The 140,265-nt window shown below is 36.4% G+C and overlaps 15 protein-coding genes, 1 long non-coding RNA gene and 1 pseudogene across 26 annotated transcripts; 8 read left to right on the forward strand and 9 right to left on the reverse strand.

The window, feature by feature from the left end:
* Positions 1-54: 54 nt before the first annotated feature.
* On the reverse strand, positions 55-4,055 carry LOC117926045 (annotated as a pseudogene).
* A 136-nt stretch (positions 4,056-4,191) lies between these two features.
* Positions 4,192-5,492, reverse strand: LOC117926322 (xanthohumol 4-O-methyltransferase-like). The gene is made up of 2 exons (XM_034845413.1): positions 4,685-5,492; positions 4,192-4,607 (listed from the first exon to the last, which is right to left on the reverse strand). The coding sequence occupies exons 1-2, from the start codon at positions 5,486-5,488 to the stop codon at positions 4,308-4,310; spliced, it is 1,104 nt and encodes a 367-aa protein (XP_034701304.1). The 5' UTR covers positions 5,489-5,492; the 3' UTR covers positions 4,192-4,307.
* A 1,902-nt stretch (positions 5,493-7,394) lies between these two features.
* On the reverse strand, positions 7,395-14,566 carry LOC117926319 (ELMO domain-containing protein A). Of its 5 annotated transcripts, none has more exons than XM_034845408.1 (10): positions 14,371-14,566; positions 11,448-11,550; positions 10,128-10,237; positions 9,791-9,859; positions 9,234-9,349; positions 8,810-8,864; positions 8,524-8,644; positions 8,092-8,139; positions 7,901-7,995; positions 7,395-7,809 (listed from the first exon to the last, which is right to left on the reverse strand). In XM_034845408.1, exons 1-10 carry the CDS (start codon positions 14,464-14,466, stop codon positions 7,708-7,710), a joined length of 915 nt encoding a protein of 304 aa, XP_034701299.1. In that variant the 5' UTR covers positions 14,467-14,566; the 3' UTR covers positions 7,395-7,707. The 5 variants fall into 5 exon arrangements, with proteins under 5 accessions (XP_034701299.1, XP_034701298.1, XP_034701301.1 ...); XM_034845407.1 differs by having other exon boundaries at positions 9,791-9,898; XM_034845410.1 differs by lacking the exon at positions 14,371-14,566 and adding an exon at positions 13,360-13,593 and having other exon boundaries at positions 9,791-9,898.
* Positions 14,567-19,369: 4,803 nt separating this feature from the next.
* On the forward strand, positions 19,370-20,065 carry LOC117926046 (NDR1/HIN1-like protein 6). The gene has a single exon (XM_034845132.1). The coding sequence runs from the start codon at positions 19,370-19,372 to the stop codon at positions 20,063-20,065; it is 696 nt and encodes a 231-aa protein (XP_034701023.1).
* Positions 20,066-20,863: 798 nt separating this feature from the next.
* Positions 20,864-22,683, reverse strand: LOC117926346. Its single transcript, XR_004653114.1, has 2 exons — positions 22,596-22,683; positions 20,864-22,455 (listed from the first exon to the last, which is right to left on the reverse strand). It is a non-coding gene; the product is annotated as an uncharacterized LOC117926346 (long non-coding RNA).
* LOC117926345 (uncharacterized protein At4g04980-like) lies at positions 21,379-24,908 on the forward strand. 2 transcript variants are annotated; one of them, XM_034845438.1, is made up of 9 exons: positions 21,379-21,460; positions 22,120-22,293; positions 22,391-22,486; positions 22,584-22,710; positions 22,809-23,655; positions 23,738-23,903; positions 23,981-24,145; positions 24,244-24,396; positions 24,488-24,908. In XM_034845438.1, the coding sequence occupies exons 1-9, from the start codon at positions 21,398-21,400 to the stop codon at positions 24,689-24,691; spliced, it is 1,995 nt and encodes a 664-aa protein (XP_034701329.1). In that variant the 5' UTR covers positions 21,379-21,397; the 3' UTR covers positions 24,692-24,908. The 2 variants fall into 2 exon arrangements, with proteins under 2 accessions (XP_034701329.1, XP_034701330.1); XM_034845439.1 differs by having other exon boundaries at positions 23,981-24,124.
* Positions 24,909-26,781: 1,873 nt separating this feature from the next.
* LOC117926317 lies at positions 26,782-29,832 on the forward strand. Its single transcript, XM_034845405.1, has 6 exons — positions 26,782-27,020; positions 27,120-27,252; positions 27,602-27,705; positions 27,790-27,961; positions 28,038-28,172; positions 28,242-29,832. The coding sequence occupies exons 1-6, from the start codon at positions 26,980-26,982 to the stop codon at positions 29,625-29,627; spliced, it is 1,971 nt and encodes a 656-aa protein (XP_034701296.1). The 5' UTR covers positions 26,782-26,979; the 3' UTR covers positions 29,628-29,832.
* Positions 29,833-30,720: 888 nt separating this feature from the next.
* Positions 30,721-43,837, reverse strand: LOC117926463. Its single transcript, XM_034845554.1, has 11 exons — positions 43,690-43,837; positions 42,868-43,001; positions 39,289-39,370; positions 33,469-33,539; positions 33,252-33,353; positions 33,060-33,149; positions 32,364-32,438; positions 32,239-32,271; positions 32,056-32,139; positions 31,236-31,295; positions 30,721-31,153 (listed from the first exon to the last, which is right to left on the reverse strand). The coding sequence occupies exons 1-11, from the start codon at positions 43,742-43,744 to the stop codon at positions 30,977-30,979; spliced, it is 963 nt and encodes a 320-aa protein (XP_034701445.1). The 5' UTR covers positions 43,745-43,837; the 3' UTR covers positions 30,721-30,976.
* A 3,250-nt stretch (positions 43,838-47,087) lies between these two features.
* Positions 47,088-53,617, forward strand: LOC117926462 (putative BPI/LBP family protein At1g04970). The gene is made up of 6 exons (XM_034845553.1): positions 47,088-47,533; positions 48,971-49,110; positions 49,443-49,791; positions 50,775-51,023; positions 52,039-52,164; positions 53,062-53,617. Exons 1-6 carry the CDS (start codon positions 47,123-47,125, stop codon positions 53,281-53,283), a joined length of 1,497 nt encoding a protein of 498 aa, XP_034701444.1. The 5' UTR covers positions 47,088-47,122; the 3' UTR covers positions 53,284-53,617.
* A 756-nt stretch (positions 53,618-54,373) lies between these two features.
* Positions 54,374-59,750, forward strand: LOC117926656 (tRNase Z TRZ2, chloroplastic). Its single transcript, XM_034845845.1, has 8 exons — positions 54,374-54,873; positions 55,703-55,865; positions 55,950-56,020; positions 56,506-56,601; positions 56,682-56,795; positions 58,484-58,552; positions 58,951-59,025; positions 59,528-59,750. Exons 1-8 carry the CDS (start codon positions 54,487-54,489, stop codon positions 59,615-59,617), a joined length of 1,065 nt encoding a protein of 354 aa, XP_034701736.1. The 5' UTR covers positions 54,374-54,486; the 3' UTR covers positions 59,618-59,750.
* Positions 59,718-68,330, reverse strand: LOC117926655 (3-oxoacyl-[acyl-carrier-protein] synthase, mitochondrial). The gene is made up of 14 exons (XM_034845844.1): positions 68,121-68,330; positions 67,172-67,401; positions 65,883-65,990; positions 65,730-65,801; positions 65,451-65,537; positions 64,751-64,902; positions 64,133-64,213; positions 64,008-64,041; positions 62,746-62,812; positions 62,585-62,661; positions 61,990-62,050; positions 61,801-61,883; positions 60,797-60,868; positions 59,718-60,319 (listed from the first exon to the last, which is right to left on the reverse strand). The coding sequence occupies exons 1-14, from the start codon at positions 68,221-68,223 to the stop codon at positions 60,155-60,157; spliced, it is 1,392 nt and encodes a 463-aa protein (XP_034701735.1). The 5' UTR covers positions 68,224-68,330; the 3' UTR covers positions 59,718-60,154.
* A 1,886-nt stretch (positions 68,331-70,216) lies between these two features.
* LOC117927097 (protein-tyrosine-phosphatase IBR5) lies at positions 70,217-83,966 on the forward strand. The gene is made up of 5 exons (XM_034846504.1): positions 70,217-71,050; positions 76,424-76,523; positions 77,075-77,132; positions 82,205-82,311; positions 83,414-83,966. Exons 1-5 carry the CDS (start codon positions 70,814-70,816, stop codon positions 83,728-83,730), a joined length of 819 nt encoding a protein of 272 aa, XP_034702395.1. The 5' UTR covers positions 70,217-70,813; the 3' UTR covers positions 83,731-83,966.
* A 1,680-nt stretch (positions 83,967-85,646) lies between these two features.
* LOC117926391 lies at positions 85,647-87,329 on the forward strand. The gene is made up of 2 exons (XM_034845480.1): positions 85,647-86,154; positions 86,540-87,329. Exons 1-2 carry the CDS (start codon positions 85,740-85,742, stop codon positions 87,028-87,030), a joined length of 906 nt encoding a protein of 301 aa, XP_034701371.1. The 5' UTR covers positions 85,647-85,739; the 3' UTR covers positions 87,031-87,329.
* Positions 87,330-87,654: 325 nt separating this feature from the next.
* LOC117926389 lies at positions 87,655-99,753 on the reverse strand. 3 transcript variants are annotated; one of them, XM_034845478.1, is made up of 12 exons: positions 99,633-99,753; positions 99,213-99,277; positions 98,035-98,283; positions 90,937-91,146; positions 90,457-90,537; positions 90,271-90,357; positions 90,078-90,173; positions 89,727-89,780; positions 88,549-89,621; positions 88,391-88,439; positions 88,253-88,292; positions 87,655-88,154 (listed from the first exon to the last, which is right to left on the reverse strand). In XM_034845478.1, the coding sequence occupies exons 3-12, from the start codon at positions 98,275-98,277 to the stop codon at positions 88,003-88,005; spliced, it is 2,085 nt and encodes a 694-aa protein (XP_034701369.1). In that variant the 5' UTR covers positions 98,278-98,283; positions 99,213-99,277; positions 99,633-99,753; the 3' UTR covers positions 87,655-88,002. The 3 variants fall into 3 exon arrangements, with proteins under 3 accessions (XP_034701369.1, XP_034701370.1, XP_034701368.1); XM_034845479.1 differs by having other exon boundaries at positions 99,171-99,277; XM_034845477.1 differs by lacking the exon at positions 99,213-99,277.
* A 957-nt stretch (positions 99,754-100,710) lies between these two features.
* Positions 100,711-103,926, reverse strand: LOC117927083 (mitochondrial pyruvate carrier 3-like). Of its 2 annotated transcripts, none has more exons than XM_034846485.1 (5): positions 103,703-103,926; positions 103,107-103,205; positions 102,952-103,004; positions 101,333-101,406; positions 100,711-101,048 (listed from the first exon to the last, which is right to left on the reverse strand). In XM_034846485.1, exons 1-5 carry the CDS (start codon positions 103,773-103,775, stop codon positions 101,000-101,002), a joined length of 348 nt encoding a protein of 115 aa, XP_034702376.1. In that variant the 5' UTR covers positions 103,776-103,926; the 3' UTR covers positions 100,711-100,999. The 2 variants fall into 2 exon arrangements, with proteins under 2 accessions (XP_034702376.1, XP_034702377.1); XM_034846486.1 differs by having other exon boundaries at positions 103,721-103,924.
* A 4,505-nt stretch (positions 103,927-108,431) lies between these two features.
* On the reverse strand, positions 108,432-113,611 carry LOC117926747 (probable lipid-A-disaccharide synthase, mitochondrial). 3 transcript variants are annotated; one of them, XM_034846026.1, is made up of 10 exons: positions 113,488-113,610; positions 112,469-112,517; positions 112,296-112,386; positions 111,857-111,956; positions 111,527-111,632; positions 111,207-111,430; positions 110,889-110,967; positions 110,054-110,292; positions 109,492-109,718; positions 108,432-109,011 (listed from the first exon to the last, which is right to left on the reverse strand). In XM_034846026.1, the coding sequence occupies exons 2-10, from the start codon at positions 112,473-112,475 to the stop codon at positions 108,822-108,824; spliced, it is 1,263 nt and encodes a 420-aa protein (XP_034701917.1). In that variant the 5' UTR covers positions 112,476-112,517; positions 113,488-113,610; the 3' UTR covers positions 108,432-108,821. The 3 variants fall into 3 exon arrangements, with proteins under 3 accessions (XP_034701917.1, XP_034701916.1, XP_034701915.1); XM_034846025.1 differs by having other exon boundaries at positions 112,296-112,392; XM_034846024.1 differs by having other exon boundaries at positions 112,296-112,517; positions 113,488-113,611.
* A 5,414-nt stretch (positions 113,612-119,025) lies between these two features.
* LOC117926748 (GDSL esterase/lipase At4g26790-like) lies at positions 119,026-120,965 on the forward strand. The gene is made up of 3 exons (XM_034846028.1): positions 119,026-119,442; positions 119,534-120,023; positions 120,630-120,965. The coding sequence occupies exons 1-3, from the start codon at positions 119,077-119,079 to the stop codon at positions 120,821-120,823; spliced, it is 1,050 nt and encodes a 349-aa protein (XP_034701919.1). The 5' UTR covers positions 119,026-119,076; the 3' UTR covers positions 120,824-120,965.
* Positions 120,966-140,265: the final 19,300 nt, after the last annotated feature.

Here is a 140,265-nt window from a genome sequence, read left to right on the forward strand (position 1 = left end):
AGTGGAAGATAAGAAACATAGTACTAGACATTACACGAGTTAGCATGAGATGATCTACTCTGGATAAGCCTCAATGGTCATCTGCAAGGTTGAAGTCTTTAAGATTCTGTAACGAAGAAACCTTCACTCCTCCAATAATTTCCTCCACTCAACCTCGGTTCTGTGCGCTATCATCACTAAATCAAACACCAACCTTGTTTCATCAAATAGGTCATCACCTTCTAGTCGGATTATTGTATCAATAATAATGATTTTCCCAATTTACTTCGGAATTTCTTTTTGACAATTTTTTAGATCTTGATGCAATCTTCGTCATTCCAATCGTGCAATATCCACTGTACATATTAAAAATGTATATGTAATAAATCAAACGCATAAACCCTACTTGATTGAAAATGAAAAGTAGTGGATAGTAAACTTTAATTTTGTATACCTTCATGAAGATTGCATTGGCGTTAGGGATGGACTCAAACATGTCACCCTTGATGTGGGACACTCTTTCGTACGTTGGCGCTGAGGCGATCACATATGGGAGGTCGAAGTTTGCTCGACGTGCATTCCCACTTGACAACGAGACTTTATATTTATTTATTTGTGAAAATTTGAGTTTTAGAAAAAAACTTGGAGTTGTCACTTATTTTTGTTTTATTTTTTTAAGGAAAAACAAAATAAGAAAAAAAAACCTTAAGTGTGACTCCTTATTTGGAAAAAACAATCCGCAAAAAACCAAAGTTGGGTCCGAGAGTCAGGTTACCTATTGGAAATGTACGGTGATGAGCCGTAGCACCCCTCTAAGCCCTATAATAAGGTTTCTACTAAATAAGGTGAGACAAGTGTAGCAATTGATAAGGAAATCAACGGATACCAACAAAATGATCAATTAATAAACCAAATCGAGCATGAGAACGAATAAATAAATGAAGTAGAAGTGAGAGCGCACCTTAGCAGCAAATAAAAACGTGTTATCATGGAAATAAGGTTAGCTCATAATGATAAAATTAGCACATCCATGTCAAAGAGTAAAACAAAGATCAAACAATATTCATTAAGTATAACAATTGACAATCAGAAGAGAAAACTCATATATAGGCCTCCCACCAAAACCCAATTTATCTTATTATGAATTAATTCTCATAAATTTCATTATTTTGGAATTATGAAAATTTATTTATTTTTATATAAAACGTGAAAACCAAAATTTATTTGAAAATCAAAGAAAATTTGAGAAAGTGCATGCCAAAAGGAAAATGACAACAAAATTTTTAAAATTGGAAATTTTGGTGACCTAAAACCCTACGGAAGGAAGAAAAATTAATAACTTAAAAATTATTTGAATACCGGAGTGAAATTGAAATTATTTGAGAAAAAATGGAGTTTTGAAAATTATTTAAAAATGCGAGTGTGGAAAATTATTTTTAACATCAAATGATGAAAAAAAATAAGAGGATGACATGTGGCCATTGGGATTGCATGCCAAGAGTGGCCATGCATAGCCATACACACATGACATTTTCTTGATTAATTCTCTACTACATGACCACCATATATACAACCACCTTTAGCTTGTTTCTTCATTGGAGTTTTAGCACAATTCAACCATGAAAATACCCAAAAAAACTTCACTTGGATTTTAGTCATTCGATCACCCTATATGCAGACACCTTTAGCTTGTTTCTTCACTAGAGTTTTAGCACAATTCAACCATTCGATCACTCTATATGCAACCACCTTCAATTCGTTTCTTCATTACAGTTTTAGCACAATTCAACCATGCAAATACCCACAAAACCTCACTTGGATTTCAGCCATTCGATCACCCTATATGCAATCTCCTTCAGCTCATTTCTTCACTAGAGTTCAACACAATTCAGTCATGCAAATACCCACAAAACTTTACTTGGATTTCAGCCATTTGATCACACTATATGCAACCACCTTCAGCTTGTTTCTTTACTAGAGTTTCTGCACAATTCAGTCATACAAATATCCACAAAACTTTACTTGGATTTCAGCCATTCGATCACCCTATATGCAGCCACCTTCAGCTCGTTTCTTCACTAGAGTTTCAACACAATTCAGCCATGCAAATACCCACAAAACTTCACTTGGATTTTAGTCATTCGATCACCCTATATGCAATCACCTTCAACTCATTTCTTTACTAAAGTTTTAGCACAATTCAACCAAGAAAATACCCACAAAACTTCACTTGGAACTAGCCATGATGACCTCGACCCCACCATCAGCAAGAAACAAAGAGGAATAAATAAATAAATAAATAAAATGTAAAAAGAGAGCATGAACTTCACTCTATGTCATGGATCCCCAAAGAGAAAGGAACAGGTGGGATTTAAAGAAAATAAAAGCATGATTTTTATGTATCTAGTTCAGGGAGAGAGCAAGACATCAGACATTTACAAGAGAAAACAAACATACAAAAAACCAAGCCAAAAACAGAGCATGCATGTAGGGAGTTAAGTCTGACAAAGTAGATAGAAATGTAACTGGAAATGGAAATAAAATAGTGCAGAAATCAGAGGCAAGAAGCTTGTAGTGTCTTTACTTGGAATGCTCACTCATAAACCCTAGAGTTGTCTTATTTCTAGCTCCTCCTTCTTTTACTCTGTTATTATTCACTGGTACTCACTCTGTTTTCCTCGTTTTCGTTTCCCCCAACTCTCACTCAGACCCTTGAATGTTAGAAAGCTCACCTACCCTCCGCAACTTTCTTCTTCTTCCTGCTCTCCTAAAAAACCTTTATCCCCCCTTCTTCACCGGTGCCCCTTTGTTTTTAGCTTCCAGTCCAAGCCTCTACCCACTATGCTTAGATCATTATCCTCTGAAACTCCACTATTCCAGTCATCTCTCTCTCTAGCTACTCTATTGTTCCCCGTTCAACAAAAAAGTCTCTTTCAACAACCACCATGGCAAGGTGGTCATGTCCTTGCCACATGTCTCAGCAGCTTGTTCCCTCTGGAAGCCTTCCTCCACTCCCAAATAAAATGCCCAGCTCCTTCCCGGTAGCCAAAGAGGAGTCTACACCGTGATATGCGGATACGCCTTCACCAGCTCCACCACCGCCCTTCCCGTGCCACCTCCGACGCCTACCAGCGTTCCAATGCAGCCAAACCCATCTTTATATGCTGCCACTACCGCCTTCATGGCAATCTTAGTCGTACACGCCATACCATCATTGAAGAGATTGTTGAATACGGAATTTTTCGATGTGAAGTCCCAAATCTGGCGGTCGTGAGCCTTCTTGAAGGCTATGACACCTTCTTCGACGCAGGTCCCAAAGCAGTGCTAGGAAGCCATGAGAGAGGGATGGTTTTCCATGAGCATCATTGGCGCGAGGCTGAGCTCAGTGTCGTGGAGGAGCCATTTGGAGTAAGGGGTGAGGCAACACTTATGTGCTCCTTAATGAACTTCTCAACAATTCGAGGAATACTTCAACCATCAAAAACAATTTCGATTAAAGTGAAAGTTTAGTGAGCGTTTGAGAGCATTGGGAATGTGTAGAAAATAATGACAATGATATTCTAGGGCATGTGTCAAAATTACAATTATAAAACATATTTATACTTGTAAAAATTCTAACGAGTCAAATTGAGAGGCTCTTGAGCACCTTAAGCACTTAAATGCTCTTGGATAGCATTGCTCAAAAATCAAATCCGTTTTGCAATCAAGCTCGCTACATACACCATGAATGCAATTATTCACTAAACACAACCATTCATATTTACTTAAATAGCCTTATGTATGAAATGGCAATGACGATGATCTCGTGTCTTCAAGACCATTGTAAAACCCATAAAATTTGTTAACCTATACTAAGATGAACTCACTAACAATTTTCTCTTGTTAAATTCAAAAAGAATTTAACAAACATTTAGAATATTTGATTCATATTTTTATTTTTAAGTAAAAATAAAAGGAATTTTTCATTTTCATTTTTTATTTCTAAACAAGCATGTAAAATTTAAATTAACTAATGGATTCGACATTGAGAAAATGATAGAGGTGAAACTACGTGTGCTTTTACAAGCATCCGACATCTTGTGACATAGCACTAGTCATGGTGGGGCTCACGTGCATGTAGCCAACAGACATTCTACTCGATTTTGAAAAAAAAAAAAAAAAAAAGCATTTTAAAATATGACAATATAAAAAATATTTTCCACTTACAACTACTTTTAAAAAACAAACTTCATTTTTATTTTTTTTTCAAGTTCATGGGATTGGTGGCACAACAATCGGAATGATAACAATTAACAAACATAAAATGACAAACACGATGTAGATTACATCTACACTGGATAAGCCTCGATTATCATCTGCAAAGTTGGAATCTTTAAGATTCTGTAACGAGGAAACCCTCCTTCCTCCAATAATTTCTTCCATTCAACCTCGGTTCTCTCTTGCCCGTGAGAGGTATGCGCCATCATCACTAAATCCAACACCAGCCTTGTTTCATCAAATGGCTCATAGCCATCTTCTCGGATCACTGCATCAACGATGATAACTTTCCCAGTTTTCTCCGGTATTGCTTTCCGACAGTTTTTTAAGATCTTGACGCAGTCTTCGTCATTCCAATCGTGCAATATCCACTGTTCATATTAAAAAATGTAGATGTTATAAATCAAGCCCAAAAACCCCATTTGACTGAAAATTAATAGCTTTTTACCTTCATGAAGATTGCATCAGCGTCAGGGATGGACTCGAACATGTCACCCCCGACGTGGGACACTCCTTTGTACGCCGGCGCTGTGGCGACCACATGTGGGAGGTCGAAGTTAATGCCCTTGATATGCGGATACGCCTTCACCACCTCCGCCACCGCCCCTCCGGTGCCACCTCCCACGTCCACCAGAGTTCCAATGGAGCCGAACCCATCTTTATATGCTGCTATCACCGCCTTGATGGAGATCTTAGCCGTACACGCCATACCGTCATTGAAGAGCTTGTTGAATTCGGGTTTTTCCGATGCTAAGTCCCAAATCTGGTGGCCGTGAGCCTTCTCGAAGGCTATGCCACCTTCTTTGACGCACGTCCCGAAGCAGTGCCAGGGAGCCATGAGAGAGGGGTGGTTCTCCATGAGCACCATCGGCGCGAGGCTCAGCTCGGCGTCGTGGAGGAGCCATTTGGAGGAGGGGGTGAGGCCGTAGAGAGTTTCTCCGCCATCTGACTGAGGAGGAGGAGCGGCGGTGAAGATCTTGGCGCGGACCAGGAATCTCATGATGCGGGCGAGGCAGGTGATATCCGGAGACGGTGAGTCGATACAGGTGGCGATTTGGGACAAGGTGATTGGGCGGGCGTGAGAGTGTATGATATCGGCTATGCGGAGCTCCACAGCACATTTCAGCGCCATGGAATCTGCAAAGGCGAACATGTGACGCCATATATTTGCTTGGCCTTGTAGCATAAGCTCTGTTTCATCGGCCTCAGACGATACCTTCAAAACGTCGCCGTTTTCACTTGTGCCCACCATTTTCTGCTTCTCTCTTATGGAGCCTGTCTGCTATAATTCTAAACCTCTATATTTATAATGGAACCAATCTCTTTCTTTTCTTCAACTTGGACTATGCCACGCAGACGGTGAATTTTAAATCTCCCCGGTCAAAAATGGGAAATGTTAGGTATTCCTTTAACAATAATTTAATAATTTAATTAAATATTAAAATTAGTAATTATTTTGTTATTTATATTTAAATGGCTAAATACGCTATCATTTAATCCAATTTAAAAAATTAAATAATAAATATATAATAAAAAATTATTAATTCTTAAAAACAACTTATTACGTGTGTCTTTACTCTTTAGGTTCAATTAAATACATTGAAATGGTGGAAGTTTTCTACTCTTCCATGATTAATTATTTTGTTTAATGTAAAGAATAGTGTAAATTTTTTTTTAAATTAATAAATTGTGAATAATTTTTTATTTTTTAAATATTTTATTAAAGCCAAAAGTCAAAACTAACATTTATAAAAATAATTTTAAAATTACAACAAATATATAATTTTTGTTATTAAAAAAACCATATGGGTCCAAAGGTGATAGAAAGACAAAAACTTCCCATTGGTAAGCATCTTAGATTTATATTTTAATGGAGCATTCTTTATTTCAATACATTTTATAAATATTTTCTATCTTTATCTTCTGGATTTTCCAGATGATTCCCATTGATCAAACAATAATACTTCATCTCCTTCCCATTTTTAATAATCTTTCCCTCATGACTCTTGAGATTGCAAAGACATCATCGACAAAATTGTGACCAAAATTTTTTCGTATGGCAGAAGAAAGGCATATCATATTTCCCAAGACGTATTAATAAAATTTCTTCTCAGCTTGTGCCACGTGATGATGATGTGACGTACTTTCCAAAATTGTTTTTTTCCTTTGGACGGTATCAGAGTTGTAAATATGATAAATGGTATTTTTGTAATTATTTGAATAAATACGGATAAAAATAATATCATTATAAAATACATTTTATATATATATTCAATAAAATAATTTTAAAATGTCTATTATACTTTTAATTTTATTTCTAAAAGTTTTATTTTATATTTTTGTAAGTTTTGATCAATTTTAGGTCTATCGATATTTTATCTCAAAATATTCATCGATATATATATATATATCCGTAAAATCGAAATACCGATATATCCGTGATTATCAATATTTTCATCCTTGATTTTTTACTTTTATGATACGATATAAATACGCATAGTTTTGTAAAGCAAAAAAACGAAGCATTTGTGGGTTGTCTCATAGACTGAGTAAGGCAATAGAGGGAACTCATCTAGAACTTCACACTTGGCTGTTCTTTGGTCATTATCTCTAAGGTTTCTTTATTGGGAGGAGATTCCTACCCTTTAGATGGGCACCTCTTACCTATCATTTGGTAAAATAGTAGGGCTGGTCTTCCCATGAGCCTTCCCATTTTCTCATATTTATATTACTAATTACCTTATCATTTTTTTTTTAGGGTTGGTTGCATCATCATTTGAGAGGAATCAGACAATGACATTGTGGTTGAAATTAATTGGGGAGTTAATGAATCATTATCTCAATTAAAGCCATTTGAATACTTCCAAACAGATGATGTATGAGATTCTAAAATATTTGAAAATGTTTAAAAGAAATGATAATTAAGTATTTTGCGATAATAAAGGGCCATGAGGCGTTGGAGAAAAGGCTATTATGGTTTTAAAACATGTTTGGAAGGTTCAAACCAACAAAATTTGATTGGGTTGAGGCATCAGAGAACCGGCATCTTAATTTGTGTCCTGCCCAATATTTTATTTGATTTTGTGAGACATTCAGCTCAAATTCAGAACTTCCAAACTTTTTTTGGATGGTGAAGTGAAATTGGTCTGAGAAAATGATTGGGAGGAATTTAATCTATCATTTTGATAGCTCAACTCAACTACCGTCCATCAACAATTCTACAAGGTTCATCATCAAATCCAGCCTCAATGCTATTTGCCTTGAACAAGACTCCATTCTAGTATACAAATTTCAGCTAAAAAACAACTAAACAAAAATGGGCATATGCCATTCAAAGCCCTGAACCAGACACTCTCTCCTGTTCATGATCCAGCTCTCTACAAATCCCTCTATGTTGGTTGGGAAGTCCCTCATTCACTGCAACAATGTTGAACAAGGTTATGGATTTATGAAGATGAGCTGAAAGCCAAGCTACTGGTACAACAGGTTGTAAGCTGGTAGATCTTGTATCCGGTGAACGTCTTCTAAAGACAGCTCTCTCTCCAATTGTGTTCTTGTTACTTGTAGGACCTCCTGTAGGACTCCAAACCAGAAAGAGTCATTGGAAAGGACACAGTATCATAAGACTAATCAAGAATTTTGAGTTGGGAGAGCAAGAGAGTACATTGAATTCCATGTAGGAAGCATGCATGGCAAGCCATTGAGCATCCATCATCTCGAAAGCTATACAGTATAGGACATCAAAAGCTTCTTCATCCTCTGCATTTTTTTTACATGTGAATCATGGTGAGTAAAAATAACTTGGAGGAGTCAACATTTGGAACAGAAACCTGAATGGAGTGACACTTCCTTTACCTCCCAGCAACTTGACAAAATTGATTCCAGGAAGGCATTTTGGCTTTGCTGCAAAGGAGACGACAAGAAAGACTTTAGAACCACAAACATTTCATTTTTCATATTGAAGATGTTATAGGAAAAACCACACATATATTTAAACTAAATGCAGTTTCTGTTTTGGCTCCCATTATCACTGAAAGTATCAGGAAATGTTTGAACTCTAGCTGAGAATAACTCCCAATGAAGCAACAGGAGATTTGGTCACCCAAAATATGGAATTTTTTTGGATTTGGTCCCAAAGTTTTTGAATGAGCGAGTTTACTATGTGATAAAGTAACAGAAAAAGTATTACATAATGGGAAAATTTTCATGTGGTAACAGAAATATCCCTAGGTTTTTAGCTGAGCAACCATGCATGACATCAGTTAAGATTAGTGCTTGATCACGGACCTGAACATAAATCCAACATCTGAATTAACATAAATGATACATTAATGCCAGCAACAGCAAACGGGTATTCCCAGGTTGCTCGATCCCCATCTTGCTTGAAGAGTAACCTATGAAAAGAAGCCTTCATTTTGAATTTTTATACAATTAGTATAAATCATGCAAATTCAGACATTAGGGGAATTAAGAGAAACACAAGCAATGCAGAAAGGCTAGGAAGAACAAGACAAAGAAACTAGAAGCACAAGTGACTCCTTCTTGGAGCCCAACAACAGAATAGAAGGCATACCGGATAAGTCCTTGCGAAAAACAGCAAATTCTCGAGTGAAACAAAACCACAACCCCTAAGGAGAATACAAGTTCAAAATGAGATGGTGTTCTTCAAATATTGAGCTATTATAAGAATCTTTCTTATATGATTGAGCCATATTGATACAAGAGATTATAAAATATCCAACAACATCATATCGTGGATCCAAAAATGATCCCTAAAAGGGACTCTGTTTACATCACAACACATTCCCTTCAAGATGTTTCTTCTTCCACTCAAAAGGATGGATCTAGGTAAAGAGTAACAAGACCTTCAATCCAAACCATTTCCCATTTTCTATCAGTTTCTATAACCTTTTGTACTCCCCAAAGTCTATTTGTTGGTCGGAGATGGAAAAGTTCCTGGCTATAATGTTAAACAAAAGCCAGGACCATAACATTACCTGAAGTCAGTTGATGGATTAGGACCTTGCCACCCCATATCTTTCCATTGCTCAGAAATCAGGCCTCTAAGAACAATATTGGGAAAGGCAGCATGCCACAATGCCCTCAGAGATTCCTGTAGATAGTACAGAACAATACGACCAACTTATATGTATAGCCTTAACATTTGATAAACAACTTGTATGCAAAACATAAGCAGAATGTTAAGATCATGCCCCCGTATTGAAGAAAATCATATTCAGAAAAATATATAAAAATTAACAATTTATGAGCCATTGATGACTGCTGCTAAAATATAACACTAGAAATGAGGCAAATGATTTTCTGTTTATACTTCGATTTTGAGAAAAGCCCGCATAGGTTGGAATTGAATGATCCTTCTACTAGTTAGAGTATACTAAAACTATGCTAACCCAGGAGGAAAGATAACATTCATGATGAATGGTGAAGGAGTGAAATGAACTTGCAGCTTATTTTTATCAAACTGAACCCTGAACTAAAACTGGATGCAGAAGAATAAAGAGAAGCAAGAATTGTATGGTATGAAGGAGCATACTTGATGATCAGTGCGAGTCTCATCAAAGGGTACTTGTAGCCGATCTTGAAGCCTTTGGAGTCGTTGTTCCTGCAAAGAAGTTAACAACCTATGGTAAGTTCCATTAGGCTGAGAATGGAAAATAAAAGTGTCAGTTGGGCATATCACTTAAAAAAATCTCCTAACTGCAAAATGTGAACCTAAACTTGCACTACTGTCAACAAAATCCCAAAAATTTGTTTAGATGCAATGACTTCAAACAAAAACCTTTTTGAGTGCAGAAGACAGACTGGTTGATATGTGAGAAAATAAAAGGACTTTTGAGACATCAATTGAACGCTTAAGCTTTGCCATTTACCTGAAGAGGACTCAAAGGATAATCAAGATATTTGTCGTTTCCACTTCGTTTATTGCCATAACGGTTAAAAAATCCTATCACCCATGATCGTGATCCAACCATAGCATTAGCTACAACCACCAAATTCTGATCAGTAAAATAAGAGAGTTTATATGGAATGGAACAATTCAGAAATTAATAATAACATAACATAATGATGGGTGGTTGCGAAAGAATGACGTTGGAGAACTTTTTGTGTCAAATCAATTAAGAAAGCCCCAATGATTCTATAATTTGTTTCAAATTCTCCATACTGAGACAGAGGACAGAAATGCCAGCAGAAGCAGAAAACATTTTTACTCGTTTCTTGCAATAATGTTCCAGAAAATATGATGGCAGGCAGAACATTCTTATCAATAAACAAGCAACCAAAAGAACCACAAACAACCATTTGAATAATATGGATAACTGAGCATTGTGTGTTTAAAAGCTAGAATTTGAATTATCTCTTGTGCCCTGGAACTAACCAAACCCCATTAACATTGAAAAGTTGCAATTCTTAACTTAGTCACTATATTACACATAAAGATGCCTTTATCAATGCCACACTTATTTGGCTATTAAAAATGGAAAATACTCTTAACTGTAAAATAGCCAAAAAAATTACTTAATAGTTACTGGCCAATGTTCCTATTTCTTCTGAGTCTTATGGAAGTTTACAGCAAGAGGCCTGTTCTTTAGTAATATATCAACTTAAAACTACCAACGAATACAACCAACCAATAAAGCTAGTCACATTATACAATTCTCTTGGAAACTAATGTCACCGTGAAGTACAAATGAATAGCTTATTTAACATCTTTTGAATATTAACATTGTTTTGCAGTTCATAATGAATATTCCTATCATTTTAATATATTTTTATTCTACACATACTGACATACTGGCATTAAAATAGACATACACATGGCAATGAATTTGTATGAAAAACATAAGATTTGCAAATAAGAAGTTTAGCAAAACTTTTTCCTGCACAAATGGAATTCGATTACTTAGAAAATTGTATTTCTTAGTAGTCAATAGAATAGCTTCCAACAATGATTATGAGTTATCATGAGATCTGCTTTACTGAATAAAGAAGTCATGCACTGGGATTGATCACGACGCACTGTGCTTTTTAAATCAACAATACTAATCCAAACATAGCATCAAATAGAAATTAGACAGCAATAGAACTTCACTGATGAAAAAAAGAGTCAATAAACACTTCCATGTTTTTGAAAGGCGAAAGTAAAATGATAGCAGGAAGTCTTGCAAAGGGTATTGAGAAAATCTACTCACAAAAACATTGAGCTAACTGTGATATTACGTGAGTGGAATTATGCGACCATTCCAACTCGTCATCATCCTTCTTTTGTCTCCAATAAACTTCATCCTCATCAACCTACATTTGAATTTGTAAAGTACCTTTTAGTACTAAGTAATTGCATAAGACACATTACCAAGCACAACTTGACAAACCATAAAAATCACAAAAATAATTCCTTTTTTCCCATCTCTAACAAAATCACCGGTTTAAAGATGAAACTATTTAAAGTAATGTAAAAAAATTTGATGCCAATTTCAATACTCCCCTCCCACAGAAAAGCAAAAACTCAAACCAACTTTATCAGCTTCCCAAGAGAGAAAATGATGAATCAATGTGGTAGTACTAAGTCTTAAGTTTAGCAACATTGAAAATGTAGGTGTAATTTTGAATTGATTGCCCCCCATGAAAAAGAAGACAGAAATTTAATGAGTTCTAAACTTCTAATAGGTGCAGACTATTCAGAATCAGTTGTACAACATGCACCCACACTTGACATGGGTGGAGGCAATGCACAAATCAGTGGGGAAATATGGAAGATATGCAAAAAGTTGTCTTGGAGGCTTCAAAAACATCTATACACCAAACTTTTGATTCTATGCTAGTAGTTTCCCAATGTCCATGATTCAATACGAAAATTCATCTCATATATGAACTACAAACCATATGAGAAAATTCCCAAGGCCATTTTGGCAGAAAACCATGCAATTTACCAATGGCAATGCCATTTTTTATCATCAAGACTAAGCCTATACCAATGGCAATGCCATTTTTTATCTTCAAGACTAATCCTAGTGACAGGGTAAAAAGCTTTCTTTCTTAGCAGCAATACATTCATTTTGAACTAATGAGAAGTTTGAGAAAGCTCTAAAACATATGCCCACTAACAACTCATCATGCAAGGAGGACGTATGCTTGCTCTGCATTTGTAGGAATGCCACAATAAAAAATAAGCTCAATATGAACTACATTCTATATGAGAAAAAAAAACCCAAGAGCTATTTCATCCAGAAGACACATTGTGAGCTATTGGGTTTTGCTGGGATCCTCCAAATGAATGCCCTCCTAAAATTCCACATTGGTCTAAATTACTCTTTGGAGATAGATAGAGACACAGAGAGAGAAAGGACAGGGGTTTACCCTGCGAAGAGAAGCGCAAGAAGGAATGCATTGTCGACGCCTTAATCTCATCAGGGTCCAAAATCAAACTAGAGATATTTCCTCCCTTTTTAACCGAAAGAAAAAGGGAAAGCAAATGAAGAAATGGGAATCAAATAATTGCTCCAACTCATGCTTTGCTCCTAAAATTCAACCTCCCATCATTCCAATTTTCTCTCTCTACCGAAACTAGAGAGAGAATTGAAACAACAGAATAGACATAGAGCTGCCCAGAAGCTGAATTTTGGACCATGTATGAGAAGAGTGAGGGAAAAGATAAAAATTTTGTAAAGGCCATACATAACCACAAGGGGAAAAGTTTTGAGACCGCAATTAAAGGGTTCTTTTTTGAGTTTTTGCTGCATAGCTTTACACTGTAAGAAAGTTGGGTGCAATTCTTTAAGACAAAAATGATGAAAAGTAGGAAAAAGAAAGGCAGGTGGTGCCTGCTTTTCATGACAATTTTATGCAAAACAACACAAGACAAAAAGGGAATCACCCCACCTACACTCCCTTCCACAAAGAGGATGAAAAAGGGTAAATGACACATTGCTATATCCAGAGCCACCTCTTGCTTCTTCCAGGCCTATGGAAGCATCTGATTTTGGATAATGCCATTTGGGTGGTGCTTGAAACCAGCAGAAAAGACAAAGAAAATCAAATAATGGTGTGGGATGGTGGGGGCATGCAGAGATGCATAAACAAAACACAAGGAAAAAAAAAAGGTACCTGTTATGGCATCTGGGATGAGAAAAATTTTGTTGTTAAGATATGGGTGGGGCCTTCTTGGCTTGTGTAGAACCAGAGCTGGCAAAGAAGAAGATGATGAAGAAGATGCAGAAGAAGAATGGCATCTGAGCTTGGAATGGCTATGGTGCATTGTGGGGTTGGGGGTGGGGGAATGAGGAAACCATGACAGGCCTTGCATGTGCCTTCCAAAACCAGCCAATTTGCTGAAACCTCGCCTATTCCGGAGCACTCGGAGACCACCCTACAAAAAGCCCCTTATGCCTTTTGGCTCCTTTTCCAGTTATGTAACCGCTATGGGATTTATATTTTATACCATTACTTTTGGGTCTTGGCCTACCTGGTGTCCATTTTCTTTGCCCAATCTAACCCTCATATGCTTGATTAAACTTAACAATATAACATTAAAGACAAAATTAGTGCTTGGGTTGGTGGCTTTGAGACCCAATTCAGACCAAATAGATCAATTTTCAGATTAATATTCCACTTTTTTAGGCAGGTTGGTAGGTTCTGATTAACAGTTACTGTCTTTCGGTTGCCAATGAGTGGATTTTGATAGGCTAATCGATAGTTAGATTGAGAGATATTCAAGTCTGATTACAATTGAGAGCGGAAAATTTTCAAATTTAAAGTTATTTGATTTAGATTTTAGACCTTGTCCAATTTACCAATTCTCCTTCTATATATTTTCCTTTCCGGGGATATTACCCAAATTCTGAAATACTGACCAATTTTATCTACTTTTTCTAGGAAAAACACATAAATATAAGAATGGCTGAAATCAGAAACTCTTTGATTACACATGGGAAGTCAAGTCAAGTCATTTCTACCTAGAAAACAGACAAAATGGGAAGTCAAGTCATTTCTACCTAGAAAACAGACAAAACAGATGGAAAAAAAAATTGAAAGAAACCTCAAGGAACTACGCTACACTAAGTGTTTCAATGAAATATTGAGATCATGGCACAGGATAGGACTTGTTATGACACATACATTTGTAAGCAATAGGACATGTCTCAGCCTCAGCCAGTGAGGCACACACAAAGCTAACCATAACCAGTCTACATGGTGTGCATGACCCACAAGCATGAGAGCAGTCAGGCAAGCTTGACCCTGCAACTTGAAGTGTATCTGATCTTCCCTGCTTCATTCCCCTTTTCTCCCAGTACAATTCTGGGCTCACCATCGTCCCCTGCTTTGTCCTTGGCCTTGTGGCATGGTGGTGCCTATGATCTGTCCAACAAAGAAAAAAAAAACAAAAAACAAACACCTTTGAGAAAAACCATTCATATACAGCGATACAAGGCATTGACAGTGATGCTACAGAAGAGATGTCTTACTATGGCGCGGCCGGCCAATGTGTCTGCCGGAGATGAAAATCGGAGCAAAGAGGAGAATGCCTAGAAGCACTGCAACGCAAACTGACCTCTTCATGGCTTTGATTTTTTCTTTTTCTTTTCTTGTCACCTTTTCTTTGAGTGTAAGTGTATGAATGGACTGTGAGAGGTGGATAAGTATATAAAGGGAAGGCAAAAGAATAAGGTATTGAAGAAAATCACAGGCAACAGTGTGTGTAGGAGAACAATTCACATGAAAGAGGGGTTAACATGAAGGTGGCTCACAGGACTCAGCCCTTCTTGGGGGTTCCATGGAAGCTCAAGGTTTATAGTGTGGAAGATGGCTTCTTTTACGTGAATGTCTGACTCAAACTTGAGCAAACAAGGATATATAGCCATAAATGCAAAGTGGGGTTTGTTGCTAAGCTAATATACAAGCTAATAAATTGGACACTTGGGCTCTACTGTGACTGCCATTAATGGCTTTTGTGGACCATGGGTCATGGACCCTATGGTCACTGTCCTACACCTCACGGATCAATAACTGAGATGAGTGTGACTTATGGGTCTAAGAGTGACATGGGTTGGACAATTGGCAACCCATTATTCAGATTTCAGACTGGGTCCAAGCCTATCTTCAAGACTTCAACATTTGTCTGGTCTGGGTCCTCACCCAGTGATGAGCCTTTGGAAAATCAAAGTTTTGTTTGTTAGGCCCTGACAAATGCTTACTGCTTAGTACTCACCAGTCGCCATTTTTTTGTACTACTCTTCTCTGATTCTGAAGCATCTCTCTCAAGTCATATCCAACAGGGGGAACAATTGCAGATAGGGTTAAATTTGACTCCATTTGGAAGAAAAAAATAGTATGAGGTGCCCTTTTGATTCTTTGTTTGCTTGGGATTTTCTTTTCTTTTCCATTTTTTTTGTCATTAATATAAATATACTTTAATCTAACTTCAAACGTGACTTAAGATTTATATCATTTTTAGGCCCCATTTGAATTGATTTTGAGAAGGCAAAAACTCTTTTTAAGTTCAATAAAAGCTTTGATGTCATGATGATTAATTTTGTTCAAAACATTTATGACTTAAAATGAAACTCCACATGAAAGACAAAAAAATATTATATTTTTATATAAATTTTATTTTGTCTTGTACAAAAAGTTATTTTATATTTAATAAAATTTTTATAATATTAAAAAAAATCATACTATAATCTCATTATTATTTTCATACTATAATATGATATGACTTAAAATATCATACTATAAATACATACAAATGTCACTTCTCAATGCAATAGTCCTTCTTAATGTAACGGGTCATTGGACAAATATAAATATGAGTTAAAAAAACCTTTTTATATGAAACAAATTTTATAATCGTTAGGAAAAAAATTTCAAAGTCCAAATCAACTTATTAATTAACTATTATACATTTAATACATTATAGATAATCATTAAGAAGCAAACCTATCATGTCTATTGACTACTCGATTGAGTCGGTTTACTCTCTACAACTTATAGTCAAAATAATGTAATTTTGAGACACTAAGGAGCGTCATCAGTCCTATTCGTCTTTTAAGGTTCTTATATAAAACAGTATAAGGATATATGGTTTTCAAAAACATTTTAAAATGAAATCTTTCAAATTGACATTTTCATTATAAAAAATAATAACAATTTAGGTCCATTCTTTTTTATAATTTGAGTGCTAAAGAAAAGTTTGATGATTTGTCTATAATTGATTGCACTTTTTTCTAGCCTTTATGTGGCATTACAATCAAAATTGGTTGATAAACTTAACCAAAATATACTTTCATCTTGATATTTTATTTTATTTTTGACCCTTTTAAATTTTAAGATCATTTTTCTTAAAATAGTTTCATTTAAAATTATTAAACTTCAGTATCTTATTTTGTTATCATCAAAACCTTTCATTCATCGATTACTTTTGGAAAAACTTTAAACTAATATCTTTATCTTTCTTAAAGAATTTTTATGTTGACCTGCAACGTTAAAATAAGTTATATTGAGTTTTTTCATATTAAGCCTTTCTTTCTTATGATATTCCGTTATCTTCCATTTATTTTGTCATGTAATATAATTAGTTTTAAAAGAATCATATTATATAGCAAGAGACATCATTATGAAATGAATAAGAAGTTCTTTTGATATTAGGTTACTCTTTCATTTATTCCAACTCATCAAATATTCAGGTAGGTACTTATCATTATGTACAATTATGTAATTATAATTATTTTAATTTAATAAATGAAAAAAAAAAGTCTTTTCATATTGAATGAATTTTTAAGTTTCTTATATTAAAAGGTTAAGACTAAGGTAGTATTTATTTTTTTACTTAATTTTAAATAAAATCTTAATACTTAATAGTGTTAAATATTAGGTTGTTTGTTTTTGTAGTATTTTATTTTTAGTAAATATTAAAAAGAAAAAAAATTAATATATTATTTTTTCTACTTAAAAAATATATATATATATTTTGACTTTTTATATTTAATAAAAAATTTATAATAAATTATAAAAAAGTAAAAAATAAATAATTTAAATTTTGAAAACAAATTATTTTCAACAAGAAGTCAAAAAAACAAATATCATCTGTCTCGATGAATTGTTCACCTACCAATCTTTTTATATACAATGCTAACACTTATTTCATATTTTGATTTAGTATTGGATTGACATTGGTGTCGGGAAAAATGAAACGTGTTACGAAAAAGTTCTATTTGATCACGTTTTGTTTTTCCCTCTAGAAAGAAATGACAGCCGCCGGAGACGGAAGACATCCATGCAGCAATCGTGGGCCCATGGGCGGCTGGGTAGTGGAGGTGGGTTGGTGGGCCGCCATGCGATCTAAGGGAAGAGCAAGTGGGCACTGGACTGGTGTTTCTGTTGGTAAAAAATGGCGTAGGCGGTAGGCCCACCAACCTCCCAAAAATTATAAAAGAAAAAAGAAATTAGTCCCATCAATTGAATTTATTTTATATTTTTTTACATTTAAAAAATAAAAAATATTTCAATTCTACATAATATTGAACAAAATTATTAAGGTGCAACAATACTGATCATAAACCCGGGATAGGTTACCCAACAGGTCCATAGAGTGATATTGAATGTCATAAAGTAATTTACTTACCTTCAGTGATCATCAATTGGTTTTTTAATGAGATGATCAAAATCGAACGAAATTTTTTTAAATATTTATCCTTGTAAAATGTAAAAAAATATGTATTAATATTAATAAGGTAATAGAAAAATTGTAAATAATTCCTTCTTCTTTTTTTAATGGATTGAAGACAAGAAAAATCGTTGGAAATATATCCATTTCAACTTTTGCTGACCCAAGAAAAAGGATAGGCTAGTCAAAGGTCAGCAATGGGAGCTACAATCTCCATTATTTTACACAGACCCTGTTCCTGTACTGCGAAGCACGCCATACACCATCTCATGGACCCCGCCAAAACCAATTCCAAAACTGCTTGATCATATGATCCCAACCGTCAATTGCATCAATGGTGAATACACTCATATTTTACAAGCTGGACCACAGGCATAGATGCAGCCCATGTGTGGAAATGTGGTAGTGCATTCCTGATTAAGGTGCTTATGCTTTACACTGAAGAGCAGTCAAAGGAAAAGTCTACATCAGGGTCAAACGCTGAACACACATGCATGAATCACCAACCATGAAGGAAGCTTCACCAGGTATATAAAAGAAGAGCCTTACCATCTTCTTCTACCCAGTATTTTCTTCTTCTACCCGGTATTTTTCAGTATACAGCCATGGCCGGCACCTCAGTTTTCGACCATGGATTCAAAGGGTACCAGATCCTGGATCGAACTGAGACTGGTGGAGAAGAAAATGGGAGCTGGAGAACATTTTCGAGGCGAAAGAGGGGACCATATAACATGGTGACTTCTTTGAGTTACAGGCAGGAGAGAGCGAAGAAGAGGCAAATTTTTCTCCAGAGCTACAAGTTGACAACCATAGACAGTACTCTGGGAGGATCCAAAAATTATTGTAAACTTAAGAGGGTGATGATTAAGGTGAAGGCAGTTGTGGTGTCCATAGTGTCCATATCTCGGATTGGTTCTTGGAAGTCCTGCAACTCTCGATCAGCCATCTGTGCCTCGAGTCCCACATCGGCTGCAAAGTGTTTCTGAACCTCTAAAAGTGTTTCTGTATTTGTTTTTCTAATATAATTTGGTTATGGAGATATTGTCATGTTGGGTGTTTGTCAATTTTGTATATGTGGATGTTTGATATGATTAATTTCATCTGGGTGTGTGAAATTTTCTTTCTTATTAAAGAAAAATGAGAAAAGAGGAAAATTCGGAGATGGGTTTCTTTCATTCAAGCTAAAAACGACAGAAACTCAAAAACAGAGGATAGAAATCAGTTTGGGAATCCATCAAAACCGGAGAGGCAAAGGGCTTCATGTTCCTCTTTGGCCACACATATGTAACAATGCCCTTGCCGCTCTCTCCATCAGCCTCTGGTCCACATTTGAGGTGACGAGGAAGAAAAAAAAACAAAGAAAACCCTCCCCTCTCTTTCCTCTCCTCCTCCCTCTAATGGAATTTGCATGCCCACCAAAGGGTTTAGGCCTTGGACCTTCATTTACCATCCACCATGGCCAACTCGATGCCCCCACAAAAATATGCCATGCTAGAGCAACAATCCTCCCTCCACCCACCCCCATACCGCCGCAATGTCCCCCGGTACCACTCCGGACACCACAAGTCCGGTGGAGGCTGCCTGAAATGCATCTGCTGCTGCTACTGTTTCCTCATCATCTTGATTTTCCTCCTCGCCGGCATCACCTTCTACTTCTACACCGTCTTCCAGCCCAAGGTCCCGTCCTACCAAGTAGAACACCTTGACGTCAAGGCCTTCGACATGCAGATGGACTTCAGCCTCAACACCGAGTTTCTTGTCAACGTAAAAGCTGATAACCCGAACCAGCACATCGGCTTCATCTATGGCAAGGACAGCTCGGCCATCGTCATGTACTCAGACTCCCAGCTTTGTTCTGGGCGGCTTCCAGCTTTCCAACAAGGCCCTAAGAACATAACTCTGATGAAGGTGGTGATGAAGGGGAAGAGTGAGTTTGGTTCAGGCCTGCAACAAGCCTTGATTGAGAACAGAGAAAGTGGGAAAATCCCTTTGCTGATCAAAGTAGTAGTACCGGTACGGGTGGTGGTAGGAAGTGTCCAAATGAGGCAGTTCAAGGTTCTGGTTAACTGTTCTTTGGTCATAGATAACTTGGCTCCCAAAAAGAAAGCTAGGATTTTGTCTACCAAGTATGCTATCAGTGTCCTGTTCTGAGGTCCATGAAGAATAATCTAGCATTTCATGGTTTCTCTTTGCAATCCTTCCCAACATGGGGAAGGGTTTTTGTTCTGAGAGATTAAGCCATAGTTTCATCCACATGTTTGACAAGGTTACAGACAAACAGACATTTGCAGTTGTATATAGCTTGTAACATAGATTTTCTGAAATTATATATAATCCAGCATCTTCATCAGAAATTTGGAAATGCTTGATTGTTGTTTAATTTGTTCATACTCTGTTTGGCTAATGAGAAAAGGTACAGAAGAAGAACTGGGAAAAACAAATTACACTATAATATTCCAACCCAATTAAGAAAAAAATAATTTTAGATTACATTAATGGGAAATTTGATCCATTTCTTAACCTGCAACACATTGTTCATACTTTTTGTTTCCAATCATATTATTAAATTTAGCCTTCAACAAAATTATTTGCATTAGTGAATTACCAATATTAGATTAAGCCACTTATGTCTCAATTTAAAGTAATAAAACTGCTCCTAGACTACACACCTCTTATGAAGCAAGCCCAAAAATAAAAAATATAAAAATATAAAAATATATAAAAAAAAATAGCCCATCTCTAAATCAGGGTAACTTAAACTCCAATCAAACAAATGTACCCCCACCAAAGAAATTATTCAATATATTACCTTAAACCAAAAAATTTAAATGAAAAAAATAAAAACTACAAAATTTAGTGTAAGATTTGACTCTTGGTATATCTGTATTTTTAGCATCAAAGAATTGGTAAAAACAGGGCAGAAAATAGTATGTAATATCAAGTGGGAAGTGAAAAATAAATCTGAGTTTGTGATATTAAACAAACAAATTGCCATGTTAGCAGTTAATTTGCTTCCAATTCACAAACAAGTGGCAGACTTTCAACCCACCAATTCCTAAATTGAAGGAGAGGAATGAATTAGCCATTATAGGTTCAAACCAGAAGCAGAAAAAACTAGCCGGTGAGAGGTTCCCCTTGCAGTTTGGCCCTCCAGAGGAGGAGGAGGAAGCGGAGGCATTGCTGCTGCTGCTGTTGCTTGCTGCTCTTGTCTCTCTTGAACCTTCCATTTTCCTTGAACTTTGGCTTTGTCCCTGCAATTCCTTTCAATCATCTTCTTCTCATCTTTGGACCTTCAATGGCTTTCTCTCTAGTACATATGTAAATTCCCTGTTAAGAAGCACAACACAAGCAGCCATTTATTAGAATATATCGCTATTCCAATTCCTTCAGCCTAAGGCTCAAGAGGTATATGGTAAAGAGATTCGAATTCAGACATCATCTTCCTCAGCAAAGTTTGATTAAAAGGCAGCATTAGGGATTTGGATGGAATCTGGGTTACTAGGCGTGTCTGCACTGCCGACCAAAGGCAATTCAAGCGTATTCCAGGTACTACCTGTAACTGCACAATTTGTCATCTTGAATATGAAAGGAAAATGTTGTTGGCATCATGTTCTCACTTCTTTTCTCCTTTGACATGGCATATAAAACCATGTACATGAAAGCATTTCAAACATAAAAATCCTCTAAATACAGAGCATGGTTAAGAACCTTTCCTTATCAAGCCAAAATTTTCTCTCCCCCTATAATGGAATCAAACCGATCACTCACTCATTGATAAAAAAAACCATAGCCATGTAATTTACAACGTTATTTCTGCATTACAAAAAATGACCAGACATGCAAACACACATTTACCTATTGATAAACACAGAGCTATGTAATTTATAACAATATTATCTGCATTACTGAAAAAGCACAATTATGATGTCAAAATGATTTACTTGGGCTTCCTTTCCAGGGAAATCAATGCCAGAGAAATATTCTAAAGCCATATAATGTATCAGTTCCTTTGCAATTAGGAAATGATTAGAAGCATTATGTTCCAACCTAAAAAAATGTAGTTTTACTACACTGTTCATTGGATTTCTGGAAAAACAGAGAATATGTATGACAATATGCAGTTAGCTTCCTCAAGAGTAAAAATTTCCATGGATTTATCATAGTTGAGATTAACAATGTTGACTAGAAAAGAGTTTCTGTTGCAGGCAAGAAGTGCAGATCTAACCAAGAATCAGAAGAATGTGGCAGGCATGATGATAGATGAGTCATGTGGGTTGACAGGAAACTTGATGATGATGATGGAGCTGAGAAAGAAGGTGATGACCTTTAGAGACATCATTGGATTTCCTCCATATGATGAAGCTGGTCCCATGAATGAGGTATACTTCTACTTGTTTATAGTAGTGCCAGAAAGGCTCCTGATCTGAAACTGCATTTTCATTTCTTGAACTTTTCCTGTTTTACATGTTCTGGCAGCTGGTGATAGGAACTGTGGAGGATCTTCACAAGCTTTATCCCATTGTTGTACCCCACACACTGACCTTAGATATGAAAGAAGTTTCTTTGTATCAGGTCCATTTACCAAGAACTAGCCTTAAAATACTTTATGGTTTTTCCATTCCTAAGTGCATGAGCCAGAAAAGTAACCAAAGAACTTGTCCATGTGTAGGGATTAGTCTACCTTTACAATGTTCTGAAATCTGTTGGAGACTCATGGGCCACTAATCACAAGTGGATAGCTGATTTTGGATGCGATGCAGAAGGAAGCTTGGAGAATTTCAGTTTGGGGCAACTTGGTAAGATAATTTCTTTCTTCTGTAATGAAGTTCCCAAACCGCAACTATCATTTGACGATGAGTAATATATATATATATATATATATTTCATACTGTAGGCGGAAGAGTGTTGGCAAAGCTCAATTACATGATTAAAATAGCAAGAGAAATGTTTGATATTATGGATGAAGACAAGAGGAACAATGAGGAAAGGACAGAAGACTCTAATATTGGGGATATTCTCGGTGAATCCTATTCAGACAACAAAGTCACCTACCCATCTCCAAATAGCCCAACTTTAGAGCTAAGCATTTCCATGATTTACTTCCCACCAACTCTGTCGCCAGTCAGACTTCAGGCAGCCGGGAACATTGCCAACAAATCAATAGCTACAGTAACCAATGAGGTACTACAAGATTCCAAAGCTATAAACGCCAGGCCTAAAATTCCAAACTTTAATTCAAATAGGATGGCTAAAGCAAAAGAACAAGCAGTGACACCACCATCAATGCCATCTAGCCCACCTCAAACAGTGTCAGTAGCAGCAGTATCCTCAAAATTTACTTCAAATATGATGCCTGGAGCAAAAGAACAAGCAACGGCACCACCATTGCCACCATCACCACCTTCCAATTTGCCTTTAAATGTAACCACAGCTCCACCTCCACCACCCATTTTGCCTTCTAAAGGTTCAGTGCCACCACCACTGGCACCCATGCCAATGACAAAGGGAGCTGCCCCACCGCCTCCTCCACCACTTGCTGTGGCAAAGGCACTGCGCCCCAGGAAAGCAAATAACAAATTGAAGCGATCAACCCATATGGGCAACTTGTATCGGACACTTAAGGGAAAGGTGGAAGGATCTAGTTTACAAGGAAAAAACTCTCAGGGAAGAACGTCTGCCATTGGGGATTCTGCTGGTGGAAAACAAGGAATGGCTGATGCATTAGCAGAGATGACAAAGAGGTTATACTTTCCCATGCACAACCACATCATTTGATATTGCCATATAGCCTTATCATTTAATTTATTTCTTTTGGTGTCTCAGATCAGCATATTTTCAACAGATTGAGGAGGATGTTCAAAAGCACGGAAAAGTAATCATGGAAATAAAAGTTGCCATTAGCTCCTTCCAAACAAAGGACATGGATGAGTTACTTAAATTCCAGAAACATGTGGAGCAACATCTAGAGGAATTGACTGATGAGACCCAGGTGAACTTAATTTGAGTTCAATTCAATTTTTATCATTTAGCTCTTCCAACCTACAATCATCAATTCCTTGAATGCAGGTGCTGGCAAGGTTTGAAGATTTTCCAATGAAGAAGCTGGAAACATTAAGGATGGCAGCAGCTCTGTATTTGAAATTGAGAGGAATAGCTACGGACCTGCAGAACTGGAAAGTAGCGCCACCTCTGAGACAGCTCCTTGACAAGGTTGAGTCCTACTTCAACAAGGTGAAATTTTCATACTTGATGGAGAAACAAGCTTTGGGAACTTTTCCTCACCATCAAACTCTTTTATGATTAACCCAAAAGGAAAAAATTGCAAACAGATCAAACGGGAACTAGATGCACTGGAACGAACCAAAGATGAAGAGTCTAAGCGGTTTCAAAGTCACAATATTCATTTTGACTTCAACATTTTGATGCGAATCAAGGAATCTATGGTAGATGTCTCTTCAAGCTGCATGGAGCTGGCACTTCAGGTAAGAATGATTGAAATATGACTTTTTGCTGACTTTGCAACTTACTTAGAACAACACTTGAATCTTTATCTACTCTTTTGGCTTGTTCCAGGAACGAAGACAAGCAAAGGCAGCAGCCAATGCAGAAACTGGGTCCAAAACTAAAGGCACGACAAAAGCATGTGCAAAGATGCTTTGGAAGGCATTTCAGCTCGCGTTTCGGGTCTATACCTTTGCAGGTGGACAGGATGATCGAGCTGACAATTTGACCAAAGAATTAGCTCAAGAAATAGAGAATGAGCCTGAACAAAAGTGACACATTCTCCACCGAGATAGTAGTACATTGCTATATCTCATCCTTGGGCAATATAATTCACCAAAATCAGGACCATTTGACTGGGTTAAAATGTAGAGCAACAACTGTCTTCCAGGTACCACTTCTGTATGAGTGTATAACTCAACAAAATGTAGTGTACCGAAGTTATAGTAATAGACAGAGATTTGTCATTGCTCTCAGCATTATCAATATCAAAACCAACACTTTAGTTCCACTGCCTGACTCCAGGTCACATTTGATTTTGCAGGAAAACAATCATAGAGATAGAACCATAAAAACAAAACACAATTATGCAGCTGAAATAAGCAATGATTCACACATCAGTAACCATGCCCCCGGCTAAGTTCTATTTAGAGCTTCTGTTGTGTAGGTTCCAGATAATAAAAAAATTGACAATAAACCTATGATCTAAACTCTATGGATATAAACTCTGTCTAAAGTCCAAATCTCAACATGCAATGATCAGATTCAAGCAAATTCAGAAAGCATCAATACTGCTGAAAAATCTAAACCAAACCCGATGCATGTATTGGAGATCAAACCAAAAGCAACCTGCCAAATTGTTCATCTTCAAAAAACTAAAATATAAAGTAACTTAAAACATTAAAAAAAGAATATATTAAATAATGAAACTTAATTGAGAATGATTTTGGGTTTGGATAGATGGAATTGGAACCTAATCCAAACAGTTTGGGTTGGATTTGAGTTGCTCAAACCTACCCATTTGCCTAGACAGCCAACCTGAACATGTTTACATCAAGCAACTGTACTTGATTGAGTCAAAGGTATATGGGGTAGAAATTGGGGTTGGTTTAATCTATTGATTAATTCTATCAACTTCTTTACCACTCACTGCACTTTTTTTCAAATTTAGACCAATTTGATTGACATTCAGTCAATGACAAAACTAAGAAAAACCTTGGAAACGTCCTCTGAGTGAATGAATACACAATTCTCACCTAGTTTTTTTATAACAACCCTTCTAATGATTATGCACAAAAGATAACTATAATCAGGTGTATAACAACTGGCAAAAACATAATAAAAAATTTGCAGTTAGGCTTAGACAAGTACTCTCGACTCTGTGGGTAAGAAAAAGGACATGTCTTCTCATTGGCAACATCTTAAATACTAAAATACACAAGGCAACTACAAAAATGAATTCAATTCTGACAAGCATTATAACAAACAAGTAAAGTGCTTCCTTAAATTAAACTAGTACCATCAATCTAAAGGAGAAAAACCAAGATTGATCACTAAAATGACATGGGTCTGTAGCTCTCATCATCACTTCAAATCCTAAAACAGCATAAATTTTCAGCATCTAAAAAAAAAACCACTTATCTGAACCCACAGAATTTTTAGAAAAGAAAAGGTTATATTTTTATAAAATGAACGAACTTATCCATGGGCACATGAAGTGGGTGATTGTGAATTGATGGTGGCATGTTGTCAATATCAGTTCAAGAACAAAAAAGAATATGAAAATAATTTGGGAGTCACGCTGTGTCCATGGGCACCATCATTGCCTCCCTACGCTTTCCTCCATGCCTAAGCAAAGACCCCACTTGGGCTCTGCACATTAGCATGCCATGAGTTGGTCACCAGCCCCAAATTTATCTACACTGAGAAGGAGGGTGGGTTTGATTACCAGTTCCTTTGACTGCAACCCCAACAACCTCGCTACATTTTCTTTGTTTTTGTTTTCTAAAACCGTTTTCTTAATATTTCAAAAACAAGATGATCATGGTTGTGTCAGTGTCGTGTGTGTTAAGGAAACATACAGAAAAACTGCCAAAGAAAATAACAAAATATTATATTTTAGATCATTCATCCTCAACTCCATTTTACATTCATTTATAAATTTTTAAAAACTTAAAATTTGAATACAATTATGAAAAAATATCCTTAATTATGTAGTAATTAATTAATTTTTTTAAAAAATAAATAAAAATTAAACCCCACTACAGGTGTCCCAACAGCCAGGTAGTGGAGCAGTTTCTTAGGCAAAACCAGAACCGTCTCTCTCTCTCTTTCTCCCTCTCTTTTTCAAACCCACTTCTCCTGCTTTTATTAACGCCCTCTCAAGATTAACCCAACTGTCATCGTGCTTCACGGGCTCTTCTCCATCATCTCATTCTTTCCTTATTCTTCAGCTGCATTCATGTTAAATGTCTTTTCTCTATCTAAATTCACCACTACCGTCACTATGTTTTCCTGATATCATCTTCTTTCTTTGACCCAACAAGCAGTGTGTAATTCTCATCATGTTTGACATCTTGTTTGGGTGGAGAAAGGCTTCAAAATGGTAAACAAACCAAAAAAAACTTATGGGGTTGTCGCATACTTGCATTCAAGGATTGTTTTTTGCTTATATAAGCTCTGTGTGTTGGTTAAATTGTTGCAGTAAGAAACTGATTATGCGTATCCAATGCCGTCTCAAGCTGCTCAAGAACAAGAGATGTTGTATTGTGAGGCAATTGCGTGAAGATGTGGCTGAGCTCCTCAAAAATGGCCATCAAGATGTTGCATTCAAACGAGTATGCTCCTTTCAGAGAAAAAAAAGGCCCATGATTTAATTAAACTCCTCCATTGCTGTGGACTCTGTTGTTTTTGTTAATTGTTGAATTGTTTTAGTGTAGATTTTGATTTTTGATGATTATTTCACTTGGGAATTCTGAATTAGCCCCTTTGAGGAGCTAGTTTTCTTCTCTGGGATGCTGGAAAACCAGAGAGCTCTGTTGAGGAATTTGTGATAGAAGTAAAATATTACATGGAGAGAATGAACTCTCTCTTTATTAGGATCTTGTCTAAGTTTCATTTTTAGTTTCCTATAGCCTTGTGATTAACTGATTTTTTTTTTTTTTTTTTTTGACATTTTTCTTTTAGGCTGAGCAGCTTTTTAAGGATGAAAGCATAGTGGCAGTGTATGAATTGTTGGATCATTTCTGTGAATTCATCACCATCAACCTTTCCTATATTCGCAGGCACAAGTATGGATTACAGACTGACAAAAAACTAGTTTCCCTCTCAGCTTATGCATTTGGCTACACTCTGTTATAATTTGGTGGTTTCAGGGACTGTCCGAATGATATCAATGAAGCAATTTCAAGTCTTATATTTGCCTCTGCAAGATGTGGGGATTTACCCGAGCTTCGGGCCATTAGGAAGCTCTTTGGAGAGCGGTATGGTCAGAGATTTGCTATGTCAGCTGTTGAATTGTATCCGGGCAATCTAGTGAACTGTCAGGTTTGTGAATTTTAATTTGTGGTTTCTTCTGTAAGGTCTCATTCATGATTTACTAAATTGAATAGATGAAGCACAGGTAAAAGAGAATCTATCTATAAAGTCAGTTTCGGATGATATGAAGCACAGATTGGTTGATGAAATAGCTAGGAGTAACTCCCTCCAACAGCTGCCTTTGGCACTTGAATACGGTTCTGAACTGCAACAACAACAGGTGATGTTTATTTTTATTCTATCACTATGTTGAAGGCAAATGTCTGATCATTTTTCCATGCAATTACAGATGAAAGAATATGAAATTCAAGCCTCAAATGTCAAAGAGATGGATGGGAAATCCATATTCGTTGATTCATCAACAAACAAGAAGAAAATCATGTCTGGACAATGCCACTCATACCAAGATTCTGGTATTTCATGTAGCACTTCCAGCAGCTCAGTAGTTTCACATTTTTTTCCAAGAAAATCAGAGACCCAGATGCATAAAAAAGCAGAGAAAGTAGAGAATTTTCCCCAGCCATATTCCCCGTTTTCAATTAGGAGTCATTGCAGCATTGATGCAGCAGCTTTGGAGCAGGAGAAAGAAAGGGTGGATGCAAAATCTTCATCTGAAAGTTCATATCAGTTTCCTGAGGAAGAAGTGGTTTACCTTGATGACATAGAAGAGTTTCAATCTCCCAGGACAAAAGACAGCAGCTTCCAGGACCAAAGACTTTTTATGTTCAATTCATTCCGTCTACCCAAGGGAGAGATATTTGAAGCTGATCATAATGAAAGTTCTATAGAACAGTATGATTCATGGAACAAGGAAGGTTCAGGGAGATCAAGAAAGACTGAGAAAGCAGTCAGGAAAAAATTGAGGAAGAGATCAATGCATCAAGAGAATCAAAACATTAAGGATATGGAGTATGAGGTCTATTATGATGGATCATTCAATAGTTCTCCAGATCACGGTCATAGATATCATGACCAGAGAAAACATCAGAAGAAGATTATAAAGAATGCTCACTGCGAAGGAGTCGGAAGCAACTTTGTGACTGGGGAAGGCAGATATGATCAGCTGAGATCATACAGTAGAGGCAGTCACAACTGTGAATTGGCTGCTGATTGCAGCTTGGAGAATCCATGTTACTTCAGTGCTAGTGACGGTATAGATAAGTTGGAAGTTCCTGCTGGGAAGCAAAAGAGAATGACCACCCTTTTTCAGGATGGAGAGCCAAAGAACCCAGAAATGAAAAGGGCTTCTTTACCTCAAAAGGATGGAAGGAACCACAAAAGTGGTGCCACACTAGATGGTGCTCATTCAGTTCAACAACCCCAAAAGCAGAGCAAGAAAGCAGAAAGAGTAGAAGGGAGGTCTGATAATTTGGGCAGCCAAGGTTCTTGTAATGGCACTATGACCAGTCCTTGGACAAAAATGGCACAGTCCCCTTACCTGAGGGCCATGACAATGCCGCCAGAGCGGACTCAAGATAACTGCACAGACAATATTCTACGGTCTAATTCATTCCCACTTCAACAGCCCAATCATTTGAGCCATGTCCATCCAAAACTGCCGGACTACGACGACCTAGAAGCAAAGTTTACAGCTCTTAAGAAGGCATATCTGCAAACAAAGGAACCAACAACCACTTCACTTAAGAGCATGAAGAACAAGGGTAGATCTCCTTAGCTTTGTTTTTTGGTTACTTATTTAGATTGTTTTTCTATGCATACACTAGAGGCAGATCATTGTAGCAGGAGATTGAACCTAGGAAGCTTAGCCGAATAGCCCAATTATTTCCTCATCTTTGTGCATTCAAATGTGAACCTAATGAATCTGAATTGTTTGTATTGTCACTTTTTGCCTTCAACATAACATGAAGCTTACTCTTCTATTTTGCATTTGTTACTAAAATTATACGGGGATCAAAAAATCCAATCCAACAAGAAAATTGATTATCTAAATACATAACCTATAGTAAACTAATGCTTATTAAGGTCACCTGCATAGTCTGAATCCACAAAGCCTATAGTTTGTGTTAAACTTCTTAGATTATGCAGATTCCTTAGATTATGTCGATACCTACTAGCCATAACCATAATGACAACATGTGAAATATCGGGTCTAGTGCAAATCATGGCATACATCAAACTTGTATGGTGCTAGCATATGGAATATTATTCATGTACGCAACTTCTTCATCTGAGACATCTCTACGCTTCATATGAGGTGCCAAAGAAGAACATGTTGGCTTTGTCACAGAAGTCATACCAAAGTGCTGAAGCACTACAAGTAAATATTCCTCACTAGATATTTCCATTTCAAGAATTTTCCATGCCTCTCCAAATCCTTAATTTTTTCATATTTTTGTGTTCAACATATCATTAACATATATTAGCATATAAATAAAGGGGAACTGTCTCAAACCATATAAGGAATTTTTTCAATTTACCAACAAATTGTTCTTTTTCAAGTTCTTTATAACCTTTTTTTTATATATCTCTTCTAAATCACCATGGAGAAAGATAGAAGAATGTTATATACTACTTTTCAAAAAACTTTTATGATAATTTTTAGCATCTTTACCAACCTATAATCCAAATGGTCTAGTCCAAAAACCCCACTACAATATCACACTCCAAAATCCAATTGAACATAGTACAATGGATGTTGTTATGAAAATTATATGGTTTCATTTCATGTAGATCCAACTCCTCTCACCTTGCTGAACTTGATAGTTTAAAATGAAGCCCATGGACACTGCTTGTACTGAAAAACAATATCATCACCACAGAACTTCAAACAAGTTTTCATTAGAATGTCAAGTACATTTTGTATTGAATACTATAGTTACAACAAAATGTATCAAATGATCACATATTTCTCTTCACGAAAGAGGGGAAGTAAATCAAAGCAGCCCTCAAACAAATACTAATGTCACCAGGCTCAACTGGTCAGAAAGAACTGTGCACATTGTTGGAATCAATGGGAAGGAGATTACTCACAAACCCAATCATATATGAAATAAAAATCACAACTCAGAACCCATGATTTCCGGGCGTCAAAGAAATCCCAACAGGATAAGCCCTATGTATTCTTGTTTTCACAGTCGACATCTTTTTGACAGGACCATCATTAGGATTAGTTTCCTTGCTACTTATTCCAGATTTCTTTATTGTGCTTGACTCATTTGTATCGGCAATGAATTGGAGCCCCTGAGATTAATGTTGGATCATGTCACTGCTCACTAGAGAAATGAAGACAGGATGGAAATCTAGAAAATGAGACCCAGTGTACCTTGAGTGAGTTCTCCTCGTACGTCACTGCTGAATGGTCCAGTATTCTATCACCAACATCCTGTTTAATTACAAGGAAAAAATCTATCAGGAACTGGTCAAAGTTCATGCTATCTAAATGCTCATCCTGCGTATCTTTATGAAGAGGGATTTGGAATCCTGATACCTACCATTCATGCTATAATTGATCACTTGGCTATAGCACCATTCATGCTATAATTGATTACTTGGCTATAGAGGCGAATTTGTACAGGAGGTGGCACCACCCCAAAATTGATGCCTAACCTATAGAATCTTATGAACAAAGATTAGATCCAATTTTGATGATCATGATCATTCTAGACATTTCAATACTCTGGATGACAGGAACTAATAGATATTTCAACAACAAAACTATGTTCATAAAAAAAATTAACAAGCATTGTCAACTTCTTAGCACCAATATATCCTCTTATCATGGAATCAATTTATCTAGTTTGACACTGTCATCATATCTAGATGGAACTAGACATTCTAGACATTTCAATACTTTAATGAATAAGTCTAGTAACTCTTAAGTTGTGATACCAAACTGAGTGACTAGGAAGACAGGCCAACCACAATTGCCCTTTGATTGGTCTTGACATAAATGTCTCATCAAGCTCTCCCCTTAATGAAGCAGTTAGTTTACTTCATTGTGAAGAAATCACATAACCATGGTCCATGCTGACTTCTGTCATGGAGAATCTCCCTAAATAAGGTTTATTTGCAACTGGGTTTTGCAGGAGCGTTTATCTCAGCCAAACAGGCACAAATATTGCAAACATATAAGAATACTTGACCTGAAAAAGTTTAGCATTTAGTCCATCTTTAATGCCTCCAGCAGCTGCTTGGCATAGATACCAGAGACCAGAATTAGTCATATCCTGTAGATAAAAAATGAAGTAGAAAATTGTTTCAGAAGTTTAAAAGATTACACAGCATATGGTAAGCATTCATCTCACTTAGAAAAACTAAAATATTACCTGCTTGCTTTCAAGAAGTTCAAGCTTTCCTTCCTGTTGAGTTAATTGACAGTTAAAAGATCAGCATAAATATTTATCTCACAAGTTTCCATCCCAGAACAAAATGAAAATTGTAATCAGCTCACCAAACCAGAAACCATTTGTTGGATCATTTCAACATCAAACCCAATTTGAGAAAGATCTGACTTCACCTCATGCACCTGCAACGAAACAAATTTCAAATCAATATAAGCAAACATAGTAGCTGAGATCCACATGTTAACATGGTGCAATTTGTGCCATTTGCATTATCTTCTTGAATTTACAGGTGATATTGATTCAACAAACAAAATACACAGAGCAGTGCATTTTATAGTATAAGCTTACATTTCCTTGATAATTTGATAATGAGAGCATTCTCAAAATTATCCAAAATAAATCAGAAACCATAAGAAATATAAATATATCATCCAGATCATATAGTTTCAAAGTAGGCTTCCCCCTTTGAAACAATATCATTTCTAATTCAACCTTTTTTGTGTGTGTTGGTCTCAATCACTAAACCAAGCAAGAGATAGGAATATATAAGAGATCATAACAAAGTGTTGATGTAACTAGAACAAGAAATAAATTGACCCTGTACTGGGATTAATGCTGCAACCAAGGGGAAGATGAAAGAATGAAAGAAAAAAAGACTATATCAAGCATGATAATACAACCCTCTCATCCATGTAGATAGCATATCCTGTGCTTTAACTGATCTTATTCATAACATACGTCTAGTTGAAAAATAAAAATTAAATTTATTAAAAAAAGAAAAAGAAAAAAGGAACTGTTCCTACATCATTTGCAATAAGCTTAGATGTTTCCTTCTGCTCCTCCAGCTTCCAGTCCAAGTTTTCCAGCCTTTTAGATAGATGCCGCTTAGTTGACTACAGAAATTGGTATAAAAAACAGAATTAAGTGCGGCAAATAGCATAAACCATAGAATTTCCACAGGGAATGAAGTTATTAGCACAATATATCCTACTTACCACCACTGCTTCAGATACATGATCTAACTGTTTTGACACAGTTGCAACAGCATTTGCCATATTATGCTTGGTTACAAACATAACATCAGAGAATGACAACCCCTACATAATAAAATAAATAAGATATATAACCATGAATAAACTTCAAAGACCACAACAAATCAAACAGCATTTACACTACAAGCCTATAGATTTTAAAGTCATAGGTGAATCTTGCCTTCCACCACATGTAACAATATCCCATTGCTCCAAGCGCAGCAGCTGGCATTATGTAAGAAGCATAACTCCCTGTGTACAACAGGAAACACATGACACTTCTATATTTTTGAACTTCATTGACCACATGGTACATAAAAACTTCAGAAGAATAATGAATGTTAAACGTAATATCAACATGGATTCCCCCTTTTGTCTTTTCATGTTATGACGGTGTTCCAAGGAGAATACTGCTTGATATCTGGATTATAACTAACATGATCACATCCAGATCCTTGCTCCTGAAGTATGCCTACTCCTACCTTTTCTTTTGTCTCATTCCACTCCACTCTCCCTCAAACTGAGACTTCAGTGACCTTACTTTTATGCCATAAATTAGATATAATGAAGGCTGTATTATCTTCAATTCTCTATCCATTTTGATCAAACAGCAGCAAAAAATTGAAGTAGCACTTTGTTTTTTTATTTTAATGGCTGAATGAAGCAACATCAGCAGCCTCCTGTGGACAGTCATTTACCATTGTATTTCTCAAGTTGATTTCCTTGCCAAATAGGGCACCACTACCACTTAAGAGGAACCCAGAAGAGGATATAATATGTTCCAATTTTCAATATTCTCAGTAATTGGCTCTTTCATTTCCTTTCTTTTTCTTTTTCTTTTTCTTTTTTTTTTTTTAATATTTTAGTCATTCTTTTTTTGCTAAAGTATGAACTTAAGGAGGATTGAATTAAGAGAATGGGTATGGGCTGCTTTAAAAAGGAGGGGAGATGGGCTGGGTCAACTAGGCCCAATAGATCAATAGAAGTTATAAAGGGGTCAGCCCATGTATCAGTCCTAGGGCTCCCTTCCTCTGCTGCTGGGGAGAACAAGGAGGAGCTCCCGACGCCAAGGTGTACCAGGGATTTCTCGATGCAGGAGGCGCCGGCGCTGGGTCAAGATCGAAACGCCCCGCCATGGAAGAGCTATACATCAGGTATGTACCCCATCTTGACTATTCTTGGGGGGGTCTCAGGGGAATCGTCTGGCCCTTCTTCTTCTTCTCCTTCTCTTCCCGGGATGGGGGATTCCATGGGGATCTCGCAGTCAAGGCAGCTTGAGGAGACGATTGAAGACCCCCTGGAGACCGAACTGCCGCTTTGCATGGTTCTCAAGGATGGACGTTCCTTCTCTCTGCCAGGTAATGAAGGGGCCAGTTGCCAAGAGGGAGGGATAGGGGCGGTATCCCTTCAGTCTCGAGAAGGTGAGGTCCAGACGCCACATCTTCAGATTATTGGAGTAGGAGAAAAGGAAAACGACAAATCCCCTTGGATAAATAAGAAATTCCTAGGCTTCTGCAAGTCGGTGGGGGTCTCGATTGAAGGTTTTGAGGAGGATATTTTGAGAATTCTCAAGGAGATTGAGAATAGGAGATGCTTCATTAGGAAGTCTAATGAGAAAAAAAGAGGCACATTGTCGGGTTCAAGGAAGGAAAGAGAGTTGAAGAAGCTCGTCAGCACCATTAACTATGATGGAGTGGCTGGAAGAGAGACAGAGGAAGGGGAGTTGGGAAGGCAAATGACCGTGGTTCCTTATGAAGCTTAGAGTACTGTCCTGGAATGTTAGAGGCATGCATGACCCAGATAAAAGGATGGTCATCAAGTCGATGGTGAGAAAACACAAACCAGATCTAGTTTGTCTTCAGGAGACAAAGATGAAGGAAATGTCTGATAGGGTTGTCCAGAGTGTGGGAATTGGGAGGAATTTAGGTTGGGTGTCTTTAGATGCTAGGGGTGCTGCAGGTGGGGTGCTTGTAATGTGGGATAAAAGAGTTTTGGAAGGGTTGGAGGTCGAAGTGGGGTCTTTTTCTATCTCTTGTCGTTTTAGAAATTGTGAAGAGGGCTTTGTGTGGGTTTTCTCTGGGTTATATGGTCCGAGCAAAGGAAGGGAGAGGAGGGAGTTGTGGAGGAGTTAGCCGCAATCAAGGGGTTGTGGAATGATCCCTGGTGCATAGCAGGGGATTTTAATGTAGTGCAGTTCCCAACTGAAACGAGCAATGGAAGGCAGATGTCAACTGCGATGAGAGAGTTTTCAAGCTTTATCGAAGAGTTTGAACTAGTTGACCCACCTCTGGGGGGTGGAGCTTTCACTTGGATAGGAGGGGAAGGAGGGGCCCTTAAGGCTCGGTTAGATCGTTTTCTATTCTCAGGAGACTGGGAGGAACGAGTGACCGGGGCAATGCAATGTCTTCTGACTAGACCTGTTTCTGACCATTGTCCAATTTTGTTGGACTGTGGTGGGTGAGAAAAGGTAAAAGCCCGTTTAGGTTTGAGAACATGTGGCTAAGGGTGGAAGGATTTATGGATAAGGTTAAAGAATGGTGACAGTCTTACATTTTTAGGGGGAGTCCAAGCTTTGTGATAGCGAAGAAGCTTCAGGCTTTGAAACACGACCTGAAATTGTGGAATAAAGAATCCCTTGGCGATGTTTCAGTTAAGAAGAATGCAGCCTGGGAGAAGTTAAAATATTGGGACAATTTAGAAAGTCTTGGCTCTCTCTCTGAGGAAGATAAGAGGAGTCAAGGGGCAGCCAGAGACGAATTTAATCATTGTGCCATCCTCGAAGAAATCTCTTGGAGGCAGAAGTCAAGGGCCCTTTGGCTGAAGGAGGGAGATAGCAACACCAAGTTTTTCCATCGGATGGCTAATGCTAGGAGAAGGGGAAACTTTATCAGTAGCCTAACAGTTAGGGGTATTAGGCTGAGTAAAGAGGAGGAGCTTAAAGAAGGGATTGGGTCTTACTTTAAGTCTATGTTTGAGGACCCCATAGTGAGAAGACCAGAAGTGGAGTCTGGTCTATTTAATACTCTTGATTCCTTGGATAATGATATTTTGGAGAGGCAATTCTCAATCGAGGAGGTGCTCAGAGCTCTCTCTGATCTGGGGGGAGACAAGGCGCCAGGACCGGATGGCTTTACGCTGGCTTTCTGGAAGACCTGCTGGCCTGTTGTTGGGGGGGAAGTGATGCAGGTCTTTGAGGAGCTCCACTCGCAGAATGTGATCTTTCGAAGCCATAATGCAACCTTCTTAGTGCTGATCCCGAAGAAAGAGGGGGCTAGTGATGTGCAGGATTATAGACCAATCAGTCTAGTGGGGAGTCTTTATAAAATTATTGCTAAAGTTCTAGCAAATAGATTGAAAGGAGTAATGGGAAAATTGGTTTCGCATAGTCAGAATGCTTTTGTAGAAGGGAGTCAGATTTTGGACGTTGTTTTGGTGACTAATGAGGCGATAGACTCAAGGAAGAGAAGTGTTGGGACAGGCTTAGTGTGCAAATTGGACATTGAGAAGGCTTATGACCACGTAAACTGGAGGTTCCTCATGTCAGTCTTGGAGAAGATGGGTTTTGGTCCAAAATGGCGTAAATGGATTTTTTGTTGCATATCGACTGTGAGAATGGCAGTGTTAGTGAATGGTACTCCCACAGATTTCTTCTCAACGTTTAGGGGCCTAAGGCAAGGTGATCCACTCTCACCTTATTTGTTTGTGCTGATCATGGAAGCGCTCAGTAGATTAATTTCAAGAGCTGAAGAGAATGGTTTTATTAGGGGCTTCAAGGCATCGGGAAGACGGGGAGAAGGGGTGTCAGTCTCCCACCTATTGTTTGCTGATGATACTCTCCTTTTTTGTGAGGATGATAGGGATCAGCTGATTTTTTGGAAGTGGGTTGTTATCTGCTTTGAAGTAGTTTCAGGTCTAAAAATTAATTTGCAGAAAAGCGAAATTATTCCAATTGGGGGAGTGGAAGAGGTGGATAGAGCTGCTGCAGTTTTCGGGTGTAAAGTGGGGAATCTCCCTACGAATTATCTAGGCCTACCTCTTGGAGCATCCCACAAGTCGTGTAGAGTTTGGGATGGGGTAGAAGAAAGATTCAAGAGAAAGTTGGCTATGTGGAAAAAACAATATCTCTCTAAGGGAGGTCGTCTTACCCTCATAAAGAGCACACTCTCAAATCTCCCTATCTACTTCATGTCTCTTTTTGTTATCCCAAGGAAAGTGAGACTCAGATTGGAAAAAATTCAAAGGGAGTTCTTGTGGGGAGATATGGAGGAAAGAAGGAAGATCCATTTGGTGAGATGGGAGGTTATTTGTAAAGATAAGAGGCATGGAGGGTTGGGGTTAAGGTACTTGAAGGATTTCAATCATGCTTTGCTCGGAAAATGGCTATGGAGATTTCCTATAGAAAGGGAGAGTTTTTGGAGAAGAGTCATTGTTGGTAAATTTGGGGAGGCACAAGGTGGGTGGACCACTAGAGAGGTGAGAGAGTCTTATGGGACGGGCCTTTGGAAAGACATTAGGAAGGGTTGGGAGGAATTCTTTCTCAGAACTAGGATTCATATTGGAAATGGGAGACGAACCAGATTTTGGTGGGACATGTGGGTAGGAGATTCTAAGCTAAAGGATCTCTTCCCGTTGCTGTTTAGAATTGCAGCTAATAATTCTGCAATAGTGGCTGATCTATGGGGAAGACAAGAAGGTGGAGGTGGGGGTTGGGAGGTGCACTTTAGAAGACCCTTTCAAGATTGGGAGTTAGAGGAGGTGAACCGCTTTTTGGGTTACATTTCTGCAGTAAGGGTGCAAGAAGGGGAGGATTTTCTGGTTTGGAAAATTGAGAGAAAAGGAACGTTTAAGGTAAATTCTTATTATAGGTCTTTGAAGGAAGACAATAGCCCTTTATTTCCAGAAAAGGAGGTTTGGGGTTCGTATGCCCCTTTAAGAACTCGTTTTTTTGCTTGGGAAGCAGTTTGGGGTAAAATTTCCACTATAGATATGCTAATGAGGAGGGGTTGGTCTATGGCTAATAGATGCAACCTGTGCAAAGAAAATGAGGAAACGGCGAACCACATCCTAATTCATTGTGGTAAGACAAGGGATCTTTGGAACTTATTGTTTTCTTCGTTTGGGGTGGTGTGGGTGCTCCCGGATTCGGTGAGAAATTTGCTTCTTGAGTGGAAAATGAAAGGCATGGGGAAGAAAAGGAGTGTAGTTTGGAAAATGGCGCCTATTTGTCTGTTTTGGTGTATTTGGGGAGAGCGAAATCGAAGAACCTTCCTAGAGGAAGAGATGACAAATACGAGCTTGAGGAAACTTTTTCTTCGGTCCCTGCTTGAATGGTCTCAACAATTTGTGGACTTGGACTTGGACTATCTCTCTTTTCGGATTTTGTTGGGTGATAGGGTTCTTGTTTAGCTAATCCTTATTAGACTTTATTTTTCTCTTGTTGCCTTGTTTTGGGCCTTCTTTGTATACAGCCTGTGTACTTAGGGAGCGCCCCCTGTTTTCTGGCGTTTTTTAATCTAATGGTTCTCTTTGTCTATCAAAAAAAAAAAAAAATGCTACAATGACAGAGGGTCAAGCCAAAGTCTCTATTTCTATTTTTTTTTCTTACGTATTATTCATTTCTCACAATAAAGCGCCAGTTACCTATGGAGAGTCTAGGTGTTCCCTAAAAGATCCCAAACCTATAAATTTTATGCATACCATTAATGACCAGTTGACGAAATTCCATTCCTAAAGAACAGAAATATGGCTTTTGTATCAGCAAGTAGGATTAACCAAAGACGCACATAAAGAGGAATTACTGATATTCCCATTCAAGGTTATAAAAGAAAGAAGAGAATAATGAAACAACCCAAGAAAAAATACAGCAGAATGAACAACAACAATAAAATTAATAAAGAACAACCACTACTCTAGTTCCCAAAAGGTCTCAAGCATTGAATCCTATATGTGATAATAAATTTAGAAAAAAAATAAAAAAAGAACGCGACAGAAATGTACATACCACTGGAGCCAGAATTTCCATTGAAAAAGGTTACAGGATTGGATACAGTCAACTCCCTGATCTCTTGTGCCAATTGTCGAATCTGAGGGCACATAAAAGTATGTCCATGAATATCCACAACCATCATTAAGATGAATAACATAAATGAGTAACAATATAACTGCATCCTTAACAAATGTTCTTATACCTCAGTTTAAAACAATGTGCAAGGATTTCCAGGAGTAGTTATTTCAAAGGTCAACTATATCAGATATGTACAACTTGTCTAAATGGGGAAGGTCAACTCTCATCAAAAGCCCCCTCTCCAGTTTCCCATAAGAAGTTTTTCAAACTTAAACCAAACCTTACTCTGAAGATGGTTATGGAGGTTTGCTAGTGAGTAGAATAGTCTGTGAAACCTAGTAATAGCAGGAAATTTTGGTGAAATTAATGGCAGTATCAGGGAGGTGGAGGCAGTGTTTGGTGTGGGTCTTTAGAGAGGTAAAAGGAAAAGTTGGGAGACTTTTTAGCCCAAGACTTCCATCTCTGTAGCGAATGGCCAGAAATCCAAGTTTTGGCATGATTGATTTCTTTTATTTTTTTCTCTGTAAGCAAACAGAAAACTTGGATTAAAGAGTGCCTAGCAAAAAAGAGGGTACAATCCCAGCACACCAGGGTATATAGTGATTTTTTTTTCTCCGTAGGCAAACAGAACACTTGGATTAAAGAGTGCCTAGCAAAAAAAAAAGGGTGCAATCCCAGTACACCAGAGTATATATACAGAGAGAGAAAAAAACACACAAAAAAATAAATAAAATAAAATGAATAAATAATAAAGAGAAGGAGAACAACCACAACTAATAAACCCCACACATCCTATACGTTACCCAAGCCTCTGTGAATTCCATAAGGGAAAAATTAGGCCCCCCCAGGGGGGTACTTAGTCCATTCAAGAAAAGTTTTTTTGGTAAAAAAACCTTCAACACTTGATCCAGAGGCTCCTCTTTGACCCTACACAAACAGCTCATTGCCTAAAGTATAGCCCCTCTCTATCAACCAATCTATCATCAAATCTTCTCCCAAGCAACTTCCTGCCCAAAGGAACAAAACTTTAATGGTGCACCAGAATGCCAAATCTGCTTAGCTAGAAATTTCTCAAAGATGTCAAATCTTGAGGAAAGAAAAAAAGGCTTGATAGAGAAAATCTCATTCTTCACCCCCTTCCAACCCATTCTGTCCTTCCCTGAATTCCTGGAAAGCTGGCGCATAAATGTGCTCCTACCATTTTCCCCATCTCCTGATCATGACAAATTCCTTCAAAAACCTCTAACACCCTCTCCCATCCCCCTCCATCCTAAGCTGCCCCACACTAGCATTTGTATTGGAGGTAAAATTGAACAAGAGAAGCAATTTTTCAACATATAGTTGCCACATCACATATCAAACAAGAACTTGGTTTTTAGGCCATTACCTACTAAAATATTTGTCTTTTGCTATGTTGAGTGCATGATATGCATTGTGAGCCCAAATCTTACAAGGTTAAGCTTTTAGGAAAATTGATTGTTCAACATGGTGTTAAAGCCTTGTTTGATGGGAGGTCAAGTGTTCAAACCTCATCATTGCATGTTTATTTCTCCAATTTATTAAGCTCACATGTAAGCCCAAAAACAGAGGCTACACATGAAGGAGGGTGTTGAAGTGCATCAAATGCATTGTAGGTCCAAATCTTGCAAGCTTAAGTTTTTAGGAAAGTTGGTATTTCAACATGCCAAAACTCACCCCAACCACATCCAATAGTCTTCCACCCACAACATAAGCCTCTCCTTTTCCGAGCTCCAACCACCTTAAATCTCACCAAATTTGTCAGCTATTCTAGAGGCAGTTTTGTTCAACAGCATATGTCTACCTTGAAATACTGCTTGCCTTCCTTTTCAAGAAAAGGTTCTACTAGAAATATGAGAATGGTGAATCTTTAGGTGATGGAGAAGAGATAGAGAAAGGGCAAAGTAATTGAAGCCCATGTTTCTGAGGAAAGGTCATGATTAGGAATTAGAGATAGTGGGTAGTCTTCTTTTGAGTGTATTTCTGTATTCACTCAATAACTTCACAGGAATGTTGAGGGTTAGTGTAAAATGGTGGAAAAGGCAAAAAATTTCCTGTTAAGTCTTTATCTTCTAACATCTCAGTAAAGTTCCCTACAAAGGAGGTGTGGGCCTCAAGGTAGTACATAGGGTGATCAAGGCATGCTTGTTACCCAAGAAGCAATTTGGGAAAAGATTCTCATGGTTGATCAACTAATTTGAACGGGTTGGTCTTCGGTAAACAAATGTCGCTTGCATTTGTTAAAGGCTAGTGACGAGTTAGCAAACAAAATCCTTATCTGTTGTGTAAAAGCTTGAATTTTTTGGGACCTCTTACCTTTATTGTTGGGCTTCCAGTGGGTGCTTCCAAAAACAACAAAAGAGTTGTTTTAGAGTGGCATATTAAAGGTATGGATAAGTAATGTTTGAAGGCATAAAGACTGACCCCTCTTTTGTCTCTTTTAGCACATTGGAGTGAGTGCAATAGCAGAAATTAGACAGAAGAGCGCTCTGACCAATTGTTGAAAGATCTACCGTAAAGACATTCTTTCATTAGTTTAGGACTGACTGATGATTTTAGTTGTCAATTTTGTACTTTGTCAACAGCTCAAGCCAAGGCTAGGGTGTGCAAACCTTTTTTTTTTCTGGTTGTTTTTCCCTTTTTTTTTTCTTTTTTTTTTTCTCCTTTTGGTGTTCTTCATATACTTCATGTGTGTAAGGTTGTGCACCCTTTTTTTGTTAAGTATTCTCTAATCTAAATATATTTCATTTACTCATAAGAGAGAGAGAGAGAGAGAGAGAGAGAGAGAGAGAGAGTTAATTATTGTACATAAAAAATGTAAAACTACCATTAGACCTAAAACTCTAAGCTAATAGCCTCACATGTGACCTCGTCCCGCTTATCTAGTGGTTTACTAAATGGGAAAAAATGATAGAGGTGTGAATACAAGACCATTGGAAAACCAAGGTTTTGATTGAATATCAAATTACAAATGTAACCCAAAAGTTTAAATTGTTAAATAATGGGCAAAAAATTGTATATCAAGCTTATTAAAACTTAGGCTAATAGCTTTAACAAAAATGATAGAGTTAGTATATAAAACATGGTAAACAAAATAACCCACCATCATAGTCATGAGTTCAAGTTGTTAGGAGAGGATTAAACATTTGTCAAAGTTTGTACCCTTACATACCTACCTAGAAGCTTTATTCATTATTAAATAATTTTCAGCTTCAAAGGTAATGCCCACATCTCATCAGTTAGAAGTTTATCTAATGCATGACTAATTTTCAGGTTCAAGTTGTCTAGGTTCTATCAACAATTTAATTCTGAATAACATAAACAGTCTTTTCACTGAAATATTCTGCAGTATATTTTAGCAAGTTTCCTTGAATCTGTTTGAAGCAGTTCTGTTTTTTAATACAAATGGCAATCTACTCTTTCATTTTAGCTTTCCTAAAAAAATCCAATCTCACTGCTGGTGAAGTCAACCTAATGACACTAGGAAATTTGTGATACCTGTGCTGCAAGAAGTGCAGTGTCATACTTTTGAGGTGAGATCTCAACTTCATTCACGCCCTTTAGCAATTCCTGAAGTTGGAAAATGAGATCAGACAATCGTCCACTTCTCAAAACAACTGAACCAGTCAAACCTGTATTACAAGGAAAAGGAAAAATGAAAGCAAAGAGAGATATCAGTATGGTGAAAGCCCAAACCATTTGAAAACCTTAGAAATGTAAAACAAAGTCCTTCCATAATAATAATAATAAGTAAATAAATAAACAAATCTACATTACATGCTTGATGATATCAAATGAAGCACATATCAAGTTATAATCAAGCACATACAACTAGATTCAGTTAAGTTTGGGACAAGATATTAATTGTGTTTCATGATTACCTAATTCCCCACGTAGCTTCCACAATTATACATATATTTTGGAGCTTTCATCATCCTATATCACCATATTACACATACACAAGCATGCATCTATATATAATTTTGAAGCCTAATTTTCATGGAAAAAAAAAAAAAATTTCAATAGGGTTTGAGATTGCACAGGTATAGCAAATCAAGGGAAAATGAGACTACAGTTCTGCACAATTATGCATATAGTTATGCAGCTTTAACTCATACATACATAAATACAAGAACATATGAGTGATTCGGAACCACAATTTTCATGTCAGAATGGCAATTTTAACGGGAATTGAGATTGCAGAATCATAGCAAATCAAAGAAGAGGGACGGAACAAACAATTGACCAAAACTTTCAAAACCGCGCCGATCAAACAGCAATTACAGAGAAAATGAAGAGAGAGGCGAGGAGCAAGTGAACCTGCTCCGACTAAGATCAGGACTTTGGAGGCCGAAACCCCAGTCTGCAACGCCATTTTCGGGTCCGATTATCGGATTCTGTTCTCGTTACACCCCCAGCGGAGGAGGAAAAAGGAAAAGGAAAGCCCTTAGGCTGCGTTTGGTTATTCGGAACGCAACCGTTTTTCTACAATTCCTTCTCTCACATTGGTATTATTATTATTATTTCATAATACTGCACAAAATTTAGAAATAATTCCATTTTGGAAATTCAAATTATATATTATATCCTTGATTTCTCAAGAAAAATTATTTCAATTGAAAAAGTAATTTTAAGATTATTTTTAATTACAAAAAAATAATTAATATATTTTTTTATCTTTTTTTATATCTTAACTTTCATTTATTTTCATTTTGTGACACGTTATGTATGCAAATTGCTCAATTTCCTATGCAAGTTGCTCAATTTCCTATCCGTAATTCGAAATGATTAATATTGAATAGATGTCATATATTTTTCTTAGTATTTATTTTGTTATATAGAGTCAACAAATATAAACAAATTACTTTGCTTCGTCGTGATTAGAAACTATGTTGGATGCTTATTCACACGTATAAATTATTATTTAGTTAAAACTCATGTAAAAATAATTTTTATGAAAAAAAATTATTTGCAAATTATAATTATAAGCTATGTGATAAATTATTTTGCTTTATCACAGTCACAAACTATATACAAATCTTATTTAATACGATTATTGTCAAATGTTATGTACAAATTATTATATAATCAGAAATTATGTAAAAATTATTTTCATAGTAAAAACCATGTTCATGCCTGAAAGCTATTTACAAATTATAACAAAAAGTTATATGAAAATTGTTTTAAATTTTACTTATAGCTTTCTCATAGGTAGAACGATGTCAAGAAAAGAAATGTCATATATTGGTATAGCCTGAAATCACGTAGAAAGCAATTTCATTTCGATGTTATTATGAGAAGTAAATACAAATCTCTCTCTTTGGTTATTAATATTAAAGCGAGAGTTGATATAATAAATAAATAAATAAACCACATGATATTACCATAAATAAAACAATATTGAGAATTATTAAAAGTACGATAAAAAGAGTAATGGTCATAGACTTGTCATATGCTCTGATATTTAGAGTGCGTTCGGGTGAAAAGTATTTTTAGCATTTCTAATACTAGAAAAATAAAAAATTTCAAATATTAAAAAGTTTAAAAATACTTTTTAAAATTACTATTAAATGCATTCTTAAAGTGCTTTTGAAAATGATTTTATGAAGTGTTTTTAATCTTTCTAATATTTAAAAAAAAAATATCTTGTAAGTATTATAAAGGCTATAAGCATTTTGTAAAAGTACTCTAAAATGTAGTCTTAGTAAACCTTTACCAAATATCATTAAAAGTAAAAATGGTGGAAATGAAAATGAATTTTATTAAAAGCAATTTGGATACATGTAGTATAATCATATAAGCAAATACCCATTACAAAAGGGTACGCAAATAACCTATATGCTCATGTATTTCCAATAAGACATTAGAAATCAAATTTATGTTTATTGTAATGTATGTTGTGACTTTAATTTTATTAGGACTCCTAAAATGCTCATAAGAATAACAAATTATTTGAAAAGGAAATTTGGGACGAAGGATTTTGGAAAAATAAAATTATATCTTAGCCTTCAAATTGACTATTGTCCAAATTGAGTTTTAGAACAGCAATTAATATACATTAAGAAAATCTTAGAGCATTTTCATATGGATGAAGAATGTCCTTTTAAATTCTCCAATGATCGTCCAATCACTTGAAGTAAAAGTATAACTTGTTTCGACATCACAAAGACAATGAAAAATTACTTGCTCCCGAAGTACCAAACCTTAGTGTAATTAGTGTATTTATGTATCTTGCCGATTGAATATAATCAAATATTGTTTTTTCTATCAATTTATTAACAATATATAATTGTTTTCCAGCATAATACATTAAAATATTATTAAATATATATTGTATTATCTTTGTAGAACTATTGATAAGAGTCTATCTTATTCAAGGAAATCAAAACTAAAATTGTTTAAATATGATATATGTCATAAATAGGGTATGTGTTTAATTGTGATAGTAGTGATATTTCACAAAGATATGTTAAATAAATAACCGTGGTCACATATGAAATGAGTTAGTACCATCACAATGGATATACATATATATATATGAGGACTATCTCCAATCAACGACGACCTAATAATGTTATAAAAAAACAATAAAAGAGGTTTATATTAATGGAGATAGAACCAAACATATTTCAACAAATTTCTTTTATATGAACTTCAAAAGAGTGATGAAACTAATATTTAATAAATACATTCAAGTGACAATCTAGTAAATTTATTCATAAAGTTATACGTAACTTCGATATTTTAAATGGCCTAATTTAAGGATCATGTGACAAGTTATTATGGAAATATTAGTATGAAAGGAATATGTTTATAAAAGAATGTTAATATGCTGTACTTTTTTATTATTTTTTTTATCTTTGTCTAGTTTTTATGACTTTGAGTTTTATTGGTGTAGTTTTTATCAAGTCAATCTTAATAGACCAAGAGTAATTAAAAAATTATAAGAATATTATGCTCATTTTTCTTGACTAAATATTTCACATAGGGTTTTTTACTAATCCTCCTTTAATACTCGCTATTTATATATTAAGAGTTTAAAAACACGAGATAAGACACTTTATAATCAATTATCATAATTTGTATAAATAATAAAAAAAAGAAAAAAATGAACATCTTCTAAAAAATTTATACAATAAGTTAAGATTCCACTTGATTTTACTCTAAAAAATATGAAAGAAAATCATATACTAATAAAACTAGTTGGAAGCTTATAGATTTTTAAATTATTTAACTTTTATACAAAATGATTAAAATATGTTACATAAATTTAAAATAATATATAAAAATAATTTATTGAATTTTAATTTATTATTTTTTAATAAGTTTGAATAGCACATGTAAAAATAATTTATTGGTATTACCTTTTTTTTTTTTTCTATTTTTCCTTTTTATTTTTTTTCCCTTGCATTTTCCTTCAAATCTTTCTTTTTTTTTTTTTTTCTGGATTATTTCTTATTTATTCAGTAATATTTAATTTATTGTTTCGGAAAGCAGAAGCAAAATGACGCTGTCTTTTGTTTGTTTTATTCGATGTCTTCATAATGCCTCCAGCTTTCTTCTATGTGTCGAATTTACCGTTTTACACCTGGATGAATCGTTCGGCCATGGACAAAAATAGGGGCAGTTTAGACATTTGGTTAGAAGTTTTGATTACGTCACCCACGGATTTCTACAACCCCCATCCCACCCTCCTCTGCTTTGAAAAACAAAACCAAACTGTTTTCCCTCAGTTTGCTTCCGAAAGCACGCCATGAGGCCCTCCGTTTTGGTGATCTTCATAGCCTTTCTTCTCTTTACTCCCTCACAAGCCCACCTCAAATCCACAGAATCATCATTCATATCCATTCTCATATCCTCCCAAGGCCTTGATTTCATAAAAAACTTGCTCATCACCAAGGCAATTTCTTCACTCACACCCCTCCAACTCCCCCAGATCAAAAAATCTGTGCAAATCCCATTTTTGGGTCGCGTTGATATTGCCTTTTCCAACATCACAATATATCATATTGATGTTTCCTCATCGAATATTGCACCGGGCGATACTGGTGTTGCTATTATTGCCTCAGGCACCACTTGTAATTTGAGCATGAATTGGCATTATTCTTATAATACTTGGTTCGTGCCCGTCGAAATTTCGGATAGTGGGACCGCCCAAGTTCAGGTATAAGTGAGTAATTTTGAAGTTGGGATTGAATTTTGTCGATTTCGTTGTTGTTTTGCTTTGTGATTTGTTGGGTTTGTTTTTGTTTTGGGCATACGCAAGTGGGTTTCTTTTTGTTTGCAGAATTTTCAACCCTTCTTTTCTGGTTATGTTTATCAAGTGACTTGAGGATTAGGTGTTTTGGGAAATATAGTTGAGAAGCTGCAAGAAGTAATGAATGAATTGTGTACATCGGATGGAGCTTTATGAAAAATTCTAATGTGTATTCTCAGTGATCAGCATGTACTAGGACGTGGGAAAACTATGGACACTTAACATATGTATTGTTTGATTGTGTGACCATGTCCTCAAGAACCAATCTTTAATTTAAAAAAAATTTGGTCATATATGAAAATATCAGATGCAAGGTATGTAGGGATCAAGGTGCTGCAACAAAATGTTAAGGGTACTCTTTAGTTACTTGTAGAAATGTTGGATGATGATATGTTTGGTTTTATTGCATGATTAGAGGCGGAGATAATAATAAAACCTTTGGATTTATGAACTTGGGGGCATGTATTTGAAGCAATGTCATACTAGAATCTCCCTTACAAAGCATAGGCCTTCCCCTTCTTATTAGATCCAAACTAGTCTGTCACAAGTCCAAGTGTTGTTGTTTAAGTATAGAAATATTTATTTTCAGCATGTTTGTTTCCCATGCTTAGAGCTCAAAGAGAGTCCTTATCATGAATTCTTGCACATAACGAGATTGTTTAGGGGGTTTAATTATATAAGTTTTATCTAGATTGAGTTTATGGAAAAGATCTTGGTAAGCCTAATAAGAGCTTCTGTATATGTTTGGGTGCTTAGTAATTTTTTCTTTAAAAAAGGAAAATATTGCTTATTGTGGAAACTCACTTTTAGCTTGTATGGAAACTTGTTTCATGTTTAATGAAACTTTCATAATATGAAAATTACCCCATTGAAATCATGGTTTTCCCTTGAGCCTTCAGCTTCTAACTAAAACCAAAAGCAAAAAGTGATCCTGTACAAGGTCATAGTATATGTGGCAAATTCATGTAAAAGTTTATTATTGATGCCTGCCTCTAGAGTAAATATCTTATAGCATCAAATAAGATGGTTTAGGATAAATCTTCATCTTTAGAGAGCCTTTCATCTATTTATTAGAAACTAGGAAGATCCATGTATTGTGCATGAGAAATCGTTAGAGATCAAAACAAAGTTATGCAGAAGCGTTGTGTCTCTCTGATGGGGAGGTCAATTAAATTCCTCTTTGAAATTTCTCAACATTTTATAAATTTGATGTATTATTGGAAGTAAAATGTTTGGACCTTCATATGTATCAGTTAAATCTTGTCTGTTTCTTGTATGTTTGTCTGCTCATTTTCAATGTGTCTCTCGACAAAGAGTATTTGACAAGTGCTGCTTCTGGCGAAGGTTGAAGGCATGGAAGTGGGGCTTACTCTAGGCTTGGAGAACAGAGAAGGAAGTATGAAGCTGTCCGCTAAGGACTGTGGTTGTTATGTTGAAGATATCTCTATAAAATTGGATGGAGGAGCATCTTGGCTTTACCAAGGGTATGAAATCCTTTAAAAAAACTCGAGTTCCTCTCTATCTTGTTCTCAATTGGCATTACCTCCAACTGCTCACAGATGTATTGATATCTTCTTTTTTCCCCTTTTCATACACTATTTTTGAAAAGAATTTACATCAGCCAGTTTGGTCCTGAAACCAGTGGTTGGGGAACCAAAGAATCTGGCTGCTCACAGATGTATCACATTATCTAAGTTTTATTCATCTTCCCAAATCACCTTCAAATTGCATGGTTTTGTATTCTTTCCATTGTAGAAAAGGATGAGCCTGTTAATTGCCTTTTGAGCTTAATCCTTTTATATTCTTAATGTTCCAGGGTGGTGGATGCTTTTGAAGAGCAAATAGGTTCGGCAGTGGAAAGTACCATTACTAAGAAACTTAAAGAAGGAATCATAAAGCTTGATTCCTTTCTGCAGGCTCTTCCAAAGGAAATCCCAGTGGACGATATTGCTTCTCTGAATGTGACTTTTGTGAATGATCCTTTATTGAGTAATTCTTCGATTGGGTTTGACATCAATGGGTTATTCACCAGAGCAAACGCTACTACCCTTCCCAAATACTATCAAAATTCAAGACATCCAGTTTCTTGCTCAGACCCATCTAAAATGCTTGGAATTTCATTGGACGAGGCTGTTCTTAACTCTGCATCTGCCTTATATTTCAATGTAAGTTTGGAAATCTAATATAGCTATAGTTACTGAACTATTATCTCTTGTGATTTAGAAACTAGATCATAATTTCCAGGTAAATTCATGCACAATTTTATGCCTCGTATTCATGTTAAACCTCAACTACTTCAGAAGGGGAATGATTCAAGAAAGTTTTAGAATGAATATAAATATATGAAGTTTCAAAATTACTTCTTGGCCTGAATCTTCGGTCACTCAACATGTTGAGTTACTAAATTCACGAGGACAATTTTGGATTTATAGAGATGGTAACTTTCTCAATCTTGACTATATGTAGTCAATGTCTGAGTTTGGACACAATCTAAGTTGAAATTTGGATCAATTAGGCCAGGACAAGTTGCACTCCAGGTAGACCCATCAATGGGATGATGATATTCAATGATGTGGATCTTGTAAAGAATCTGAATCCAAAGATCTAATAAGGGTCTATACTAGGCAGATGTTACTACAATTTTGTTGCTTGGGTGTGTCTGCATTTTCACCAGCATACATCTAACAATAATTTGTAGACATAAGTGGACAGAAAGTTAATGTCAATGACTTGGATCAATGATTGGAAGCTGAACTGATGCAGATCTTTTAACAATCTTATCAAGAACTTGACAGGAGTTAGCATCTGACAGATCAGATAAGGGTCATCTTTGAGATTTAGTACCAATTAAAAATTCACAGATTCAATATATATCCCATCTGATTGAGCTAGGATAAGACACTTTTTGCACTGAGTCAAATATTCTGACACTTGACAGCACGAAGTCACTTAGCTTTTAGTTATATTGAATCTGATTATGGCACTTGGAACTTGTTTAAATATAATTTTCCATTAGCATTTCTGTATTGCTGAAAAATAATATCCTTCTATTATTTGCTCTTCTTCGCTATCCCTTTTCCATGGTGTTAAGTAATGTTCCTTTTTCATTATATTTTATTTTTATTAAAAAAATTATTTTTGTAATCAGGCAGAGTTTATGCAGTGGATTGTGGACAAAGTACCTGATCAGTCTCTTTTAAACACTGCTGGCTGGAGATTTATTGTTCCTCAACTGTACAAGAAATACCCAAACGATGATATGAATATGAATATTTCTTTATCTACTCCTCCAGTGATAAAGATTTCCCCGAATAATGTTGATGCTATCGTCTATGCAGACTTGATAATCGATGTTTTGGAATCTCAGGAAGTAATACCAGTTGCATGCATTTCATTGGTATGCTTAGTAATGGAATTATTGCAAAGTCTAGTGGCCTCCTTTTATGTTTTGTTCGTTTACTTACCATTTTCTTTTTCAATGCTACAGCTGACTGATGTATTTAATTTGTGTGGATTTATTTTCTTGTCATTGATGGATTACTTGAAAATTTGCATCATCAATATCAATAGGATAATCATGATGATAGAGATTAGGTCTGGGAAGGCCAATGGTGTTTTAGAACAACCATGGCACGGCATTGGGAACTGCTACTCTATATATGATTTCTAGTAGATAAGAATACAATATCTTTGAAAAAGTAGCTGTTAGTCCCTAGTATTCTGCATTTCTGTCTGGAGGAAACACTATTAAAACGGTGGCTGTATCTTTTAGATAATAAATCATGGATATTTGGAAAATTGGAAAGAACAAATTGAAGAAGTTATATTCATGTTAGCTAGGTAAACTGTGGGGGTCCGAATAGCGTAATGCTGATTTCATAAGCTTAAACTCCCCCCACCCACAACACACAAAACTAATCCGCAACTTCCATACTCGCTAGAGGAAAAAGAAGGGGAAAAAAAAAGGAAAGAAAGAAGAAATCAAAGCAATAAGGATTCACTGGTCATTTACTTTCTTTAGTAATCTGAATGTGTCCACATGAGATGGTTTAACTTGCCTGCTGCTTCTTTCTACTTCCATGTATTCGAACAGTTGGTGAATCCTGATTTTTCTGGGTAACTTTTTATGTCATCTGTACTAATATAAAAGCAATGCATTATAATAAAGTAGATTTTGATAAATTTCAAGTTTTGAATTTTGGCAGCTCCTAGTAGTAAGCATCTGGGTTTTTCCGGGTAGTCAGTTTTTCGTTCAGTTCCTTCACATGCATCTACAGGACTTCACCAAATTACTGTAATTTAAGTTAGAGATGGTCATGATTTTCTGTGTTTTTTTTTTTTTTTTTTCACTTATATAAAAATGATACTTTATTTTATTATCAATATGGCATTATTGCTTTTTCTTGGTACAGGTAATTCATGCCTCAGGTTCAGTAAAAATTGCAGGGAATAATCTTGCTGGAAGTGTGAAATTGAATGACTTCACAATGTCATTAAAGTGGAGCAAAATTGGTAACTTGCGCATGTTTCTAATTCAGGTACTCTTAATAATAAAATGTTTACTCAAAGTGAATTTCATATTTCATAACCTTTTTCCTCATATGGGAATGTTTTATTGTATTCCATCTTGCTTTTCTCTGAAATTAGAGCATTCCTGAGTTCCTTTTTCCTGGTTGAATTATATTCCTTGCAGTGGTCTCTTTTGGGACCAGTGGTGAACTAAATTAAGTTGCTAAAAGTTTTAACTTTTCAATGGAGGATGTAATCAGAGAAACTAGTGATTTGGTTGGATGATGCTTGTAATTTTTGGATGGTAACATTGTATGCTATTATTCTTGGGATAATCCATGCTATTCCATTTTCTTTGGAATGTAACTCCCAGAAGAAAAAAAAAGTATAGTCGTCTTTCTTCCCATTTTAGCGATAGATTCATGCATAGAATCCATCTGACTGTGCTCCAAGCATAAGCGGCAGGAAATTTTAAAAAGCTAGTCTAAGAACTGCTTTTCTTATATCTATAGCATGGACAGCTTTTTGAATTAGATGATTTTATTATAACTTTTTCCAAATCAACGATATCTTGGAAATGAGGTGTTATCTTATTCTAGTATTTATCGTGGGCAGTTGATCATGATCTGTAGTCACCCTTTCTGGCCTGAACCTGTTCTTGTAGAGACTGGTAGATGAATAAAACATAGGACCATCATGAACAATTTATAATGACATTTCTTTAGCTGCCTCAAATGCTAGTTTCTGAAACCATTTTCATTGGTATTGTTTTTATGAAGTTTCCCGAAAATGTGTAAACCTTGCCCTTTTTTCTCAGCATTATGTTCTTTCCATATGGTCCAATGGTTGGAAGAGGAATGATAGGGAAATATTTTCTGGGTTCCCTCTCTGGAATTCTAAAAGGTTCTCTAAATTTTGTTTTGCAGCCAGTAATATGGACTCTCATCGAAACTGTCTTCTTGCCATACGTGAACATCCACTTGGGGAAAGGATTCCCTCTGCCTATCATTCATGGATTCACCCTTCAGAATGCTGAAATAATCTGCTCCTACTCAAAAATTACAGTCTGCAGCAATGTTGCATATGAAGACCCACAGAATCTTAATCAGCTGCCATTTCACTCATACAGAAATACTGTTTTGCTGTGAGAGCTGTTCTAGGAAAAGTTGCAGGGATAGGAAAAGGAAACAAACATACAAACAGACATGGGTTTCTCCTCTTTGTACAATGTGGTGCCACGTACAGGGTTTCTGGGGCAACCCTTCTACCACAACAAATGATGAATAGGCAATGTAACATGCAACACAATGTTCCATGAGCAGCTTCTGCTCCTGTTCCTCCCCCTCACTGTGTGCCTACTTCTTCCCTTCTCAATGTATTTTACATAAATTTAATTAAATGTAAATGAATAATGATGTTGAGTTTATGCATTTCACTCTAGCAAGAAAAAGAAAACAAAATTGTTTAGCTGTCATTTGGATATACTTTCTGTTTTTTTTTTTTCTTAGAAGTAAAAGCTAGTAATAACTTATACTTGGATGTGTTGGATCGGGTTGATGATTAATCCAAGTTCAACCCATATCAAGAAACAATATATAAGCTTGAATTCAACTTAACTCAACCTTTAACCTGGATACCTTAAGTTTAATTTAACTTCATTTTTTTAATAACACAAATAAAAATGAAAGTACATGAAAATTGAAAATATATATAATAATTAAAATTTAATATTTTTCCTAAAAATTCTTGGCTTTAACCTAACTCAAATTGGGTTTAAGTTGAAACCCGTTTAAGTTGCAACTCCATACAAAAAGCATAAACTTCCCTTACATCCTTTTTAACAATTATTTTCAAAAAAATTTAGAAGTAGTAAATTTTTTTGAATAATTTATTTATTTTCATTAATTTTTAAAAATCATTACATTTTTAATATAAATAGTTTTTGTAATTTATATAGAACTTATTACTATTTCCTTTTTTAAATAGGAAAAAATATATTTATACAAAGGAAAATTAATAACACATTTTACTGTTTTAAAGCACCATTTAAAAAAAAATTATATTAAATATTATTGATAATAATAATAGAAAACATGTCACTGGAAACCCTAGTCCAGATTTAAAGTGGTGACGCCTCGTGTAATTTGTACATTGTTTTCATGTGCCCATGAAACGACGTCGTTCGCTAGCCAACGGTAGCACTGACACACCTAAAATATCTCTCACCATTTTTGGATTAGAGTTGCAGACACAACACAGAGGTGTTGGAGAGACGGAGAGCAAAACCTCCTTAAAACCCCCCTCTCTCTCTATCTTCCTTATGTAGCCAGTTCTCTCAAACCCATCAGACAATGCAAATCTCTCTCCCCTTTTCAACCTCCAAAGTCCCATATCTTTCCCCACTCCCCAACCCCACTCCACAGACCCCTCTCACCATCCCAAAACCACATCCCAAATCCTACATAACAGCCCATTCCAGTCGCCCAAAGGGGTCTGGGTATTTGTCCCTAATCGGCCGAGCAATTGAAGAAGAAGAAGAGTATAGAAAAGCGCGGGCCGAGGTTGCTCGAAATGGGGTTGACTTAGAAGGCTATTCAATTGAGGGCATTTCCATTGGCGGGCACGAGACTTGTGTAATTATTCCGGAATTGAAATCTGCTTTTGATATTGGGCGGTGTCCTTCGCGGGCTATTCAGCAGAACTTTCTATTCATTACGCATGCTCATCTTGATCATATTGTAAGCTCCTTTTCATCACTGTAAATGGGGTCATTACAAAAAAATTGGAAGCAATGCAACTGACAATAGAAATTGATAGGGTGCTATTTCATGATATCATAAGAATTATGCCTTCATTTATTCTAATTGCTGTGTTCTACATGATGGATTTTTTTGCCTTTTGAATGTGATGGAAAATGGAATAGTCATTCAATTTCCTAGGATAACTGCTCGTTCCTTTTGACAATAACATCGTTCCTACTTAATCCATACACCATGCTTGATGGAACCACCTTACTGAACTTTCCATGAAATTTTAATCCAAATCACTTTTTCTAAACTCCCAAAAGTCCCCTAAAACATTTGAACAAGTAAATAAACTACTATCTCCCCGCATGTCTTGCTTTCCATCATGCATAGAGCATATGTTCTTTTCAAGATTAAACCCGAAGAAAATGTTGTAAGATGTGCAAGCCCAATAGTTAGGTTTTAATTAAAAAGGCATGAGTTGAAACCATGTTCTGGCATTAATACAAGATAATTTCACTTTGAAATTCATTTTTTATCAGGTCTGATGTTTCAAATCTCTTGTACTAACATCAATTTCTGGTTGGGTGGGTTACTTGAACCACCATAGCCTACTAGAGTGGAATTTAAGGCACAAAACAAAGTTGTGATAACCTCTTTTTATAGATTGAAGCCCAAGGCTGGTTTTGTTGAAAACTAATATGATAAGAAGCACGGTGTATGTTATTGTTTATGTTGTCCTCCTCTTATTTGCTTGAAGCTGTTTCGTCAAAGTTTGGATATTAAAGTTATAACGAGCCTTTGCCATTATCTACTGATGCAGGGCGGGCTACCAATGTATGTTGCAACTCGTGGTTTGTACAACTTAAAGCCTCCAACAATTTTTGTGCCTCCTTGTATTAAAGAGGATGTGGAGAAGTTATTTGACATTCATAGAGCATTGAGCCAGGTGGAACTGAAGCTTGATTTGGTTGCATTGGATGTTGGTATGTTGTTATGTTGTTTTGATTATTAAATTTAGCTTTATTTATTGTGTTCACCTGATCATGATTTTATAAGTTCAACCACAGGGGAAACATATGAAATGCGGAATAATCTTGTTGTAAGGCCGTTTAAGACTCACCATGTCATACCCAGCCAGGTATGTTTGTTGTATCATTATTCTAATTTTGTACAACCTACTAATAGGGGAAATTTTGAATATGAGTGCTTTGACCATTAGAGGTTCCCTTCTTTTACACACATTTTTCTAATATATGATATTGACCTGAGATTGAATGAGTCTGACTTTTTTATTTCTACATGAAAAAATATTGAAATGCCAACTCTAGGTGACATGATTATACCACATAATTTTGGACTGGTCCTTTGTTGCTTAAGATGCCTTAGAATCTTAAAATCAGATGGCCCTAATCATCCTAGTATTGTATTTTTTGGAAATTTATCTGCTCTCATTGGTGAGGCCATTTTGATGGGTCTTGCATCGATAAAAAGAGTTCTTGCATCCATGCTTCGGTTTTCACTCTTTGGAACAACTTACCTTTATTGATATCTATTTTCCAGTTTACCAAGTGTTTGCAACCTGAGATCCTTCACATTCTAAGTCGTGATACTTGGTTCCTCCAGGGTTATGTTATATACTCAGTTAGAAAAAAGCTGAAGAAGCAATACATTCATCTCAAAGGAAAACAGATTGAGAAATTGAAGAATTCTGGTATTGAGGTTTGTAATTTTTTATAAATTAGTTTAAATTGAATCCTCCATTACCCAATATTTTTTTAACTTTTAAAATTCCTCTTTAGATTACAGACACTATATTGTCTCCAGAGGTGGCCTTCACAGGGGATACAAGGTCTGATTTTATGCTTGAACCACGGAATGCTGATGCCTTGAGGGCAAAAGTTCTCATAACTGAGGTAAAGAGTCTCCTCTTCAAGTATGCTTGTTATTGTGGATCTTGTGTGATGAAGTTTTGTTCAGAAATGGTAGAAGACTATCCTCACCTAGCAAGTTCACTTTTAAACGATTATTTCTATTTCTAATAGGCAACTTTTAAATTATGGTTTCATTGAACTTCCTACAAGTTTAGATCAAAGTTTCATTAAGAAGTTTCTCACTTTCAATCGGAGAATATCATCTGATTGCAATCTGTGACCCAAAACCAAATAAAACTGCAAAACTCAAGTAAAACCATGGGGCTATTACAAGCTTAATTGTAAAACAGCCAATAAGATGATCTCTAACTGCCTGTGGTCTGTCAAAAAGACATGGTTTCTCCTTTTCTATTTTCTATTCTCAATGGGATGCTATCTTTTAATGAAGATGCATGCTTAAAACTACTTGAATTAATTACAAGCAGAATCTATTCCCTTGCTTTGGATGCCCTACTGCTGATCATCCAAAAGGTGACGCTGGTTACTATGTCTTAAAATGCCAAAGGCAGTCTTGGGGCGTTTTGCCTAAATGAAGCGAGGTGTAAGCATCGACTTAAACAAATAAATAATAAAACATTATCCCAAAAAAAAGAAAAAACTCTTAAAGTCACAATAAAATTGAGTAATAAAAAAGGCATAAACTTCATAACTATAAAATTGATTATTTTTTATTATTAATAGCTTTAATTTAGTTCCTTTATCTCTCATAAAAATTTAGCTCACTCTCTTGTGGCTTTACCAAATAATTTTCAACATTACTATTACTATCACTAGGATCTTTCAAGGAATATAATCATATCCTATTGTTATATTTTCCTCCCCATTGGTATTAATATCCACCCATCCTTCTTCTTCTTTGTCCACCAATTTTAGTGGTATCTTTTTTTATCCATCAATTATTAGATTATATATGAGATCAACCACTAGGATAGTCAATAATTCGCTTATTCTTCTCAATCTCTCTTTTTCCCTTCCATTTAAAAAGTTAATTGAAAGTCAAGTAAACCCATATTTTGTAAAAGGTTTAATCAAGTAGAGACCCAATACAAAATTCATGGAATCTATATCAAAAGTCGACAAAAACATGAATGATAGAACTCATTAAAATTCATTGAATATTGAGACTTAAGCCTCTTATAAAATATGTATTAAAAACCCATAAAGGCCAAAAATCCTTTAAATATTTGAGACTTAGGCCTCAACAGCCTTGAGGTTATAGCATTTAAGTTGTAAGCCTTGACAAGTTGAGGCTATAGCCTCAAGGTTAATTTGTAGAGCCTCGCCTTGAGTCGGAGACCTCAATAGCCTTTTAAACATGGGCTGGCTATATGTATACGAGTATCTGGCAGGTTGCCTCCCAGCATGTGAGTTGTTCCTGACCCAATATGTTAAACAGTGGACCATATGGTTGTCTCTGGATCCCTTTTACTGATTAGAGTTGCCAGTGTTCTAAAAAACCCCTGTTTATAAACTCTAGCAATTTCTAGGTTATCATCCGATGTGGAGAAAAGCACAATTCAATGTTTTCCTGAAGAAATACTTGGGTTATGGTTGAAGTAATGTCATGCCGGAATTACAAATATGCAACACTACCCGGATCTGATATACATGCTGTTTATTATCTGGTGAAAATTTTCATCCTTGACAGTTGGAAGTTTATCATATGACAGGCAACTTTCCTGGATAATGGGATCAGCATTGATCATGCACGAGAACATGGTCACACTCATTTGTTTGAGGTATGCAAAATGTTGAATCTGTAAACTTTCTGTCATTTATTCCATTTTTGAGGCTTTTCTACCGTTGGTCATACATTTTGTAAAGCAGATTTGTACATGGTGGAAAGATGTCTTATCCTGATCTTTTCATTACTAAAAATGATTTGAGGTGTTTCTGATTAAAAAAGGAAAGAAAGAAAGAAAGAATGATTATACTACAGTGACCACTTAATCACAAACTTGTTGAGAGGTGTAGAAGTTAAAACAATTGAGTTTGGCCCATGGAAACTATGGTAAAGATCACATCATCCAGACAAATTTAGTGGATCCTCTATGTAAGACTTTATGTAATGACTTTTGAGGATGGTTTTTTAATTTTGGTTTTGTTATTTTTAAGCATATAACTGTTTCAACTGCAGATCATAGAAAATGCAGAGTGGATTCGAAACAAGGCTGTTCTGCTAACTCATTTCTCCTCCCGCTACCATATTGAGGTGAGCATCGAGCATCTAACACAATCGACAAGTTCCACAAATATGTCATTTTAAAACATGTCTTTGTTAGTTCATAACCTAGCCTGCCATGCAATGCTCTGCAAGTAAGCTGCAAGTATGCTTAGATGGTTTCCTAACTGATTTATCATATTGATCATTTAGGTGGGAATGCATTAATATTTAGGTCACATTTGGAACACTAGAACGGAAAATGAGAATGAGAAATTAATTTGATTCTCATTCATCAATGTGTTGAATTGCTTTTTAGAATGAGAATAGAAATAAAAATTCACTACTATGAAAACCAAATATGACTTTCATTATCATGACTCGCCTCCATTCCTATCTTATTTTCATGCCTATTCCCACATACCAAACAGAAGGACAGTTATAGCGGCCTAATTGCTTAAATTCACTACTATAAGTCTGTCTTGTGTTCCTTTTCTCATGCGCAAAAGGTGACGACTGATTTTTCCATGACATCCCCTCTTGTCAATTACAGGACATTCGTAAAGCTGTATCAAAGTTGCAGTCCAAGGTGTCTGCCAGAGTGGTTCCTCTAATGGAAGGCTTCAAATCAATGTATGCTTAGATATGGCTTTCAGTTTTTGTTTTTTACAATTTTGAACCAAAATTAGGCTTATGTAATCAATTCACAGGGATTTGTACCCACTTCACTCTTAACAAAATGATTAAAAAGCTCATCAAGAGGGAAGCTAGTATCATTCTCGTCATGTGTTTGTATCATTCTTGTCATACAATGAAACTACCTAAAATCCCCTAAACGCAAATGCTTGTCCTGTCCATCTCCAGGTTATTGAGACTTTAGGCACAGAAAACATCCACCCTTTATATTCCCCATGTACGAAACAAACCCATAAACATCATTAACCACAGCCCAATCAAGACAGTAACTGCTGCAAAACTAAATTAATTTTTTTTTTTTAAATAAAAAGAATTAAAAATTTTCTATTTGCCCAATTAATTTCCTAAAATTGGATGACATTAGCAATAGAATTAGGAACGATAAAGGGCAAGCTTCTGCCACAATGATACTCTGATCATCTCATTTCCTGGCTTTTTGCGTCCTGGCAACAGATGTTTTCAGCATTCAATCTAACATTTTGCTCTAAGGAGCAGAAGTGAACAGCAAGGATGCATTTGTCCCTCCAAAGCCAAAAGAATTAGACAGGGCTGCTCGTACTGGCATCTCCCTTGAAGCAGTCAAAGGCATATAGCCACCACTAAAAACAGGATCTGGTCTGGTTAGATTAAGTGTCAATGGTGCAATTCCCTGCAATATGACAAATCCACAGCCATGGAATGATGAATACAAACTTTTCAGAGTTAAAAAGCTTGAATAGAGGAATAGGATACAAATTATGATTGCTAGAAGTAGCTATATGCCCTTCTCATGAAATTCCCAAAAGCTATATTCTGATAAAATACCTGAACAGCCATTGATTGGTAAAATGTAAAGTAGAAGTGGTTCTATCCGATCCACATAGTGGTTCCATATGCCGATATGATCAACATTAATTGGATGCTTGTGCATGTGTCACAATTGACACACTAGGGAGTGTTCAGGTTTCATCAAGTGTATAAAACCTGAATAATGATGAGCATGGTCTATATATATACAGTTGCATTGAGAAAGCAGAAGGTTAAGATGTAAGTCAACAATTAGGTTCATGATAGGCTTCCGCCATAAATTGGTGGGTGATGTTGGAGGGATTCTGGCAAATAAAACAGAAGATTGGGATATTCTTACATGGTGTATGGCTAAAACTGCAAAAATTGCTTCCACAGCTCCGGCGGCTCCAAGGAGATGACCAATAGCACCCTAGAATTGAAAAATAAATCACCACACAAATGCTTGCCATGGTTAATAAATACTCACAATGTCCATACAGAAAATAAAACTCAGTAGTAACAAATATTTGCTGATTGGCATGCTGAGTTAAAACAAAATAAAGCATTTCAAGAGCAGGATGACCATTTGATTCAATAGTGGAGGATTTATAAGCTTGCGCATCTCTGATCCCAGAATAGGTGATGTACTTGCATCAAGGAAGCATCTTCTGAACAGTCATTTTAAGCTTGAATGAATATATATATTTGTGTGTGCGCTCAGGGTAAATTGAAGCAAAATACTGCTAAGAAATTTCCCTTATTAAGAAATTTAGGCTATGCTTAGTTCCCAAAAAATGTTAAAATTATGTAAAATATTAAGGAATGTGATTTTCTAATGTTTGGTTTCATTATGTAAAATATGAAAGAAAATCAATATAATTAAAATTAGTTAGAAATTTATATATTTTAAAATTATTTAATCTTGAAGAAGAAAAATAAGTTAAATGTGTTTGAAGTGATATATAAAAATGATTTATTTATTTTACATCTATTTTTTATTTTCCTTCACTTTTTATTTCCCTCGCATTTTCCTCTAGGAACCAAACATAGTCTTAAAGGTTTTCTATTTCTGTCAAAAGCTATGTATATCCTAACTCAAATGGGAACAGATGTGAAAAGGATCTTAGATTTCTGAGGTTGGCCAGGAGGATCATGTGAAGGATGTAAATCCTCTGCAAAGAAATGTGGTCAGAGCAAGCAACATTTTGATCACATTGTCAAACTGATAAGATGTGTGGATAACAAATTGGTGATGCAAGGCCTACATGCCATAAGTTATGCCAAGGAAATTTATACTCACATTTTCCTCAGATATCTTTAACTTAAAAAAATAATAAAAAAGAAATAAATAAATAAATTTACCTTTGTAGAGGACAATGCTAAAGAACCCGATGTTGCCTGGTCAGAGAATATGGATTTGATAGCATTGGCTTCTATTGTGTCACCTGAATGACAGATTTTAGCAACATTCTCACCCTTTTTTAGCACATCCAGACATTTTAGATTCATGGCATTAAATTGCTGCAATTTCTAAAGATCCACATGGTTTACCCAAAGGAGTTGAAGTAGCATGGGCATTTACATAATCCACTTGATTGGGGTGAAGACCAGACTGCAAGTCATGGCAAAGGAAACACATTAATAAATCAACAAAGATCTCCATAGGAATACTGGCATCACAAAATGAAAAATGTTCATGGGAATTAGTTCAGAATCCCAATCTGATCAACCAAAAGAGGAGCTACTAGCTACCATTATCAAGCCAGAACCACAGCACACAAGCAAAGAGTGGAATTGAATTAGAGTGCTATTTAAAAATTTAAGCCAAGCAATCATCCTGGCCATATGGCAAGCCAAAATGATTTTATCTGACCAATATATATATATATATATATATATATATATATATATATATATATATATATATATCAAAGTTCAGACAGTTAACTTTATCTAATAAAAATCAATTGAGGTGCAGTACAGTCGGTCAGGTGGGAACCAAAGCATGGTTGCCTTTACCCTGGATATGTGCTACCCCGACCTAAAACAGTATTGAAGTTAATTCAGATAACAAGCATCTAAAATTTTCATCCTTGGATACACCTTTTGATTTTGGCGTTCAAAACCATGAACAGCAGTTTGTTACCTGTTTTAAGGCACGGGTCATAGCCAAAATGGCACCTCTTCCATCCATATGTGGTTGAGTAATGTGATGCGCATCACCTAAACAATACCAATAACCGCAGAACCAATAAGAAGCTGAAGCATAGCTGAAAATATTTATATTTACACATGTTGAAAAATAACCTGACATCCCATAGCCCCGAACCTCAGCGTAAATTTTTGCTCCTCGTTTTTTAGCATGCACAAGTTCCTTCATTCCCACCAAAAAAGAAGGGGAAAAAGTAGAAACAGTAAAATATTACCAGGAAGGATGAGCAAAATTTGGTAACAAAAAGTAAAAAAACCACCAAATACTCATGCTATGGACAGATGTAAAACACTTTATACATGCTCTTGTTGAAGTGATTTCAATTGCAAACATAAATTAGAGAAATGCTGGAAGTAACAAAAAAGCAAGTTGACATCAAGCCACTTGTTCATGTAGGACAGAGGTTTATGTCCAGGACAGCTTGCTAGCTAAACTAGAACAGTAGACTTTTTCAATTCAACAAGCAGGTCTACTAAGGGGGAAGGACTAACCTTTTTTTGCAAATAGGCATGGAAACTAAATGATATACCAATCTAAAATAAGGCATTAAATATTGGTTGATATATAGCCAAATTGTTGGCCTCCATATCAGATAAAACACATAGATACAGGGTACTAAAACAGTTGGGAATGGGCTGATCCAAGTGATAATGGTTCAAGTGAACAAAGGTTCCAGAGCCAAACCATAGCAGACTAAAGTCCAAGAACAAAAATTTCTAAAATTTTTCCATTTTTTCTCAATTTCCTGCTCCCATATGCTTAGATTTTGTATTCCTAAACAAAACCTACCAATATTGAAGATCCAAAACAAAATTTTGGCCTCCAAATTGGAACTAACAAAAACGGAAAACCACTGAATCTTCTACAGTCCTCTCTAAAGGAAAAAGAAGATCAATTAGTCCTTTTATATTTCCTTAAATTTTGTTTTTGATTAAAATTAACCAATATCTAATAATTTTATGGATCTTGCACAAATTTGATAATTTTCCAGTGTGTTTCATGAGAATGCTAGGGACCCAACTTAAGGCTACCTCAGTTGAAACTTATCTCAACATGAGCATCATGATCACTGATCCAGGCACAATGGCCTATCAGGTAATGAAGAAGTTGACCATCCTGCCAACAAAGGCCTGCCACAAATACAACCCATGTCCATGTCACCAACAGCAACACACACAAGCAACCCAACCTACCTACCAAGCATCCATGACTTACTTTGCCATTAACATAAGAAAGATTTATTAACTAGAATGGCCACATAACCACATAAAGTTTGGAAAGGATAGCAGAAAAATGTTAAAAGGGAAATGTAAGTTTCTATAATTGAAATGCTTGATTAAAACAGGTTTAAACTCACCTCCAACACCAAGATGCCAGAACCTTCTCCTATCCTGGGTTGATTCATATGTTAGCTTGACAACAAAAAGCAACAAGGACAATCACCACATGTAAAACATAAAGTTATTATAATCATTAACCTACACAAATCCATCTCGACCACAATCAAAAGGTCGTGAAGCTTCTTGTGGGCAAGAGTTGTACTTTGTAGTCAGAGCCCTAGACCTGCATAGTGAAAATAATGAATTAACAGCTTGCTAGCTAGAATATGGAGACAAGAACTTGATTCACATGGATAGCCAACTCCCAAGAACTGAATATATGCATCAAAAAAGAATAAAACCAAATCTGGCATTCCTTAAATATTCTTTGTACATCAAAATACTGGTAAAGCAACTAACAATTTTGCTGTCCACTGTAATGTGGCAATGATAGTGTCTAATCTCCTCCTAGGTGGCCATGCTTGAGTTTGTTCATATGGATACGGGCAACTAGATTTCTAAAAGTGAAAAACAGATTCCTCAATAAGCAGGGCATATCTTTATCTAGTCCTTCACTGCTGCCTTGTGTCATATCTTCCATTTGATGGATAAATTTAAAGCAAGTGCACTGAATAGTCAATTCCAATCTGTGTCTATCAGAAAAAGGATGAATTTCCAGCCCGTGATTGTAATAACTTTGGGAATCAGCTATTTGCTAGTCTATCTTCTGATTCCTTGCACAATATAGCTCGCTAGCCTGTATTGGGTCAACTATCATTACCTGCAAAATCCTGCAATTGATAAAGCATCAATGCTGGACTCTGTTCCTCCAGCCACCATAACATCCGAATCTCCAAACTGAATCATCCTCACAGCATCGCCAATAGAATGTGCCCCAGTAGCACAAGCTGTCACTGCAGCATGATTTGGTCCCTAGATTCAAAAGCAAGACTAGACTATGCAACAATATCTTTCATCACAAGAATATAATGATCATATGCTTCAAATCACATGAAAATAATACTGGCTCAAGAAATTGAAACAGAGAATACACAATGAGCTGGAGATTTACTGAGGACAATGGGCCTCCAGAGTCTCGACTACTGTGCACAGTTTTCAAATCATTATTCTGATATTTCAACTAGTCAATCCCATCTTTCATGTGGTGTAACCTAGGAAATGAACCGATATGCTAGCTAATAAAATATTCAGATCAAATAGTTTATTTTCTGGAGAATGATCAAATTATAGAGCCCTGACCATTAGATAGATGAAGCACCAATTTAGGAGCCCAGGCCAGTGCTTAAAAGGGCCACATGAAAGTTAGACGCATGTCTATGAACATGTTAGACAGTTACACGTCTAACCAGTGTATTAAAGCAACACATGAAATGTGGTTGCATGTCTAGCCACATGTCCTGATCAGCTCATTATATATTTCTCTGTATAACAACTTTAGGTAATGGATGTTATCAGCACACCTGAAAACCGTATCTCATGCTCACATGACCAGATGCCATGTTGATCAAGATCCGTGGGATGAAAAATGGACTTAGACGACGCAGGCGCTGTGTTAAAAAAGGAGACAGTAATCACTTGTCACATTATATTGTTTCCAGAGCCATAGAGGTCATTATCAACCCTGTAGCTCAATTATCAGGAGAAAACGGCAATGAAGAAGAATTTTGAATGATGATGAGAAGATAGAAGTGCAATTTATAAGACACTTAATACTTAGGAAGGGATATAAAACAACCAACCTTTTCACAAATCATTTGAGCTGCATCCAATATATCACTAATGCTTCCAGTTCCTCCACCAATGGAAACTCCCTGGAAATTTTCATATTAGAAAAGTACTTCCTCATCAAAGAAAAATTTTCCACTAGATATCTTCAAAATATGGATGATTACTGTCATTTCTTTCTGTTCCTGCTCAGAGGGCGCCCATTTTGCATCACTTAGAGCTTCATCCGCTGCACATAGTGCATATCCTATAAATCTTGCAATTGATCTACTGTCCTATGAAAGAGAGAGAAGCAAAAAAATTAATTCAAAACACTCACTTACATGCACAGACAAAATACCATGATAAAACATCAGAAAATCCTGAGTGGTAACCAACAATAAGAAGCAACATGGGAAGTAGTGGAACAGAGAATAAGAATCCATTCTTATTATCCAAAAGAAAAGTTGACTTGACATCATGTGAGAAGCTGCAGATCTGTTGGAAAGAAAAATAACCAGAGTGCAACTGGTGATGAACACCAATGACCCACCACAGAAGTTACCAATGGCAAGATATTAGCCAGCCATTCTTGTCAATGGAGCCCCTGGCATCCAGTGGGTCAGACTTCCCACCATATTGGTTGAAAGCAGGCAGATAACATCCTACAGCTTGCCTGTTGATATGCCTGTGGATATGCACATCCTCCCAGTATATTTGAAGCCACAGGAGTGTGACATGATCTGAAACACTGGGAGAAAGCATAGATGTTGAGCTTCAACTAAGGTCACATCCATCTTTTGTTGCAATGCCCATGGAGTCTATCTCAAAACTCTATGACTTGATTATCTCTATCTAATTCTAATTACCAGAGGCAAGATGAAGTAACCAATTTATAGATCGTAACATTAGAATAATAGGACTGATTGCTATAAAATTGGATAGTTAGTTGTTGCTCTTTAAAAATTTATGTTGCTGACAACTACCCTTCTCCCTTCTCTGAATATGCAATTCAGGAATCTGGAGTTGGCAGCGATTGGAGAAACCTAAAGCTCACAAGTTATGCCTGACATAGTATTTGTATGGTCCAACTAAAGTTTTGTGGGAAATATCATATGAAACAAGATGAGATGGTGGAAAAATGCACATACTTTAGGGTGCCCAACACCTAAAATTAAATTTAAATTTGGAACACCAGTGCTCCGTAATTGTTCTTTTTGTGTAGCACTGAACACATAGCTCCCAAATCATCCAAACTGTACTCTACCATGAATCAAATGGAAAATACTCAGATTTTATTGTATCAGAGTCATTCCTGCAGATATTAACCAATTAACACTTCTCTTCAACTAAAATTTATCAGTCACCACAAGATGAGAAATCAAATTTCACCAAATCCTGAAGCATTGGAAAGGGTTACCCCAGTAACAAAATGATACAAACTTCTGGACCACCAGATTTGAAATTATGTACTTACCCTGGAATTGAGCCATAATTCCTCATTGAAATCACCTGGATTGGTTCCACATGGCACAATTGCAGCAACTTTTGATGTTAACTGGTCATATGTGTGCAACTGGGTTTCTTTATCAAATCCATTCATCTTGAGGTCTTCAGGAGATATGGCCCTAATCGCACATTTCCCTTCTATTAGTCGCTTCCATGTAGTCTCCACCCCACAACCAAGAGGAGTCACCATGCCTAAACCTACGACATATTTAGATCCATGGAAAATCAATACTATTACAGATCTAACTAGTAAATTATTTACATTAGTATGTGTGTTTGTATATAGAGAGGGAGGGAGAGAGTGAAAGTAGTTGCAATTGAACTTGATGCTCCATTAGAAAGCTTAGAGATTGTAGGAAAATAAAAGAATTTATTTTTTATATTTGGGATTACAGATACAAAAGAAACAGAAACTTTCTCTTCCTTTCTACTCTTCGATCTTGTTCATTAACAGACTACACTATGAGTGGCTTTGACAGAGAGGGCAAGACGTTTCAACACGGTTGAACGTGGAATTGAAGCTTGACATTCCGTTTGGTCATTGATAAAATGAAAGGAGAAAAGAGCCAAAATTGTAGTAACCTCTTCACTTTTTCCTCAAGCCAAATATAAATTTCAAATTTTTCTTTCTTTCATTCTCTTGAGTTTTCTCAGCAACCAAACGCAGAATAAAGCGGGTAAACATAAGAACGAAACGGAAATTGATCTTAAAGCTCAATGTAGCATTTGGTCACCGAGAAAATATATATATAAAAAAAAATAATAATTTGAAAAATAAATAAATAAATAAAAACAGAGAATTTAGCTCTCTTGGAGACCGAAACAAAGAAACGAAAAAAGGTCCAAATTTTTCATCAATTTTGTTTTCCTCGGCTCTCTCGGTGGTAGCCAAACAGAAGAAAAAACAGAGAGAATACCGGTGACGACTACTCTGCGAGGAAAAGCAGTAGTAGAAGAAGAAATGAAGCGATTGAACTGTAAACGAGCGGTGAAGAACATTCTAGAACAGAGCTTCGCCATCACTCCTCTTTACACAACTCCAAAACCCTAACCCGTTGCTTCGCTAAATTTCCAGAGTTCAGTACTTGAAGACGCTCCCAGCTGTACGATTTCCTTCCTCTTTCTTTCTTTCCTCGTTTTTTTTTTTTTTAACTCCAAAACCTAGCTTACTTGGCTCCCTGCTGGAATTTTAGAGATTATTTTCTTAATTGAAATGCACCTGTTATAAATATTATGGTGACGTAACATAAAATAATAATTATATTGACTAATTAAATCTTTGGGTTTAAACGTCACGGCTGATTAGATTTGAAATCATTCGAGTTTTTCCAAATTAATTTTAATATTTATATATATGTAAAAAAAAAAAAATCCAACATTTTATACACGAGTTTTTAATTTTTAAAAATAAAAAATCCATCTAAATATCTCCTCAATCATGCCCTCATTATGAAAACCCCTTTATGGTTTATGATGCATTTTTCCTATATAAGTCGCATTCCTCGTACATTTTTCGTATAGGATCACATTTATTATACTATGATCACGATCTACTAATCTTAGTCAGGTTTTATGTCATACCCATATTTTTTTAGTCACGGTTACATTTTTGTATCATACCAGAACCAGAATTTTCATACCTAATTTATTTGGTCAAATTTTTTATTTTTATTCCTTAGTCATATTATTCATATTTTAAAATCATTAATACATTTTTCTCACAACGATTCATTTTTTTTCATACCATGATTACGTTTTTTATACTTTTATCACATTTTTCGTATCTTAACCTTTTTTTTTAATTACATCAACACTACTTTAATTACGAGTTTTGTCTTTAGTGCCTTAATCATATTTTTTTTATAGCTCCATTACACATTTAACATGTTTGGCAAAATTTTCATTCCAAATGATATTTATTGTACTTTGATTATATTATAGTTTTTAGGTCACGATTTTTGTATAATAATCATATTTTGACCATGTATTTTCATATGCTGGTCATATTTTTTCTAATTTTACCCACATATTTGTATTATAGTTATATTTATTGCATAAAGGTAGTAAAAAAAAAATCAATTTCATAATTTTTTTTAAATTAAATAAATTTTGAAGGGTTAATTAGTAAAGTAATTATTTTTTCATCAATTTTAAACAGACTATAAGTGAGTGTTTCATAAATCAATTTAATACCTTAAAATAACTTAATAATTTAATTTAAGTTGTTAAATAAATTAAGTATGTTTTTTAAAATAATTTAATGATACTATTTAAAGTAAAACATAACTAAAAATAATTAATTTATTTTTAAATTTACATATTCATTTTACATTTTTATTCATATTTACCCTAATTACCTCAACTATCTTTTTTTATTATTCTACAACTTTCATTATTACTTAACCTTCTTTACCCCCAATTATAATCAAACAAAAATAAATATGTTAATATAATGATTTATAATAATTTTTAAATTAATTTTATTAAACAATCTTAAACATTTATGATAAGAATTAAATATTAAGATAAATACATAATTAACATAGGTAAAAGAATAGTTCAAATAAAGTATTGTAACAATGGATTAAATTATTTATATTAATAAAATTATGATTCATTGATCCACTACATAAGAATTTGGTAGCAACTCTATTCATTTAAAAAGAGTAGCAAAGTATATTTTCATATACTGATACGAAAAACCGAAGCCGAGCTTATAAAATATAAATTTTAAATAACTATCTAAAAATAATTAATATTTTTTATTTTGTAATTATTTTTAGTGCAGAAAAACTTACTTTTTCCTTATTGTTTCCTTGGAATATATTTATTTATGCCCTTCAACTTAATTGGAATACGTGCACTACTAAAAAAAAATACTATTGAGTATTTATTGAAAAGTATTTTTGTTATTTAAAAAATAACAATATTTCATGTGATGGGGAAACAAGGAGATCTGAAATCTAATGAAACAGCAGTTGAAGTAAATGTAGCACACCATGATTGCAGACTGAAGAGTTAGCAAAACTAAGATGTGTTTGGCAAGCCCCATGTGATTGAAGGGAGAAAAAGGACAGCTTGTGGCATTTCACTATCACTGCCCTGGGTGCCCATCATCAAGAATCTCATGCAGCCCTCTTCATGTCTTCATCATCGATTCATCAGCATCAGTATACAATAATCTATATATATATATAGGAGAGAGAGAGAGGGAGACGTGCTTTGATCTTGTGGTGCATACTGTATAGCACTGATATAGAGACAAAGTTATGAGGCCCCAAAAGCAAATCTGATTGAAGAAGCTTCCTTGTAAACTTCCCCAAACGAAGATCATCTTTACTATTAGTTCGCTCTCTTTGAATTATCAAATTTCAAATCCACACTAACCCATCCTTTATTTCCCGTTTATTGATCTGGGTTTTGATTATTTTGGTCTCCAGAGACCTTTTTCCTTATCTGGGTCTAACTCGAAACGTCGTCGTTTCATTCCCCTGTTCAAAACCTACCCTCACTTGGCCTTGTTCTCTCTTCCTTGATCCGGGTCTTCCCCTTTTTGATCTCTAGAGGCCTTTTCTTGTTCTTGGTGTCAGCCAAAACATTGTCGTTTAACATGAGGAAGAGGGAGAGGGAGAACCCGTGCGGGGTTTGTGGTCACTACCACAAATATGAGGAAGGAGAGGTTTGTGGTGTTTGTGGCCACCGGATTCCGGCATCATCAGAGAAAACTTCGATTCAGGTGAGCGCTTTTCCGTCAGAGATCCTGCCGGAGTTTCTGTATTTGGGCAGCTACGATAACGCATCGCGCTCGGAGCTTCTCAAGACTCAGGGAATCTCTCGCGTTCTCAATGTGAGGATACACATATTTTGGTATCTTTGATTTCTGTATATTTAGTTAATGGTTCAAACTTCAGTGATCACGAGTAGTCATCTGTGCTGCAGATAGGGACAATAATTAGCAAAATTAGTATTTGTGCACATGTTCCTTCAATTCGGTGATAAATTTAGTTTCTTGGTTCTTGAGGATTGGAATTGAAACAATTTTGAAGCATAGCTGGTTTCACTTGTTTGTTACCTTTACCATATTTGGCACTCAGAAAAGCCCTTAGCTTGATTAAATATTGTATTTTGCAATCAAACCTAGTTTTTTGATAAGTGTTTGGGGGATAATGTAGTGGATTCATTGAAAGGAGTGTTAATTAGATGTGATGCAATCCAGTGGTTGGAAGGTGATTTTATTAATTCTCTCCTCCAATTATTATGTCACTAGCTAGTGCTTTGTCCATGAAGTTCTATGTTTCAAGTGATTTCTATCTCTGGTTGTGCGGATGAGGCATTATTGGGAAGAGGTAGTTTTGACGGTTATGACGGCTGTGAATGCTATATGGCATAAACTGCTTTAGTTATGGTGTGGAAATCTGTGAATGCTTTATGGTATAGAATACTCAAGAGTCAAGAAAAATATGACCATAAAATGAGATTTACATGATGAAGATGCTGAGTTGGGAAGTATTGGATAATGAAAAAGCATTCATGAGATGCTAGAGTGGTACCCTTTGAGGACAAGATGAGAGTTGTAGCTAAGGAAATGACTTTATGCACAAGGAGGATGGGTTTCGTTGAGCTGAAGGTGCTATTAGGACATGCAGGAAGATAAAAAAGAATACATGTTAAATTTGTGAGAAAAGATATGAGGGTGTCATAATTTTGAAGATGTGACTTTAGTTAGAGGAGCCATCATGGTTTGAGGCTTAAAGAAGCTCACTTTTATCTTTTGAGTTGGAGCAGGGGCTAACGTGGTGGTAATTTGGGTTAGAAAAAGGATTCATCCTCAGGACCTTGAACGAGTTTGCCTTCTTTATGCAGAGGATGCAACTTCTGTGTTGAAGGGTTAGGATTTTCTTTGCTGTGAAGTGGTGGCATGATTGAAGGTTAATTTGAAGCAAGAGGGCTTCGTGGTGGGGAAAGTAATGAATCTACAATATCTGGAAATTAATGTTGGGTGTTGATGGGACTTCTTATAACATTAAGTTGGCATTTTACTGGGTTGAAAGAGTTGGAAGCAGGTTTGGTGGATTAGGGAGGATTTAAATTCTGAAAGGGGGGAATTAGTGTTGGTTAGAAGCATATTTGTTAATGTACTGACTTGCTCCATGTCTAGTTTAAGATTACAGGCTATCCAGAAGGGTAGAGCAAGTTCAAATAGACTTTCTTTGTATGGGTGTGTTGAAGAAGATGTGTTTTGGGTATTAGGTTGATTGTGGTTATATAAGTCAACCTCTGAAGGGGAAATGGTTATGGAGGTGTTTGTGTGGCACTATGGTGATGTAAGTGGAGTTTGGTGATCTAAGGAGATCCATGAAGTCAAGTGAAGGATAGCATCCATATATAAAAAAAAGTAGATCTATGAAGTCCTTGGTGGCTTTCGAAAGCTATCACGACCAGTCTTGAATCCTTGTAAGATGGACAGTGAATAAAAATTTGGAGGATTTGGGGTGCTGAGACTCCCCACTAATGCCATATCCTTAATGAAATTTTCTTGATAAACCCCGACACACACACACACACACAAAACACAAACAAAAAGAGACAAAGGTGAAAGGTTTCCATGTAAGTGTCAAAACTAGGATATAAACAACGCGGGTGTAGGATGGGTCAACCCTATCTCAGCCTCACCCCTATATAATAAGAAAATTCCCATCCCTAAACTAAATCCATGGTGGGATGGGGCGGCTAAGTTTATTTGCATCTCAGTCCACCTTGGATTTTGGGGGTGGGTTGATTCGGGATGGATCAACTTGGGCCATATATCACTTCTAACAAATAATCGGTAGACCATCAACAGATGACCATACTATGAAATTGAAATTAAAAGAACAAAGTCATCCACCTTAAATGGCCAATAATTTTCCCAGGGAAAAATTGAACTTTTGGAGAAAATTTGTAGGATCAAAGACCCATATAAAGGTGGAAAAAATCAATCAATGATGTAAAAATGTATTTCTTTCAGAATATCCCTAAGATAAGAGCAAAGCCAAGAAGATAAGCAAAATGCAGATGCGAAAACACACAGATCTTGAAACACAGATCCACCTCTTCTAATCAAACCCTACCAAGGATCCTGAACCCCACAAAGACGCAAATGCCAAAAAACGAAGTAAAGGGCATAGAAAGCAAAACCCACAAGCAATGTTATAACCGGATTGAGTTGGTGTCCACCTCTAAGTAATAGTCTTTTGTTTTGGATATTTGATGAAGACCGCCAAAGGAAGATGCTGGAGAAAACACCAAAAAAATGCCATTGAAAATGCTTAGAAGACGTTGAAGAAATGGATGAATGGGGCGCTAGGGCTTGAAATGTCGGAGGCTGGGAGTGAGAATGGAGATATTTGGGGAAAATCACATTATTTATATGGGATTCATAAGGAAATTTTAAAATGTTGAAGGGAAAACATGCCATTTCTATATAAATAAAAGCTAGACGGTCAGGTTGGTATAAAATCTGGCCTCCTCCAACTCAGCCCAAGTCTTCAAATGCCTCACTAATTTGGCTTCCCTATAGCCATCCCAATAGGGGTAGGCCAGGATAGGTGGTCTTGTAAACCCAACCCACTACCATCCCTAGTGAAAACTGATAGAAAAGATTACTAAAATCACTTTCAGGGCCCAACAGTGTTGAGTAGATTTACTTGCTTTCTAAGTAAAAACCATCCTTCTTACATACCAACGCCATTGGTAAAATTGTATATAGATTCTGTTTTCTTCATTGTTTGTTAACATTGAACACAAATTTATCTTTATATTTTTAATGTATGCACTATTTTTTTTTCTTGAATAAATGATATTTGAAAATGGGAATGTGTTTAAAAGGGGATAAAACTTAAAAGCACGGAGTATGATTATGGAGCAAGTTTGTGGACAGGAAAGAGAAAAGGAGTTTGGAGTGTAGTGGAAGTGGTTATGCCGATTTTTGCAAGAATATATGCATATGGTAAAAATTTATTGATACACCTAAATTAGTTGATCCTTTATGTTTAAGTGATTGCTTTGAGATTTAAACATTTCAGAAATTTTCATGTGGAATTTTGTAGGGGTTTCTTTTTCATTCCTACAAAACTACTGCATGAAAGGAGGTATTTGAGTTTTTTGATAACCCAAACTTGTCTCAAACTGATTCAAGGTTTTCTTTTTTCTGATGGAAACATTGGCTGTCTCGAGATATTTGCAAATGAAGCACATTGTTTTTGGGCGGGAGTGAAGGCCATATGAAAGAAAAAAAAAAAAAAAAAGACTTAGTAAAGCTTTTGATTCCATTTATTCCTATCTATTATCTCCCACTCTTACTATCTTGGTGTTGGTGGTAAATAAAATAGATACACATGTCAAGATATCATTTAATGGATGCGAGATATAGTTTTTACCCCCTTAATAATGGGGAATCTGCTTTGATGATGAGGCATTTATCCAACTGCCAATGAGGCAAAATGATGGGCCCACCCCTCTACCCTAGACCACTTAAATACTGGGAAGGCTCAAACTTGAAATCTCTGGTCCATTGCCTGAGGGCACTACTGTTGGTATACACTTTAGGGAGTGGATCTAAGAAATGTTTTGTGGTTTTTGCATTTATTTCATTTCTTGTTATGGATAAAGCCCTTTTGGGATGGTGACTGTGGCATTATTGGTGAAGAGGACAATAGCTGATGTAAATGCAGCACTGACAGGATATTTGGTTTCCAGTATTGGTAGGAAATTGTGTAATCATGGTGCTCCATGTCTATGGCCTATTTCTAAAGTTGTTATAAGAAGCATTAAGTTATCTCATTAGCTATGGGATCTTTCTTTTTTTTTTTTGATAGGTAAATTTTTTGTCCCTACTGCGATTTGAACATGGAACCTCCCTCCCCAACCCTTTACCACTTGAGCCATGCCTCAAGGGCTTCATTAGCTATGGGATCTTGTGAGGGTTTGATTAGATTTATGGCATAGGGACCTACTCTCTCTGGAGTTTTTCGTGATTTGTTTGTATAAGCTTTGATCATCTTTGTTGGTAGATAATTAGGTATAATTCTTGTCTTAATAAAGATATTTTGGAAGAGTATGAGCTGGGGGTTTTTTTCCTCCAAGTTTTGGGAAGTTGTGGGAGTAACATGATTCAATTGATATTTAGTGTCTCTTGCTCTTGCTGTTAAGCTTGAGGTCTAATTTGGAGGATTTTTATAGTAGGTTTTGGAGGTATGCCAAGTGGGTTGTCCTTATGTTGCATCATTTCCTTAGTCTCTGGTTGGTGAGAAATTGGATCATGGAATTGGATTATCCCTGACCAGTGTGCTATGTTGAAGCCTATGGGTGTTGATGCCTCTGTGGTTCACCTATTATTGTTTGTTTCCTGCCACTAGAAGCCTTCACTTTTTGGAACAACCAATGATTTGTTAGGCTTTTGCTTCTGCGGTTTTGGATGTCTCAATTTGTAGCACTTTGTGGCCAAATGGTAAAATGGGTGTGAGTTTAGCTTTGATTGGTCTTTCTCTATTCTGGGTCAAAATAGGAACATAACAGATTTTTTATGATGTAGAGTCCTCCATGAGTTTATTGGTCAGGGGAGGCTTAGAGATAGGAAGGCCCTTTTATTGTGATAAATCTTCAACCAGTTGGGTTAGTAATGTAAATCATGGTGCATAATGTTGTCACAGAAATTTGCTGTTTGCAATAACTCGGTTCATAATGCTTGTTTGCTCATATTTTATCACATGATAGTGGGGAAATGAATTCCATAGAAAGGAAAATAAAGAGTATTGTGTTAAAATGTTAATTTGCATTTGGAATGTTGTTGAAACAGTAAAATGTGTGGCTTATTTGTTATAAGTTTTATGGTTTCTTGTTAATTCAACTAATTATTGTCTAAGAAATTGTGGGGTAACCATTTTTTAATCCTTTACTCACTTTGATGTATAGATGCGAGGATGTTGTTTCATTTGTTTAATGGCAGAAAGCATACCTACCATGATCTATTCTTTATATTTTGATGTTGTTCTCTATGCCATTGGACATCTTTAATATCACTAACTTGTTAATTGGTGATAAAAAAATTTTGTTTCATTTTTTCCCTTTTTTCCTTTTCTAATATTCATCATTTTATGAAAATCTTTGCAAAAAGTCCTTCACTTATCACTGAATAATAGAAGGCCTGACATGATCTTTATCTTATTTTGTTTCTTTGCAGACGGTACCTGCTTGTCAAAATCTCTACAAAAATTCCTTCACTTATTACTGCCTACCAGATGACAAAAGTTTACCGTTTGATGATGCAATTCAGTTTTTAGGTGTGTCTATCTTATATGGTATTGGAAACTGATGATTTGTTAATTCATATGCCGCTTTTGGTTTGAACACTTGGGCACATATTTCTCTCTTTCCCCCACTCACACATGCACCAACAAGAAGAAAAAAAAAGGAAAAAGATAAAAAGGCTTTGTTGCTTACTGTTTGAGTTCAAACAATTTTATGTTAAGGTGCACCAAATCAGTAAAGATTCTGCTCTAGCAATCATCCTGCATTGGTTGCTCTGTCTGATCATTTGAAATATTTGGATTCTACCAATGTTGGAATATAATGAGACATAAGCTAACTAGTCGTAGACCCCTGGAGGGTGGAAAAACCAAATATAATAAGCTAGTGGGTAGTGAAGAAACATTTGTTCCATTAATTCACTGCCTACTCAAGGCATTTACATATTGATGAATTTATCATCAGATTTTACCTATTGTTACAGTTTGTCTGGATGTTCACAAGTTGGTTAGCTGTTGATGTCTTCATATTGTGAAGTTTAATTTGCTTACTGGGCATAGTGTAATGCATGTGTTTGTTTTTGCAGAGCAATGTGAAAAGGACAAGGCTCGTGTTCTTGTACATTGCATGTCGGGAAAAAATAGGTGAATTACTATTGCAAACTATGTTATTTCCATCATCATCATTGTTTTGGTTCAAAAGTAGATGTGTGGGACAATTGTATCCCCTGCCCCACAATAGATCCGTACACAGCCCTAACAGACTAGAACTGGAATGCTATATGTATGGTTTCACATATCACATATCAATTCTGGTGAAAGATCCTAGTTGGACTTTATCTTGTACCCTCCCACAATGTTTCACTGTGTATGTATAATACCACTGAACTACAAAGCCATTGGTAATTTTTGATGATAAATATTAGGTTGCGGTGGGCCATCTTTGTTACTCCATTCATTGATGGTGGGAGTCTCCACCTTGGGTTTTGGTGGAGTCGAGAGCAGTTAGCATGAAGTTTTAGGTTAGGGGTGACTAGCATGGAGTTGTGGTGAGTGTGGGAAGGTTAGGTTTGCAGCTTCAAAAAGAGTGTGATGTTGTGTTGCTCCTTGAGGTCCTAGGGATTGCAAAGGGTAAGGGCATAGCAGGCTTTACTGGAGTAAAGAAGTAGTAGTGGGCCCTAGCCTTAGTGGATGCTGATTAGGTAAGAGGCACCCTTAAGAAGAAGAATACAATAGAAGACGAGGTGGTCCAATTGGTGGGTGGAGGCCCAAAGAGAAAAACATGTCTTTCTTTCAAAAGGGCTAAGAAAATTTTCTGATTAAAGGAGGACTTGAGGGTTGGTTCAAAGAAGGCGGGCTCTCTTGGGAACATCCTCACCCTTTAAGGGCCAGAGTCGTGTAAGTTGTTCTTTGGGCTAGGGAAGAGTTAGTTTGAATGAGGGATTAAATTTAGAAGTATTGATCTTTAGGGGAAATTGGTCCAAATGGGAGTGGGCTTGGATGCTTTTAAAGGGGCCGAGGAGCTCTCTTAATGTTTGGGCTTCTCTCAATCCATAAGTACTCCTCTCTCTTTGGACTTAGTCTACTTGAACCCTAGCATTGAAGGAGTGAGCTTGTCTCTGATGACAATAGGGGGAACAACAGAGTTCTAGGGCATGTGTAATTTTGTTGTTTAAGAGTCAACTCAAGATATATCAACCTTGGAGAGGACAACACTGATGAAGCATTAGAGGCTGAAGTCTCTTGTTTCCCAAGTATGGTTCCACCCCCTCCTTCCTTCTTGTAGTTTGGGTCGGTCTCTTTTCCCTTTTCTTTTCTTTAGGGCATGCTTCTACTTGGAGACTGTCGATCCTCTCTCCATTGATCTTGAAAGGGTGGTGATTAGGCCTCTATTCATGATTCTAAATGACTCATTAGTGGTGTTTCCTGAAAATCATTTAATCAATGATAATGGTGAGGAAGGAGGGGGGTTGGATGATGAAACTTTTATTGGAATGGAATCAATCCACCCTCAGTTTTATAGTGGGATTCTAACCCTCTTGTAGGTTGTTTAGTAAGCTAGTAGCTTTCAGTTGGTTCATAGGGATGATAATTGGTGGTTTCAAGGAAGAAATCGTGGCCTTCATGAGGAGAATGGAGCAGAAAATAAGAGGCAATGCCTTAAGTTCGGGTATAAAAATGAAACTTAGCCTTGGTTTAGATTTGAGAGGGAACTGAATAAGTTGGAGTGTCCATCAATTATTCCTCTACTTCAAGAAAAGAGAGGAGGAGCAGGAAAGGCAATTGGGACATTTCCAAGTTTTGTTGATGAAGCTTTGTATTCTTTCTTGAAATGTAAGAGGAATTAACGAGGAGGATAAGTGAAAAGTTATTAAATCCCTTATTAAGGCCTCAGAGGGTGGAGCTCATGTGTCTACAAGAAAAAAAGGTCCTATAAATGTCTGTTTAGATGGTGAAGAGTCTGGGCATGGGTGGATTCTTAAGTTGGGGCACCGTGGATGCTAGAGGTCAGGTTGGGGGAATCTTGTTTTTTTGGGATAATAGAGTGATGAAGTAATTGATATGGAAGTGGGGTCTTATAAAATCTATTGTTAGTTCAAAAATAGTGAAGACAATTTTATCGGGATGTTTTCAAGAGTGTATGGACTGGTTCAAAATGGGATGAAGGGATTTTTAGCCAGAGCTATGTGATATTAGAGGGCGTTGGGATGACTTCTGGCGTATCAAGGGTGATTTCAACATAGTCCGTTTCTGTAAGGAAAGGAGGAATTGCCTAAGAAGTTTAGCAACTATACAATGTTTTTCAAATTTCATTGGGGGGCTTCACTTGAGGAACCCCTCCCCTTAGCAGATGGTTCTTTTACTTGATGTATGACTTCTTAATATCAAAAGAGTGGGAAAATCATTTCAATGGCCTGACTCAATGTGTTTTCCCAAGACTAGAGTTTTATCACACTCTCATTTTATTGGATGGAGTAGGGTTGAGGAGGGATAAAACGCCCTTTAGACTTGAAAATATGTGGTTGAAAGAGGAAAGGTTCAAGGACCTGATTAGAAACCGGCGAACAAGCTATTTTGTTGGGGGTTTGTATAGCCACATCTTGGCAACCAAGCTAAAAGCCTTGAAACACGATCTTAAAATCTTGGAATAGAGAGGTTTTTGGGAATGTTGTCACGAATAAAGTTGGAGCTTTGAATCAGATCGGTTTTTAGGTTGCAAAGGAAAGGGAAACCATTCTTTCAATTCAAGAGATTGAGGCCAAAAGGAAGGCAATGGAGGAGTATTGCAAGTGGGCAATAATGGGTGAAGTTTCATGGAGGCCAAAGTTAAGAGCTATGACTTAAAGAGGGAGATAAGAACATACAGTTCCTCCATAAAATGGTCAATGCTTGTAGAAGATTGAGCATTAGTCAAATGATTTTTGAAAGTTTGGGTAGTGAAGATTCAGGGTGTCTGGAGGCTCCTTTTTTTGAGGAGGTCTTTTCAAGCCTCTCTAGTTTGTGCAAGGATAAAGCCCCTAGGTTGAATGGCTTCTCTATTGCCTTCTAGCCATTCAATTGAGATTTCATGAAAAGTAAGGTATGGGCTTTTTTGGGGAGTTCTTCAAGTTGGGCTCATTTGAGAGAAGTCCAAACACCACCTTCATGGTTATAATCCCAAGAAAAAGGTGTATTGAAGACTTAAAAGATTTCAGACCAATTAGTTGTTGAGGGAATTAATAAGCTTCTAGCAATAAGTCTTTTCTAATAGACTTCAAAAAGTGGTGGGAAAAGTGGTCTTGACTTTCCAGCTTGTGTTTGTGAAAGGACGACAAATTCTGGATGTGGTTCTCATTGTAAATGAAGCCCTTGCCTCTAGGATGAAATGTGTTGAAAAGAAGGGAAGGAGGGAGATTGAGAAGGCTTTTGGTCATGTCAATTGGGATTTCTTATTAGCAGTTTTGGAAAAATGGATTTTGACTCCAAATGGATAAGTTGGATCAAGTGGCGTATCTATATTGCTCAGCTCTCTATTTTCGTAAATGGAACCACTTAAAGCTTCTTTAAGAGTTTTAAAGGATTAAGGTATGGTGATCCTCTATTCTTATGTCTCTTTATCTTATCCTAAATATCAAAGGAAGGGGGGGAGGGGATTCATCTCGGGTTTCTCGATTAGTGGAAGAATAGGAGAGGAAATTAACCTATTCCATTTTTTGTTTGCTGATGATACTCTTATCCTTAATGATGTTGCAAAGGGAAAAATGGGGTACTTGAGTTAGACTTTTCATAGGGTTTGAGGTAATCTTAGGCCTTAAGATCAACCTGGAGAAAAGTGAGTTGATTCTTAGTGGAAAGGTTGCCAATGTGGATGAGCTTGCCAGGGTTTGGAAACTCATCCTACCAAATATCTTGGCCTTTGCTAGGAGCTCCTTTCAAATCAACTCGAATATGGGATGTGATAAAGGAGAGATTTTTAAAAAAATTGGTCTTTAATTTGAAAGGATAAGATAAGTGGGGGCTTTAGGTATTAGAAGACTGACCATCCTCTACAAAGCTTTGTATGGTAAGTGGCTATGAAGATTTATTTGCGAGAGCGACTCTCTTGGGAAGCAGGTGATTTCGTTTAACTAAGTAGAGGAAGAGGGCAAATGGTGTTACAAAGGAGTAAAGGTAGGGCATGGGTGGGAGTGTGGAAGGCTGTTAGGAGTGAGTGGGAAGACTTTAAGAGTAGAACGACCTTTAGAGTGGGAAATGGGAAGAGGGTGAAGTTTTGAACGAATAGGTTGTATGGGGATGAACCCTTGGGTGAGGCTTTCCCCACATTATTTTCTATAGCTGACTTTAAAGATGTATGGTTAGTTGAGATGTGGGAGCAGATTGGGAAGGATAACCACAGGTTCACAAGACAGATCCATGACTGGGAACTAGAAAAGGTGAAGGCCTTTTTCAGGAAATTGCTAGCACAATCGATCCGCAGTGGTATGGAGGATAAAATGGTTTGGCAAATTGAATAAGTGATAATTTCTTAGTTAAATCTCTTTATTCCTCCTTTTACCATCTGAAGTTCAGAGACATTCCCAAAAAGCATGGTTTGGAATCCTTGGGCCTTGGTGAGGATGGGTTTTTTTTTTGTGTTGGAAGCTACATGGGGGTAGATATTAACATTGGACCAAACTATTTGTGCAAAGGAGATGAAGAAACATTTGATTATATCCTCCTTCATTGTTCGAAAGCAGTCATGTCATGACAGATTGTTTTTGCTTATTTGAGATAGAATGGGTGATGCACCCTACAGTAAGAGAGATCCTTTAAGCTGGCATGGATCTTTTGTTAGGAAAAATGGGAACAAAGTTTCGAAAGTTGCTCCCTTATGCTTATTTTGGACCATCTAGAAAGAAAAAAATAGGAGAGCTCTTGAAAATATTGAAAAAGGGACCAAGCTATCAAACATTCCTTCAAGTTTATTTTTTTGGTGTGGCTTAGAATGTACATAGGTGATAGCTTTTTGTCCATGTTGGACTTCATTGATTGGCTGAGGTATAAGTGAGGCAGGGGAGTTGTTTTTCTTTATCCCTTAGCTTTGTTTCACCTTTTGGTGTCTTTGTATACAACATTTATACTTTTGTGCACCCTTTTGTCAGGGACTTTTAATATATCCTATCTTTGCTTATAAAAAAAATGTCTTTTACTGTCCAGTTTGTGAGAATTAAAATTATGTTATTTTGTCCCCTTGTTAGGTCACCAGCTATTGTAATAGCGTACTTGATGAAGTGCAAAGGATGGAGGTTTGCACAGAGCTATCAGTGGGTGAAAGAGCGGAGACCATCTGTTGAACTATCTCAAGGTTTGCATATGATACTAATCTTGATGTTAGAGGAAGCATTACAATGAGTAATCGCTTAAGTTGAACTGACGTTATATAATTTTTTTTCTTGGGCTATATTCTAGAAATATCATGATCAAAATTGGCTTGAATTAGAAAACTGGTAGAGGATTATTAAGATTGTTCAGAGAAAAACCAAAACCTGAACCACTAATACTTATCAATTTATGATCAGTGGAATGGAAGACCAAAAATTGTGTGCATTATTCTTTTTTTTTCTTTATATTTATTTTGGTCGGGCTGGTGGGTGGACACGGTGTTAGACCTATAGTTTACAGAAGTTTTCCTTGATCTCTTTGAAATGGGATAAAACTATCATGTGCACTCAAAATATACATCTATACTTCTTAGTTCTCCGAATTGGTTGAACATGATTTAGGCTCTACCATACCCTGATTTTGTGGTTTCCATAATGGATCATTAACAGGCATCTTATCAGTCATGGGAGGAACTAATTTCTTTTTGGTCAAACCTTTTCCTATCCTAAAAATCACTCTAAAGAGATGTTGGAATTCTTTCAAAAACCTGTCTTCCCTTGATCCGAATTTATTTTCTCTCATTCATCTGCTGTTTACTCTTACAAAATTAGGGACACTTGCAAAGGATTTTATCACTCCTTAGGATGATGCCTGAGCAAAATATTGTACAAAATCACCATAACCATAGAAACTCTTGATATTAATACAATGTAGCATTGATGTCCATGCAGAAGCTTTTGAACCCATTCTTCTGCTGATCATGATAACAAAACTGTGGACATCTGTAAGGAATTTGCTCTCAAGGCGAAAATCCAAAACACTTTTAACCCTTTGAAGTAGTTTTGATTAAATTGTTGTCAAGTTGACTTGTGTAGAAACAGAGGAAAATTGAAGGATCTGCAATAGATCCAATTTTTTTTTCTCTGATCTGTTATTATTATGATTAAAATGTTCTCTGCTTTGATTCCCAGTTTACCTGTTGTATTATTCAATGTGTCTTCTACTTCAATGCTGGCCAATCATATCCATGAAACAGGCCCATCTCTGCTGCATATCTGACTTTCATTTCTCTTCATGTATCGTAGCTGTTCACGAGCAGTTGCAGGAGTATGAGCGGAGTATTTTTGGGTCGATGGAGAGCATTAGCCCCACCATGCCAATCTTCCAACCTTCAGGGGCAGCATCCTTTACCTTTGGCTTCCCAAAGGCCAATGATCCACTTCCTGCTCCTGCCTTCAACACCATTGGTGCTGCATCCATTTTTGCTCGTCCTCCTGCAGACGTTCCTCCACATGAGTTCAAGTTCGGTGCTGGCCAGACCGACAAGAATATCGTGGAGAGCCCTTTCATTGCCAACCCATCAAATCCAAATAGCAGTGATATTCCCATGGACAGCTCCTGATTTCCTTGTTTTTTTTGCGAGATCACCTGTTGGTAAGAAGTCCAAATGAGTCCTGATTTTGAAGAGTTCTTTTTTTTCAATTTAAATATGAAATCTGGATGTAAAGTGGGAGTGGACGCTCAGACTTTTCGGTTTGGCAGATTTTAAATGTTGGTATATTATGGGTGCCTTAAATTTCTAAAAGTGCAACAGTCTCATCCCTGATCTTATACAAGTTAAATTCTTTTACAGTGTTATCTCAATCTTTTGATTAATTTTCCCAGTGGAACTTGCATATTTTGCTCTCAGATTTTCATGCCATATGCTCTGGAAATCTAGTAGCCTACTAGATGCTGGCAAGTTCATTATCCGGCCCATCACATGTTAGGCTTAGTATCTGTGCCAACGGATTTGATTTTTTTCTATTAAACTAAAGAATTAATGGGGTAAAATTCATGTTTTTATTTGAAAAATAATCAATTTTTGATATAAATGTCCTTTAAAATTTCAAATATTTACATGTGGGGTTTACAAAAATGGTTATTTTTATAAGAAAATGATAAGGGTATTTTTGTTCAAATGAAGTCAAAATAGGATGGAGGGTCAAATTTCAAAATTTAGGTTTTCAATGATACTTTTAACCAAATAATCATAGACCGAAAGTAATTTGATATCAATTAAAGGAAATATTCAATGAAGGTAATGTAATATCGGGAGTATTCATTGTAGGTCGGTTGTTTGTTAGCAACTTCATCCCTCTTTATGGTGCTTGAAACTACTTTGCTATAACTCATAATGTATTATTTGATGAGCTACGTACCACTTTCAATGCTTGAACCGGCTAACTACTTGATTTTTTATATTTAAGTAAAGTGAACTTCTATTAATAAGTTTATTTTAATTATATTAGTTAATATAAATAAATTACTTTTAAATGAATAGGAAAAGTCTTGATTTTTTATATTTAATAAAAAAACAAATACAATATTAGTAAACAATTACCGTTCCTATTTGAAAAATGATTGGATGTGAAACAAGGATAAGAAAATTGGTAAGTGGTATTGCTATGTTTCTAAAAGAGGAAAGTTATTTTTCTAAATATGTGAATATTTTATGTGAAAATTTAGTTGATAATAATAAAATATGGATCGATTTCCAAAAGCTCAGAGAGATGACTTGTGTTACATCTTCCTAGTCGGGCTATGCTTACATCAAGTCATTATCAAACGTTGCCTTCCTAGTGCATTTCCACTAATTGACGTGGCTAAAAAGCAAAAAAATAGACAACCAGTCAGCAGAATTTAATGACGTGGCAAGAAAAGAGGGTTGCATTCCACTAACTGACGTGGCTAAAAGGCCAAAAAAAAAAAAATAGACAACCAGTCAGCAAAATCTAATGGCGTGGCAAGCAAAGAGGGTTGGCTGTCACGTGCCCGCGAGTGGTTTCAACAGGCATGCAGCGCAGACCATATCAAGGGCGCATGAAGTCACGAGGGGGTTCCATCCAATTGAGAGACGACACATCATCATGGGCAGTCAATTTGGATAATTCCAATTTGAATAGCCAAAATAAAATTATTCAAATAATAAAAGGAAAATGACTCGCTTGACTATTTTTCTTCTAAAATGATATCCATATCCACTGATCGTATTTAAAGTAAATTAGAAAATTGTTAAAAGTATTATTACATGGAATGTATATAATTTTATTCTACGATAATTATTATATACACGTGGAATTTAGGCCGTGGGTTAACCAAGCCGTCATAACCGCCACGTTCATAGTCATCGGCAAACATATGAGAGAGGAAATAACGGCGTTAGGTTTTTACTTCACAGTTGTCGGCGTCCGCCTTTTGTCATTACACCAGGAGTGATGCCACGTGTGGGCATCTTCATCCCGTCTCTCCTCCCTCCATAAATTATACTCAGCCATCAATGCATTGATGGCCTTACTTTCTCAGAAATGGATAGAGAGAAGGGACTAGAGAGAGAGTAGAGAGACTGACCTGCAAGCTTTGGGATCAGCAATGACGATGAGGTTCAAGAGAGTTTCAGCAGCTTTCGATGACGTGGCGCGAGCTCGGCTGTGCGACAGCAGCGGGAGCGATCACTCCGAGGAAGACGACTCGGAGGAGCTGTCCGATCTGGTGGACTCGTTTCTGGAGAGGGACGTGATCGAGCTGCAGGTTGGAGATGAAGACTGGAAGATGGAGGAGGAAAGAAGCGATTTCGACTCGGAGAACTGCTGGTCCGATTCAGTGACGAGGGAAATGTTGCAGAGCTTGATCGGTGGAGACGATGGCAACGACGACGGCGATGATGATGTCAAGCGGAAGATTCGTGATGTGCTGGAAGTCAACTGTCAGAGTTTGGAGAACTGTCAGGCGGAAGGGTTCAAGCGGCGACTGATGACTCTGTTGCGCCGTAGAGGCTTCGATGCAGGTAAAGATAGGACAAGTACTCTAGATTCTTGTTTTTATTTTCCGTTTTACCCGCGTTTGGTTGGTGAGAAAATTGCGGAGAAGAGAACAAAAGAAAATTCGTCTCATTTTAATGAAACTTTCCTTCTTTCACATTTTCTTGCCAGCCAAACAGCTGTCATATAATCATGAAGAATATCTAGGGACTGATTTTGGATTTGATCAGGTACATAGATCAATAATAGAAAAGTTATGTTTATTCATGGCACTTGGATCATGCGGTCCATGATGCAGCGTACGTTGCTTCCGTACGCTGTTCTCAAACTTTAAGATCAAAACGACGTCGCTTCAATGCGGTTTCCATGCACCAACCCTAACATACCCATGCAATAACTCTGATCTTTCAGGACTCTGCAAATCTCAATGGGAGAAAACGGGTCGGTGTCCCGGCGGAGAATACGAATACATAGACGTGGTAGTCGCCGAATCTCGGTACGTGGTCGAAGTATTCCTCGCCGGAGAGTTCACAATCGCCCGGCCGACGAGCTCTTATCAGACTTTACTCCGGCTGTTTCCTTGTGTCATGGTGGTAAAGCAATTCGAGCTCAAGCAGATGGTGAGGCTAATGTGCGCGGAGATGAAGAAGTCAATGAAGATCAGAGATATGCCGGTGCCACCATGGAGGAAGAATGGGTACATGCAAGCCAAGTGGTTCGGGCCCTATAAGCGGACAGTGAACGCAATTCCGACGGGTAAATCTTCCGACTCCAGTGAAGGGCTTGCAGGAAAGGGGTTGATAGGTTTACCGGTGGTGTATAATTGTAGTGGTGAGTTTGTAAGAAAAGTTGGTTTCAGGAGCGGGAGGATGGGCCAGGTGTTGAATGGCATGGAGTTGTAAATAAGTTGTTTTTGCAAGAGCTAATAAGAAAATTGAGTTGGCCTCGTGAAAAATGATCGAGTGTGGGCGTGATTTTGCGTGTCCTTAGCGGTCGATCGGTCGACGTCACCTCCTAGTTCTTATCCAAATTCTTCACTCTTCAGGGCCAGGGTGACCACGTTTTGAACCGGATAAGCATCAGATGGCTCTATGTATAAAATATTGTATTTATTAGGTTAAATGGATAAGAAAGTTATGCTGGATTCGGACTTTTAATTTGTAAGTTACCGAATGGTCTCCACCTACTGGTTTCGTCTCAAGCTCCTATCACCTTATGATTCACATTTTCACTCAATTCCCTTCCCACACTTCATTGTTGTTGGTCTTCTTCTGGAATCGGTAATATATTAAATAATAATAAAAATAATTCTGCATGACTTTCCCCTTGAATCGGTAACATGTAAAGCTATCAATTTGATGAGAAAACCACCGATTTTATGAACAAAATTTCCCATCATTGGAGATCGATGGCGTACACCATACACCAACTTAACATATTCTCTCTGGTGCCACCTCATACCCATATGTAGACACGTCACACACAAGCCACATATCAATCCATACAGACTGAAAAGAAGAATCATGAAATTGAAACATGATGGTTTCATGATAGGTGCAGAATAAGATCAAGAAATCCGATGAATGCCCAAGACATCAGCTCCGTCTGATGATTCTACCACAACCTTAATTAAAGTCATCAACATCTGATCAAACTGTGTATAAACCATGATCAGGAAGTTGTAATATAGTCTATATGCATGGTTTCCAACATTCATTATTTCACATCAATTCAGTTCCCAGTCACAAACAATATTTGTTTGAAATCTCACAAATTCACAATATTAACATTCTATATACCAGTTTTTCACCCATCTTTTGCCATTATAGTTTTATATACCTTCCAGTGTTCTTTGCATTACACCAACAGAATGACTAGTGAGCCATGCGTGTTTCCAGGGAGGATTTGACCAGCCACAGCAAGCCTGGGTCGTTCCGCTTCAATACTAAGTAGGTTTCCACCTTTCCGATTTCACTGGACACAACATCTTCATTGAAACCGATCAAGAAGAGTACTTCCATGGCAGCTGTGATCAAACGAGTGGAAGAGGAAAAACTATTAGACTTGCAGTTGCATATAGAGCCTTCAATCAAACTAGTGATGAAATATGTGAATGACACATACCTTTATAATTCGCAATGTTCCTCTGAAACGCTGGATTGGCCTGCAGTTTAACAGTAGATAAGAAAACTAGTAAAAGTTTGATGAGGAAACTTAAAAGGAAACAGGGACAAACATCATTGCAGGGAATAGGAGGGGCACCTTTCGAAGTCTTCTGAATTTAATCTCATCTGGGTGTTCAATCAAGTTCCTGCAAGAAAATAGAAGTTATTTCGACTTTTAGAAATAATTGGATGCCTTAAAGAAATAGCTATAGTCTTAGATGGGAGGTAAAAAGGTTCAAGCTAGGATAACTGTACCTAATTATCTTAAACAGAGTTTGCAGGACTATAGCAGCCTGTGTGGCATTAACTTCAGATCGCAGCATCTCAATGGCCTTTTGCAGGCGATTACAAAGAACAGTAACAGGGTCTTGGATTCTCTGCAGTTCTTCATCATCAGGATCTGGCTCATCAGTTTGCATTATGGAAGTGTCCAGTGGGTGTACCAAATTATCATCTGGATCAGGTTCTGCCATGATTCCATTTGCTTGAGAATCATCCGGATCTGGTTCTTTATAACCCTTTCTTTGTGGGCTTTGATCTTCCATGGTTTCCATCACCAAAGAATTACCATGATCAGGTCTAGAAATATTTCCACATCCCAAACCATTCCTTTTTACTTCAGAATCATCTGGATCAGGTTCATCAAGGGTCTTCCTCATCTGAACTTTGCTGTCCAGAGTCTTGAGGAATTGAGAGTTTTCAGGTTCAGGCTCAACCACAAGATGCTGCTTCACAGAAACTTCCAAATCATCAGGATCAGGTTCTTCGCTTGTTTTAGTGCTTGCCAACTTTTCATTGGTTGTTGAATGAGGCACAAACTGTTGCATCTCAACATCATCGGGATCAGGTTCAAAAATCACTTTGCTTTCATTAATTCCAGAATAGAGTTCAGATTCCATGAATCCGCCACTCTCATAATGAGGACAGGGCTCAATCTTCCTTTGATTGTCAGAGAAGTCATCAGGATCAGGTTCATCATCCACTTTCGATTGAGCTCTGTTTGGATTGTTGATATCAAGTGTTTTTTTATATAGAGCATCATATTCTTCATGCATATTGGACTCAGAATCATCAGGATCTGGTTCTTCGTGTAATTCAGCTACTCCCGTGTTGTTAGTGGAAGCATTTGCTAAACGGAGATAAGCAGCAGCCACTGAAGATGCACGGGCACTTTCCAGCTGATCTGACATCTTCCCCCCAAGCTTTTGAGAAAAATTGCTACTATCTCCAGAATAGAACTCCTCTTCATAGTGTTCTGAATGCTGGTGTCCACTCAAAGTGTGGCTTCTTGATTTCGTCCAATCTAAACTAGCAGCTTCTTGGTTAAGCTGCCCAGAGAATATTTTAAATCAAGACAAGGTCCTCAAGTCATGTACATCAAACCATGCATACATAAACATAAAAACAACACAAACATATATACATATTTCTACCTGCTTGTCTAGAGCGTAAAAGTTCGCATCATGTTCAGAATAAACCATATGTGCCTGAGACAAATATAAGAACAAAAGAAGTGTAATGAATGAATGGCGTTTCTTTATTAATAACCATTAATCATGTGTAATTGGAATAGAACTTTTGGAAGGACACACATGTGTTCACAAATGCACACGCACACACGCGCGCACGCACACGCGCACGCGCACGCGCACACGCACGCACACGCATGCGCCCACACCCGCACACACACGCCTGCGTCCGCGCCTACACACGCACCCACACCCACCCACCCGCACGCACGTCACACACACACACACAATGATTATGGGGAAAATAAAGCTTACCAGTTCATGCAATAGAGTTTTTTTAATGCTCTCATATTTCCTGAAACCCTTGAGGTCATCAGTTCGAAGACGCAGAGAAATCTCCTCTCCGTGATTCTGCAGCAATAAAAAAGAGTTAAAACAAACAAAAATCAAAGGGAAAACCGTGACATATGATTCATTGATTTACTCTCATTCTTAAAATAGCAGTTACCTTGTTGACACCAAGAATGCATTTGGGACTCACACCAACATATCCTACTGGGGCCATCTCAGTCATAATTCCTACCCGCCATCGATGCTTTGGAGAAGCACAATCAAAAGATACTCTTATTAGAACTGGCAGCAAAATATAATAAACTATTATTACTTATTATTTTGATGTTGTGTTTAATAGTACCTTGTTCATGATGGCAACAATTCCTGGATCTGCAGCAAGCATATGCATTCTTTTCAATGCCTCTGAAGCTGGAGGATTCAACTGTATACATGCAACAACACAATTAAACGATAATCAGTTCTAGAAACTTGGTCACTTGCATTTGAATTAAAAACTCGAATTGCATTGAAAATGACAAACTCGGAGAATTCTCCACAAAGCACCTAGAGGGTATATGAATAAAAGGAGACCCAAAATTTTATATATGTATTTACAAGTAGAAAAGAAAAAAATGGAATCCGAATTCAACTACAAATCCATTTTCAGAGGTAAACATGGTTAACCACACAATATATCAATTAAAATGTAACAATAAAAATGAAGATAAAACAAGCTTTGCAATATAAACAGCAAGAAATTCTCTATTAAGAAGGATTACTCATTTTCTGTTTCCTCATATTTCCTTATACAATATAAATAAATGAGCAAACTCAATATTACCACTATTCCTGGGAGCTCAAGTGTTCGGAAATCACAAAAGATATAATTTCCTTGTGGAAGTTTCTGTGGAGTATGGGGCCTATCAAACATTCGCTGCCTCAGTCTCTTTTCCTCTTCTTCAAATCCAGGTATCCTCAAATCCACTTTTGCATTTTTTAGAACTTCATCAACCTCATGTTCAGATACTCCCATCATTCTGATAGACTTTCCCTGAAATAGAAAACACAGAATCAGTGGCCTTCAAAGATTCAATTAACCCGTTAGGGTAGCCCAGTTGGTCAGGGCCAATACTAGGAAGTGTGGTCCCAGTAAGTGGCACATAGTCCTAGGTTCGAGTCTTGCTATTGATGATATCCTGAATTTATCTGATGCTGGTTGTTGCGGGGCGATCAGCACCCCGAAGTTTGGGTCTCCATGGAGAGTCCTAATGGCTTGGCCATGGAAGGTTCCTCAGTTATCAAAAAAAAAAAAAAAAGATTCAATTAAAAATATCTTAGCATTTGTTCAGAATGTCTTTGAAATAACAGAAGGATAAGGTCAAAAAGCAGCATTAGGCTAGCAACTAGGGAATAGCTGCCATGCATACCCATAATCTTTCAACGTGATGAAGACTGGATAAAAACCCAGGTCCCTAATACAACCTCCTAGAAAATTTACTGTCATGTGCATTGGCTGATCTTTTAAAATGCACAGTTAAGGATAAAAACTTGGTTCTAGAAATTCAATTTCAAGCAGTCCGCAGTTAGTTTATGACCATGTTCATACATTATAACATTCAAATTAGCATATTTTCTACCCAGCCTGGAAGTGAAGCACTCAAGGAAGGTTTTTATCTAAGTCATAATTATAAAATTTCTAGCCAACATATTGGGTTCACGTTTGCAGAATCCTCTGTCACTTGCTATTATGACAAAATAGCCCGAATTGGACAAACAAGCCCCGTGACAAAAATAGTTTCATCAATGATATTCTTGGGTTTCAAGAATACCTAAACAACTAAGAAGGCATTTGGTAGACCAACTTAATGACTAAATATGACTTGATGAATTAATTTAAGTCATTAAGCATGTTATATATGTTGGCAAAACAACTTAATTATACTACTTAAAGTCAAAATTAGTAAAGTAACAAGTTAAAGAAATCAATTTTTCTAAATTCAAAATAGTTTTATACTCCCATTGCTCAAAATCTCAACTTTTCATCAAGTTCCACCACAACCATCAACTCTTTCCTCCCTTGTTACTTCCTCATCATCTCATTGCTTAATATTAACAAGCAATATGTCAAATTTAACAGCTTAAAAAAAAAATTAAGTTGGTTTACAAAGCTGCCTTACTACTTAAACTAAGAATTAAATAATAAATTCTAAATCAACAAACTAAGAAAATTCAGATTAAAATCATCTTAAACAATCAAACATAAAGGCTTCATTTGGATACATTTCCTATCTTTTGGTTTTAAAAATAGGAACTTCTATATAAAAAATAGAAACTCTTACACATAAAGTATAGACATATGTAGAAACTGAGAATCCTTTTAAAATTCATTCAAAACTGTATTTTTTACATAAACGGATCCCTAACAAATACACAGAGAGCAAACAAAAAGGAAAAAATACAAACATGGAAAAAATTAAAATTACACAAATTACCCACAATTAGGGCCTCAATCTTTCCCTAATATCTTACAAATCATCATTCAAAATTATACCGGATTTCCACACTCCCCCTCAAGTTGGATCATAGATATTAATCATGTCCAACTTGCAAATAAAATCTTCAAAGCTTGATTTCTGTAACCCCTTGGTGAAAATATCGGCCAATTGTTCCCTTGTAGGGATATAAGTTATGCAAATAATCCCTTTCTCAATTTTTTCCTTTATAAAGTGTCTGTCCACTTCTATATGTTTGGTCTTGTCGTGCTGAACAGGATTATGAGAAACACTAATGGCAGCTTTGTTGTCACAATAAAATTTAATGGGGAGCTCTATTATAATGCGTAGTTCTTTCAATAGTTTCTGCAACCATAGTCCTTCACACATACCTTGTGCAACTGCTTTGAATTCAGTTTCGACACTGTTTCTGGCTATTACACTCTGCTTCTTACTTCTCCATGTTACTAAATTCCCCCAAACATAGGTACAGTAGCCTGTAGTAGACCTTCTGTCATCTGCTGATCCTGCCTAATATGCATTTGTATAGATCTCTACCTTCTTACTATCACTCTTCTTAAAGAATAGTTCTCTCCCTGGAGAACCCTTTAGGTATCTGAGGATCTTATACACTGCTCCCAGGTGACTTTCCTTTGGTGAATGCATATACTGGCTAACCACGCTTACGACGAAAGCAATGTCAGGTCTAGTGTAAGAAAGGTAGATCAGTCTACCTACTAGTCGTTGATATCTCTCTCTATCCACAGGTTTTCCATCGCTTTCCATCCTGTTTCTTGTCTTGATAGGGGTATTGCTTGGCTTGCATCCCAGCATGCCAGTCTCAGTCAACAAGTCAAGTACATACTTTCTTTGGGAAATACTAATTCCCTTCATTGATCTGGCAACCTCCATTCCTAAGAAATACCGCATTTGACCTAGATCTTTTACCTCAAATTCTGTGGCTAAGACCTTCTCCAACCTTTCCACTTCTCTTGTGTCATCTCCAGTGAGAATGATGTCATCGACATACACGATTAGAATGGTCATCCTTCCATCGTTGGACTGTTTGAAGAACATAGTATGATCTGACTGTCCCTGTTGGTATCCTTGGTTCTTAATCACTTTTGCAAATCTATTAAACCATGCTCTGGGTGATTGCTTGAGACCATAAAGAGATTTCTTCAATTTGCATACCCTGGTTTCTTCTTCTTTCTTACAGAACCCTGGTGGTAGCATCATAAACACTTCTTCTTCCAGTTCACCATTCAGAAAGGCATTCTTGATATCAAACTGATGGAGTGGCCAGTCGAGGTTTGCTGCCAAGAATAAAAGTACTCGTATAATGTTCAGCTTTGCTACTTGTGCAAATGTCTCGGTATAGTCAATGTCATAGGTCTGAGTGAACCCCTTTACAACCAGGCGGGCTTTGTATCGTTCTACTGTGTCATCCTCCTTATATTTCACTGTGAATACCCATTTACAGCCCATTAGTTTCTTCCCTTTTGGCAAATTCATCACTGCCCAAGACTCATTTTTTTCCAATGCCCTTATTTCTTCCATCACTGCCTCTTTCCATTCTGGAATCTCCTTGAATGTTTTTAGGAATCTGGATTCTATCAAGGTTAGTTGTAAAAGCACGACACTTTGCAGAAAGAGCATTATAAGACACAAATTTCGAGATAGGATGAAGAGTACATGAACGAGTTGTTTCCTAAGAGCAATGGGTAAGTCATTTGTCACCGGTTCTGACCTTTTTAGTGCTTCGGAGATGAGTGTCTCATTGAACTTCGATTTTGGCCTCCTTGAATAGACAAGTGTTTCCCTGTTTGTCTGTAATTCCGTATCTCCCGTTAAGTTTAAGTGTCTTTCTGTATTAGGCGGAGGGGTAGATATAAGGCACAGAGTGGATTCAAATACAACAACATCGAGATAGTCAAAGGTTAAGGGTGGTCTAGTTTCACTCATGGACTCTCCCTGAAGTGAGTAGTAGGGAGCATGCTAAAAAAATGTGACATCTAGGCTAACATGTAGCTTCTGTGAAATTGGGTCATAGCATTTGTAACCCTTTTTTGTGGAAGAGTAGCCAAAAAGACACATTTAAGCGCTCTGGGATCAAATTTGTTCCGCTTAGGTCCGTGAGTGTGGACAAACACAATGGACCCAAAGACACGAAGTGGAAGATGTGCATCGAGTCTAGAATGAGGAGAAAACTCTTGGAATTTATGGAGGGGTGTGACAAAAGATAGGACTCGACTAGGCATTCGGTTAATAAGATATGTGGCTGTCAAAATGGAGTCACCCCAAAATTGTGAGGGCATGTGAGATGTAAACAGCAAAGCACGAGCAACTTCAAGAATATGTATATTTTTCCGTTCTACAACCCCGTTTTGCTGAGGGGTGTTAACGCAAGAACTTTGATATATAATACCATTTTCTTGAAGATAAGTGCTCAAGGAGTGATTGAAATACTTAGTACCATTATCAGTACAGAGAATTTGAATTTTTGTGTGAAATTGAGTTTGTATCATAAAGTGAAAGTTTATGAAGACTGATCGAACCTCGGTTTTATCAGTCAACAAATATACCCAACACAGGCGAGTATGATCATCAATAAAAGTAATAAACCATTTTTTATGGGTCCTATTAGGGGTACGTGTGGGTCCCCATAGATCACTATGAATTAGAGTAAATGGTATGGATGGTTTATATTTAGATTTACGAAAAGACGCCCGATGATGTTTGGCAAGTTCACACACTTCACATTGAAAATCCAATAAAGTTTTATTTGAACATAGTGAAGGGAATAAATGTTTTAAGTACTGAAAACTAGGATGACCCATCCTTTTATGCCATAACAAAAGTTCACTGTCCTTAGGATAAGATGCAGAATAACAAACAGTAGGAGGACATTGTCCAAGCAAATAAATTTCGTCGAAGTAATATAGACCCTCACGTTCCTTAGCACTACCAATCGTCTTCCCCGATGATAGGTCTTGAAAAATACAATGAGATGGTAGGAATTTAGCTGGGCAATTAGACTTTTGGTTAACTAGCTAATAGACAGCAAATTGCAAGATAAATTAGGTACATGTAGGACAAGGTTGAGAGTAATAGACTCAGAAATACAAATACTCCCTTTGCCAGCAACTGGTGACAAAGTACCATCTGGAATTTTTACTTTTAAATTACCGGCACAGGGAGAGTATGTAGAAAATAAATGATAAGCATCAGTTATATGATCAGATGCACTGGAGTCAATAATCCAGGGAGTAATCTAAGACATGGTGCTAAGTGCTGTCAGAAAGGTACCTTTTTGGGCTAAAGAACCAGAGGATAAAGTGGTAGAAGACTGACTAGAGGCTTGGAAATTAGAAAAAAGCTCATATAATTTTGCAAGCTGGTCGGAATTAAACCCCACACTAGAAGTTGACCGACAAATTTCTATGAGTGTTTTGTCTGCCTGGGTTTCGGTGGAGGCCTGATGACTATGGGCTTTATTGGGTTGTCTGGGCTTCCAATTTGCGGGCTTGCCATGTAAAGTCCAACAAGTGTCTTTAGTGTGGCCCAACTTCTTACAATGCTCACAATAAGTCCTCTTGGACTGTCTTGGGCTTGGCCCACTAGATCCAGCAGCATGAGACCCACGTCCAACAGCAGCATGAGGCCTATGAGGCCCATGAGGCCCACAGGTTAAAAGGGTTGAAGCTTCAGGCCCAAATGAGAGATCCAACATCACCCTCCTTCTGCTTTCCTCTCGCCGCATCTCAGAGAAGACCTCTCGGATGAGGGCAACGACTGGCGACCGAGAACCCTGCTTTTGACGTCGTCAAGCTCGCGGTTTAGCCCCGCTAGGAACTCGAAGACCCTCTCGTTCTCCATCTTCTTCTTGAAGCGCACACTGTCACTTGTGCACTCCTACTCCTCTTCGTAGTTGAGATCGAGATCTTGCCACAAACCACAGCAGCTCGGTGTAGTATTCCGTGACTTCCTGATCTCCTTGCTTCATTTGCCAGAGCCGTGTCTTGATTTCAAAGATTTTGGAAGCATTCTCGGCATCGGAATACGTTTCCCGTATCGCATCCCACACATCCTTTGTCGTCGAGAGGAACATGTAAGTCTTGCCAATGGTTGGCTTCATGGAGTTAATCAAGTATGAGGTGATAAAGGAGTTTTCGGACCGCCATTTCTGGGATGCTGCTACATCGGTCGGAGGTGGTCACCGAGTCTCACCGGTAAGAAGCCCTAACTTTCCATTTTCGTCAATAACGAGCTTGATTGCTTGCGCCCACTCTCTGTAATCCTCACCATTCAATTTTTCAATGGTAAAATGGAGTGGGGAGTTGTCAAATGCACCAATGGGGCCCATTGAGGAGTGTATCTCTGACACTCTTTCATGGGTTGCTGACCGACTGGACTCATGGTTGTTTCCTTTTTGGGCATCCATGGACTGATTAGGGTTTTAGAGCAAAACACCGCTTTGATACCATATAGAAACTAAGAATCCTTTTAAAATTCATTCAAAACTGTATTTTTTACATAAACGGATCCCTATTTAACAAATACACAGAGAACAAACAAAAAAGGAAAAAATACAAACATGGAAAAAATTAAAATTACACAAATTACCCACAATTGGGGCCTCAATATTTCCCTAATATCCTATAAATCATCATTCAAAATTATACCGGATTTCCACAACATAACTTATAAATCACTTCAAAAAATTTTAAATTTGAGGCATTAAAATTTTTTTAATACCTCAAATTTTTTAATCAGTTTGTAAAAACTATTACATTTTCAATGTAAGCCTCTAAGAATTATTGCATTTTATACAGAAATTATTACTATTTTCTGTTTTTAAAAATAGAAACATGACGTGTATCCAAAATCCCGTTTTAACAAATGCAACCTAAGACACAACCAAACCCATAAATAAGTTGATCTACCATCGTGCCAATCAAATAAAGCAATTCCAAAAACTCAGAAAAAATCAGATTAAAATCATCTTAAATAATCAAACATTAAGCTTTAAGAATTACCAAATGCAACCTAAGTCACAACCAAATCCATGAAGAAATCAATCTATCACTGTAACAATCATATATAAGCAAATCTTACAATTAGGTTATCTCACTGATGTACAGGGTGTTTTGGAAAAATGAAGCCACTAAGGGTTTATATTCCAAGACAAAATCTAAAAAAATGCTAAACGCATCAACATCTATAAATTAGGTCTATGTTGAATTCTACATGAGCCAAGATGAACATAGATACTCCGTGACCAAAATTTCACATCAACATATATTAGGTTTATGTTGTATTCCATATGTGCCAAGAGGGACACGGATACTCCATGACCAAAATTATCTTTTGATGGTGGAGATAAAACAAGACCTCTAATGATCAGAAACGTTTGTGAAATGCATAATAAAAATAAAGAATGGTACCTGAAGAATGGAAGTTTCTTGCAAGCTTAAGTGCATGTGTTCATCAGAAAAAGGGGATAGCAGTTTCGAGCCTTTACTGGATGGCTGTGGAACAATGAGCCGCATAGTGTCTGCTTTGACATCCGTCAATTTCTGCAGTTCATGCCCAAACTCTTTGAGTGTAGCATCTGAATTAGTCTCCACTATGAATTTCTTGCCCCTCCATATAGTGGAGATGCTCAGTGTGTCTTTTGGCTGTTGCATATTTTGCTGCAAGAAGTGACCAAGCAGAAGTAAGACTCCCTGATGACAGGAGCACATTTTATAAGCAATACACTAATCAACTCATTGACACTTCTAGCATTAAATTTCCAAAAGCGAAAAAAGCATAACATCTGAAACAAATTTACACTAAAAAAATTAGAAAGCCCCTTAGAAGTATACTTTATAAATCCAATGCTCTTTGGAAAAGAATTGCAATGATACGAATTCAGAGATAGATAGATGTCCAAGAGGGAGAATTGTGATTCTGATTGGGGTGAGTGAAAGGCTGTTTAACCATGATGGCAATCCAAATTTCTTAAAAACTCTAGATCAGTACATGCTATTACTGGATGGTTGTGTGCAGTTTTATCCACTGTGATTCATGCTCCTCGGATGGCGGATAAAGATAACCTATTGACAATAGTATCAAAATTGACTCTATTTCTCACTGAGAATGCAAATGAAGTTCACCAAATTCATATTTTGATGTTTATATTGTGATAGTGATGACATGAGCATTTTCTTTTCGTATCCCAAAGAGAAACACATAATCAACACTAATAAAACCGATTCATACTCTTCCATCATCAAGATAGAAGATATCTTTAAAGGCGACGTTAAGTGCTTGTTCCATAAACACCTTGATCACAAAGCTGCTCTATCATAAGTGGCGCACAATTAGCAGATTCTAATGTTCGGGAACACACATGGTCGAATAGGGTACATGGATTCATCCCAGAATGGAAAAGGTAGAATTTCACATATGTTGAATCAGAAAAAGAACATCATTGATAGAAATTCAATCCCAAGAAGGCATCTCCAGAATAAGCCCTTCACAACTTTTACTAAGTAGATATAAGCTAGAGCCATGGTTTGCCAACAGCCCAACCAACCTGCTCGAAATATTAGTACTTTCTTCCTTTCCACCCTCTTACCAGAATTTCAGAGACAGACCCTAGTACCCAAAATCTTCAATCCCACTGATCCAAATCATAACAGCCTACAGAAACGCAGATAAAATTTTAATCTATAAGACAAAGAATCATGCTAATAAGTTCCCAATACAATTTCATTGAAAATAAACCCCAATTCAACTGAAAGCCAGAAAACAATGATACTGATCAAACCCTCACAAAAGCCTATAGCCATATTCCTTTGCACACCCAAATCCGAACACTAGAAAAGAATTTCAAAACAAAAATCATCAATTTACAGGGCATAAACATACAAGCTTCAAGATAACATTGGTTGCCTTCAAGAATTGCTTCCCACATCAATTACAATATAATCTTGAGAATTACGAGGAAATGAATGATTATTAAACAAACCCAGAATGAGAATTTCGAAGATTTTACCTCTGGTGCTGTTCTTGTTCCGTCTCTGTCTCGCTCCCGAAGAGAATTTTCCGAGGATTTAAAATGATGACACAATTATTCTTTTTAGGCCTTGGGTTTTCAGTGGGGATGTGTTAAGATTTAAATTAAATGAATATATAGAGAACCGCAATTTTATAGGACGGTCAAGCCCTTATGCAAGGAAGGCGGTGCATTTTAGTGTTATGAAATAGTGTTAGGCTAAAGTGAACGGACAGTGGAGCTACGCATGTGCTGGCGTTTACGAATGACGAAAAATATGGAATAATCCAGAAGGAATGGGCGCAAAGTGTTTGGAAACGCTTCTATTTATGTCCCTTTTGGGTTTAAGGATATCCATACATTCGAGAGAGAGCCCATTCACTTGGAAAGGAAAAGTCAACTTAAAAAGATGATAAATTTCCAAAAATACTTCCTATTTTTTATATGGGTAGAATTATTTTAGTTATATATTAAATATCATATTATTTTTATTGATGATTTTTTAAAAAAGATTTTTAATTTATTTATTAATTATAAAAAGATGATGTTTTCAAAATTTATAAAATTGAAATTGAAAATCAACTTAATGAATTAAAAACATGAAATCTAATGGATGTAGAATCTATAAAAGGCCCAAAAATAAATTTTTTATTATTACACTCGCACTCAATCATATAGATATTATCTACTTTTGGTTTAAAGAGACATAAATCATTCATTACAAATGGTATAAGAGTTGATTTTTGACTCCGATGTAAGAATTTATTTATGAAGACATTGTGTCTGTATGAGGGTTGTTTATAATGTCTTGTATTCGAAAGGGGAGAAAGTTTCTCACGCTATATGTATAAATTCCTTTTATATGGGGTTTGTTTGGCCTAGAGGATGTCTGTATGTTTGATCTAGGAATCCTATGATGTTATATTTATATGAAGGGTGATTGTGATATCCCATATCGAATAAGGGAGAAAATTGCATTGAAGAGTGATTGTAATATATTTATACGGTTGAAAGCAGATCATTAGAGAAATCATCTATATACTAATTTTTTATAAATACCTATGCAATGAAAATTTCATTCGAAACATAACCCAAATATAATGCTACCTTAGGAGCTTTTAGTTTGAGTCCATATCACTCATCAACTACTTGCCATTATATGATTTTTTTTTTTTAGGGCAAATAACAAACCATTCACATTATTGCATTTCTACAATAGAGTCTAGATTTAAGTCTCAGTTTCCAAGTGGTAATGCTCATAGAATTGAAGAATCCAACAGAACTCCAGGGAGACACAGGATTCCACTTATTCAAGAAGGCAGTCATCCAAAGTGGTCACAAATCTGATGAGCCTCTGAACATCTTCTTCAGCATTCTTTTGCCATAGCTGCCTCTTGTTTGGAAAATACATCATGCCTAAAAATTGTTGAAATCAAGTATTAGGAGCAAAGACTTGCCCATATATATAAATTCCCATATTTCATTTTACATGTATGATAAAGAAAAAACATCTAGTCAATCATATCCTCTAGTAAGGAGGCAATTGAATCTTCTGTATGGAAATGAAGCATTTGAATTTAACGATGCAACATGTTAAGATCCCAAAAAGGATGGTTAAACTGATCAGGTTGCTGAATTTTAATGGTGTCTGCAGCATACTAATACGCTAATGGTTTGTACAACTTAAAAGGGCAACTTACTGAATTTTACGTCCAAGTTGGTACATTCCCGTCGCAGCCATTCCAACACTCACACTGAAAAGATTCCAATTCTTCTGCAATCTCAAAACCATACACCAAAAACATTAAAATCAATTGCAAGCCACTCCCCTGTAAATTTCATGTCCCATGTATGTAATCGTGTAGATATTGCCCGCTTTGGATCCAAATGGACCCTTACGACTTTAAAAGTTATCTACAAGATTAAAAGAAATTCATACTTATATAGCGCAAACGATTGCAGAACCAAACAAACCCTCACACTGAGGTCGGAGATCGGCTCTGATACCATTTGTAACGATCCATTCCCAACTGTGTAGATATTGTCCGCTTTGGACCAAAAATGACCCTCATGGTTTTAAAACACGTCTTCAGGGTTAAGAGAAGTCCATACTTATATAACGCCAAAAACTTTTATCCCCTATCCGATATGGGATATCACAATGTAATAGGTTTCTTTTAAAGATAGGGAGAATGAGGTACATCCTGTAGAGTGAGGGACTCATGATTCAAGATGTGGATATCCAATAATTATATTTAGTTTATATCGGCTATAGCAGTGGATGTAAGCATATTTAATCGTTCCCCGATAAAACCCGATGTATCTTTGTATGATCTATTTTGTCTTTGTATTTTTAAGATAGCGTTGTACAGACTGAAGTTATTCTTGTAACGACCCGCACCCAACCATGTAGATATTGTCCGCTTTGGGCCCAAGGGGGCCCTCACGGCTTTAAAACGCGTCTACAGGGTTAAGACGAGCCTCTACATATATAGCGTCAGGAACATTCTCCCCTATCCGATGTGGGACATCACAAACACCCCCCCATGCAGACACAACGTCCTCGTTGTGTCCCATGAGATTGCGGGGCCAAATAAACAAAGCCAAACAAACCCCCACACCGGGGTCGGGGATCGGCTTTGATACCATTTTATAACGACCCGCACCCAACTATGTAGATAGTGTCCGCTTTGGGCCCAAGGGGACCCTCACGGCTTTAAAACGCGTCTACAAGGTTAAGACGAGCCTCTACATATATAGCGCCAGGAACATTCTCCCCTATCCGATGTGGGACATCACAAAGTGTTTGTGATGTCCCACATCGGATAGGGGAGAATGTTCCTGGCGCTATATATGTAGAGACTCCTCTTAACCAAGTAGACGCGTTTTAAAGCCGTGAGGGCCCCCTTGGGCCCAAAGCGGACAATATCTACATGGTTGGGTGCGGGTCGTTACAAATGGTGTCAGAACCGATCCCCGACCCCGGTGTGGGGGTTTGTTTGGCCCCGTAAGGGGTGTTTGTTTGTATGTTTGACCCCGCAATCCCATGGGACACAACGAGGACGTTGTATCTGCATAGGGGGGGTGTTTGTGATGTCCCACATCGGATAGGGGAGAATGTTCCTGACGCTATATATGTAGAGACTCCTCTTAACCAAGTAGACGCGTTTTAAAGCCGTGAGGGCCCCCTTGGGCTCAAAGCGGACAATATCTACATGGTTGGGTGCGGGTCGTTACAATTATAATACAAGAAATACAATGGAAAAGATTCAATATATTGAATATGATTTTCTTCAAAGAGTACTTGAGATGAGCTTACCGGTGTAATTATTGTGCTGTACCTTGACCAGATGATTCCACTGCCTGCAATGGCTGGAAACCGATGAACTGGGGGTGGTAAGTGGCCATGCCCATATATGTATATGGTCAAATCCTACACTAGGAAAGAAAAGAGATGATGGGCTGATCACATACCAGTTTGCTGCGGGTAGGAGAGCTGTTCAGCTGGCGTCCAAAAGTCATAGATATTTGCAATGCTGACTCCCCATTTGAAAGTAGGGGCCCAGAAATGGACTGCAATGGTGAAGAAACCCACTTGAATTGAGATCGACATTCTTTCATGGGTAAAAGATATTTAACTTCAAAACCTCATAGCATAAGACTGCTTGACCAAATAATTTTCCATGAACCAAATCCAAACTTTCAAATACTTCTTGGTATGGTCTCCTCCAATTCAAGTAGAGGATATTTTTCATCAAATTAAATGTATCTGTTCTAGTAGTACTGTTCTTTTCCTCTGGATCCTGGCTTACCCCAAATCAAATTTGACATCTCCATCATGGTCATGTGAATAATTGATGCAAGAGATGGTAAATAACCCCTGTTTGTCTAGACGGAAAAAGCATTTTCTATGAAAGAATACTTGTTTCCTAATCCAAAGAAACTTGAGAGAGCCATGATAAGCTTTCTATACAGGTCTGCACTAAAATACCCATCAAGATTCTTGGAGCCTAAAGGAAACAGAAATCCAGGAGACCATCTATACATGTTGAAGGAAAAAAGGAAAGTACAGCTCAGAAGAGACAAACTTGTTTTAGGCCCTGCAGGATGGTTCCAGAAGGCTTGAAGCTTCGAAGCTGCCATGAAATCTCTCTTTTCTTTCTCTTCTAAGCCTGCAACAAAGACAAAGTGTATTGAAGGATGGTTTATGCTGGATTTTGATCTTCTCCATTTGAATTAGTGTTCCTGGTATGAGTCTGTTGACTTTGGCATGTTTTTTTTAAAACCACAATGACGAATCTCCCCACTTTTAATCCTCTTTTGATGCTTTTATATTCTAATTTATGTTTTTATTAAATATTATATCCCAATACGCTTCTCTACGTGTGTCAAAATCCTTGAGCTTGATAATGCCTTACCATTCTGTCAATTTCTCATATGTCCAAATGTTTTTTATAAATTATCTGATTTTATAAATTATTTGATTCATACTTAAAACCGCAACGGTTACGTGCATATTTAGATCTCATTATTTTATATTAATTTCGATCTTATTTTTTGTTATCTAATTTCATTTTTTTATATCTTAATTTCATTGTTTGCATACAATCTCATTTTTTTTTAACATGATCTTGTTTTTTGTATTCTCATTCAACGGTTCAAATTTTATCATGCATTTTCACTAGTCAAGATGAAAAGTTCGATAGATACATTTTCAATATCTTATTGATATGGTACATATTTAAAATTGTGATCAATTAGATTATGTCGTGTATATATTTAAATTTCATTATTTTATGTCAAGTTTGACAACTTAGATTTTATCGTGCAATTTCAACGATGGAGATGACAAGTTTGATATGTAACTCTTTAGTGCCTTAAACTTTTTCTAAATTATTATTTATTTGAATTACGATTTTTTTTAAGAGGAAACGTGAATTTAATTAAAGAATATTAATAATTTTATTCAAAATATATTACAATTACAAGTGAGGAAGAAAATTAAAAAACCCTCACCTCTTGTTACACACTCAAAGGGGCATCCATCTCTTGTCACAAATTTATTGTGTACATGATTTTAAAAATAAATACAAATTTTTAAAAAATAAAATATAAATTTACATAATATTTGAATATGAAAGAAAAGTTATCTTTGGAAGATAAAAATTATCTTTTCAAAAAACAACTTTTTAAGTTGTATTTTTCCGATCCTTCAAGGCCTGCAGCGCTCTTCTGATTCACAGCCTCTGGTGTAGGTGTGGGATGGCTTAGGCTCACACTTGTCGGGATGCAAAGGGCCACATAGATTCGTCTCATCTACCCCAAGGGATTTGTATCCAATTTCTCTTCCTGATGCGTTGCCAACATTGACGAAGGTGGAAAACACAAGCAGTGTGGCAAGGCAAAAAACCAACATTCTCCCTGACTTACCTTCCATGGCTACTTCAATGGTATTTGTGTAGTTGATGGGGGTGGAGACCTTAGAATTTAAAGGGAAGTTTTAGGCCTATATTAAGGCATGGTTCTAATAATTCTGGGGTCGGGATTCTGTCTTTAATTTGGTTCACCCATGGAGGGCTTTGAATCTAAAAATGGTTTGTTTGTTTGGCGTCTTTTTTTAAACAAAAAAAAAAAAAAGAAAAAAAAACTTATTTTATCGTTGAACCAATTCCCATATGGAATTTGAGTTATATTTGGTTTTGGAAGTTGAAAGAAATATAGAAAAATTGTTAAAGAAAATGATAGTAATATATATATATATATATATATATATATATATATATATGTTTTGGTGAGAAAATGTGAAAAATGTTTAAGGTTTGGAGAAGAGGGCATTTTTATTTTTATATTTAATTTTTGCATTCATATCAAAGCAAAATAAAATATTAGAGTTTATTTGATAACTATTTTTAAGAATAGTTTTTCTGTTCTTGAGAATAAAAAATTGGAAAATAATGTTTTATAATAAAAAAATGTTTTATATTTTAGGTTCTTAAGAATAGAAAAGACGATGTTTTCAAATAATTCTGATTGATTTTTAAGGACTTTTTAAAATAATTATACAAGCATATAAATTGATTAAAAATAAAATATTAGACAAAAAAATATTTTTAAAAATATTAAAAACTAGTTAAAAATATTTTAAGTTTTCAAATAGACTTTTATTATACAAAATATTATAGAACAATTTTTAAAAATTATTTTAAAAAATTATTTCTTAAAACCGTTATCAAATATTAGGGTTTATTTGATAACTGTTTTTAAGAATGGTTTTCTGTTCTTCAAAATAAAAAAAATAGGAAAATATGTTTGATAATAAAAAATTGTTTTATATTTTAGGTTCTTAAGAAAAGAAAAGATGACGTTTTCAGATAATTCCAGTTGTTTTTTAAGGGGTTTTTTTTTTTAAAAAAAATAATAATAATATAAACATATAAATTGATTAAAAATAAACATTAGACACAAAAATTATTTTTAAAACATATTTAAAAATATTAAAAACTAGTTAAAAATATTTTAAATTTTCAAATAGACTTTTATTATACAAAATATTCTAGAACAATTTTCAAAAATTATTTTTAAGAATAGTTTTCTATTCTTTAATAAAAAAAATAGGAAAATATGTTTGATAATAAAAATTTGTCTTATATTTTAGGTTCTTAAGAATAGAAAAAATTACGTTTTCGGATAATTCCACTTGTTTTTTAAGGATTTAAAAAAAAATTATACAAATATATAAATCGATTAAAAACAAAACATTATACATAAAAATTATTTTAAAAACATATTTAAAAATATTCAAAATTGATTAAAAACATTTTAGGTTTCAAATAGACTTTTATTGTACAAAATAGTTTAAAACAATTTTCAAAAACCATTTTTAAAAATTGTTTTTAAAAACTATTTCTTAAAACAATTATCAAAGATACCCTCATTTTCTTTTTCCATTTACTTTCTTCAAACTTTTAGTGAAGCAAAGTCAAAATGATAAAAGATTTTGCTATCTATTTTTCTTTTAAAAAAATGAAAAAGGAAAAAAGAGGCACGTCCATATGTTTTTCCATGGGCAACTTAATAGAAGAAAATTTTCTTTTACATTTTTTGTCATATACTTTTCCCTTTTTATGTTATTTTTTTCAAATTTTTCAAGAACCAAATATAATATTAAGATTTTTTTTATGCATTCCTAATTACATATGTGAAAGTATAAAATTGTTCTAAATTATTTAAAATTACATAAAAATTGGTTTCATTGTATTCAAATATTTTTTTAAAAATGAATTAATTTGAATATCAAAAGTTTTAAAATTATTTTTAGTAAACTTCTATGCATTAAATCCTTACAAATTATTTTTAGAAAGAGAAAATAATTTTTAGGAAATTTTAGAAAAGGTTGCCAACATAAGATATGAAAAAATCTTGCTTTTTTAAGTCCATAAATTTAAATCACAAACTTTTGAAAGAGAAAAGTTTTTAAATAAATAACTCTTAAAAACTTTCCTACTAAAATTTTGAAACCTTTAATTAATTTTTTTTTTTTTTGTCAAAGTTAGTTCATTTTCTAAATATTTTAGTTTTTATCTTGCAATCGATTTCCTCTCATTTATCATGAAGTACCATATCTTTTTTAATATGTTTACATGATTAAAAGAAGTTCAATATTTCGGAATCTGACCGGAATAAACAACGTGACAAACTTTTGTATTCATTTGTATAGCTATATATATGCATTGTGACCAAAAAATTGAACAAGAAAAAGTTTGATGGTTACAGTTTCATGTCACATTTGACCATGGAAACAAAGAATGGAAGGGAAGAACATTGGGGTTTAAAACAACAGAGAAAATGATTGAAATAGAAATAGACATGTTATAGGGTCAGCTCAGTGTCCAAGAATAATCATCTCAGGCTCAAATTGCATCTCCGCAACATTTGCTTCCGACGCCGAGTCATTTCCAGAAGCCTGTGGATCATCATCCTGATCTTCAGGACCGCCGGGGGGGCTGGGGGTGCTGGCGGAGGATTTCGGACCAGTGGGTTTGAATCCAGGAGTAGTGACATGGAAGGATTCATCGTCATCGGCATTGGCGACCTCGATCAAGAAGGAGCAAAGGAGAAGCGTTGCGAGACAAGAGACGAGCATTCCTCTGGATATAGCCATCGTTGGTGAGCTAGGAAATGAGCTAACCTGCAAGGGTGGAGGTGTTTGATAGTTGTGATATAATATTAAGGCTGAAGAGGTGGAGATTTAAAGGGGGTGGAGCTTCCTATTTTTAGACATTTATTGTTGAACTCTCTGTAAGAGAGTCTGTTTGGATTGAGCTGGTCTTTAGGTAACAAACATCTAAACTGCAGACCCACCAAAAGTGGTGTTTCCATTAAATAATCTTTAATTTACACCCACCAAAAACTGATCTATGTTTTTTCTCCATGAAAAATAGTGGCAGTAGCATAATCAAACCCTACTTTCTAGAATATTTCACAGAGCTCCATAGACTCTACCCATTTATGGAGATGTGTAAATGTCTGGTCATTCTAGAAGGTTTCTATCCTTATAATGGTAAATAAGGGTTCATTTGGGCAAAGGTGTGACATAGTGCCGCAAGGTCAGTGTGCTAGATCATTTCCCTTTCCAATAATTACTGAAAAGGAAAATGTTAAGAGATCGCAATGGTACTTATAGAACAAGGATTCAAATCATTCAATATGTATAACGAGATCTAGACTAATGATCAAATGAGATTTAAGTACAAAAGTACAAACAAATGAAACTAAAGTACAAATAATAGAACTTAAAAATATATGTAACATGATTTTTTTTATATAGATTTCAAAAAAGTACAGTCAATGTTATTGCTGAACCCTAACAAAGAGGGTGGACAAAGTGATCATGGACAGCAAACCAAAGAGACATGGGATTAGATTTAAACTATAGGACTTTTTGGAGAATTGAAGAAGTAAATTGGCTTCAAATCTTGAAGACTGATCCACTACTGTTGCTCCCTGTGTACTTGCATGATAACAAGAAGATGAGATTACATAAAAAACCAAGTGAAGAAAGTAACTGTAATCTTCTGTCACTAAATTCCAGAGCTGAAAAGTTCAACACATCTGAGATTCTTCATTACAATGTGGCCCAGAAAATAGGGTGCAGAGCTTAACTAAGGATGATGATGGATGGTTAACAATTCATCTTGGTTTTGCATAGTATAGTATGGTAGATGCTCCAATCATACTTGGGGTATAGTCAGGAGACTTCCATCTCAAATCTTGTGGCATTCGATTCTCTATGATTTTTTGCGAAGGAGATAAAAGAGACAAAACCTTTTCAGCAGCAACAATTTGTTTTTCTCGAAGGCCTTCATCCAGAGTTAATTTCCTGCAACAATTCAAAACCCTGTAAGCTATGGAATCCATGAGAAGAATTATAGCTTCAAATATCTTAATAGAAAAAACAATATTGTATAATTATGTTGATTTGCATCTCCTACCCGAGATTTGCTTTTTTCTTTTCCCTTTTTTTTTTTTTTTTTTTTTACAGTTTTGTCTTTCTGTTTTTCTTTTTTGATGAGAAAAATCTCCTAGCCAAGAATATGGAAGGTTGCTTCTAAGATAGAGCTACTGGAAATACATAGAAATCGGGACATATAAGCCTATTGAAGCTGAAATAGGAGGAAGAAATTTGCTTATATCACCAACACCAGCACTGTAACACCGTTTCCCCCTTTTTTTGAATAGGCAACAACAAAAGCAACGTTATACTAATAATCCTGCAATTCCAGTATAATTCTATGCACTTGTTCCTTCCAATTGCCTAAATACCCAATCAGGAACTGGAAAGAGAATAGTCCATGCATACATGAGCAATGAAGCAAGCTTTGCTGGTGTGCACGCTTGAAGAAGAGCTTCAGGAATAATGGCAGAATCCAATAGAATATTGGGGATTGAGATGAATGGTATCTTTGCTTTCCAATAAATAAACCATTCAGTTAGGAAATGAGCTCGATAAGCAACAACACATGGCAGCCGTGCCAGCTGCATCTCAACAGCAACTGTTCCAGAAGTGCATAATGCAACCCTGCTTGCCTGCAAGTAGTCCAATTCAGCTTAGAAAGAAACATGAATCTAGCCAGAAGCCATGCACTAAGTAGTATAATGTGTTCATAAGATGGGCATCCAGGCTTTTATTTGAATTGGATGATCTTGATCACCATTATCAGGATAATCACACTTTTTTTCTTTTTATAGATGAATGTGATAGATCAGGTGGCCTATAATTATCTGAGTTGGGAGGGCAAACATTCCACATGGCACACCTACTAAATGAGGAGAAGGTACCTCTTATTCTGTGTCTCACAGACATTTATAATGTAATAACCTTATTAGTTTTGCCACAGAGAAAGGAGAGTGAGAGACCTTACACTGAGTGCATCATATTTCAGGTGTGGAGATCCTCCTGGAATCAATTTGACAGAAACAGGCCAGTTGTAAGTGGTCCTACTAATGTAGTCCTTCACATGCTGATTGGGAGCCACATGAATGATTGTTGTCAACTCAGAAAAGGAATGTTTTAATAGTTCCACAGTGTTGGAGAAGATGGAAAGCATGCGGGTTACTTCTTGTAATCTGCTTCCAGGAAGCAAGCTGATGACCGTGGCTCCTTTCAAAGATAATTACCATGAAGTGTTTAGACAACACAGAATTTTAAAGAGAAAAGAGTGAATATTGCTCAAGTTCAAATTATGAGACATTTTAGTGTTTTCTTAAGAAGTTGAGATTCTAAAGGAATTTAGGCTTTGAGGGGAAAGCTTTCCACAAAAAACTCAAGTAACTCAAAAAATGAAGGTACCTATGATTGGAAAATATACCCTTCCTCGGAAACTTAAAAAAAAAAAAAAAAATGATATGTTGGCCAAAAACTAAAGGTACTTATGATCGGAAAATATACCCTCCCTTGGGAAACAAAGCAGGCCTTTGCAAAAGTCCTATAAAGCATCCTTTATCATGAAAGAAGCTAAAACTAGCAGGTTTTAGAAAACAGGATTTATAAGGCTACTAACCACAAATTAATCATTATGTGGCTCATACTGAGTTTTCATTTCAGTGAAATTTCAATGCTTAGAAGCACCAGTAAAACCCAACATAGGAACAAATCCTGTAATGATAGAAAAGCCTACCCCTCAAATTTAGAAACTGGAAATTGGAATTGTACATCATAAAACAAGAACCAGTAGAACATCATTATATTTAAATTACCTGGAGCTATTCCATGTTTACTTCGGAAGTCTTCAGAATTTCCTTTCACCTTCCATTCACTTTGTGGGGTATTCTTTTCCTGAATATGAAATATCTCCAGGGTGTCAATACTTCTAAAACATCGCATGGCATCACGGCAACACAAAAGCACAAGTACCACAAATGAAGTTGGATGTTTCTCAGCCATATACATGTTTCTCTTTAATTAAAAACAGTTTGGAAGAAGAGAAGAAAAATACATAAGCATTTAAAGTAAAAAACTATGCAAGAGACTGGTAAGTCTGACTATTCAACATCAATTAGAACATAAATCAATACCAAATTCAACTCCAAGACATCTTCCAGTATAGGGTGGCCCACAAAAGTAGCAGCCAGCCCATTTGATCTGCAAACTTCTTCTTCATAAGGAAGTATACAAAAGACATGATCGACAAACTCAGTCAGGCCTTTTAGTCTTGCTTCACCGCCTTTCCATGCCCAGAATGATGGTGCTACAAAATGGTGGTGTACAGGACTAACCAATCCTTGCTGACTATATCTAGCTGCAAAAAGTATTTCCCCAGTTTCCTACACCACACTTTTTGCATACGAAAAATATAAGATTTGACTCAAGTTACAAGGAGGTGGTTGCATATTACCCCTTAGCTGCTTCAGGAAACGGAAGGAGAACCCCTTGGAGTCAATTGTCAGTACAACATGTGGCTGAAATAGGAAAGCAGCTTCTATTGTTTCCTTCAATCTCATCTGTCATTTCCAAGTTGCAGTATAAGAATTGGGTCCAGACAAGATGCACTGGCACACAGATAGTTCCTCTTCCACTAAAAAGAAATATAAAATATTCATATGACCATGAATGGAGAAGGTCAAGTTTTCCTTTTATATACAACTAGAGCATAAAAAGGAAAAGAATCAACTAAAGTGACAAGCATATATAGAAAATTGTCAAATGTAAATTGCCAGCTACATACTCTGAACTTATTCAGATGAGGCAACAACTCCCAGATCCCCATTACTGCAATGTCTTCCATAGGGAAAAGAGGTTTCAATCCTTGCTTGGACATCATGGGCCTGAAAAAGGAAAAAATAACATTACAAAAAAGGAATTCATAAAAATGTGGTGAGGTAAGAGATCATCAATAAGAGAAGACTGTTGCAGAGTGCCAATGCTCAGAAAAATCAAAATAAACACTTAACAAATACAAAGTTGGTATTTATCCTTACCTAAAACATGAAATTGAAGGAAAAGTAAACAGAGAAACTGGGTTTGTTTTTTAGTGTTTGTGGAGGTGGAAATAATGGGAAAACATGAACGAATAGCCATACCAGCTAGAGAAACATTATCCTTTCATATTAGAAAGGAAAAAAAGAACAAAATGAAACACAAAAGCATAACACATGAGAGCATACCCTCCAACACCAGCAAAACGAATAGGAAAGGGGGAAATCCCTTTTAAAGAAGCCATGAGACGAGAACCTATGGTGTCTCCAGAAACCTCTCCTGAAACTATGAAGACCCTTAGTTCACCATCTTTAGCAGCCATGTCTATTGGTGCTCTGCATGAAACTGAAAAAGATCTCACCAGCCATGAGAAGCCCTTGTTGCTCATACCCTTTAAATTCCACATCGTTCTGAACAACATTTCCAATATTTCGTAAGCGTCATAAACAAAAGAGAATATATGCCTTAACAAACATCAGCCCATCCAAGCAAATTCAAATAATCTTTTATGAAATCAAGTAGTGAAATTATTCAAACCACAAAATCTCCATATATGTGTCACAATATGCAATGCATCATCGTATCACCAATTCTTCTGATGATTCAATTTGCTTCTGATTTGAACCATAATCAACATCCAAAAATGCACAACATTCACATTTGGTACTGACCAAGGTCCAAAGAGGGTAGCAACTAACCTAGGCCATGTTTGGAACATTAAAAAAGAACATCAGAATGGAAAATCAACTCCATTCTTATTCATTAATGCGTTTGGATTGTTTTTCAAAATGGGAATAGAACTAAAAGATTTCACTGTTATAAAAATCAAATCCCACTTCTACTCCGATTTTGATTCCTCTCTTATACGCAGAATCTTTCCCATCCTATTTCCATTCCTATTCTCATCTACCCAATGCACCCTTAATCTACTATACATTCACCCATAACTGAAAAATTAAGAAACATAAATCAAATATTCAACTATCAATCCCCATAATTAACCAATTCTTGTTTAAAAAGTCAATATTAAATAATACATACAAAGTCCATATCAATCCCTCTGAAAAAGGACTGCATCAAAAAAATGGGTTCAAAGAACTAGATCAATTACATAACAAGTGTCACCGCTAATCCAAAGGCAGTGTTTTTAACCAACCTATCAGTATAAACAAGCTCCAAACATACTTTTGATAGTAAAAAACCTACTTTCTGACTAGAGTTTTGGCGGTATGTTCTTGCCTTCCAAAACAAAATTAACAGAAAATTTTACTTCCAAAGGCGTAGAACAGCGCATTTTAGCAAAGTGAGTAATGATTACGTTTAAACCCTAGCCTGAAAAATATTCTGAAAGAAGATAAAGAAGGGGAGAGACGAACTGACCACCGTTTATTATCTGAGGCTAAGTGTCATCGGCCGGTGGTTATGGCCTATGGGCGATGATCGTCTAGCGCACGTCTGAGAGAGGGAAGGTTCCTTGAGCGGGTGGATGTAAAAAGCAAAAAAAAAAAACAAAAAATCAGGTGTTCGTTGGACCATGGAGATAGGTGGAGTCACGAATCACAATGTTGAATGACGCCCTCGTTTGAGGGTGTGAGACCAACCGGCCCAATACTCTAGTGGGTTGGGCTATGCTTGGGTTTAGTTGGGCTGGGCCCATAAGAATAATGTATTGGGGTCCTCCCTATGCCCTCTTGGCCCAAGAGCTCTCTCCTCAATCCTATTTTGGGTACAATATGACAAAAGAATAGATTAATTATGTAAATTAAGCTAACAGATCACAAATCTGAAATCACGAATGAACAAATGGGCCTCTACAAATAAGAGTTTTAATATTATGTTAAACAATTAATCAATCACTAATATTTCGTATTGGTGGGTCATATTCATATTCTATCAAAGTCTAAACATTTCTTGATAATAGGATTAAAAATATAAACTTAAATATTACTTTATTATTAAAAAGATAACATATTGTTGAACTCATTTAACTTATTTAATAACCAAATCTTCTTATTTAATAATTGAGTTAAGTCTTGTATGAGTCTATAATTAATGTCTCAACCATACATATTTATGATTTAATTTACCTATTTATTCAAAAAAATTTAAATGGGTCAGATATGACTTAAATAATTTAAAGTTACAATTAGATTAATTAACATGATTATTAAATGAGTTAATTTGAATCAAATTTGTGTTATATTGGTTGATCAAAAAATTACTTATTTATTAAATAAGTTGTGCATGTTGATATGAATATAACCTAAACATAATTATATTCAACCCAAACTCATAACAAAATATGATAAATTCGAGTTGTATTTATAAATCATATCAAACTTTGTCACCCCTAGGTAAGATAAATAGTTCAAGATTTAATATCGATCATAAATGGATAGTAAGTAAATCTAATGACTTAACTGGTTCCTTCATCCAACATCCTTAGGAAAGAAAATCAATTTGATCTTTACAAATAACTTAATGCATGTTTGTCTTTTACCATTTTGAAAAGAGTGAATTTGATATAATGAAAAAAAGTCTATGGGTTGATCATATCACCTCCATCCCATAAAAACTTATAAGATCACGCTAAGGGTGCCTTCAACATCCGAAGGGTCATGGACCAATGATAACCAAACATCTTAGAGGAAAAGAAAGGAGACAACTAATAACTATTGATAAAACTTCAAGTTCATAAGTAAATGAATGAGTGATGCTCTTAAAATCATTAACCTTTTGAAATCTTACTAAAAAGTTAAATCATCGATTACAATGATACAATGAGTCGTGATAAAATATTTATTCGATTAATTTCATTCAAATTCCTAAAAGTTTAGCATAAATATATTAAGTTATCGTTAGTTTTAAATTTCATCCGTTAACATCAGAATGTTAACATCAGAATAAATTTATAAGAGTGCTAATAAATGAAATTTAAAATCAATGATGAGTGGGATTGAAATTGTACAAGATCTCCATAGGCTAGTATTGAAATTAATCCAATATTTTGATATTACTTGTGAGAAGTTGGAGATGTTGCTTGTCATAGGTTAAGTTAAAGGGTAAGTACATGACCATGGACCACTAGGCATGTAAAGCCAAATTCTTGAAATCTAAACTGTTGTTGGGTACTAAATAACTCTGACACTGGGTCACATTCCATAGCACCAGGTATGATACTACTACTTGTGTGTAAATTATTTCAAAAATAAAAATAAAAATCACTATTATTATTATTATTATTATTATTATTATTATTATTATTATTTATTCATAAATTATTGTCATCAACCTTTTATTAAAATTGTATGAATCTACATATCAAAGAAAAATTATGATTATGGACTAATTAAATGACTTCTCTAATGGATGAAAGGTAAAAGTTAGTGATTTTTTTTTTTTTTTTTTGGGATACATTTTCATTTTTAAATATTAAATGCATATAGAGGAGGGGCCTTCCAATTGAGTCATTTTTCAAAGAGGATGATGTCATTAAACCTAACTTTGCCGCCAATTAACTAAACCTAACCACAACAAATTCATTTCGGACACCCCACACCCATAAAGCTTTATTAATCTGTCTAGAAGCAAAAGACACCTCCATGGGTATTAATGAGACCCAATAATTAACCCCCATATAAAATCTTGAAATCTAATTTGTTCAGCCTTTGGTGGGGGACAACTCCCATTTTTTTACTATGCTCCAAAGTAGTTAATTATTGGTATAAACAATAATTACCTTTATCAAAAATCAAAGTCATGGTATAGCAATTATTTTTGTCGAGTTATATCAAAATTTTAATATTTTAAGGTTTTTTAATTGTATATTTAAGTCTTTTATAATTTATGGGTTGGTTCTTCAAATACTACAAGTGCAATTAAAAAGAGGATGAGAATCTTCATCATTATAATTGTTATTTTTATTTAATTAATGGATTCGTATATTTCGTAAATATATTTAGTCGTATCTTCAAATCTTTTATAATTTATGGGTCTGCTCTTAAAATATTGCAATCGCAATTGAGAAGAGGATGAGAGTTTTCATTATTATAACTATTTTTTTTTTCATTTGATTAGTAGATTCGTATATCTCGTAAATATAGGAACCACAAAATTGTGTTAAAAATCTCGTTTTTCATTTGTTTATGCTCGTATGTGGTTTGGTTAATAAAAAGCAAAAACGAAAATAAGAATGTATCACACCATGGATTGTAAAGAATGTCAGCAATCTAAAATCCCACATGCAAGGAAATGAACTACTCATATAAGCATAATAACCATATAATAATTAAGCAATGGGTCCTGAAAAGATAGTGAAAAAGAGAGGCTAATTGGACAGAGAAAGAAACTCTTCATCCCTGACATAGCTTTCGCTAGCTCTCATCTGCTAAGGCTGCATATTTTATTCTGTTAGGCTACTTCACTAGTGATCAATCATAAATATTATAGCTCATAGGGAGCTTTCAAGCTCCAAGTTTGTGAACCTTCAAGAAGACAGAATGATATATGATTGAAGGAATTAAACATCACCAAAAGTTTTGAGGGGTCTAAAAACGATCAAAGACTTTGTTGTATTAAAGATGGAGACATCAAAACCAGGTTGGGAATGAGAGATTCTTTGGGGACATTTAGCTGTTGGAGTCTCCTTTTCAAGGATCATTTCACTATACAACACAACTTGCCTATGTTTTCCAAGCATTCTATTATTATTCTGTTGAATAATAAATTCTATGTTTTTATTTTATTTTATTTTTTTTTTCTATTTTTCTCGAGTTAAGAGGAAAAAAAAAAAAACCAATGATATTTTAAGGAAATAGCATGATAGAAAAATGTGATGAAAACGACTTGCATCCAATTATGTAGATATTATCCGTTTTGAATTCAAAAAGATTCTCATAGTTTTAAAATACATTTACAAGGTTAAGAGGATTATATATATATCTTCTCAATAATTTTCTCTCTTATCTAAACATTACAAATGATATCAGAACTAAGTTCTCAACCCTGATGTGGAGGTTTGTTTGACTCTGTAGGGATGTTTGTTAATTTGGTCTTATAATTAGGGATGACAATGAGACGAGTTTTTTTCGAGTACCCGTCTCACCCCTAATGGGACGAGTTTCAATTTTAATTAAACGGGTTTGAGAATTTTTTCTTAAAACTTGGGACGGGTTCGGGTATTGTCTTGTCCTGCCTTAATTATATATAAAATTAATTTAATTTATTTTTTATTTTACTATTTTTAATAGATAGATAATAATAAAATATTTTTAATAAAATAAGTTATAAAAAATATAATAATTTAATTATTTATAAAATATATTTATTGTAATGTAATTAAAAAAAAAAGTTAAACTAGAGCGGGACAGGGTGGTATGAGAATTTCTCATACCCCACCCCTCCCCATTTAATTTTTTAAGTGGGATGAGAATGATAATTATTTTGAATAAACGGGACGGGGTTGAAATAGGGGCAACTCATCCCGAACCTGCCCGATTATCATCCCTACTCATAATTTAATGAGATATAATAAGAACGTTATGTCTACACGAGTGATGTTTGTAATATCTTATATCGAATAATGAAAAAAGTTATTGAACCATATACGTATAAACTTTTCTTAACTTTGTATATGTATTTTAAAGTTATGAAAGCCCCCTCATATTCAAAATAGACAATATTTATAAAATTGGGTATGGGTTAGAAAAAGAAACTATATGTATATATATTGACACTTAGTTTTTGAAAGGAGAAATGAATGAATTTTAAGCTACTTTACAAGATTTGATGAGTAAATACTTATATTTATTTATTTATTTATTTATTGAGGATGTAAGTGAAGTAACACCTAATATTCTGTCATTATGAGTAGAAAAAAAGTCAGAATTAAAATGGGTCGTCTTCCAAAACTGCTAACCTACATTGGGAGGTGGAATCATAAGTGGCCTCCTTTTCAGTTGAGCTGCTTTGAAAGCCTCATGCCACTCAGAAGCATGTCATTTTTAAAATCCCATGAACCTGGCATGTCATTTTCAAAATCCTACACCTTCTGTTGGACGGTGTCCCCATTCTCACTGTTTTTTCCCTCATCCCTCATACAACAAATGGACCAGTTGGGCTCAAGATTGTGAGCAGTGGGCACACCCTTGGTCTAAGTGGAACAACTGATTGTGTACTCGAACACCCTGGCTACCTCTTCCACCTGATCTTCTTTACCTGCAAGGAAAATCCACTTCTAAAAGAAGTTTCTCTGTAGACTCCTCCAATCTTGAAATTAATTTTGTAAATATGACTACCAACAACCTACATTAATGCCAACCACAGTATCCTGGTCAGTCTCCAAATATTTCAAGACTTCCAGGGGTCTTAACTTACTGTACCCTAAATCATAAGAGGGTGAAAAATATTATATGGGACAACTCCCTCTAAAAAAATTTAGAGTTCACAATCTAACAATTCATGGGAGTGTTGTACTTCGATCGACTTTTCCACCTTGGGATCCCTTATATTTCTATTCGATTACTTGGGTTGGTTTTATTACATATTAAAGGTTATTTGAAATGCGTTTCACGTTAATTTTAGAAAGTATTTTTATCATTTCTGCTGCTTAAAAAATTTTACTTAAAAAGATTAAAAATATTTTTTAAAATTATTGTCGAACGCACTCTTCATATGCTAAGCTCAGCTATTTCATTTAGAGTAACAAATATTTGGCTCATGCAATCTGATCAAATCTAACCAAAACCGACCCATTACTAGCTTACTTTGTTCCACTTAATTAAATTATTTAATACCGCAGAAGTCTACTTCCAGACTCTATCATAGCAATTACAACTCCCACCAAACTCTTTCCCCACAACTCCCATCAAACTCACATTTCATCTCCCACCACTATTTAATTCTCACAAAGCCTTTTTTTTTCAGTCCATCTCTCCAGGCTTTCCACAGAAAAACATTTTGGTTGAAGTGATGGCACACATGTATACCCCTTGGTTTTTCTTCGTTCAATTGCTAATCCTAGTTGCAGAGTCTAGAGCCAAGGTTCCTGCAGTCATTGTATTTGGAGATTCATCAGTTGATGCCGGCAATAACAACCAAATTTCTACCGTCCTCAAGAGCAATTTCGTGCCTTATGGCCGTGACTTCACTGGTGGCCGCCCCACCGGGCGGTTCTCCAATGGGAGAATTCCCCCAGACTTCATCTCTGAGGCGTTTGGGCTCAAGCCTACTGTGCCTGCCTACTTGGATCCTAATTATAATATTTCCGACTTCGCCACTGGAGTATGCTTTGCTTCAGCTGGAACAGGCTATGATAATCAGACCTCAGATGTTCTTGTAAGTTCCCACTGATCAATTCACATTTCCCTACAGTTGATCATATTAAAGGGCATTAGCTAATTTTTTCTTTTTTGGGTTCATTTTGTAGTCTGTGATACCTCTGTGGAAGGAATTGGAGTACTACAAGGAGTATCAGAAGAAACTGAGAGCCTACCTTGGGGAAGAAAAGGCCAATGAAATATTGAGTGAGTCCCTGTACTTAATGAGCTTGGGGACTAATGATTTCCTTGAGAACTACTACATTTTCTCCGGCCGGTCATCGCAGTATACCGTCCCACAATACGAGGACTTCCTAGTGGGGATCGCCGGGAATTTCATCAAGGAGATTTACAGTCTGGGTGCCCGGAAAGTATCCCTTGGTGGGCTTCCTCCAATGGGGTGTTTGCCACTGGAGAGAACCACAAATTTCTTTGGTGGAAGTGAATGCATAGAACGGTACAACAATGTGGCCATGGAGTTTAATGGGAAGTTGAATACTTTGGTTGGGAAATTGAACAAGCAGCTCCCCGGAATCAAGGTCGTCCTGTCCAATCCCTATTTCATCCTCCAGAAAATCATCCGGAAACCTTCCTCTTATGGTAAGCCACCCCTTTTCCCTCCTCTTTTCCAACTCTTAATAAAAAGATTTGGATTACCTGGTAATCCAAATCCTAATTTTGATTGTTTTATGGGTAAATTTTTTTCTTTTTAAGTGATGAATACCAAAACCACTCAATTAAAAAGCTCTCGGAACTACTCCCACGACTTTAAAATGCGGGTCAATTGGATCAACCAACTTTCTTTCTCGTAGTAGTTTCTGGATAGTTAGAAAACTTCAATGAATTATTCCCTTGGCTTTTAAAATATTATATTAGATCGGGTCAAATAAGCCCATTTGAACACTCAAATCCATTTCCAAAGCCAATTTTCAAATCGACTCCACATTGACACGAAGCCATCAAAGGGAGTAAACAAGCTTAATTAAGTCCACACCGGTACTCCAGCTGCTCCATTGACTCACGCCCTGCGCCATTGCAGTTGGAATTTATATCTAGTAAACATAAATGGGCAAAATAGGTTGGAAGTAAGCCCTGTAGAGCTTCATAAAAGCTCCAAAAATGGCAGAACTAATAAATATTTTACAGGTAGAAGAATGCCCAACTTCATTTCTGTGACCAATTTCTTGTTGATTTGGTGAACTGCAGGCTACGAAAATGCAGCGGTGGCGTGCTGTGCGACGGGGATGTTCGAGATGGGGTACTTGTGTAATCGGTATAATATGCTCACATGCTCAGACGCCAGCAAATACGTCTTCTGGGATTCTTTCCATCCAACGGAGAAGACTAATGGTATCATATCTGATCATGTGGTGAAGACTGTTTTAAAGGTTTTTCTTTGATTTTTGTTGTAGCAGAACGTGTGGTATTGGTCGCCTTCCTATATGTCTAATGGTGTACCGCTCATGTTCATATGTAAAATTTAGGGTATCGATAATTTTTGGACTATAAAATAATAAGATTTGGGTTACTAAGTTATACAAATGTGAGATATGTATTTTTATTTAATAAATGTATATATATATATATATCGAAACGTGTCTTCATCAGGGTTTCTTAAAATCATAGAGCGGATTGCAGAATAGAATAATAATCAGAACTTTGGAGAAGATTTTGATTTCAACTAAAATTCTAAATTTCTAATGGCATAAATTTGGTATTGGGAAAATAAAACTTTTGCTGACACATGGTATGAAATGAGAGAGACAGATTTAAGAACCGGATCAGGCTTTGGAATAATGTTACAGTCACCATCCGACACATGGCACTCTTGAGGCGGTGGACTTGACTTTGCTCTCCGGTCTTCCACCAGCTGGGCTTTTATTAAATCCACGACGAAGTTGGTTGACAGCCTATTTTATTGCTTTCCATGTCCTTTCTTATTTAGTAATGGAAAGCAATTTATTATGAAAGCCGGATATTATCATCGTTTTTTTTTTTAAATATATCCGATAATTTTTTTAAAAATATATTTTTTAAAACTTATTTAATATTTAAATTTTAATATATTTACATATATAATATTTAAGTCTCTTGATATTAAGAGTATGTTTCACGATGATTTTAGAATGTGTTTCTTATTTTTATAATATTTGAAATATAAAATATTCATTTGAAAACTATTTTTGATAATAATATATATATATTTTTTTAAAAAAAAATAGGATTGATAACTAGAAATCGTTGTATTAAGGTGTTTTCAAATAATATCTTTTAATTATTTTCTATTGTTTTCACTTGTTTTTTAAGGGTTGTTTTAGAAAAAAATTATACAAACATGTAAAATAATTAAAAATAAAACATTAGATATAAAAATTATTTTTTGTTGTAAAACAAAGTGAGAGAAGAAGAAGAAAACAAAAAAGAGAGAATAGAATGCAATGAGAGAAAATTGAATTAACTTTCATTAAGGGTCCTACTTTTATATGGAGTTACAAAGAAATAAACATCATTATGGATGATCATCCATAAGTTCGCACAATGCTACAAATTCTCATATTTTATAATACTCCCCTTGAATTATCATAAAGATATCGTAACTGCCTTGCTAAAAACCTTGCCAATGAAACCCAGTGAGACAAAACTTGGATGCAGGAAAAAAAAAAAAAAAAGTGCAGTATATCCATATTAGTATTCTCCCCCTCATGTAGACATGATTATGATTTTTTTCAACATTTCAATTGGTAGATCTTTAAATCTTCGCATTCCAATGTCATACCTCAATTTTTTCAATGTGGTTGAAGGTAACGCATTTGTGAATAGATCTACTAGATTATTGCATGACCGAATCTGTTAAACATCAATCTCACATTTCTTTTAGAGCTCGTGAGTATACAAGAATTTAAAGAAGATATCTTAGTTTTGTCATCTTTTATAAATCATTCTTTAATTTGTACAATGCAAGCAACATTATCTTCATGTAACTTGGTTGCATTGCCTCTAATGGAAGGTAGTCCACATGTTTCTTGAACATGTTGAATCATTGACCTCAATCATACATATTCACGACTTGCTTTATGAATTGCAAGAATTTCTTAATGATTTGAAGATGTGGCTACCATTGTCTGCTTGACTGATCTCCAAGATATTGTCGTACCACCATAAGTAAAGATATATCCCGTTTGAGATCGAGCTTTATGAGGATTTGGAGGACATCCAACATCTGCATACCCTATTAATTGTGATTTTGATTCTTTTGAATAATATAAACTCATGTCGCTTGTTCCATGAAGGTATCATAATATATGTTTAATCTCATTCCAATGTCTTTTAGTTGAAGCAGAATTATATCTTGCTGGCAAGTTGACAGAGAATGCTATGTCTGGTCTAATACAATTTGTAAGATGCATTAGTGCACCGATTGCACTAAAATATGGTACTTTTGGACCAAACAATTTTTCATTCTCTTTTTTAGGATGAAATGGGTCTTTGTTCACTTTAAGTGAATGAAAAACCATGGGGGAATTAACTGGATGTGATTTGTCTATATAAAATCATTTTAATACTTTCTCTATATATGTCGATTGATGGACTAATATGTCATTTGAACAATGCTCGGTCTGTAGGCCGAGACAATTTTTTGTTTTCCCCAAGTCTTTCATTTCAAATTTCTTCTTTAAATAATTGGTTTTTTTGGTTAGCTCTTCGAGAGCCCTATAAGGTTCAAATCATCCACATATACTGCAATTATTGTAAGCCCAATTTTCAATTTATTGATAAAAACACATGGGCAAATTGAATTATTCACATATCATTCTTTTAATAAATACATACTCAAATGATTATACCACATGCGTCCAAATTACTTTAATCTATATGGAGATCTTTGTAGTTTGATTGAGTACATTGTAGACCCTCCATTTTGTCCTCCTAGAACATGTCATTTTATGTGTTTGTTCGGTACTTTACAACAATTCCCTGGTGGCCCATTGCTACTCATGTAGCTTACATTTTCTGAGCCACTTTGGAGACTTTGATTGAGGGGTTTATCTAGTTCCACACTATGATCTTGGCTGCCCTTCAAGTTTAGATTAGGCTTCACTTAGGTGCACTCTAGGTTAGACTTAGTTAGGCCCACCTAGTCTCACCCTAGGCCCATATAGGTAAACTCGACCCATTAGGCACTAGCTTAAGCCCATTTACACACCTTAGGACCATCTAGGTTCACTTAGGCCCATTTGGACACCTTAGGCCCACTTGGCCCATTAGATGTTTTTAACGTGACTTGTACGGTTGCATGACCCATTTATCTCATTTATTTATTTATTTATTTTTATTTTTATTATTATTATCAATCACTTTTATTTAATCATTTATTATATTTTTATTTATTTATTTATTTTAATTTATTTTTATTGTTATCAATCGCTTTTATTTATTTATAGTTATTTTATTATCTTTTATTTATTTGTTTATTATCTTGTTATTTATCCATTTATCTATTATTATTATTTTATCATTCTCTGATTTATTTATTTAGTTATTCATTCATTTATTTAATTTAATAATTTGAAGTTTTATAGGAAAATCTACCAATGGAGAAGTTTTTGGAAAATGTAGGACTCTTTAGGTGGTTTTTGGAAAATGTAGGACTCTTTACGTGATATGCATGAATTTATTTTTTGAAATTCAAAAGGGATTTTTCTGGTGGATAAGATAGAATTCAGAGAGAGAGAAGGAGTCCTAAGTTTGGACGACTCCAATTGATATTAAAACACATGCTAGTGGTTTTAGGAGGGTTTCAGAGATTGTTTTCATAGAGAGAGGGTTTTCATAGGTAAAAGGGAGATAGTAAGGGGATATTCTGGATATCGTTTTCAGAGGAAGAAAGGAAGGAAGCACAACAAAGCAGAGCAAAAGATCTGAGGCGATATACCAGCGAGGATTTCTTACCAGGGGAAGCATCTCTAGGTACGTTTTCTGCATATCTTCCCTTCATACCCATTATTTTCCTGTTATGTATGGATCTTTGTGGGATTTTGGGTTTTCTTTGGATGTTTAGGTGTAGAATGACAGAGGTTATATGTTTGTTTGCATTGGTACTTGATTGCTTCTATAGATTTTGTTGACTTCTCTCCTCGGATTTCTCTAGTTTTGATTTAGGGCTGAATTGGGTTTTTCAAGATCTTTTTCAACACAATAATATATGCACAAAATAAATAAAGGAAAGAGATAAAGTTAGAGAATTCAAACTCGGGTTTATAGTGGTTCGGCCCTTCCTTGCCTACGTCCACTCTCCTCAATCTCCTAATCGAGTGAGGGTTCCACTAACTTGAAGCTTCAATCAAGCTTTCAATCGTCTTACACTTGGATTCCGGCTCCAATGGGCTCTTACACAATCTCTTCAAGATTTGAACCATTTGAAGGTTTTCACACTCAGTTTACACAAGGATGAAACTCTCAACCTAGCTTAAGGATGGCTCAAGTACAAGAGAAAGCTAGGATGAATTGCAAGAGTGCACTAAGAATATGCAAGTGATGGTTTGATGCACTTAGAAATAAAAGGAGAGCTTTTTGATCAAGAACAGGTAGGTAGGCTTTGAATGCAATTGTTCTCTTACTCATAAATGAAGAGAAGCTCTCTATTTATAGGTTTCTAAGCTCGGGAGACAAAAACAGCAGAAAAGTAGCCTCGACCGGACGAGCAAAGGGTCAACCGGATCACTAGCCGTTGGTGCATTTAATGCATGGCAGGTTACCGTTGCCTCAACCGGACATCGACCGGACAAGGGTGAGGCTCGACCGGGAAGAGAAAGCTACTGGGAGAGAGAGAAAATTTTGTGTCTCCCTCGATCGAACAAAGGCAACCGGTCGACCGGTTCTCCAACCGGTTGAGCCGGTTGGCCATAGCCACGACCGGTTGAGCCTTTTGGCCCCGAAAACCTATCCTTTTTTATTTCTTTCTTTTCCAATACTTAGGCAAAGTCTTTAGGTGAGTTAATATGCCAATTTAGAATCAATTTGCCTAAGGCATATTTGATAAAACTCGGGTTTTAAAGAAAAACAAGTTTTAGAGAATAAACCGAGTTTTCTAAGATGCATGAAAAGGTATGAACATCCTAAGTGCACTCATGCTATCATCTTACATTCATTTCCTATGATCACAAGTCTTCCAAATGATCTCGATTCCGTATTCGTTTGGTCCTTGATGAATTTTTGAGATTAAGTCTGAGATTCTTAACAGTTTAAAACAATTAGTCACTTAACCATGGTTTGTTATCATCAAAACCTGATTAGGAGAACCCTTAGGCTAACAATCTCCCTCTTTTTGATGATGACAAACCTTGGTTATCTAGGAGACAAAGAAATCTCCCCCTCAAACCAATCATGGAATAATCAACACAAAATTTAGGAAATTTAAAGCGAGAAGACAATGTGAATCAATAAGAGTGTCATATCATATATAAGCATGAGCAATAGTACATGAAAGCATAAGTATGATATGCATGGAAATGAAAAAGTCTCCTAAGGTCCCTATCCTAACATATCTCCCACTTTGGCAACATAAAAAAGAAACGAAGGGGAATCCCAAACAAAATCAAGGCTGAGGAGGTGGTGGTGGAAACACTGAACGGAGGTAAGCCATCATCTCCTCGTGCTGACTCTCCTGGCGGCTCTCAAGACACTCAATCCTCTGTACGAGATGCTCAAACTGGGAGGTGAAGCCGGCCTGATACTGATCAATGCGATCCTCCATGGAATAAAAGCGAGTATCATGAACCACTACTAACTCCTCCATACGAGACTCGAGAGAGCTGATCTGTGCCGACAAATCCATCCAAGGTGGATGATCAGGAGCATGAGGAGCCTGAGATGGTAGCTCGGTAAATGATGGCTGAGATGAATGGCCTGCGGTGAAGGATGGCTCAGTCATCATAGGCTCAGAGAAGGTAGCCTCAACATGAATGCCCTCTGACTGATGTGGAGGCGGAATGTCAAGCTCGGGCCCGCTCTGCTCAAGGTCCCTCTGAGGGTCCAACCCATCTTCCATCTCTCTGATCTCGTCCTCCTCCTCTACTCCGGGGCGTATCTGATCATGTCCTCGGGCTTGTCGCTCGGCTTTCCTAACCCAGGAGCCATCAGGGGCTTTCTCAAGCTTCATGCGCCCCAGAGAATGCTCGTCATACGTGTCATAGATGCTGGGTGCCTCAAACTCTGTCTCTCTACTCAAGTCTACCCCAGCATCCTTGAAGACACGAGTGAGGAAGTGGCCGTTGGAAAGCACTTGTGTGGAGCTCTCACAGCAGGACATCATATGCCTCATCATCACATATCCTATGTGTATCTGCCTCCCGGTGAGAAGTGAGTCGACAAGAAAGGCCTCAGAGTAGGAGACCTCGTCCCGATGTCTTCCACATGGTAATAGGATGGAGCAGATCATATGGTGAAGGACTCGGCTAGGCACGGTCAAGCTATGTGCTGAAGGTTTGCCCATCCCATAGGCAACTGCAAGTCCGCACAGCCTCTGAATGGCCTCTCTAGGCTCGAACCCTGGGATAGTAGGCCATGTCTTGGCCTCATATACTCTGAGACCAACGGGGGGAACGTCAAGGATGTGGCAGATGCTCTCCGGACTCAGCTCAATCTCAACTCCTCGTACAGTGGTCGTAATTGGTCCTCCAAGTCCATAGGTCATCCTAGAGTAGAATGCACACACTAAGGTCGGATAAATAGGCTCAGAAATCATCACAACTGGCAGTCATCCTATCCTGACGAAGAGTCCCTCAAACCTGAGGCTCTGAAGTTGGGAGAAATTGATGTTTCTCCCTGGAACCTCCTTTCTCTTGGTGAAATGCGTCTTGTATCTTTGATAATCCTCAATTGAGCCGAAGAGGGCGGTGTCGTACCTCGCCTTTCGGCGAGCCTCGGTCTGCTCAGGCTGCTGAGAGGGCTCAGCAGGGCGCTTGCCCTGAGCTTTGGAAGCACCCGTCTCCTTTCGAGGAGCCATCTAAAATCCAAAAATGGAGATAATCTCGGAGAAATGAAGCGATCAAAGAGAGAAGCCCAACCTGAATAAGCCCTAGGCAAGCGGGAAATGAGGAAAACCAGAAGATGGCGCGCAAACAGAAAGGAACCCGTCCAGATCCGAAGTCCAAAGCCGTCAGAGATGAAACCCTAGCCTCAAAATCTCGTCAAAAGTCACTCCAAGCCCTGAAATCGGTCCAAGGAATAGCTCAATCTGGTCTCTGAAGGCGGGAAGATGAAGAGGCTTCAAGGAATAGTGGAAAAAACTGACGCACAGGGGCTCTTTAAATTCCCAGCCCCGACGAACCGGTCGACCGGTTCCCCAACCGGTCGACCGCTTGGTCAACGGTCAACGTTCACATTTTCCAATTTTTCTTGCATTTTCTTGTCTCGTGATCCTCCACCTGCCCTTTTCAGTTGAAATCCCCAATTTTTTATGTCCAATGCCACGGGAATTTGTATTTTTGGTCAAAAATTGACCTATTTCCTAAGGGATTGCTATATGATGCGTATGAGATGAAATTTATGCAATCATAATGCATTTCCAACAAGAATTCATTATGCAAACATCAGATCAAAGAGAGATAACCCCTAGTTGTCTTCTAATATCGGAAAATTGTTCTTCACTTAGAGGTTTTGTAAAAATATCAGCAAGTTGATCTTTTGTGCTTACAAATTCAAGTGTAATGTCACCTTTTGTGCATGATCTCTAAGAAAATGATGTCTAATTTCTATAAAATGATGTCTAATATCTATATGCTTGGTCCTAGAGTGTTGCACGGGATTTTTTGAAATATTTATGGCACTAGTGTTATCACATTTGATAAGAACATGCTCAAAAGACAAGTTAAAATCGCTAAGTGTTTGTTTCATCTAAAGGATTTGTGCACAACACAAACCGACTGCTATGTACTCGGTTTTCGCCGTTGACAAAGCTACCGAATTTTGCTTCTTACTATGCCATGAGACAAGTGAGTGTCCTAAGAAATGACAAGTGCCACTAGTGCTCTTTCTTTCAACTCTACAACCGGCAAAATCGGCATCCGAGAAACCAATCAATTCAAAATTATCACCCTTAGGATACCACAAACCAATATTTATTGTCTCTTTCAAATATCTAAGAATTCTTTTAACGGCACTTAAGTGAGATTCTTTAGGACAAGATTGAAATCTAGCACACAAGCATACACTATACATGATATCGGGTCTACTAGCGGTCAAATAAAGCAAGGATCCTATCATGCCTCTATACATAGTTGAGTCAATAGATTTACCTTTTTCATCCATGTCAAGCTTGATGGATGAGCTCATTGGAGTTTTCATCACCTTGGCTTCTTCCATGTTGAACCTCTTGAGAAGATCCTTTATATACTTTGCTTGATTGATGAAGGTTCCTTCCTTTAGTTGCTTGATTTGAAGTCCAAGGAAGAAATTGAGTTCTCCCATCATGCTCATTTCAAACTCACTATGCATACACTTAGAGAAATCTTCACAAAGAGAGTCATTAGTAGCTCCAAAAATAATATCATCAACATATATTTGAACTAGGAGCATATCCTTTTGTTTGGTTTTTATGAAAAGAGTTGTGTCAATTTTTCCCATTTTAAAACCCTTTTTCAAAAGAAATTTACTAAGCCTTTCATACCAAGCTCTAGGTGCTTGTTTCAAACCATAAAGTGTCTTTTTAAGTTTAAAAACATGGTTTGGAAAGTTAAAGCTTTGAAAACTGGGTGGTTGTTCAACATATACTTCCTCATTTATGAAACCATTTGAAAAAGCACTTTTCACATCCATTTGATATAGAATAAAGTTTTTGAAACATGCAAAAGCAAGCAACATTCTAATTGCTTCCATTCTAGCTACGGGGACAAAAGTCTCTTCATAGTCTATTCCTTCTTCTTGATTATACCCTTGGGCTACCAATCTTGCCTTATTTCTTACTATGATGCCATTTTCATCCATTTTGTTTCTAAAGACCCATTTGGTTCCAATGACACTTTGATTTGAAGGTCTTGGTACTAGTTCCCATACTTCACTTCTTTCAAATTGATTTAATTCTTCTTGCATAACAATCATCCAATTTTCATCAACTATAGCATCTTTTATGTTTTTAGGTTTGATTTGAGAAATGAATGCAAGATTATTACAAATATTTCTAAGGGATGATCTCGTTCTTACCCCACTTGATGGATTACCAATGATTTGATCTTGTGGATGATTGATGACAAACTTCCAATCTTTTGGAAGGTCTTGGCTTGATTCACCTTACACTTGTTGAGGAGGAGGTAGTGCCAAAGGTGATTCTTCTTTCTTGAGATCCTCTCCACTTTCTTCTTGTTGTCTTTTGTCTTCAATTTGCAATTTTCCCATGGAGGTCTCCAATCCTAAATCATCATCAAAACTTTCTCTTTCTTGAAGAGAATTGTTAGATTCATAAAAAATGACATGGATGGACGCTTCTACAACCATGGTTATTTTATTGAAAACTCTAAAAGCTTTACTTGAAGTTGAGTAGCCAAGAAAAATTCCAACATCAGATTTTGCATCAAATTTTCCAAGATTATCTTTGGTGTTTAATATAAAACATTTGCACCCAAAGACTTTGAAATAGCTAATGTTGGGTTTCTTGTTTTTCCAAAGCTCATAGGGAGTTTTCTTAAGAATGGGCCTCGACAATATTCTATTTAAAACATAGCAAGAAGTGTTTACCGCTTCGGCCCAAAAATACTTCGGCAAATTATTTTCATTTAGCATGGTTCTAGCCATTTCTTGAAGAGTTCTATTTTTCCTTTCAACTACCCCATTTTGTTGAGGAGTTCTAGGAGCCGAAAAATTGTTATTAATACCATGCTTATTGCAATATTCCTCAAAGTCAAAATTCTCAAATTCTCTCCCATGATCACTTCTAATGCAAGTGATTGAAAAACCTTTTTCATTTTGAACCTTGTTACAAAATTTTGAAAACTCATAAAAAGCTTCACTCTTTTGACTTAAAAACAAGACCCATGTGTATCTAGAGAAATCATCCACAATGACATAGGCATAAGATTTTCCTCCTAGACTAGGTGTCCTAGAATGACCAAATAAATCCATGTGTAGCAATTCAAGAGGTCTAGATGTTGAGATGAAATTTTTGTTTTTAAAAGAGTTTTTGATTTGCTTTCCCATTTGACAAGCTTCACAAATTTTGTCTTTTTGAAAATTAATTTTGGGAAAGCCTCTAACGAGTTCATCTTTGTTGAGTTGGGAAATGAGGTCCATGTTAGCATGTCCCAACCTCCTATGCCACAACCAACTTTGATCATGCATGCTTGAAAAACATCTATTATGGCCATCATATTTTGAAATATTTATAGCATATACATTTTCATGTGGACCCCGCATTTCGACTCAATGCGTTTCCCACTCAATGGCGAGCTCGATTTTTATTTGAAAAATTGATTTTTATTGATTATTGGAAAATGACTTGGAGTCGCCACTTATTTTTGTTTTATTTTTAAAGGGTAAACAAAATAAGAAAGAAAAACCCTAAGTGTGACTCCTTATTTTGGAAAAGGCGGTTTGTGAAAAACCGGATCGGGTTCGAGGGTCAGGTTACTTATCGGGAAGGTACGGTAAAGGCCGTAGCACCCCTCTAAGTCCCTAAAGACGGGTCTCTACTAATAAAATGAAGCTTACGTGGCAATCAATGTGAAAATCAATGAATACTCGAATCAATCAGGCACGTATGAGAGTCGAAAAATGCATATCAATTAACTAGAGTGAGAGTGAGCGCGTACCTGGGCAACGAATCATCATGCGCTATCAAGGAAAAAGGTTAGTGCACAATAAATAGCATAACATAGCTCACATGTCACTAAATTGAGTGCAAAATCATCAAAGGCACGCATGACACTTCACTCAAAATTCACTTTTATTTTAAAGAAAATTCATTTGATGTAGGGCCCCCACCAAAGCCCATTTATTTTAGTATGAATTAATTTCGTAAATTCTATCACCAAGAATTACGAAAAATAAATTCACACTTATTTTAAAACATTTTTAAAAATCAAAGAAAATTCAAAAGTGGCTCGCCAAAAAGAAAATGGCGACCAAATTTTATTGAAATTGGTATTTTGAAGACTAAAAAAAACTAAGGATGAAGATTCGAAAAGTTAAAATTATTTAAAAATCGAGAAATTGGAAAACTATTTGAAAACCAAGATTTGAAGGATTATTAAAAAAAAAAAAAAAAAAAACAAGGGTGAAACAAAGGCAGAAAGACATGCGGCCTAAAAGTGGCCATGCAAACCATGCAAAGTCCATTCGCCAAATTAATGGCACCCACTTTAATCTTGGCCCCACATTTGAAAGCCTAGTTGTAGTTGTACTTCCCACCATGCCCACAACAGACCTTAACAGGGCCCATGAAGCCCTGCTTCCTCGCTTGGCAGATTAGGCGGTACTTCACTGAATACACATCCACGTAGGTGATTGCATCCTCTGGAAGGTCCTTTCTGAGTTGGGCCACCGCTTCTTTTACCCTACTGTTAAAATATTGGGCTACCTCATTGTACGGGCTGGCGCAGCCATGCTTATCCACCTGGGCTGCAATAATCAGAAAACGATCCAGAACGTAAGGATAGCAGCCCATTGGGCCAGTGTTGTGTATCCAAAATGACCTTGCTCCTCGTGCGTGTACGTACTTGATGATGTTGGATAAGCTATCCAGTAGATCAGGCACATATGCCTTAACTTGCTCCGGTGGGAACCAGTATGGACATTTGAGAAGTCGGTGGCTTGGATATAATAGCTTTTAGAACCAAATTTCCCGCATCTGACTCCAAAAACTGCACCAGCTTCAACACCAGATTTTGTGTAACCAAGGATCTGATGAAATTGCTGATGATTAACACGAAGTCCTTATTCAATCTTTAATTTCTCCTTGAGAAGATTAGCTTCATTAAGAGACTTGATAGCATGAAACTTCGCATCTTCTGTACAGTTCATGTGGTACACACTGGTCTCCGCTGATGGCTTGCTGCATTTTCCCTCACCTTCAACCATCGCGGTCATCACAAACCCTCTGTAGCTGCAGCATGGCCACAATCCTCACCCGAAATCTTCGCTGCCTCTAGGCTAATAGGTTCGGAGACATGGAAGGCATTCATACCGGACTTGGACCTGAGCATAACAGTCCGGAGTAAGTAAGTGAAGACCTCATGGAAGTTATTATTGACGGTGGTATAGAGAATCGTTTCATCGGCGTCATTCTTCACGATCATCAGAGCCGAGATCGAAGCTCGATCAGTCGGCTCCTCTCCTATCAACTTGTGGACGATCTGCTTTAGTGACTCCAGGTCGCTGGATCGGACGACGACGAACAGAGATTGATTGGAGATGAAAACGTAGTGACATTAAATCCATTGCAGCATCAACGTCAGGAGCAAAACTACCATTAACACGAGGGTGAAGCTGAGTTTGAGAACCAATGTCGTCCAACTCCAAGTTCAGTGCCTGCACCACTCTAGCTGGTAGAAGAGCAGTTGAACATCCAGACTTCTTGCGCATTTCGGGAGGATTGCCCACTCAACGAGGTGAACACGCCACACGCCAGTACCAGCACATTCTGGGTGCTCATGGATTGTAACAAACCTTCTGAACATTCTAAATGAGGATTCCTAAAGCCTTTTATCACACCCCGAAACCCTGATTTTCCATTTCCTCTCGTTCTTGAGCCTCAAATGTACTGCATAGGTAGGTCCTCAAGAATACCAGTATCAAGAAGCTCTTTTAATTTTGCGAAGAACTGCCTTGGAACCCGAGGCAGTAAGCTGTTACTCCTTCACGTACAACTTTGTCAAAAGATTCAACATGTCGGCACAAAATACTTTCTCTAAATCCCATCACATGTGGCCAATCAAGCTTTAGGCGTATCCAACATCTCCATGTCTTTTGTATTCCAGCTGTTACAGAAATAGTGATGAGAAAGCTACTAACAGCGCAGTGTAGATCGCCATTGATAGCACTCTACAGAATTATCTCCAAGACAAGCAGTCCCCGCAGCACCAATAATTCCTTCATCTTCTCCTTCAAGATCGCTAACATGCTTTCCACTTCTCCTTCTTGTCTACCTCGTGCCAAGCCCACTTATTATCATCAAAACTAAGAGATGGATTTCCAGGGCATGGTGACATGGGTATAATAACAGAGGGTGATAATTGGGGAGAGAAGTATAATTATGGGCATGCAAAGACAAAGACAGGCATGGACGAATGGCCACGCACGTGATGTAAGGAGAGAAGGATGGAAAAGAATAGGTAAATGGGGTGTTGGGAAGTGGTGAAGGAAAGACAAGTGGGCCAGGAGAGTACTCAGATGGGGAATAGGGTTGCCAATTTTAACCCTCTTTGACTGATGATAGCAGATTTGGAGCTCTAGTTGAGAGGGAAGGAATGTAGCTGAAACCCAATTTTTCTTATTACCACTCAGCAACTTATACACAGAATAATCCCCATAACATCACTTCTAGTGTGAAATACTATGAGCCCACAGGGCATTCATATGGCTTGCCTTTCTCCAGCGGAAACCAGACAACATCATGCTCATCCTCGCCTTCACCTCCAAGGCACCCAACTATTCTTTCTATCATAGTCGGACTGAACCACAGCAGGTGCTTCCTTTGTACCCAACAGACCAACAGGACGGGCTGCATCCAGAATGTCCCTTCTTTCAAACGCAGCTTCAAGTTTTTCATGCTCTTGCCCGGTCGCAACAAGCATTATCTCTTCGACTCTCTTCTGCATGGGCTCTATCAATCTCATCAAAACAAGCGTTTTCATTCCTATGCTGATGCCATAAACACACCTACCTCTTCAACTATGGCTCTTCCCTGGTCTCAGAAACTTGGATTTCAACATCCAAAGACACTTGATCCTCAAGAATAACCCAAATGCTAAATAAATTCCCACAAAACCCAGTAGCTGCAACAATCTCCTCGCGTATTTCGATCTCTATGAATTCTTTCCATAAAACATACTTTCTCATGCAATTCCAACGAGCATATTGGTTAAGGCGGCTTATAGTTTGAACTGAGAAGTGGCAAACATCGGGAAATCGGTCCCAAACATCATAACTTCAAGAGATATCATATGAAACAAAGACAGAGCCTCATCCATACAATTATTCTGAATATACCCAGAAATCGTCCCCAATCAAGATCTCTGTGCAAGCCCAAACCATCTGGAGGAGCTGTATTCATTCTCAACACTCATGAGCTATGTGCGGTGATGGCATTACCTGATTCCCTTAGATAGGGATGCACAACCTGATATACAACAAGGTAGGATGCCAAGAACAGGGGGATGGCAAAGCAAAACAGAGCACAAACCAATGAAACAAATAAAACAACCAGAGCCGTGTTTCATGTTCAGATCAACAGACTTGGTTGTAGGTGGGTGAATTAAAATACGTCCTAAAGAGATAAGAACAAGACAGAACTCCCATATGTGGCATAATGAAAACTAAAACAAAGCTGAGCCATTCTCAAACCATCATAAGGAAAATAAACAAGGTAGCCGCCAAGGAGTCCGAGAACCAAACAAGAACCATAAGATAGAACGTATACCCAAACAAGTCACAGGCAATATCAAGCAAAAGGAATGAAACTACGTACTGATAAAGAAAATGAAGGATCCATGTCAGTCATACCTCGCTTTTCTTTTTCTCCCAAGCTCTCTGTTCTCTCTTTTTTGTAACCCTGTTCTCTGGAGACCCTAAAAACAACCTCCTCCTTCAGCAAAAGCAACTCCCTAGCTAACAGAATCCTCCCAGTAGCTCTCAAAAACCTTGCTCTCTCTGGTTCTCTCTCAAACTCACCCACAAAACCAGTTTGCTCTCGTCCTTAGCACCAAAACTCCTCTCCGTAGCAGCCTAGGGCCCCGGAATCCTCTCCCCAAAAATCTCTCTGCCAATATCCCCAAAATAAATATCTCTAACGGCCTGCTCTCAGACCAGCCTCGCACAGCTGCCTCACTCCACTACCCTGCAGCTGTCATCCTCAACGGTTTTCAGCTTTTTTCTACTGAAAGAAATCTCCACGTGTCCAGCTTTCATTGGCTAACAAAACCATTAGCTTGATACCTTATCAACCAGTCCTGGAGCGACACGTGGCCATCCCAGATGATGACACTTGTCATAATCGGGCTGTAGAGATGTCTCCCCAAAATGGGGGTCTACACATATACATTTTCACATCTATGGCCCATGAAGATGGTTTTGTCATTTTGAATATCCTTGATGATACAATGAGATGCTTCAAAAATCACTTTAAAACCTTTGTCACAAAGTTGACTAATGCTCAAAAGATTGTGTTTTAAACCATCTACTAATAAAACACTTTCAATAAGGGAGGATGTACCATTACCTATGTTACCTTGACCAATGATTCTTCCTTTTGCAATGTCTCCAAAGGTGACATATCCTCCTTTTCTCTTTGTAAGGAAGGCAAACTTGGATTCATCCCCGGTCATGTGTCTTGAGCACCCACTATCCAAGAACCATTTATCCTCCTTTGAGCCTTACAAAATAGAATTCAAGTTGGTTTAGGTACCCATGTCTTTTTGGGTCCTTGAGTGACTTTGGATTTTTCAACCCAAACCTTTTTAACCTTAGTATTTGAATTCTTTTGAGCACCATTTCTTAAGGGACATGTACTACTAATGTGCCCTCCTCTTCCACAAAAGTTACAAATAGTGGAAGGACATTCACTTGAGGATTCTTTTACAAAATAGTTTTTAAAATACTTTTGGTTCTTTGAAGATTTGAATCCTAGTCCTTGTTTGTCAAAAACACATTTTTGGCTTGCTAAGATCATTTCAAATGACTTTTGTCCACAAGAGAAAAATTGAAAGAGATGAGGTCAACCACTCATTTTTCTTTTTCAAAATTTCATTTTCATTTCTTAAAATCTCATTCTCTTTTTCAAGATGAGTTTTAGAGATTTCATCAATCGAAAACTTTTCTTTCACTTCCTCAAGTTCTTTTTCAAGTTCTTGAATTCTCTTTTTAAGAGAATTATTTTTTAAACTAAGTTTTTCAAAATCCCCATATAGTTCTTCAAAAATAGCATGCATATCTTCATCACTAAAGTTAGAGTTTACCTCATCAAGATCATCTATTGCCATGAAGCACATGTTTGCCACTTCTTTTTCCTTTTCTTCCTCGGAAGATTCTTCACTCTCACTCCAAGTGGCCATCATTGCCTTCTTCATTCTTCTCTTGGCTTCAATTTTGTAGAGAAGACAATCATATTTAATGTGTCCCGGCTTTTTGCATTTGAAGCATATCAAATCTCCTTTCTCTTCCCATTTTTCCTTGTCACCATGTGATGAGGATTCTCTTCTTGAGGGATTTCTTCTAGAGATAAACTTTTTCCCTCTAAACCTTTCACCTCTCATGTACTTGTTTAGCTTTCTTGTGATGAGAGCTAAATCATCATCTTCTTCACTTGGTTTTTCTTCTCAACATCTTCTTCTTCCTTGGTTGTAGCCTTGAGAGCTATGTTTTTCTTCTTTTTGTCTTCACTTTCTTGTAGTTGCTTTGTCAAACTGATTTCATAGGTCATTAATGACCCTAAGAGTTCTTCCATAGGTAGCCTGGTCAAATCTTTAGCTTCTTGAATAGCGGTGACCTTTGTATGCCACTTTGAGGGGAGAGATCTCAATATCTTCATCACATTTTCGGATTTATTTATGACCCTTCCCAATGCTTCAAGGCCATTGACAAATTCAGTGAACCTAGTAATCATCTCAACAATAGTTTCAGTTTCTTTCATTGAAAACAATTCATAGTTATGGACAAGTATATTAATTTTGACTCTTTCACTTGATTAGTTCCTTCATGAGTTATTTCAAGCAATCTCCAAATTTCCTTAGCAGATTTACATTGGCATATTCTATTATATTCATTCCTATCCATAGCACATTGCAAAGTATAAACAGCTTTAGCATTTAATTGAAAATTTCTTCTATCAAGCTCATTCCATTCTTTCTTGGGTTTTGGAACCAAAACTCCATCAACTAATTTAGTGGGAAGAGTTGAGCCATCTTCAATGACATCCCATACATCTAAATCAGTTGATTGTAAGAACCAAGTCATTCTAGCTTTCCAATAGGGATAGTCGGTTCCCGTAAAGAATGGAGCTCTATGTTTTGAACAATTTTCAGTTTGAGATGAGCTTGATGGAATAACCATTTTCCTCTTAGACGATTAAGTCTTAAGCAAGAGGTCTAGCTCTGATACCAATTGATAAAACAAAGGCTATGAAAAAAGGGGGGGGGGGGGGGGGGGGGGGGTGAATTGGGTTTTTCAAAATCTTTTTCAACACAATAATATATGTACAAAATAAATAAAGGAAAGAGATAAAGTTATAGAATTCAAACTCGGGTTTATAGTGGTTCGACCCTTCCTTGCCTACGTCCACTCTCCTCAATCTCCTAACCGAGTGAGGGTTCCACTAACTTGAAGCTTCAATCAAGCTTTCAATCGTCTTACACTTGGATTCCGGCTCCAATGGGCTCTTACACAATCTCTTCAAGATTTGAACCATTTGAAGGCTTTCACACTCAGTTTACACAAGGATGAAACTCTCAACCTAGCTTAAGGATGGCTCAAGTACAAGAGAAAGCTAGGATGAATTGCAATAGTGCACTAAGAATATGCAAGTGATGGTTTGATGCACTTAGAAAGAAAAGGAGAGCTTTTTGATCAAGAACAGGTAGGTAGGCTTTGAATGCAATTGTTCTCTTACTCATAAATGAAGAGGAGCTCTCTATTTATAGGTTTCTAAGCTCGGGAGACAAAAACAGCAGAAAAGTAGCCTCGACCGGACGAGCAAAGGGTCGACCGGATCACTAGCCGTTGGTGCATTTAATGCATGGCAGGTTGCCGTTGCCTCGACTGGACATCGACCGGACCTCGACCGGACAAGGGTAAGGCTCGACCGGGAAGAGAAAGCTACTGGGAGAGAGAGAAAATTTTGTGTCTCCCTCGATCGGACAAAGGCAACCGGTCGACCGGTTCCCCAACCGGTTGAGCCGGTTGGCTATAGCCACGACCGGTTGAGCCTTTTGGCCCCGAAAACCTATCCTTTTTTATTTCTTTCTTTTCCAATACTTAGGCAAAGTCTTTAGGTGAGTTAATATGCCAATTTAGAATCAATTTGCCTAAGGTATATTTGATAAAACTCGGGTTTTAAAGAAAAACAAGTTTTAGAGAATAAACCGAGTTTTCTAAGATGCATGAAAAGGTATGAACATCCTAAGTGCACTCATGCTATCATCTTACATTCATTTCCTATGATCACAAGTCTTCCAAATGATCTCGATTCCGTATTCGTTTGGTCCTTAATGAATTTTTGAGATTAAGTATGAGATTCTTAACAGTTTAAAACAATTAGTCACTTAACCATGGTTTGTTATCATCAAAACCTGATTAGGAGAACCCTTGGGCTAACAGAGGTTATATGTTTGTTTGCATTGGTACTTGATTGCTTCTATAGATTTTGTTGACTTCTCCCCTCAGATTTCTCTAGTTTTGATTTAGGGCTGAAATGTTCTAACTTTTTTTAATTTACCATGCTTTACATGAGAATTGTGGTTGTCTTTGTTTGCTTGAATATGCTATTTTTGTTCATGGTGTATTTATGGTGTTTTATGTGTTGAGAGTTTCTGGGTTCATTTGGGTTGTGCTGCATTATTGGGGTTTTTCTAGTGGGAACGATTGGTTTGGGAAATTGCTAATATTCATGGATGAGGTCTCTTGAGGCTTGCCAAGATTTTGTTGTTGCAGTCCTTTAACCCCAACAAGTTTTCTTTTTCATGGATGACTTTTACCTTTATTTTTATTTTCTTCTCTTGGGCCCCACCTATGCATGGTCGTCTTGGAGCACGTCAATTTCATTCTTTTTAGCATCCCAGGCCCATTATCTTTGGATTGGAAGCTCTTCAAATCTTAAAATCCACATGGATTTCCATGATTCATAGTCAAGTTACAGATGCCACCCATTTATTACACAATCTCTTCATCCAAAACCTTGCATGGCTGCATTTCCAACTCATCATGGGCCACCAGCAGTACTAGTGAAGATGATGCCAGGTCAAAGACACCAATTGATGTATCTCTGTTTCCATAATATTTTAATTCTAACAGTCCTATGAGGGCATCCAACAGCTTTGATGAATACTATTTATCTCTTTTTGGATTATCCTCCCCAAAAACCTATCCTCATTGGATTAGATCATCAAGTTGATGTTCCAGCATGGAGCCATGGTATCATGGATTCGTTAGATTACTTAGAAACATCTGAACAAGTAATTTTCTCTCCACAAGATTCAGGTTTGGAACTCAGTGTTGGTAACATTGATGAGAAAAGACACACAACACCAGTTTGATGCACGAGAAAGTGATTGGGGTTTCACTTCTTTTATGCCTCTTAGTGAACTATACGATCCAAGTAGGGGTTTTCTTGAGAGTGATACATGTATAGTTGAAGTTGAGGTTGCTGTCAAAAGAGTTGTGGATTACTGGACATATGACTCAAAAAAAAAAAAAAAATGAAACTGGTTATGTTGGACTTAAGAACCAAAGAGCAACTTGTTACATGAACTCTCTCCTCCAAACTCTCTATCATGTTCCCTACTTTAGAAAGGTTGTGTACCATATGCCCACAATTGAGAATGATATTCCATCTGGAAGCATTCCTTTGGCTTTGCAAAGTTTATCTTATAAGCTTCAATACAGTGACAGCAGCATTGCAACGAAAGAGTTGACAAAATCATTT

This window comes from Vitis riparia, chromosome 12, assembly GCF_004353265.1.
Source record: "Vitis riparia cultivar Riparia Gloire de Montpellier isolate 1030 chromosome 12, EGFV_Vit.rip_1.0, whole genome shotgun sequence".
NCBI lineage: Eukaryota > Viridiplantae > Streptophyta > Magnoliopsida > Vitales > Vitaceae > Vitis > Vitis riparia.

Coding starts and splice junctions, on each gene's coding strand:
- LOC117926322 (XM_034845413.1), bottom strand. CDS start 5,488: ATGGTGGGCACAAGTGAAAACGGCGACGTTTTGAAGGTATCGTCTGAG. Junction 4,608..4,684: donor CTGATGCAATCTTCATGAAG/GTAAAAAGCTAT, acceptor TAATATGAACAG/TGGATATTGCACGATTGGAA.
- LOC117926319 (XM_034845407.1), bottom strand. CDS start 14,466: ATGCTTGTGGGTCATGCACACCATGTAGACTGGTTATGGTTAGCTTTG. Junction 11,551..14,370: donor ATGTCCTATTGCTTACAAAT/GTATGTGTCATA, acceptor ATTCAAATGTAG/GTTGATGAGGATGAAGTTTA. Junction 9,350..9,790: donor AGACTCGCACTGATCATCAA/GTATGCTCCTTC, acceptor TACTATCTACAG/GAATCTCTGAGGGCATTGTG.
- LOC117926046 (XM_034845132.1), top strand. CDS start 19,370: ATGGCCAACTCGATGCCCCCACAAAAATATGCCATGCTAGAGCAACAA.
- LOC117926345 (XM_034845438.1), top strand. CDS start 21,398: ATGGAATCTGGGTTACTAGGCGTGTCTGCACTGCCGACCAAAGGCAAT. Junction 21,461..22,119: donor GCAATTCAAGCGTATTCCAG/GTACTACCTGTA, acceptor TTTCTGTTGCAG/GCAAGAAGTGCAGATCTAAC. Junction 24,146..24,243: donor TTGAGTCCTACTTCAACAAG/GTGAAATTTTCA, acceptor AATTGCAAACAG/ATCAAACGGGAACTAGATGC.
- LOC117926317 (XM_034845405.1), top strand. CDS start 26,980: ATGTTTGACATCTTGTTTGGGTGGAGAAAGGCTTCAAAATG. Junction 27,021..27,119: donor TGGAGAAAGGCTTCAAAATG/GTAAACAAACCA, acceptor AAATTGTTGCAG/TAAGAAACTGATTATGCGTA. Junction 27,253..27,601: donor AAGATGTTGCATTCAAACGA/GTATGCTCCTTT, acceptor TTTTTCTTTTAG/GCTGAGCAGCTTTTTAAGGA.
- LOC117926463 (XM_034845554.1), bottom strand. CDS start 43,744: ATGGCGTTGCAGACTGGGGTTTCGGCCTCCAAAGTCCTGATCTTAGTC. Junction 43,002..43,689: donor CCTGATCTTAGTCGGAGCAG/GTTCACTTGCTC, acceptor CTTGTAATACAG/GTTTGACTGGTTCAGTTGTT. Junction 32,439..33,059: donor CTAAGCTTATTGCAAATGAT/GTAGGAACAGTT, acceptor GTTTCGTTGCAG/GTGCATGAGGTGAAGTCAGA.
- LOC117926462 (XM_034845553.1), top strand. CDS start 47,123: ATGAGGCCCTCCGTTTTGGTGATCTTCATAGCCTTTCTTCTCTTTACT. Junction 51,024..52,038: donor CAGTTGCATGCATTTCATTG/GTATGCTTAGTA, acceptor TTCTTGGTACAG/GTAATTCATGCCTCAGGTTC. Junction 52,165..53,061: donor TGCGCATGTTTCTAATTCAG/GTACTCTTAATA, acceptor TTTGTTTTGCAG/CCAGTAATATGGACTCTCAT.
- LOC117926656 (XM_034845845.1), top strand. CDS start 54,487: ATGCAAATCTCTCTCCCCTTTTCAACCTCCAAAGTCCCATATCTTTCC. Junction 56,021..56,505: donor ACCATGTCATACCCAGCCAG/GTATGTTTGTTG, acceptor TGGTTCCTCCAG/GGTTATGTTATATACTCAGT. Junction 56,602..56,681: donor TGAAGAATTCTGGTATTGAG/GTTTGTAATTTT, acceptor ATTCCTCTTTAG/ATTACAGACACTATATTGTC.
- LOC117926655 (XM_034845844.1), bottom strand. CDS start 68,223: ATGGCGAAGCTCTGTTCTAGAATGTTCTTCACCGCTCGTTTACAGTTC. Junction 65,991..67,171: donor AATTATGGCTCAATTCCAGG/GTAAGTACATAA, acceptor TCTCTTTCATAG/GACAGTAGATCAATTGCAAG. Junction 62,051..62,584: donor TGACCCGTGCCTTAAAACAG/GTAACAAACTGC, acceptor CATGACTTGCAG/TCTGGTCTTCACCCCAATCA.
- LOC117927097 (XM_034846504.1), top strand. CDS start 70,814: ATGAGGAAGAGGGAGAGGGAGAACCCGTGCGGGGTTTGTGGTCACTAC. Junction 76,524..77,074: donor TGATGCAATTCAGTTTTTAG/GTGTGTCTATCT, acceptor TTGTTTTTGCAG/AGCAATGTGAAAAGGACAAG. Junction 77,133..82,204: donor TGCATGTCGGGAAAAAATAG/GTGAATTACTAT, acceptor TCCCCTTGTTAG/GTCACCAGCTATTGTAATAG.
- LOC117926391 (XM_034845480.1), top strand. CDS start 85,740: ATGACGATGAGGTTCAAGAGAGTTTCAGCAGCTTTCGATGACGTGGCG. Junction 86,155..86,539: donor CCGTAGAGGCTTCGATGCAG/GTAAAGATAGGA, acceptor CTGATCTTTCAG/GACTCTGCAAATCTCAATGG.
- LOC117926389 (XM_034845477.1), bottom strand. CDS start 98,277: ATGCAACAGCCAAAAGACACACTGAGCATCTCCACTATATGGAGGGGC. Junction 91,147..98,034: donor AAGAAACTTCCATTCTTCAG/GTACCATTCTTT, acceptor TTTCTATTTCAG/GGAAAGTCTATCAGAATGAT. Junction 90,538..90,936: donor TTGAGCTCCCAGGAATAGTG/GTAATATTGAGT, acceptor GCATGTATACAG/TTGAATCCTCCAGCTTCAGA.
- LOC117927083 (XM_034846485.1), bottom strand. CDS start 103,775: ATGGCAGCTTCGAAGCTTCAAGCCTTCTGGAACCATCCTGCAGGGCCT. Junction 103,005..103,106: donor CTCCTACCCGCAGCAAACTG/GTATGTGATCAG, acceptor ATCGGTTTCCAG/CCATTGCAGGCAGTGGAATC. Junction 101,407..102,951: donor ACAGCACAATAATTACACCG/GTAAGCTCATCT, acceptor TTGAGATTGCAG/AAGAATTGGAATCTTTTCAG.
- LOC117926747 (XM_034846024.1), bottom strand. CDS start 112,513: ATGTGGAATTTAAAGGGTATGAGCAACAAGGGCTTCTCATGGCTGGTG. Junction 111,431..111,526: donor TTTCCTGAAGCAGCTAAGGG/GTAATATGCAAC, acceptor TACTTTTTGCAG/CTAGATATAGTCAGCAAGGA. Junction 109,719..110,053: donor TGAAATATGATGCACTCAGT/GTAAGGTCTCTC, acceptor GACTACTTGCAG/GCAAGCAGGGTTGCATTATG.
- LOC117926748 (XM_034846028.1), top strand. CDS start 119,077: ATGGCACACATGTATACCCCTTGGTTTTTCTTCGTTCAATTGCTAATC. Junction 119,443..119,533: donor ATCAGACCTCAGATGTTCTT/GTAAGTTCCCAC, acceptor TTCATTTTGTAG/TCTGTGATACCTCTGTGGAA. Junction 120,024..120,629: donor CCGGAAACCTTCCTCTTATG/GTAAGCCACCCC, acceptor GGTGAACTGCAG/GCTACGAAAATGCAGCGGTG.